The sequence below is a fragment of the Ammospiza nelsoni genome, chromosome 5 (genome assembly GCF_027579445.1).
Source record: "Ammospiza nelsoni isolate bAmmNel1 chromosome 5, bAmmNel1.pri, whole genome shotgun sequence".
Classification (NCBI taxonomy): domain Eukaryota; kingdom Metazoa; phylum Chordata; class Aves; order Passeriformes; family Passerellidae; genus Ammospiza; species Ammospiza nelsoni.
In genome coordinates, this window is record NC_080637.1 from 44,272,321 (window position 1) to 44,395,949 (window position 123,629).

General features: G+C 40.9%; 2 protein-coding genes across 2 annotated transcripts; one reads left to right on the top strand and one right to left on the bottom strand.

Annotated features, from left to right (window-relative positions):
* Positions 1–20,263: 20,263 nt before the first annotated feature.
* On the top strand, positions 20,264–89,587 carry PLXNC1 (plexin C1). The gene is made up of 31 exons (XM_059473128.1): positions 20,264–21,211; positions 31,257–31,379; positions 33,296–33,430; positions 35,483–35,583; positions 40,756–40,870; positions 41,844–41,988; positions 45,344–45,413; positions 46,771–46,846; positions 46,966–47,019; positions 51,432–51,571; positions 52,606–52,785; positions 54,050–54,137; positions 55,054–55,260; positions 55,374–55,565; positions 58,955–59,054; positions 60,079–60,180; positions 60,529–60,632; positions 64,415–64,456; positions 64,946–65,070; positions 65,616–65,814; positions 67,209–67,355; positions 74,913–75,090; positions 76,296–76,399; positions 80,629–80,683; positions 81,701–81,732; positions 81,821–81,928; positions 83,845–84,008; positions 84,449–84,596; positions 86,416–86,556; positions 86,653–86,727; positions 88,385–89,587. The coding sequence occupies exons 1-31, from the start codon at positions 20,264–20,266 to the stop codon at positions 88,487–88,489; spliced, it is 4,503 nt and encodes a 1,500-aa protein (XP_059329111.1). The 3' UTR covers positions 88,490–89,587.
* A 4,728-nt stretch (positions 89,588–94,315) lies between these two features.
* Positions 94,316–113,201, bottom strand: CEP83 (centrosomal protein 83). The gene is made up of 15 exons (XM_059472252.1): positions 112,955–113,201; positions 112,441–112,591; positions 111,132–111,224; positions 110,726–110,857; positions 108,069–108,320; positions 106,677–106,808; positions 104,900–105,014; positions 103,313–103,457; positions 103,032–103,181; positions 102,306–102,381; positions 101,033–101,190; positions 98,101–98,230; positions 97,093–97,196; positions 96,257–96,437; positions 94,316–95,578 (listed from the first exon to the last, which is right to left on the bottom strand). The coding sequence occupies exons 1-15, from the start codon at positions 113,101–113,103 to the stop codon at positions 95,396–95,398; spliced, it is 2,151 nt and encodes a 716-aa protein (XP_059328235.1). The 5' UTR covers positions 113,104–113,201; the 3' UTR covers positions 94,316–95,395.
* Between the last annotated feature and the right edge of the window lie 10,428 nt (positions 113,202–123,629).

The following is a 123,629-nucleotide window of genomic DNA, read 5'->3' on the forward strand; positions in this document are numbered from 1 at the left end:
GATTGAATGAAAGTGGCTTCATAATTGTAATGATATTGCAAAATAAATGCAGGCTAAGTTGAACCAGTCAAATGTGATACTCTGAGTTAACTGTGGAGTTATACTTACAGACTACATTTAATGAATATGGAAATTGGTTGATATGAGATAAAAAGGTGTTAAAAGAAGATACCTTGGAGCTCCTTCTCAGGTTTGTGATTTTACACCTCTACTTTGTCACCTTGTTCCTGCCATGTCAGGTTTCTCCAAATGTGGAGATTGTTTGAATTCTGAGTTTTCTTAGAACTGATTTTAATTTTATTAATAGAGTACATTTGGATTTTTTCTGGATTCTGCTCTGCTAAAACACAGCTCCAGGAAACCACCAGTTTTCTAGTGGAAGAACCTAACAAAAACTATCAACATTTACAACACTTACAACACTTAGCATTTACAACAAACAGAGCAGGAATGTCAGTAAACATTTAGGATCCTGCTCTTTATTATCTTGGCAATGAGTCTTCTGAGTTAAAGCAGGCCAAGCGCAAACCCCAAAGTAGTTTATGGAAGGTGTCTATAAACTGTAGACTTTAAATAACAATTAAAAATCTATTTGTAATCTAAGGTCCCTCAGAGTTTTCTCCTTGTTTTGTCCAATTTTTGAGTTCAGTTTCTTAACGTGTAAAATTAAACCTTCTTGAAGAAATAGAAAGCAGAGGGAGGAATTGCTCCATCCGTACCCTGACATCTCACTGGAGTTTACTGGGTGCAGTGACTGGTTTTGATGAATTAGGAGGAGGCTTCTACAAAGACTGCCATTCCCCACCTCTGCTTTCTGCAGGGTGGCTCCACCAGCCCTGGAGCCATCAACATCTGTGCCAGCTCACGCCTTGCCCAAAGAAGTTGTTGACAACCTTTACTCTTATGATTAATCCACAGACAGAGCTTGCAGGGGATGCACTGTGAGTGCCACTCCCTTTTCACTGGTTTGACCCTGGGGAACAGGCAGAGATCACCTGCAGGAGGAGAGGGAGTGCCCTCGCTGTGTGACAGAGACCACATTGCAAACTGCCCACTGGACACAGCACAGAGAGCTGGTAGCTGCCAAACTACCTGCCCTTAGCTGTCCTGAGAGGCTTCTAATGAAATGGTTACTTGTGGAAAATAACCTTTTTGTTGGAGTGCATTCAAGCCAGGAGGGTTGAGGTGAGAATGCACATCCCATTCAGTGAGAATGCTGTTTCACAGGGTCAGTCAGACAGTGCCCTGGAACAGACAGGTTGCCTGCAGCCCCATGTCCCCCTGTGCACTTGGCCTTCCTAGTGGGAGAGGAGCCCTCACCTTCCAAGCCTTGATGCAGCAGAAAGGCACATTTGATGTGTTTATTTGGGGTACAAAAGATTCCTTATACCTTGACAGCAAGGCTGCCTTCAAAACCCTCATTCAAACAGAGCTGTGTTTATTGAATTCCTCTGCACTGAGTATATACATGCCTGAGATTTTAATTCTTTCATAACTGAGAAACACTTAGTCATATTTCTATCTAAGGTATCAGGATGAGAATTATTATATATTTCTGTGAATTTTGGTCTGTTTAGATCAAGACGGGGCAAGAATCAAGTATGTGGGACTTCAGAGGTTCCCCAGCAGAGAGATGGGTGGAGGGAATTCTCTTCTCCCCAGTGGCCTGTTTTGTGACAAAGTATGTCATAAAATCTCAGACATGGAATAAAAAAGCCCACATATTGCTTTTGATAACTACTTACCCTCAGGCTTTCCGAACAGATGGGAGCACTAAACACCAAAATTCTTCAGCTTACAAACTGGCAAAAGGCCCAGCAGCGCTGCTAACAGAAGGAGTTGTACGAGCTCTTCATTATTTACAAATTTAAATTCTTCTGGAAAGAATTACTGTAATATGTAGGACATGATCCCAGGGTTTTGGCAAAATGTATTAGTAACATGAGCTCTTGATCCTAGGAATTAAATTAGATCTTGGAAGGTTAAAGTGTGATGTTGTCTAATGTACCAGGAACTTTACATCTAATGGAAAGTTGTTTACACCTGTTGCGAGTGCTTTAGTTAATACATGAAAGTTGGTCTTTCCACAAGGGAATTGACTGGCTGTTGCTCTCAAATGGTGCCTTTAGAAATCAGGTGAACACTTCTGGGCTGATAGCATGATTATAATACCAGTGCCTCATGACCAAAATGCTACCTATCATTTAGCTCCTATTTTTTTTGTCAAATGCAAATTTTGGTCCCAAGTAACTCATTGTAGAAACTTCCTGCAAATAATTCAAAATTTAGACACTTGTTTTTTGTAAACAGAATATTTTAAAAGGTGGTGGTTTTTGCTTTTAGGTATTATCATAATAATTTACTTTTAAGGATTCAGCTATATCATATCAAAGTAAACCTCCATATGTACTACTGCCTTTGTAGCAGGTAATCAAAGAGGGCCTGGAAGCACTTGAAATAAAATGGTGGGAATGGAGGGCTCAGCTATACAGAGCTGTTTCTGTAATTTCAGGAAGCTAAGGAGGTTTGGGTTCTGATGCCAGCGGGAGCTGGGAGCTGCCGATTGAGGCAGCATTGAGGCAGTGAGATCTGCTAGGAAGGGAGTGGGAAGCATCGTGCAGGCATTTCCTGCTTCCCAAGGAGTCTCTGCCAACACACTTCATCTTCTAATTTGGTAAGGAACAATCCATCTGGCATATCAGCTTTGAAGAAAGTATGCCCGCATTTTATATTGCAGGCAGCAGCTCCTGAGGGTCAGGACCGTGAGAGACACCCAGGCAGAGATTCAATGGGTGGTAGTTTCCTGCTTGCCATAAAACATCCCTCCCCAGAGGGTACCTGCCCATCAATGGTGTGTGGATGTACCTCTCTCCAAAATACCTTCCTCACTAAACTTTCACTGGCATTTCTATTGCTTCCTTTAAATGTTTTGGTGTTGACATGTTGTTTTGTTGGAAAATTCCTGTCTGTCTCTGCTCAGTATCTCCTCCTTCAGTAAGCTGTCAGCGCTTTTTGATTTGCCAGGCTTACGGCAGTTGCATAACAAGGAAACTTGCAATATGAATCAGTGATACATAAGTGTCTCCCAGAGGATGAAAGTGATGGAAATCACAGTTATTGGTTATTATTGGACCAGTGGGAGCTTAGGTCTGGAAAAGAGATCATCTTACCAGTTTCACTGTAGTAAAAAGAGCCCCTTCTTTGTTCCCTTGAAGCCACTAATTGCAATGGCAGTTACTTTCAGGCCCCAGTTGTGGGACCATCCACATGGAGTAAGTGAGACTGTTTGAAGCATAGGGATTATCCTGAAACTCAGTTCTTGTTGGTTTTGAGTCGGACCATATCTCCAGAAGCAGTCAGACTATGATTACTGCAATGCATTTCAGGAATATCCAAACCAGTTTTAGCCAAGATGCAACAGCACTGATTTTTTGCAAGAGTTGAAGAGAGCTGAAGGCTGCTCTTGTTGTGCCGTGTTCAGCATAGTGGGAAGGAGGCTCAGAACCTGTATCCTTGGATCACAGCGAAGGCAAACTATTTATTCAGCTGTGTGTGTGAAGGTGGGCAGGCTCTTCCCCTGCTGAGAGGTTTAGTAGATCTCTCACTGTTTTATTCTTCAGCCTTCTCTACAGAAGACCATGCAGCTTTTTTTTTTTCCCCAGGAAATCTTACATTTCAGTTCGTGCCAATTTGCCTGCATGGGGCATCAATAAAAAGCAACTGACTGAGTCAGGCCTCCTTCCATGTATTTGCACTTTTGCTCCTGTCAGATCTTCTAAAAAATACACAGTTGTGTTTGACCAGTGCTCTAACCAGAAAAACTCTGAAGGACAACAGTTGTTTTTGTTTAGCACAAGGATCTATGGTTTATCTACAGCTATGTGCTGGCACGTCCTGTGGCAGTTGGGCTGTGGAACTGCCTTGTCCCCCATCCTTCTGTCCCCTACATTTTCTTCATTAGCTTAACTCTTTAAATGAATATCATTCTTCCCCACCATTGTGGATGCAATTGTCAATCTGCCAAGTGCCTTGGCAACTAGAGCCCACATGCTATGACCTGCAAAAGCTAAAGGTGCCAATCCAGCCTGCTTTTACACCAGCTGCAAGCAGGCAGGTGAGAAATGACACAAGCAAAGAGATTTTTATTTAAAAAATGGGACATGGTTATTGTTCTGGGAAATCACAACACCCATTACACTTAAAAATGGAACTGAGTACCATTCTTCTTTTCCAGTAATGGCTAGTACTCTCCCAGTGCCTATCTAGATGCCAATGAAACCAGTCCCCTGCACCAAGGTCCTCACAAGGGAGAAGCAAGAGGATGCAGAGGCCTGGAGCAGCCACAACAGCTGCAAAAGCTGCTGCTTGCCCCAACATATGGGGTCTGGAGGGGCTCTCTGTTCCCTGGAACACAAGGTCAGGGACAGCAATAATGACATCACATGCTGTTGGTTAACCTGTGAGTAAATAGCTCATGCAAATAAAACCTCATTGTAGCACTTCTCTGGGGGGAAAAAATGAATTAAGATGGTGATTGGACTTGCCAAAGTAACATGAATGTGTTAAGAAGGAAATGTTAGTGTTTTGGAGGATGTTTTCCTCCTGTTGGGGAGCAGATATCAAAGTGCTTTTTGTCCTTTGAAAGGAGGTAACTACCATGGACTGCTCTGGTCCAAAACCAAAGGCAATCCAGCAGCTGAGCTGCCATGGAGTAGGGCAGGAGAAGGATTGTGCCTACCTGCATGTGCTTATTCACACTCCCATTAGGCAGGAGACTGCTAGAGCTTTCTCTGAACGATTTCAGCAGTGTTTTGACTTCTACAGTCTGACACATTCCAGCCATTTAATGAGAATCTGGGGATTTTTATTGAGCTCACATTTAGGGAATTGAGCAGACCATTTTCCTGTGGGAACATCAGATCTGTACCTTGCACAGAAATGACATTAAGTCACCATTAATTCTTTCCTTTAGTTTCTTAAATCCAGGATGTGGGAGAATATAAGGGGAGTGAAACAAGGTGATATAAAACTAACAAAAAAAATATTAAATTCTTCTCAAAGTCTTGACATTGAAATGCATGCCTAAAACTCATTCTTGCATAAGCTAATATCAGGCAAGTGAAAGCAACTGGCTATGAATAGAGGTAAATTTCTTTTTAAAGGATGAAATTCCCTCCACAATCAAGAACAGCTCTCTGAGGTTATTTGTCAGGCCCTCACCATGCTGCACTATAACGAATTGATTTCAGGCAGAGAATCAGTGAAATTATATCTGACTTGGCCAGCTGCCAGCAACATAAAAGAGATTATGATTTCCAAGAAAAAATTTATGATTTCCAGGATGAGGAAATGGTCTCTATCACCTGCAGAACCATGAATTGTAAGTTAGTGGTTCCCAATGTTTTGTAGGAAAGGCTCACTGCAGAGAATTGGTAGTATTATAAGCCTTTCCTTGGCCCCCAAAACCCTGCTGCTGTGACAAAATCCTCCTGTCCCTTGTCCTTTGGGCTGCTGCTGTCCCCACTCCCCTCTTCTCTGGCCATCCAACACAGGACTCCTGCCATGTCCCCCCTTCCTTTTGTCATTGCCTCTCAGAGGAGAGCTCAGAGGTGAGTGCTTTGTCAGTGGTTTTAGCTGGCACCTGCCCAGGTGTTGCAGGAGAGATGACTCGACAGCATCATGTTTTCTTCTTTTATCTGAAAATACAATGAATATGGGGTTTTTAGTAAGTAGTTGCATCTGTTGAGATATGTGCTTTTCATGCGCATTGTCATAACCACTGAGGACTGCAAACAAATATTCTCAGATCTAAATATACCATTAGACTACTGTGACAGTATTGCATTTGTATTCATGAATTCCAAACTGAACAATGACCATTTAAAATAGTGAGGATAATGTGAAGAATCAGTTTGAAAAAATCTGCAGTTGATTAAAAGCATACCTGAAACAACACTTTTCTAATGATGGTGGAGGACATGGCAGCAATTTGGAATAGGATTAACTGATCATCTTGTTTCACTAATACTTTTTATGAGTTTATGTAACAGCAGAGATCCATGGTTTATTTTCAGCAAATTCCTCTCATATCATAAGAATCAAGTCTTTTAGCCCTCTATAAATATTTGATGTGTATGAAATACTTCTTAACATTTTCTTTTAGATCTTCTTGTTGATAATCCTGCTCACCTGTCACTTGTGCACTTTAATAAAAAGCTGTTCCATTACTCTTTTGTGAGGAAATATCTTGCCTGCAGCTGACTGAAGCCCACTGGCAGCTCTGAGAGAACAGTTATTGTATGAACCTTTGGATAACAGCAGCCCCACAAAACCTAGTGTCTCGGGCTAAGGTAAATCCAGGCGTGCTATAAAAATTGCAGTCTTGTATTTGGAGAAACTGGTTTTGACAAGTGATTTGGTAGCGGCACCCAGTGGCTGAAATACACACTGCAAAGTTTACTAGCCCCAAAATTTCCCAACTCCGTTGTGTTCCTGTGCCTCCGGGAAAAAGCTTCCAGCTAAGTTCAGGGAGCTGCAAGCCAGGGGAAGCTGTTTCCAGCCTCTTTTGCGAGTATTAAAAGTGTTAGATGTTAAGGTATACCCTTGGAATATGCTGTTTTGCACTGAAACAGCTAAATATACATAATATGTTCCTAACGTTTCCTTGCACAAATGCTGCAGTTGCCATGGGAGGATTATATAACTATTTGCGGGAAGGGATGTGATCCTCATAGGAAGCGAAATATCTTCAGTGATTTCCTATATATAGTCTGTGCTACAGCACACTATAACATTCTCTGCTTGACACTTCATTTATTTCTGTTTACACTTGTATGTGCACCTTGCATATAATTCTATTTTTATATATGTTACACATAGTGATGTGTGTTTGCACACATATTTTGCAGGAAAACAAATAGGCAGACCAAGAATGTCAATACAAAGGGTCCACTATCTGCTGGTCCATGGTTTACAATTTAAAGGTTGCCATAAGGTTGTACAGTATCAACACCTCACAAATCAGACAGGTATCTTAATGTTTGTGGGGGATGCACTGGGGCTGTAGTATTGGCCCTCTGAAAGCTTCCATCCACATGGCATACAGGCAGCTGATGCTCCTCTCCACTGCAGGTTTCATGGCCCAGGTCTGGGTAACAGAAGCAGCAGAGCTGCAGGGACACTGGCCGTGACCTAGGTTAACTGGAGAGGTGCTGCTATCCCTAAGTGTGTGTAGGAAAGCTCCTGCTGCCATATCATCTCTGCTGTCAGCAAAAGTCTCAGGGACTTCCCCACAACATGGGCTTTTACAGCATGGCCTTGAGCCAGGGGACTGAGACCCTTTCAGCCCCAAGACCCTTTCAGGAACCCTCAGGGCTGAACCTTGGGATGTTTGTCCATAGAGGGACAACTACTCTGACAGTAGCAGCTGGAAAATTCTTGCTATAATAATTAATATATTTGTATATTCTCACTTGAAGCTCTTAGTGCACCACATAAAAGTAAAATAACATTTTCAAGGCAGTGTAAGGTCAGTACAAATATGAAAAGTGCCAACACACCCTTCACAGGAGATAATAAACACAGGTGTTGTAAGGTGCAGGTGGTTACCAATCTGTGGCCAGCTGTGGCAATTCAAAGCAATAACTTTGTGTGCAGAAAGCTGGGAAGCAGCAGCAGAAAGCACCATGCAATGTTCAAAAACTGTAAAAGCTGGCTGATGTGAGAGGAAGTGAGAGTGAGCACTATCTGAGGCTTAGCACCTCACCTGCTGGCTTGTGGTTGTAAGGACAGATGACAGATTGCTGCTGCCTTCTCAGACTCATTTGCGAAGCTCAAGGGAAAGCTGCCAAGCACTCTCACCATAAAGTGCCTAAAAAATGTTCACCATGTGCAAGTGCCATGTTGGTCTGGTCCTTGTGCACCAAGAAAAATGCCTGGCAGGACAGTTTCCAAAGTGGTTTCTCTTCCAGTTGTTCCTCTTAGTTGTCACTTCCTACCACACCAGATTTTAGCATCAGAGGGAAACACACCTACCACTCAAAATAGTTACAGATGCAATTCTCACTTTGGTGAGCTGTTCCTCCTCTGGAAACCACTGGCTGAGAGAACATCCTTCTGTCCAAACATTCACTTCTCAAGTGGAAGCTGTTGGAGTTAGGAAGAAGCAAACATCTCCAACTCCCACCTCTTTTCCAGGGTTTCCTCTTCACACAGCAGAACCAAATTCTTATCAGTCACCCATCTTCGTGGATACTTTCACAGGCTGGATCATGAGCTGGATTCTCCATTTTTAATCTCTTGCTGCTGGGCAGACCCTTAAAGAGCAGGATGAACAGGAAACTTACAGGGAGTGTTTCCTAGAGAGCCAGAGAAGACAGGTTCAGCTCATGCATTCAGGCTCTGCCTGTATGATTAATGTAGCACAGAAGCATTTTGGGAGGCAGGACATTCTTCACCACTGATGATGCTACAAACAGGAGAGATAAAAATCTCTTGAGAATTATTTACTTGTAGCTCTTCCTCCATTATGAGAAAGAGGACGGACTAGAAGATCTCTCAAGGTACTCTGCAGCCCTGTTTTCTATGATTTCTAGTTGTGACTGAAATTTTCAGTCTCTAAAGTTCTCTGACTGACTTGAAGGGACTCTCTACACTGATTACAATCCCAACCAAAAAAAGAAAAATAAAGAAAAAGAACAAAAAACCCCTCCAGTACCCCAAGAACTGTGCTATTGCTTACTAGCAAATGGCAGGTTTTATTCTAAGTCCATTAAATGCAGAAAAATATTTGCTGATTAGTTAAAGTCAGTTCAAAAAGTACTGATTAACATATGAAGTTTGTGTTGCTTTTACAATTGTACTTTAATGATGATTCACATCTGTTTTTCATGTTTCAGTATTTGCTGTCTTTCATATTTGAGATAATTCTTCTGCCTTTAACCAACATGTATTAGTGAAATATTTTCTCCTCAGTTTTGCAAGGCAATAGTTTGCAAATGTTCTACCTCCAAAACCTTGACCTTCTTTTGCCTTGCTCAAGCTCAGTGGTGTCTGCAGCTGTCGCAGCATGAGGGAACCTTCCCTTTTCTCACAGTGGTTACAGAGGCCAACATCCCCAGGTGGACCTCTTAAGAACCTCTTCTTAATCCCTGTAAGATGCAGGAAGTCCCAACAGGATGAGAGAGTGAGAATCTCTTTTCTCACTTCCTCACCCTGCAAAAAAGTCAAAACAACAGTTTGAATGGGGAGGAATGATTAACACAGGAGACTAACAGAGAATGAGACAAAAGAAAATGCATCCCATCATCATTCAGAACGCTTCTGGCTGGAGTTTGTGATAAAGATATGAAACAGGAACATATCTTGCCCAATAAATGCTGTCATCCCTCTTCCTCTTACACACTATTTGTGCCTGTCTCAGGCCAAATTATTTTCAGCTACTTTGAGTCAGAACACCAATTGCAAATTTGGTGGGACACTGTGGGACCACCCAGGCAAGACAAAATCTGCCTGCCATTCCTGACCAAGGTTTACATTCTTAAATACTGCCCAGTGACTGATCCTTTGAGACTTCACTTTCCTGACATTTCCCAATGTCAAAGCTGAACCTTACTCACTGTAGTTTTCCTGTCATGCCGTCAACCGCAGACAAGGGGAACAAACAGTTTCCTTTTCTGTTGCACAGTTGAAGATAATTGCAACCCTCCTTGGTTTATCCTTTTCTCTTTCTGGAGAAAAACAAATTCAAGCCAATTCTAATGAATCCAGTGTTGTCTTCAAAGAACTATTTGATTTTTGGCTGGTTCTTCTCCTCCTTCAAAGAGGAGAAGCTCAAAAATTGAGACAACACGTCAGCTATAGCCTTGCCACTGTTGAGTGCTCCTGTAGGCAATACTTCTTACACTGAATTTTTATCTCTAAGTGTGATGCTGTTGACTCTTATTGCAGCTTGTGGAGCATGCTCTATGGAGCATTTGATGTAAAACTGTGGGTTACCATGTTTCTCCCAAGCTTTTGCCTGCAACACTCATTGTTTCAGTGACATGTGGAATCCTCTGCTTTCAGGGAACATTGCTATAGCCATGGATTTTACGGCCAAAGAAATTATGTGGGTTTTTATTTTCCTGTATAAAATTTTGTTCTTTTTCCAAGCCACCTCTCCAATTTTAAAAGAAAATTTTTAATTATAATTCCACCCTTGAAAATTGCAAACAATGACCCCAGGAGTCTTTTGTACACAGCTGTTAAAAGCTGACTTTTTGCTTTCACCCATGAGTCAGTTTTAAAAAGTGCTTCCCTTAACCTGGATTGAGAGACTCTTAGTACCTTGACTAGAGAGAGACTTCATTACTTCATTACTGCTACTCTTCTAAAGGAAGTGACATATGGGCTGTCAAGCAATGTTCATAAAGAGCAGTCCTGCAAAGATTGTGAATTTTGCAGCTCTTCCTGTTGTACAAAGTAAGCTTATTATTTTGCTTTTTGAGCCACTGTTTGACTTCCACGTTCTTCTGTAACAGATCTATTTTTTGCACTGTCTTTTTGAATCCTGTCCTAACTACATGTTCTCTATTCATTTTTTTAAGACAGCGATTCAAGGGATTTTTGTGCACATTGACTAGTCACAGAAATACTTAACAGAAATTCTTATGCAGAAAACTGGTTCTCACTAGTATACATTTTGGATCAGGATGAGTTCTTAGATTCTGGGTCATTATCACATAATTTATACTTTCACAGAGTGGCACTTAATAAAATGTATATATTTGTTTTAGTGTTATGTTATCTGGAGGATTGGATGGGAACTCTTGCAATGGATTATTTGGTAAATTAAAGAATATAGAGATTATGAGATAAAATTTAAAGTTTATAGAAATTATGGAGATAATGAGGTATAGAGCACCTTTCAGGCTTGATTTTGCAGATAAACAAATTTTGACCTTTTTTTTCCCATCAATTCAGGCTAAATATTCTTGTTTGTTTCAGATCCTCCTTTGGGATAAACTGCTATTGCTTCATTGACCACAGCAGACTTGTGACATTTTATACCAGCTAAGGACTTGCCTCTGGTGTATTTCAGCTAGAATATTAAAAGCAATACACTTTGGACAAAAAAACAAACAAACAAAAACCCAAAAAAGGAACAACATCTGGTGTCCTTTCCATGTAGATTAAGTAATGAAAGGTTTTAAAGCATGGGGTGCTTCAATTTAAGCTCTATTTCAGTTTCAGACTGTACAGTAAACATTTCATTTCATATAAGTGGTGTTATTATAATACCTAGAGGGCTATTTGGATAGGAGATTTTCTGGCAGATTATTTACTGAATTACTGAAGTTAGAGGATATGGAGAACATAAGGGATCCGGGATGCATTTGTTGGTTATGAAAAAAGCCACAGTTACTTGTAACAAGAGAGAAGGGATGTGAGACCTTTTTGCAGATAATAAATAAGCTCACTGACATTTGGAGTTGGGAAACTGACTGATCTCACATACATGGAGGTTTCTTGCTTCCACTGATCTTCATTCAGGTATCAAATCCACTGTCCCTGTTTTCCTCTGGCAATCCAGAATCCTCTGGCTTCACATTCACAATGTGGACTTCATTTGAAAAAGAAGGCAAGTAGGGCATGCAGCACAGGTTTGTTTTTCCAGACCTGGCACTGAACAATGTGCTAGACTGAAAGGAGAGGAATGGGGGAATCTGTGGGAACTTGGTCATAAAATGGTCTGTAAACATCTCCCAGGAGAGAGGGGATTTGCAGGGAGCATGGAGCATTTTTATAAACTTGAAGATAAAGATGCCTGAAATACGGGATGGTTAAAAAGGGGGGAAATAATAGAAGAAATGGAAATAGAGCAAGAAGAAGAGAAAGGGAAAAAAAAAAGAAAAAAGTAAAAAGAGAAAAGAAAAAGTAAAAAAGGGGGAAAAAAAAGAAAAAAGAAAAAGAGAGAAAGAAAGAAAGAAAGAAAGAGAGAGAGAGAAAGCGAGAAAGCAAGAAAGCAAGAAAGTGGCAGAGCAACCTCCTGTCTGTTGGACTTTTTGTCACAAGAGTGGCAACAATGGAAAGACTGAAGACAGGCTTTCCAAATGGTATTCCAGATTGATGTACAACAAAGGCTGAGCATACAATAATGTACAATGATGGTTGGGGTACAACCATCCACTAATAGGCTCTTCTGAGCAAATTTGTTGGCAAATCATCAGAGACAATGACAATTCAATTAAATCCTTCTCAGAGCGAACACAGTGAAGGGAAATGTTAGGGAAAAAAAAGAAACAACATCAAGCAATTCATGTCATATTCAGTGGTTTGTCCCTTTTTCTCTCAGAGACACCATTATTCAACAGCATTCAAAGGAAGGAAGCTCTTGCATTATAGAACATGTTACTAATTAAGAAAAATTCTAGTTGTAATTAAAATAATTAATTCCACTGCTCCTTGGTGGCAAAGGTAGTTTACATTTTGGGTCTTTCTATTAACTCAGAGTAGGAACACTAAGAAGATTATTTGACAAAAAATGTCTTTGTAGCCTCTGGACACAAAACTGAAAGTTCTCTTGGTTAATTTCATTAGCTTAATTAATTTGGCCAACTTAATTAATTAGATTTTCATTAAAACCAACTAAAAAGAAACTAAGTACTGCTCATGTGTTGATAATGCTTTTTTTTTAAGGGCTCATTAAAAGATTGTCCCTACCCAGAGCACTTTGAAAAATGTTCTCTATAGAAACTGAGGTGTTTAATGTACCAAGCTTGACTTTCATTCTGTTCCTTTCTGATTCTTCTTAGATGACTTTAGAAGAAAAACCTTATCAGCTGGCAGACCACAGCCTGCAGGCACTAAATATCCTGCAGCTTGGGCTAATTTCTCTGCCTCTAACATCCTGTTTCCATGTCTCTTCAGGACAAACAAAAAGGGGGAAGTGAGACAAAGATACACAAAAATCAACTGCCAGAATAACAAATAAGGAGTTTAACTTGGGTCAGCTTTTACTTTTCCTTGAAGACTTGCTCGTGGTAAGCAGCCATGGTGTCAAGGGAGGGAAGGTCAAGCATCAGCAGTGAGAGATCAAAACTGGTCTGAGCACCAGAATAGATTTCAGGTTACCCCCTGAGTGGAACCAACCTCTTTAATTGCCTTCCTAAACACAGCTAGATGCAAAGTTATTTTTCTCTGATAAACCATCCATTTCACAGCATACTTGCATAATCTTTAACTTTAGGAAACAATACAGTTATTTTTCTTTCTCTCACCAACAGGATTTCAAAATATAGTAGTCAGTAGGCAAGCAGAAGTAGATACATATGTAAATAGATGCTTAGTTACACAGTTCCTTAAATGAATATGCATTTGGAAAAACATTTTGTTTCATGTTTCAAAATCAATTTTAATTTCATTAATCTCTCTGTGTTAACCTATGTAGTACCATGCTTTTGTTTGCATCTTTGCTTACAAAAGAAAAATCCAAGATGCTTTTCTGCAGACATGTTTCACCTTTGTTTAATATAGGCAAGTGATTTAATTTGTTAATATGGATATGTGGAGGCATGTATGCTTGGTAACAACTGAATGTCATGGTCTGTGTTTCAGATGGGACCTCTCCCACACTTAGCTTCTGGGCTCTGAGGGAAAAGATACATGAAGGGAACTCTAATTTCTGGCATACAAGAGTCTGTGGAAGATCCTTCTCACAAACTGCCCTGGCAAAGCAGTTTTGGTAAGCTGTCATCTTATAGTCAACCTAGTAGAAAGCAAAAGATGTGACATCAGTGTTACACTGTTGAAGGGTAGACTTAGAATACTCACTGAATTTAGATCCAGCTGGTGCTACTGGGCCTAATGGCAAGCAAAATAAAACTTCATATTATAAGTGACTGTCAGGATTAGTGGAAGGGTATTTTAATACTTTGTAACATATATATAATTATGGCTTGTTCCTTTGTTCTTAATATCCTTTAGTACTCTTCTTTTAAAGTTAACAAACTCCCCTATCCATCTGCTGCAGTGCCATTTATTTGTAGTCTGATTCAATTCCCAAGTAATAATTTTGCTTCAAGTTATGGAACTCTGGCTGAGACCAGACTGAGGACTACAGCCAAAAGGCAGGGTTATAAATAAAAGTGTGTTTACTCACATCTGCAGCGGGCTTACACTAAATTGGTATCATTTGGGGAAATTAGAGAAAAGGATGGTGGAAATAAATAGTAATTGATCCACTCAGAACCTATTCTAGTCCTGGAGCATATCAGTATGTGATAATGCTACAGTGGATGGCTCTTGCAACCAGTTCTGTAATTAAAGTTAAGATGATTATTCTTTAACACAGTCGTTTGTTTATCCTTGAGGAAGATTACAGCAACTTATTCCCCAACTTTGAGCGTTTGGTTTTTTTTCAATTTTGAGTGAGTATTCCAAGTTTAATTTGAAATAAATTTCATTAATATATTTTAGCATGCATTTTAACTTTACTGTGACCTGAAGATTCTCAGTGGAGTGACACAGACTTTTCAAATTCTACAAGTGAAAGCTTATTGAATTCACATGCAAAATTTTTTAAAAGTTCTCACTAGACTTCTGCATTAAAAATTCTTGATTTAGTCATTAAATGTTGTGTTTGTTAGAAACTATTGTTGTTTGGGAATGGTACTCCCCAGTTCAGTGCCCCCACTGAGGTTCTCCAAACCACATGCTGTTTTCTTGCTGTCCTGCTTTGCCCCTCCTTCTCCCCCTGCAGTGGGTTGGAGGAGAGAACTGGAAGCACAAAAGGCAAAGATCATGGGTAGAGATAAGAACAAGTTACTGGAAACAGCAATGAGATAAGAAAAGGAACAGTAACTGCAACAATACTAATGACAGAGGGTGCAAACAGAGAAAGGATTCACATGGAAAACCTTCCCCACGTTTACTCAACCAGAAAGAATCCCTTCTCCCTGGAACAGACTCTCTTCCCCATTCCCAGAAACTATGTGAGGTAGTAGTCCCCTCCTGACTACTGCAAAAAATTAACGCTATCCTGTTGAAAACCAAAACACAAATTAATAGGATGAGGACAAGCCTGAATAAGAGAAAGTTGTCAGAGACAGGAAAACATCAAGGATTTAGGCAGATGGTGACTGCGAATGGCTGAGCTGATGCAAAGCACTGCTATGGAGTTTTTGTGCAATAACAGATAATGTGTTTTTAATAAAAAGGTAACTAAGAAACACTCAAAGAATCTGTGAAAAGGATGTATGCATTTCATAGCCTCAATTCATATCACTATCACCTTAACAGAGATATACCCAGACTCCTTGGTGGTTCGTCCACCATTTCCTTTGCCACTTCTTGGCAGCTTAACACCACAACCCTCTGCTCAATTTAGCTTCCCTTCAGATCTGCCAGCAGGAAAACCTACACAAGCTCTCCTACAGCTGACTCATTCATATTGGATGGGCTGGTTTAGACACCTTAAATAGAAAACATATTGACCAACTAGTGGTTTAGTAAGCCTTCAGATGAGTATCTCCTCTGCAAGTGTAAATGTGCAAAGGGGAAAAACAAAGAGGAGTTTAGAACAGATTTTTGATAATTTTCCTTATCTACTGGCACAGATAGATGCTGCAGATTAAATATCTCTTTGACAAATGGTGCGTTTCCCTAAGGCTGAGGAACTGACTTGATGCAGAAGTTTCTGGTTTGTATTTTGGCTCATACAGGAAGGGCCACACCAATGTTTCTTGCTTCATACCTTGCTCTAGGTCTTAGGCTCCTCCACTGCTTGATTATTATCTCTGACTGAACACACAGCCAGGTCAAGAGCTTAAGTTATTTTTAAAAGTAACCAGAGAGCTCCTCCAAGGCTACAGCTGAATCTCTGCATCCTGTGAGCCTCCATGGGCAGCAGGGGCACAGCTCCTTCACCATGGCGTGCATCAGGAGCTGCAGGAGAACCTCGGCTCTGCTGCCTGGAGCACCTCCTGCCCTCCTCCTGCGCTGATCTTGGTGTCTGCAGAGTTGTTCCTCTCACGTATTCTCACTCTGCTCTGCTCTGAGCACAATTGCATCTGTGCAAAAAGGGGTTTTTTTCCTCCTTCTTAAATATGCTGTCACAGAGGTGTTAGTATCATTCCCGATGGGCGCAGCCTCGGCCAGTGGCAGATCCATTGTGGAGCCAGCTGGCATTGGCTCTGCTGGACAGGGTGGAAGCTGCTGGCAGTTTCTCACAGAAGCCATCCCTGTAGCCCCTCCCCACTACCAAATCCCAGCCACCCAAGCCCAATATACAGTTATAACACACTGGCCCCATGAAGGGAAGCATTAACCAGCAGCCAGAGAATTTTGCTGTGTCAGAGATGTCCAGGAGTTGTGTGTAGCTCCAGCATTTCATCACAAAGGAGCATCTCCCTGGGCAAGTGATCAGATGCATTAGTGGGAGTCCAGCAAAGCAACATTTTCCCTGGAGCCCATGGACATATCACTGCTGGCTGCTGCTGATAGCATCCCATACAGATCCCCAAAGAGTTATAACAGCATAGCTCTGTTCCTGAATCTGCCATCTCCTCATTTTGAAGACCCGAAAAAATGCAAAATGGTCAGTAACTTTCAGACTAAACAAAAATCTAAAGCAAAAAAAATCTAAACAGAAAGAAACAAGACTGAAAAGCAGAACTAAAATCCAAATCTGCAACCCCAGTTTCAGTATTCAAATGCCTCTCTCAGAAATGGAATCCTTCTCAGAAAAGCTTTTTAAAAACTGCCCAGCATTTCCTTTCTATTTTGTCAACATGCAATTACAGTAGGAAATTTTCTTAATTATATAATGAGAAAAACAGTTATTTTATGTATTACACCAAAGATAAAAAGCCTGTTAACATTAATGCTACCTATTACTACTTTGTAAACAAAAGGTTATTTACTCTTTGCAAAAAGCATTTCAGAACTAAGCTAAGGTAACCACATGGATTTAATAAACAGAACAAATAAAACCTTAAGTGGTCTTGAAACTTCAAAACAGGAGAAATATCAAAGTGAAGCTACATAAATTAAGCATAAAAAATAAATCTCATTTACTAGTAATATTTTGTAAGGTTGCCTGTGGATTCATAAATTCAGAGAAATTTAGCATGCAGACGAAAAATAAGGAGGAGGGAATCATGAACTGTAGTGGAAAAGCAATTTTAATTTAATTTAGGATGTGTTCTGCCTAACACTGTTGAAGATCAAAATGAGAGCTCTTTAAATTGTAGATGTAAAAACAAGTCCTGGTGTGATTCACATTCTAACTTCAGATGTAACATGACATGCTGAAATACATAAATGTTGCTTAGGATAGCAAAGGAAGCTCAGTTTGCTTCTCTTGTTTTTTTATAAATTTTGATTGGGGTGCCAGAGTTAGACAGCAATGCTTTGTAAAGTCTAACATTAACAGGCAGACTACCTTGTTTGCCCTCCCTTCAGTGCCTGAAAAATAAAACACAGCACAACAACAGGATAAAAATACCAATTATGGAACTGACAGCCAAGGGAATACAGTGAAATGATTTGCCATTGTCTGCTTAAATTTTATAGAAGTATCATTGAAATAGTTTGGGTTGGAAGGTGTCTTGGAAGATCATCTAGTTCCAACATGAGCATCAGTTCGGTCATGAACTGTTTATGCTCTTTTCTGGTCTTCTGTGTTAATAACAAATGTTACACTCTGAAGCAGTACAAAATAAACCTGTAGCCTCTCTATTTCCATAACACCAGCAGAAGCTCAACTTTTCCAGTAGCCAAATAGGTGCCTCTGGAAGAATGTGTTGAAGATAGAAACTCCTATTTACTTCAGGGGCTTTGAAAGGAATTGGGACTACTTTGCCACTTCAAGAATTGGGTCACTCCTGAGCAAAACTCCATGCACTAGCTCTCAGAGCAAAGCTGGCTCTCAGAAGCGTATGCAGAATTAAACGCTGCAAGATGAGGCTCTGGTCCAAGCTACTCCTTGCTGGAAAGAGAGAGGAAAAATCAGAAATAGAAAAGTGACAGGCAGGGAACAGTCTGCAGAACTGTGCCCTGATGGCTGTCCCTGGGACAGGAGGAATATGACATCCCATCCCATCCCATCCTGGTAGCCCACACAGCTAGGCTGTTTTCACATGACAGCCACCGTATGCGGTTCAGTCCTCCCAGGACAAAAATTGAAGCAGAACACTGCTTTTTGGCAGTTTTAGCAACCAGAGAAGTCTGCAGTTCTAGGAGTGTTTGCTGTTCTCTAAGACTAGAAGAAGCCTGGCCTCACTCATTTAAACAAGCCAGTCATTCATTGAAGTAGATGAGGCTTATTCTAAACATAAAGCCTGACAAAGAGGTGTCTGCAGTCCATGCAAAAAGAGGGATGTTTGCAGAAGAGGACCTGTTGCTGGACACATTCTGTGGCCAGAATAAGAGATGTCTTGCAGTTAGGATGCTGATATGCTTTGCTGTTTAGCCTCATCAGTTTAGAGCAGGAGGAAGATCACTGACAGTTTCATATTTGAACTGAAATTAAACTAGAAGGCAAGGTAGTGTGTAATGCACCCCAGCATGACATGTTCAGCCTCCTTTGCAAAGACGTATGAATGACATTTCTGTACACAGCCTATATTGGTGATATGAGCGTGAGGATTCACTTTGCCTTCATGCTGCCTAGAAGTTCAGTCCTCCACGGGTAGCTGCAGGCAGTGTGAGCACACAGAGCATCTCTTTGCATCTGGCAAGAGGAAAATTTGTGCAATGACTCTCTTCCACATCCTCTGCTACATTTTGCAGATTTTGGATGCGTTTTGGAGTCACTGTACAAGAGATAGGCAGATAGGCTGTGGAGTGCTCTGGATTTCCAGGGAATATTTGCCCTAGACACTTTTTACTGGAAAATTATGGAATATTTTTGCTGACCAGAGCAACATCAATTCTTGCACAATAATTGCTGCTGGGCGCTGTTGTGGAGAGAGAAACAAAATTTGTTAACATTGTTGCAATTCCTACTTGAAAATGTTGCGCTTGACTGATTCATACAGAGGTTACTTTTGTTCTAATTTTTACAGTCCCACTTTTTCCTGCTATCAAGCTATTTCCAGACAAAAGCAGTAAACTGGAGTAAATGGAGGGTCAGATGACATCTCAATTTTGACCATTACATCCTCTTCTCAGTAAGGCAATGGGCCCTACACCCATCATCACCCAGAGATTCCAAAAAGAGAACACTGAAATGCATCTTTGCTGCTTTAAATTTTTTATTTAAAATTCAGCAAAACGGTAATTTACCATAAACTCAGCATGTGACCTATACTTCACATTGTGTTGAACCTCAGCCAGCAGTGACAGAATGGGAGATCAAGTAAATTTGTTGCTCCATTCAACGTGGCCCATCCTGTGCCCCGTGCGCGTTGGATGGGCATCCATCTCTCAGCAGCACAGCTGGGAAGGGACAGGTTTTTTGTGTGCCTCGCAGGACCCGAGAGAATGCCTTTGTTCTACCTCAGGCAAGACCAAGATCTAAGCAGGGATCTCCGATCCCTCAGCCTTCCCGCTCAAGGTGCCATCGGCAGACCGGTGGACGGGGGTGCTGTTTAGCGGGGCGGTTCTGCGGCACATTTGGACGGGGACACGACGGCTTTCCAGGCTCGCAGCGGGCGCTGCCGGAGCCCAGCACGGTCTGACCCACGCCCACACCCGGCATCAGCCGGCGGACCGCGCCAGCGGCTGCCCCCGCTGAGCACCTTCAGCGCCGCCCGCGGGGGGCTTCAGCCGGGCCGGGAGCGAGGCCAAGGGAGCGCACGGGGGCCGCCCTGCCCCGGAGGGGTTCCCCTGCTCCGGTGTCCCGGAGGGTCCCCGCGCGGGTCCGGGTGCCGAGCGCCGCCGGGCGAGGCGGGTCTCGCTCCCCTCCGCGTCCCGCCACGCCGCAGCGAGCGGCCGCCCCCGGCAGCCCGGCGGCCGAGGTGGGCTCCCGCGGCGCCGCCGCCGCCCACCGTCCGCGGCGAGGCGGGCCGGCGGGGCCGGGAGGCGGAGGGGGAGCGGCGGCGCACGGCGGCTCGGTGGCTCGGCAGCCCTCCCGGAGGAGCCCGGCCCACCTCTCCCGTGCAGGCACCCCCTCCTCCCCGCCCCGCCAGAGGAACTCCCCGCCCGCGCAGCCCGCCGCGGCGCAGGCAGAAGCGGCGGCAGCGGCGGCGGCAGCGCCCGGCCCCTCGCGCACCATGGCGCAGCAGCGCCCGCCGCCCGCCGCCGCCTGAGGCGCCCCGCGGCGCGAGCCGAGCCCGCGCCCATGGCGGCGCCGCCGCCCGCCCTCAGCTGGGCGCTGCCCCTGCTGGCGGCGCTGGCGGGCGCCGCCGGACCCCAGAGCTTCGAGCTGCCGGGGGCCCCCATCGACAACATCGAGGTGAGCGGCGGCGCCGTGCTGGTGGCGGGCGGCAGCTGCCTCTACGAGCTGCGGCCCGAGCTGCGGCCCCGGCGCCGCGTGGTGCCGGCGGCGGGGCAGGGCTGCGGGGAGCCCCCCGGCATGCGCAGCAACCTGCTGCTGCACTACGAGGAGGCCGGCGGGGTGGGCGTCCTGCTGACCGGCTGGACCCAGGATGGCGGCGCCTGCCAGGTGTGGGAGCAGCCCTCGTACCGTCAGCGCTTGAACCAAAGCGAGGTGGTCAGCTGCCTGCCCGACGGCTCCACCGCCGGCGTCGTCTTCCAGCAGGCTGGCGCCTGGTACCTGGCCGTGGCGGCCACCTACTCAACCAGCGCGGACACGAACCACCTGCACTGCGAGCCCTCGAAGTCCGACAAGGAGACCGTCATCACGGTGCGCAGCATGGTCAACCTCAAGTCCACGGAGGAGCTGGGCATCATCAAGCGCAGGGAGGAACCTTTGCACTTTGTTGACGCGCTCCAGTGGGGGGATCACCTTTTCTTTCCCTACTACACGTTGAAGGCCAGGTTGGCCAATAACACGGAGCCACCCAGCATGGCTGTCCTGCGCCAGCTGGGCCCTTCAGATGCTGGCCTTACTTTGCAAGGGCACGTCTATTTGGACTGCGGGTGCAGGAGCCTCATTATTTCCTCCAGCCTTGTCCGCCAGGGTGAGCGGGGCTGGTGGGTGGGTGTGTTCCGCCACAGCCACAACGCCAAGGCGTGGAACAGCACTGCCGTCTGCATCTTTGGGATGGAGGAGATGAAGGAGCGAGCCTGTGCATCCCCACACTTCAATATGAACGGGAAAAGCTGTGTAAGTCTGGGCATCGTTTGCTAAGCTTTCACCCTGCGCGCCCTTGTTGACACTGTTATTGTTGTGGCTGGTGTCTCTGCATGACTCACGGGGGGTCCCCGACCTGGAGGCACATGAAGTTTGCAAGAAACTTCAGAGCCACACCAGGCTTTTGCACATCAGCCCTAGCTCTGTCAGCTCTAGTGATTCCTCCAGCTTGTTCTGTTTCTAAAATGCTGATCCTTTCCCAGACTTTGGTATACTTCCCATCTACCTGTTGGGAAAGACACATCTGATGGAGTACCTGAGGGCATCCTGGATCAGACCTGAGTCTGAGGCTTCTCCTTCAATGTGTCCTTTTCAGCCTAGGATTAGTCATATTTCATTTTATTTTCCATACAGCCTAGATAAAGCATCTCCTCTCTTATTCTGTGCATTCACATCTCATGTCATTGCAGCTACATCAGAAATAAAAAAAAAAGCCCATCAAATTGGGTCTGTGCACTGGGCTGTGTGCACTGTTATCCCTATCATTCCCTAGTTATCTGTGGCCGCTTGTTCAGTGGTAGGTATTTCCCAAGCCTCTCACGACTGGCCTTGCTTGGGAGGGCTCTCACAGCCACCTCCCCAAATCCTTGTGTGAAGCAGACAATAGGTGAAATCTCTTTGTTGTTGCAGTGGTTACATTTTCACAGACAGTGGTATCCCATGGAGTTCCCCACGTCACCTACTTCAGTAACACTCTCTTCAGCTCCTCCCTCTTTTTCGGGGAGAGCTGGGTGCATGGAGGGTGGGATAGGCAAGGCTACTGGTTTTGCTATGGCCTCAGGAGTAAAGAAATTACCTCAAAATTATATTATATTTGAAGGTAAAAATGTCATTCAGATGAAGGAGGTGCTTTTAAAAGGCCTGTCCATGCTTTTAAGTTAAGCTAGACTCAGAAGACTTTACAGAGCTGTGGCAAAGGATCACTGAAAAGTATCAAGGAGAACCATAGGGGTTCAAGCAAGGTATCATAAAGCAATCCCTAAGTCCTGTGCAGTTCCCACAGCTGCTAAGACCATCCGGGGTCTTAGCAGCTAAACTTCTGAATCCTTGATGTGTTATAATAAGAGTTTCTTCAAAATTCCTTGAAAGAAGTACAGTAGATTTACTGGCACTCCTTGGCTTTCCAAATCTAACTCATAGCAGAGTGCAGTGTTGAGATTTTTTCCAAACAGACTACCAGAGGGCATGTGTGATTCAGTCTGCTCATCTCCCTACCGAGCTGTGAGACTATTGCCAGTGTTAGAGGACGTGGTTGTGAATGAGAGCCCCGTATGTGGGTGAGACAACTGTGCTGAAGTAAATAGTGAAACTCACTACGGAGCCAGAGCCAATCCTTTGATTTCCAAGCTAGCTTACTGCTTACTGTGTGATTTCTGTGCTCCCACAAGGCAAACTTCCGCAATGAATTTGAAGTCTCATTCTGATCCCAGAATACCTATTTGCTTGTTGGAATTTTATTTTGCATTGTTGTTCCTAATTACTCGTGAAGTTTTTTTAGCAAAGTGCTTTCTGAGCCTGCTAAACAAAACAGAAAAGGAAAGCTCCCTGGGTAGTAGATCCTTTCTAAACATTTTAAAAACCTCATGCAAGAGATTTCAGAAGAGCCTCATGGATCTCGTAGAGTAACATAATGCAGGTAGGGTGAGACACGTATTTCTGTGGACAGGGCAATTCCCTGTCCCCATTGCTTCTCAGGGCCTGAATATGAAAAATCAGTGATCCACTTGTTTCAGTATTGGTCTGATTCAGACTCCTGTGACTCCAGAGTTACTTTCATGTCCCAAAAGTCTCATCCCTCCTGGAAACTGAGATTATATTTGGATACAATGTTGAAGAATCTCAACTGGAACAATCTTTAAAAGGGTTGCTTACTTAACCTTATGTCCCTACCTATTGATTGTAATATTTTGGCACAAGAAATGCAGTTTGCCACTGAGAGAAAAGTGGTATTTTAATATTTTGTGAGATAGCAGTGGGTTCTGTGAAATAATATGACCTATAACATTATATGGCTAATTAGCTATCTTTTTAAAAGCTAATTGCATGTGCTTATGGTGTATAAACATAGAAATAAATGCATGTAGTTCAGCTTTAATATTTTTTTATACTACAGAAGGTTAGGCTAGGCTACTGCAGAATAAGTTTGGAGATGACAGGCCCATATGCTGCTGCTTCTGGGTTGTTTTAGACCAGATCCTTCAGCTGTCTCTCACCAAAGTATGGGAGTCCCTGCAATCATGGAATATGATGTTCTTGTGATGCCTCGAGTTTTAGCTATTACATTTTTCAGATTCTGCTTTAGTGTGTACTTCTGAGCTTCATATTAGGGCACAGTAAGCTCTCTTCACAGAGTAGGTAGACAAAACAATTCTTTCTCTAGCTGAGGACCAAGGACAAATGATCCAAATTTCAGGCTGGAGTGAAGAGAGAAAACAAGAAGGATGGGAATTCATAAGCTAAAGCTATAATGGGACAATTAACTCCAATATGCTAATAGACCAGAACTTACAAAAGTGTGAGACTCCATGATAAGTCATCCATTTTTGTGATGACTTTGGGTTCATCTTGGGTGTAGCACTGGCTGGGCTCTTGTGCTGCCTAAGGTGTATCCATTGGGGCCTTCTAATGAATACCTACTTTATTCTTTAGCTCCATCTAGTCTCTGTTCTAGGTCAGCCTTCACAAGGCATCACTTGGACTTGGAGGCACGTGGGCTTCAGAGCTGACAGGAAGATGAGTGTAGGATGTCCATCCGTGTGCAGCTTGCAGCAGTGGCTCCGGCCAGAAGGGAGTGCCTCACAGTACAGGGCTGTCAGGAGTGCTGCAATGTGTGGGAATGGCAGCAAACAACAGTGCTTAACACTGCTTAAAAGTCCAGTCTTTTAAAGACAGTGTTGGTCTTGAGCAAAGGAATGTGTAGCAGCATTATGAGCACTGTAAGTGCAAGACCTCTCTGGTGCTTGTGGTGGGTGGACCCTGCTGAATGTCAGTCTGGCTTTTGCTTTGCAGTTACCATGTGTTGTAGGGTGCTGGGTCATCTCTGCTGGGTACACTTGAATGCAGGAGCTCAGGTGTGATGTGATGAGGTATGTGGATCCCAGACATGGACTGTCAGTTTATGTAGGAATTGAAAATACAGGGATTTTTTCACTGCAGGAATACAATTTATAGTAAGCATGTACATTAAGGAGTAGTGGCAGCAGTGTGTTTTCCTTCTGATCTTATAATCCTTCAGATTTCTGTTATTATTCTGATTACCTTTAGGCAAGACATCCTTTTGCCCCTCTCCACTCACATTGCATTTCTCAATAGGACACTGCAAGAGAGGTTTAGCCCAGGGTATTGAATTCCCTGTTATGCCATTGCTGCATGGTGTACTCTGAACTCATTCCTGTAAGGTGCTGAGCTTTCTGGGCCTAACCCACTAAAGCACTTAATGACATATTTAACATTAGGCATATATAAGTATTTCCATCATCTTCATGCCCATGCATTTAAAGTAGAGCATGTACTTGAGTACTTCACTGGATTGGAACCAAATTGCTCTGCATCCTCTTGGAACTCACTGTAGGTGTGTAATCTCTTTAGCTTCGCTTTGCCTCTTAGGCCAAAGTCCTCATTTGCATTAAGTTTTAATGCTGGATTAGTCTCTCATTGAAAACTAGTAATTTATAAGATCCTTGCTTAGCAACTTTATCAAAAAGTATGTGGCTGCTACAAATTCGGTGCAATTTCTCCATATGAGATGTAGGCAAGTCCGTTTTTGTTTTGTGCAGTAGTGTGCACAAAGTTTGTCCTACTTGGATGTGTGTATTCAGGACATTGGCACTACTTGATTCCCAGAGACAGGATTTCTATCTAGCAAAAGGCAAGTGGTGTTTTAGTTGAAACTACTCTGAAAACATTTTGCAGTTTTATATTCAGCTCTTTTTTCTTTGATCCACATGTCTCTTAGTTTTGAATATATCTACTTACATGTATTATCAGGGTGTATGTGTTACTGGACTCTTACCATATCCTACACATACATAAGTTCATCTTCTTCACAATTTCCTTAGTTAATAAATGTGAATTTGCCATATCTCATTCTCAATTTCTTTTCAGAAACCTGACTGAGTACTTACAAACACAGGAGGAATGATGGAATTTGTCACAAACTTGCTGTGGGAGTTAGTGAACTTTAAGAAAGGCTTTTCTTCTGTTGTTCTGTGACAGAACAGGACCTACAAGGATCTCAGGTCTCTCACAGACAAGCCAGCATGTTGTGAGTCACAGCCTAATAGATGAGTAGGAAAAGTGTTCCAATTGGAGAACATCAGCAGGAGAGAGATGTAGAGTGTTACCTAACCATGATAATGACAAATGCAGAAATTGGTTTTGCCATTAAAAACGTTGCCTGAGAAGGAAAGGACTCAGGAAGATTCAAGGATTCACAATTTTTCAGGTAGAAAATGCAAAAAAAAATAAATTGTTGGGCGTCTATCTGTGAGAAAGAGAATTGCTGTAGTTTATATTAAGGTGTTTATTATGTGAAAAAGCTAAGTAGTTGTGATAGTTACTAAAAATAAGCTATCTTGGTTGGATTTTCATCTATCATTTAATGCAAGTAAAGAGTTGTAGCAGTCTGTTCTTGGCCCTTTTTCATTTTTCAGTGGTTGATACATGAGGGTTGATACAATCCTAGCTTGTGTGAGCTCTACCAAAATGAGATTTTGAAGTCAACAGAGTCACATCAGTTTAATTACTGCTTTTAATTTGCAGGAACAACATTTGAATTTGTGTGGTAACTCATTCCAGAGCGATCCATGATCTTTTATTCAAGGAAAGAATTACAGACTTCTAAATATAATTTTGTAACAAAATTGATCTTGTAATTAATTTTGTAGTAGCGAAGTCAATCTCCTGAGTATTACAGACTGCTAGTGTTACATCTGATGTTTGATGGGTTTCCAGAGTTAGCCTTTCTGAAGTGAATGTTTCTGTCTCATTACAATGAGTTTTCAGTTCATCCCTGTTTAGTGTGGGAAGTAAAGCCACCGAAGACTTGTCAACTCTCACGCTCCAGGGATGGGGACTGCACAACCTCTCTGGACAACATGTTCTGCTTGACTGCCCTCATAGTGGTGCTTTGTCATCTCCTGCTCGCTAGAAACCTGCAGTGTTTCAGTTTGTGTCACTATCTCTTGTTACCTTACATGCACTTTGTTTAAGAGCCTGGCTTTGTTTCTTTGGTCCCTCTGAAATTGTCTCTTCTGTAAGCTGAACCTGCCCAGCTTTGAAAAAGGCCTGTAAGATCATCCACGACAAAAGCATGTCCCTGAGCACCACATCTACAAGTCTTATAAATACTTCAGATTTGTCAGGCATGATTTATTCTTGGTAAATTTATGCTGCCTTTTCTCAGTCTTTGTTCGTTTCTTGTGTCCGGAAATGGTTTCAAAGAGGATTTTCTTTGTAATTCTCCCAGGAAAAAAGTGAAACCTACTAATGTGTAGTTCCCTGAAAAAAATCTTGGGTTTTTTGAATATTGGTGCAGTATTTCTTTTTATTCAGTTGGAGACTTTACCTGATCTCCACACCTTTTGAAATAGGAGAAAATAACCTTTCAGCTTCATCAGACAGTCTCTCAGCATCTTCCTACAGATCCCATCTGTCTTCCCTAGAACTTGTAAAATCTGAGGTTTCTTAAGAGATCTCTGGCTTAATCCTCACAGTACTTGTAGTTTCTCTCCTCCTTGAATTCTGTATGTACAAAGGACCACAAGATGTTGCTGGTGAAGTCCAGAGCCATGGCTGCATCCACTGTCAGTAAATCTCCTGAGCTACTCAGCATCTGGTGTGCATTTTCATTGTTCTTTCTTTTATTGCTCATGGAAGAGCAGAAAAAGAAGAGGGGAAGCTCTTCTTGTTGTCCATACCATATCTTGCCAGTTCCAAAACCAGGTGAGCTGGGCTTTTCCTAATACCATTCCTGCATGTCCAGAGACTTCCTCCTTAGTCCTGCTTCCTCCTCCTTTACGCTGTTGTTCTGCAGTGTAGCTCAGTCACGACTTCCCTGTTTAGCTAGAGGCCATCTCGTGGTATGTCTGCTTGTTCTCCTGAGTTTTGTGCTTGACAGAGATTGTCCTGAAAGACCTGCTAGCTTACTTGAGCTCTATTTCCCTTCAAAGCTGACTCTCAGGGGATCCCACTGACCATTTCCCTGAACACACTGAAGCCTCTACTCAGATTATCACATCTTCATTCAGTTCTTCCTTGTTTTTGAGTAGCAGATCCAGAAGAGCATCTCTTTTGACTGACCCCACAGGTTAACATGGCCTGGAGTCCCATCTTACTCACTTTGCCCCCAGAGCTTTGCAGTCCTGATCTGCACTAGGCCATGACTTTGGTGTCCATGTGGATGTGCAACAATGGGTAGTGGTCCAAGGAATGGAAAATTACCATAGTCTTTCTGCAATGAGTAGGGTCCCCTAAAAAAAGCCCCAATGAATCCCCTAAAAAAAGCCCCAACCTCTTGTAACAGCATGACTATTTAGCAAGTGTGTGCCTTCATCCCTCACAGTCACCCACCACTTCCTTTTGCTCTCTGCTAACACACTGTTCAAGCTCAGTTGGTTTCAAAGCCTTCCTTAATGGAGCTTGTTCTCTCTCGCTGGTTAATAGGACACTTTACCACTTCTATGAACTTAGATCTGAGGGCAGAGAAGGACTGTTTTTGCTGATGCAAGAAGTCACTAGTTTCTAGCTTCCCCATCTCAGGAGTCTCCATCAGCATCTCACTCAACCATAGCCTCTGACTGTTCTTCCTGCCTTGCATCACGAGCCTCAGGATTTGCCTCGGCAAGGTCTCACTGAAGACTCTGATTTTCTGGTCATCCTTGATATTTGCAGGCTGCTCACCTGGACAGGCTTGTCCACTGAACACTGCTGGGCAATGCACAAATCAAAAAACTTCCTGGGAATAAAATTTTGGAACAGTTCATGTTCTCGTTCCTTAGCTCTAATAAAGCCTCGCTGCATGCCCCAGTATTTGTTACCCTCTGATATAGTAAAAATTGATGGAGGTGGTTAAAGGATGGTGAAGTTAAGAAAGAAAATAAAGTTCAAAAAGTTCTTTTTCCCCCTAGGAAAAACATCTATTGTTTCAGTGTTGACTATTGATATACACTACTTAAAAATCTTGTGTCCTTTTGTATGGCTGCATCTGTTCTTTCACTGGGATGCTCAAACCCTTTATTTTTACTTTTTGGACAGCTGCATATGATGAATGCTGTGTGAGCTAAAAATGCTGCCCTTTCCTCTGAGGCATGCAATGTAAAATAATCAGGAGGAAATCAAGACAGAAAGTAGAAGTGTGAATATGGTTGCTGCAGCTGGAGTCATATGGAGATACATCTGAAAATGAAGTGCCAAACAGAAAATTAGTATAAATACCTTCCATGCCAAAACCCAAACAACTATAGACTTAAAGGGACTACAGAATGGAGCAGAGGATGAAACTGAAGAATTTAAAAAAGGGAGTTCTTACACAGTGGTATTATTTTTTCTTTTCCTTTTCTTGTTTTTGTATGTGCCTGAAAATGTTTTAGGATAGACAAACAGATGACCATGGACATGAACGACTCTTCATGTCGTTTATGGAAAGTTTAGACTGTAAATGCATTTTTAAGAATGGATTTAGCTGTGAAAGAAGCAGCTTGGGAAGGCCCTACAGTGCTGTAACCCCATTAGTCACAGTGGAAGAGGTAAAAGGGCTTGTTAAAACAATAAATGGATGTGGAAAAGTGGTGACAGAAGGGTGAAAGCAGCTGCACCCTGGAGGAAATGGGCAAACTGAGGAATAGGTTTCAAAGGAGAGAAGGCAATTTTTATTGTGGCTGTCCCCCCGTTCTTGTCCGTATTAGTTCAATGTCGCCTTGACCCTCCCTCCAGCAAGCAGAGGGAGGGGAGGAGACTTCCACACTTGTCAGTATTGGTTCTTCAGTCAGATCAGGAGGATGCACTGATATGACACTGGTTATTTTGTTAGTATGTGGGTCAAAATAAAATCTGGCAGCAAAGCTTTTCAGAAACTGGGTGAGTACTCCACTTTTCTGTGATCTTGTACAGAGTCTGCCGGGAACCTAGGGTAGTTTATCTCTCTTACACTATTACATGGTGCACTGTAGAAAAGCTATTGCTAATTTTGGTGGAAATGAAAGTGTGGAAGCTCCATTTCCTCACTCCCTAACCTGAGTGAAGACTCATTGAGTGCACTAATCCTGGAGTTTTGTTATATTCTGATCTATTATAAAGTGAGTTAACTTCTTCTACCTTAAAATGCTTGCAATCACACCCTGCCCCACTTCCCTGTCTAGCACAGACGTCCAGGGTACTGGATTCTCATGGCCAAGTGAGTTTTACCAGAGTTCTGTGCCAGTGCATGACACTTCCCTGTGTCTTCTTCCTGCTGCATGAAAAAAGAAATAGTGACTTTAAATATGAAAGTTAATCAAGCCTTCTTTTATTCCGAGTGGCTCTTCTTTCAAGCTAATTAAAATAATTCAGATGAGTGAAGAACATTTTAATTGACTTAGGATTGCAGTTCAGAAAAATTAAAATATTTCTAGTGGAAATACTTTTGGGGATTAAGCCAGCATCATAGCATGCAGGAGAGTTGAATTCAGCTGTTACCATGCTACGGATTTGCTTCATAACTTTGAGAAATGCTTTCACCTTACTTCTAAATGCTAGTTTTGATGGTCCATTCCACACTTTGTTTTGTGCATTTAAGTGAAATGGGTTCTTGCACTCAGAGGTTTCCTGTAGGTTTAGGAAACTGTCCTGGAGGCCAAAATTCTGGATTTGTTCAGCTAGCCTACAGGGCTTGTTCCCAAGGAGCTGGTCTTACCTGAGCTCTTATCTTCTACCTCTCCATGCCTGCCACTCCTTTGTGCCAGCTCTGGTGTTTGTGCAGCCACATGTCCATGTGATGAGGAGCATGACTCAAATGAAGATGTAGGTAGGTAGATTTACAGAGCATTTCCTAGGCACATCATTGCCTTAACTAAGCTCACTGAAAAACATTATACAGGCAAAGTGAAGTAAAGCTTGGCTGGGGTTGGACCCACTTGGAGAGCAGGTGGGATCGCGCCTTTGGCAATGTCTGCCGCAGAGATTGACTTGGAGGACTTCAAAACCGAGTTAGCGCTTGCTAAGGGGACACAGGGGGAGTTCTAGGGACTCCCCCTATTCTCACACATGTAGATTTCCTTTCAACAGTTGATCATCTGCAATCAAAGTTTTTTGGTTTGGTTTTTCATTCCACAAGATACAGGGATTTCCTGCATTGTGTTTTTTTCATGAGCTGCTTGCATGCATTTGCCACTTAATTTCCTCCAGGTGGGATGGAGAATTGAGGGTAACGTTGATTTTAATGCTCATACAGCTACATTTATGTTCTCCATGACACAAACTTTATATTGCTTTATCTCATTTTCATGTTTATGTAATACACAAGTCTCTACTTCCTCTAGTGTCATGGAAGATGAAGGTTTGCATTTTTATACACACAGACACTGTTTGTTTGAAGTGTCTCCTTTCTCCAGAATATTTGCATGCCTTTGAAAGTGGTTGCTGAGTGTATCTAGCCTTCAGGTGATGGCAAAGCATGGCTTTATTGAGAAGAACTGGAAATTCAGAATAAACCCAGAACTTAATGTCCCAAAAAGGAGAAATCCTATTGCAAAGTAACTTACTGCTGCTACGCTGAGTCTGTATCCCACTGAAGTCAGTGGTTTAGCAGCAGCAGATATAATATTTGTTACAGATATGACCAGTCGTCACATATGAAAAACTAGTTTCATGTGTAATTTCCAATAGTGTGTTGCTCTGAAACTGTATCAGAATTGGAATGTTACTCAAAGTGATGTCTAAAGTTGGTTCTTTGAGAATCTTTCCAAGGATTCTTCTTTTCCTCAAAGTTTTGGAGTATAGGTGAAAGATTTTTTAATATGTTTTTCTTCTATCTGATTCTCAGGAGGCACAATCAATCAAGAAATTACCTACCTTGATTCACTCTGGACTGGTAGCTGTTTATGGCACAGTTGTTTTGAATCATATAGTTCTCTTTTTGGGAACAGATGATGGACAGTTACTGAAGGTAAGCTGGGTGTGGCAGTTCTTCCCTTCTCCACCAGCTGCTGTTGTGTTCAAGTGGGTAAATATTTCCTCATTAATTTAGTATATTATAAACAAATATGATCCCCTGAATCTCTGGTTTTGTTTGTGAAATTACTGCTGTATGGTCATTTGGAGAGCAAGATAACTTTCAAACGCAATTAGGTAGTGTTGCTGTGTAATAGCCTGTATCAGTATCCTGGTTCTTTCCCCAGGTGCCAATACCCTCTCCCTTCCCCTCCCTTGCCCCCTGCTTAGTGCTGTCTGTCTGTCTTGGCATTCCAGCAAGGCCGTCGTATGATTGGCAGAGTTCAGAAGATGCCTCTCAGCCCTGGGGACATTGGGCCATCCAGGTGCCATTTGTCTCCTCTCCCCCCTTACCTGGTCGGTGGGGTCCCTGCCCCTTCCCTCCCCTCTCCCCGGGGTTAAAGGACACGGCAACCACGCGGTTTGTGGTTCTGTGGGAGCTGTTTCTGCATTCAGAGGCCTGTGGGCCAGGAATAAAGCTCTGGATCGAAACCCTCCAGCAGAACCCGACTCCTTTCCTTCACCTCACCTTAAAGCTCCTCTGCCAGAGGTAAACCTGAGCTCCTGCATGCCTGGACTTGTCCCAAGTGCCAGCTGCAACATCCAGCCAGCCAAAGGTGTCTCTGAGGTGGAACCACCACAGCTGCTGCCTCTGGTCAAGCAGCAAGGCCAGACGAGCCCAGGCACGTTCCATCCGGCTGTATTGATATTTAATTCCAATAAGGTAGCCCACTAAAATTCAAGTAAACATTTCATTAAAACTCTGGTGCCCACAGTATTAATTTACAGACTGTGGAGTTCTCAGTTATTCTGCCTTGTTTTGATTTTTTTTAATCCTTGCTTTGACATTTCCAGTAGAAATATTGTTAGATTTTGGAAGGGTGTTTGTTTGTTTGTTTGCCTGTGTGATGTGAAAAGCTGTCCATTAGAGAGAAGAGTCAAGATTCATTTTGCCTTAGCTTCTGCATAGTTGACCAACACAAACTTAAATCCATTGCTTGAAAGTGGAAGTCGTCTTACCTCATTATCAAACATTTCAACCATCCAGTCAAATGTCTTTTGTGCTTTATTTTTTTCTGAGTTTTGTGAAAATGTGCATTTCCTGCCTACACTGCGAAGGATGACTCTCATTCTTTGCCTTTATTAAGCAGACATTTGGGGAGGAATATAGTAGAGATATTGAAAAGCTTTGTCCATTTGATTTCATTTTGCTTTTGATAATGAAAGATGAAATTGAAGTCTTCCACGTCTCCTTAACACAGTGGAGACAGTGAACACATTTCCCTTTTTTAGTCATGGAAAACCAAAGTTGGTGTGCTTATTGACTTACAAAATAAAGTTTCTGGAGTCTCTGGTTCCCTTGAATTCTGTGCAAAGGGTGGTAGAAAATAGTAAAGTTGGGGAAGGTAAGATAAAGAAATATCATCACAGGTGTATACTTAGAGAAGCCACACAGAAATTTGTGTAAATTCCTTTGTACTTTATGGGTGTCTGAATGTTAGTTTGTTTTCTGAACGCTAATACTTTCTTCTCCATTGATAGGAGTAAAGGGTTGTTATTTTGGGATGTAGGCATTTCTTCCACATTCAGTTTCCAAATCAGTCAGTAACAGGTTTGGTGGAAGGCATGTTTCATATGCTAAATCAGTGCCAAATTCAGTGCTAAATGTGTCTGGCATGGATTTTGTTGAAATTCTGTTCTTGTGGTCTTTTCCTTCATCCTTCTCCAGTGTGAGAACCAGTGCAGTAAGTGAATTGAATCATGACAATAATTCATCTCAGAAGCTTTGATGTAACTGAAATTAGGCTTTTGTTTAAGATATTGACTGATCAATAAAAGAACATGGGAATAATTCAATTACACATGTTTTAGGCTATTCTTAATGAGGAGATGAAATCTAATTGCCCAGAGGTTTTATATGAAATTGAGGAAGAAACTTCCATTTTCCCCAAACTACGACTTGATCCAGTGAATAATAACTACATCTATCTGTCCTCTGCCAATAAGGTAAGTACAGCATTTAATAAAATAATAAATGCATATAATCTACTGCTTTAAGGATTTCTACCGCTTTAGAAGTGAAACATCAGTTTGTGTCAGAGTTAGACTTTTCATATGCAAACTGCAGTTACCAACTTTCCATCTAATATCTGCTTATGTTGCCTATGTTTGGACTGCACTCCTGCAGAGCTTGGAAGAGCTTCTGCTGTCATGGTGCTGCCCAGTGTTGCTATGATGCAGCAATACCCTTAATTCCATGGTTATTTTATGCCATTCTGCCAAGAGAGTGTTTGTTTCTGTTTTTCCTGGAGGCAGGAAAATGCAGATCATGCAGAGCCAAGCTTAGAGATAGCAAAAAACTTGTACACTCTTTGGAGACAAAACAATCCCTATGTTGGTAGGTCAGGGTTTGCCAGTCAATTAAGGATTTTCTAAAGTGAAGAAATCTCTTCATTTGAGAGATGGCTTTGAAGCCTTAGTTCTGATGAAATCAGTGATAATGCTGTAATCAGTGATAAAATTCCCATTGTCTTCAGTTAGGCATAGACTTCAGAAGAAGAAAACAAAAGGGCAAAGAGAAGTGAGCAATGTGTGCATAGTGAGGCCAGGGAGCTCAGCAGAGGCTGAGAGCTGCTGCACGTGAGCAAACGTGGTGCAGCTGCACGTGGAGCAGTGAGCATCTCCCAGGAGCCAGTACAGTTGTTGCAGCACATCTTGCAGCAGGGCTACTAGTAGAGCAGCAATCAGAAAATCCCTTTGTCTGGCCAGCAGTGGGAAAGATGGCATTGGAAGCTTAAGGGCTCGCTGTCCATCTTAGCTGAACAGGATTTCACCCAGCACTTAATTACCATCACTTGAAATAAGATCACTTTTCTGGCAGTGAGCATAGTGTTTAGCCTGCTGTTATAGAGCAGGGGTAAGGAGAACCCCTGACTGATATAAAACATCTATCACAAATATAGAAAGAATCAAAGTCTCAGTCAAAAGGATACATAGATATTCAAAGTAAGACTTGAATTTTCCTTAGCTTTGATAGAAGACCAAGTTGTTATAGAGAAACAACAGCTTTTAGGAATAAAAACGTCTCTGATTTTTTTTCTCTGATTATTTTCTCTTGGAGTGAAGTAAGGCTTCTACATTGCCTTCTTTAACTTGGTAGTAATCTAAGATTATGACTGGATTCTGAATTGATTGTCTCACACACTTTTCAAGATAAATTGAATTTTATAATATGTGGATGGAAAAAACAGTAAATATAATTTTGCAGGAAACAGTGTATCCTTGTTTCTGTTGACAAAATACAGGAATTTCTCATTCTTGCAAATTTGTAAAATATTGTTTGAATTAGTTTTTCTTACTAAGATCATTAATTCACATTGTTATTAATCACTTTATTTGTATCTGTATTCAGTATTTGTAATCAGCTTTCTCTTTTTCTTTTTCCTTTCCTTTTCTGAAAATGGCTGGCTAGGATATTGAAGCTGAATGTACAAGTATAGATACATACAATATAGCCACAATTATCTACATTTACTTACTGAAATGGCATTTTCATGCATGCTAAGCAGTTGCATGCGTTTGTTCTAGTGTGCACATGCAGTAACCTGACATGGTGATGCAAACACAGATGCATTTTGTTATGCGCATGCATTTTTGGATGCACCGTCATCAATCATTTAAATATCTCCATTCGGAGGAGAGGAGAATGGTGTTCTGCTAAGCAGAGCATTATTTGTAAAATATACCTCCTTTCTCTTATGATCTATACTTCACTATGCTGATCAGTCTTTCTTGCATTAATCTGCCCATGCTGGCCTTTGAGTAGTAGAACCAAATTGTTATTGTCAGAGGTGTTTCATTATCTGATGGCAAAATACAGTGTGTGCAAAATAGGCTGCATATTTCTATCCAAAGGTCTTCTGGCAGAGGGGAATCCATAAGGAGACTTCCCCAGAGGGATTGTGCTTGGTTGCTGTCAGATTTTTAATGGTAACCTTCAAGCTTCCTGTTTATGGAGGCTGTATTAATTCAATGTGTTATTGCATTCTTTGGTTTCAGGTGAGAAGAATACCAGTTGCAAATTGCGGTAGATTTGCTTCTGAGCAAGAATGCTTATCTGCAAAGGACCCCTACTGTGGGTGGTGTTCTTTCAATCAAAGGTATCTTTTAGTATTTTAGACTGTCATATAAAAGCAGAGCATTACTAGTCAGTGTACATTTTGACTGACTCGGGGCTATTCAACATCAAAATTGTATCTACTGATTTTTTGTGGAATCAGTCATAGCCATAAATGTGAGACACTTTCTTGTCATGTGAAAGGGAACTTGTGAAAGGCTGTGTAACGCTCAGATTTTTGAGATCTATCCATAAAATATATGTTGGGCTAAGAATAATAATAGGAGATATTTTGATATATTTGTAATAATAAGAAGATATATGTCTGCTTTTAGAAGAGATATTTTTGTTTTTCAGATTGAGAGAGAAAATTGTATACTTGTGCTTGAAACGTCTTAATAGTTGGGAGCATTTTGTATGTGAGAAAAAGAAGAGTGCTTAGTTGTCTTCCATATTAGTAGTTCATTTTTTTGGAACCATTGATTTTGGTTTAGGCCAAAGGAGAATTTCTTTCTAAGTACTTTGTTCCCACATTTGAATCATTAATTTTGACACTAACTTTGAAGCAAATTTGAAATCTATTTTACATCTGGGGCCTGGACTGGAGAAATTCCTGGGTTGTCAGGCCTAGTCTTAGCAATTGCAAGCAACTACATCATGTAAAACTAAAAACTTGCAAAGGACCATCCTAAATTTAAATTGGCTTTTTGTCCTTCCTGCCCTGGTTGTGCAGCTTCCTGGCAGTCTCATTTTTTGCTGACAAAAATATGTCTGCTCATTTTCGTCATGTGTATGTTTATGGACAGGTTATAGTTATTTGTTCTGGTGTTCACATCACCTTTGCCTAAATAAGTTCCTCCCCCACTCCCTCACACTCACCTCTTCAATGTTTTTGTGCAAGCAGTCTCTCTCTGCCTCTCTCTTTTCATTTTGATGTGCTGAAGCATTGAACTTCATTAAGCTCCTCTCACTTGAGACACTCCTTTCTTACCTCCACTCCAGTAATCCTTCCAAGAAATTCATGCATCCTTTTAAGATAAGGATGGCCAGGACTCTCAAAGTGTTCCAGAAGAGATTTCAGCTGTGCCTTGCTTAATGTTGTTTAATCAGTTGTCCAGGATGCACCTTAGTGTGTTCTGGGATCACAAACGTCTTTTTCATGACAGCATCACATTGATGGGCCACAATCATCCATGATCAAATAATGCCCCCAGGTCCTTCTCTTTCCTTGTTGTCTTTCCAACTGATGAGTTTCCAGTCTATAACACATATGGGTTGTGAGATTTTTATTGCTGTAGGTACATGTTCTTGTACTTTATGCTTTGAAATGTCATTCCATTTCAAGGTTATCCAAGTTTTCCTGTGTGATATTCTTACCTTCCTTTGCATGTTAATGTTCCCAACTCTGTATCATCAGCAGATGTCAACAGTGTAAACCTTCTTCTATGCCAATTTGCCAGTGATTAAAATCTTAAATTAAAGTGCCTATAAAGATGAATTTTTGAGAATTCCACTAGTAGCCTCTTCTAGAAGGTTAATACTGCTCATTTTGGTTTGTTACACAATTGGTGTTAGCATGATTTTGCTGAAGATCTGCTACTTTGTGTTTGCAAAGGTAGTTATTGGAAGAGAGTAGGTATTTGTTCTGTAATGCGTTTTCTTCAAACTCTCTTTTGCTCCCTTGATAGAGGCTGTGTATGTTACAGTGCTAAGCTTTTCACGCTTTTAATTGCCTTATAAAGAGGTTGTGAATAACTCTTATTACTCAGTAAATCCCCTGCTTATGTGGGGAATCACGAAAAGTTTCCGTTTGATTGAAACAGAAATAATTTACTCTTTTGGAGAAAAAATTAATTACTATCATACGAGTCTTGTTCAACACCCACATAATTTTTTACTGTTAAGTACTTAATGTCATTAAATATTTGGCTTTGTGAAGAGACACCTCTGGGTGAAATTTTAGGTAAAGAGGAAGAAATTTTTAGCCAATATTTTAGTCCAGATCCATATGTGTCCACTAAAGCAATGTAGTCCTTAATAATTTTGAGGTCAATGATGTTTTCTACTTTTACAGGGAAATAAGTTTTCTGTAAAATAAAATACACACTCCAATTTTATGTAAAATTTACTAGCAATGCTCTTTTTTCATTTTAAGGACAGTGTGAATTAAAATCCAGTCCTTTAGTGAAAAAATGTGTGCATCTCATTGCAGGTGAAAACAAAATGAAACAAAATGTTTCCACTGTTCCTATTTTTACTCTTTCTTCCATAGGGACATATATGAATTCTCCTTTTCACTTGCAATCACTCAAACCAGTTAGTCACAGTATTGTGTGATTTCTCCTAATGTCTCTAGAGTTTTTGTAGATTAATCAGATGGGCCTGAATTATGCTGAAATACAATTCAAATACAAGATATTGATGTTTTACATGCATTTTCCACATGGAAACAACACAATGTATTATCTACCATGACCAGAGTTACTTTTGCATGTAGTCAATGTGTGGGACATCAGTAGACTTCATTCAGGGTTTGGTACATTCAAGAAAGAAGGAAGCCTCAACTTTCTCTGAAAGAATGTTGTCATTCCATGAGGAAGTCAGTATGCTTTGGCAGGACAGAGAAGGCATGTTAGGATCTGTAGTTAACAAAGATTAGTGAAGCAGAGACTTAAGTAAGTACAAATTAACCAGTATGCATACATATTGTGTTATCACAGTGGAATAAGAGGAACTCAGTTCCAATTGTGTAGAGAAATCTTTAGTATTATAAAGGACTAGTTTGCTGTGGAATATTAAAAAAAAAAATTGACTCTGCTTTTCTCTGTACACATATCTAGGCACGTCTGAAATCTGATCCAAAGGTTTCATACCTTATACCTTCATACTTGTATAAGGTGCAGTTCACCTTTCCAAGAAAGCCAGACTTAGTTGCCTGAGTCTGTATGTTAATTATCAGACTCCTGTGGTTCACAACTAATATTTATCTGCTATATTCATTCACTTGCAAGTAATATAATTTTTTTAAAAATAGGGGTACTACAGAATAATTTCATCTTTAGGTGAGTGTAATTATTTTGCTCTTAGCCTTTGCAGGGCAATTTTGAGAATTTATGCTGAGGGGCATCAGATGTGACTGATTCCTATGAAAATTACTGTTCTGCACAGCACACTGTTAGAGTGTTAAAGGTCAGCTCTTAAAGCAACAAAAGACAAGCATGACCCTGGGTCCTGGGAGGCATTACTGGTTTTGCTATTAAACTCTCAGATTCTTCATTGCCAGTGAGGGAAACAGCTTCACTGCTTGTGTTCCTCAGGCAGTCTTAAGAAAGCAAGTAGCTTCTTCCTGGGACAGTTGCAAATATTCAGTTTGATAAACAGTTTTTAAATATTTCAATATTAGCATCACTGAAATGCATACACTTATTTAGCGCCAAATACTAGGAGTGTGTTGCCTTGAATCTTTACCATTATAATCCTCACCCTGTCAGAAACTGTAGAATATCTTTCTTTTGTCTTTCCTTGTTGCCAGTGTGAATTACCTGCCTGTATGTTTCTGAGAATGTGGTTTATGCACATCTGTTGATGACAGATTCTGTCTTCTGTGGCTCTAAAACTGTAGTGCTAATGAGCCTTTGTGATCTCAGTAGGGTGAAGAGAGATATAAATGAGACTGAAATTCACCCTAGCTCAGACAGTTTGAAATACGTCAGGCATATATAGTCCCAATTTATTACAATATCATTATGATCTGAATGTATTTAGATGCAAAACCTCACCAGGTTCTTGTCCAGCAGGAACTCAGTTTCCTGAGTTAGACCACAAAGGAAGTGACCTTGTGCTTTACTGCATTCCAATTGCCAACATCTTGATCTGCAGAGAAGATGACTTTATGGTTCCTAAGATTTGTGAGGCTATTTTGGTCATTTCGGAATGTGGTGGATATTTTTGTTGAATATGTTGTTCATTTTGAAGGGAAAACACATTGTTTGTGAAATATGTTTTTACAGTGAGCTCCTAATGAAAAAGGCCCATACTTTGCAAGTCTGAACTCATTTCCAGTTTGTAGCCAAGGAATGTTTCATGCCAGGCAGATATCACTGTTCATAGGATTGAAGCTATATATATATGCTTCTACATTTGGTAGAGAAATAGAACTAAAACTATTAAATGTTACATTTATTTATAAATATTCAATCTTAGTATTAAAATCTTAAGATATATTCAGTTAGCACTTACTTGTCTTTAATTGCTAACTGTATGAAATTACTTGGAGTTAATCTATGAATTGTTCATTAGCTGTTGACAGTAGACAGCATTTTAAGGATTCACCTTTCAAACTTGATTGTCCATCTAATTTGTATGCCTATGTTGTCTTTTTCTTATAACATGTTTTTAATATATGTAGTCTTTGCAGTACTTATGTATCCCAGTGTTTCCTCATTCTTTCTTCATTTTTTGTTGCACAGCGTATTTTCTATGATTTGGCATCTCTAACAATTGTATTTACTTTGGGCTATCCTAATTCTGAAATGTATTTTGTACTTGAAGACAGAGAAATCTATTTTGAACCTTTTCAAATCTGGTGTTTTTATCCCAGTGCACTGACAAAAAAGGGAAGGATTACCATTCAAATCAGTGGGTGACAAAGGAGATTAGGGAAGAGGATGCATCTCATCAACTATGCATGTCATAGTCGAGCTTTACATTTGAGCTTCGCTCCCATTCCTTCTTATACCCTCTGGAGACAGCAAGCAGCTTCTATAGTGTGGTTCATTTCATTTTGGTATGAATGTCTAGCAGGGTATGTGAATTGTACCCTAAAGAACGTATTTCTCCCCACAGAGTGTGGAGGGGGCTGGGGGGCAGCGAGGGGAGCAGATCTAGAGCTGTACAATGGAACAGTCAAGTTGGCAACAATGAATTCCATCCCGGGCTACCAGTTCCACTGTTACTGGCCAAGCATCTCATGTTTGCTTGAGTCCCATTGACTTAATGAAAACCTTCGAGCATATATCAATGCAGCGTAATTAACTTTGATAAGCAGAAGATTTTACTGATTGTTTTCCTGAAGCTTTTTGCAGTTATAGCCATATTTCTGTAAAAAATCAATAGTGTTCCTGTAAAAAATCAATAACTTTAAATAAGTTGAAGTACAGTGTCTGAAGTCAAAGGCACAATAAGGAGGCTAGTATAATTTTATGTATACTTTTAGGTGCACATTAAAAGAAAATTGTACACATTCAAACAGCATAAATGGTTGGTATAACATTTCACATGCACCTGATAAAGATCTGAAAATCCTGCTAAGTTTCCCTGCCAAATATCAGGTATGTACACCCAGTTTTATGTGTGTTTGTTTATTGTGACTTAAAATATATGATTTTGTTGCTTATTGCAGCTTGTCTTCTTTTGTCACCATGTTCCATACATTAGTTCCTCTTACCCCAACAATTGGCAAATATCTTGGAAATCTCAGTAAGCTCAATGGTTCTCCTCCTCTCCTATGAAACATATCTTTAAGCTACACTTCATGATGCTGAGTCAAAATTTCAAATATTTACTATGCTAACATTGTTGGAAATGTTTCCAATTGTATCACTGTATCAACTATTTTAATATTTCCAGTAACTGTATATCAAGTGCAGTATGGAAGTTCTGAGCTTTGTAACAAGTTAGAAAACATTCACTGGGACACATATGCTAACAGAAATTCTTAAGTGCTCAATATTAGTCTTTACTCTGTATCTGTTCTCAGCACATGCAGCCTTGAATATTTGATTATCAACTATTGTGACTGGCCACCTAATCTGCACGCTATTGTTTCTGATTTCCTGATTGAATACACTAATGTAATCATATTTGTAAAGCACTCGCAGCCAGAAACAAAGGATAACTCATTACAATATAAGTTCTGTTTCATAATTAAGTGCTCTTTGGTTATGGATACAAACGATCTCTCTCTGTGAAGATTCTTAAATATTTTTTAAAGGAATATAACAGCATATAACACAGCAATATTCTAGTTTTAAACTCCAAAATTATTTAAAATTGCTTGCTAACATACCATACAGATCCATTTTATTTCTGAAAGTAAGCAGTGCTGTTACTTTCAGAACTCTTTCTGTATTGCTTCTTCAGTTGGAAGAGTCACTCTCCTTTGAGACCTTACCTAGTGAATTGTTTGCTTTCACCACAAAAATTTTCGTTTTGTGCATTTCATAGTTCATCTTTCTCTGTAGAGACAAGGTGATGACTTAGCAAATATAACAAAAAGCCCATTGTGTTTTTATTGTTTTATAGGTTGTTGTGACTGCAAATGTAAGCAAAATCCTTACTTTCTGTATGATAAAAATTGTAACAAGCGTTGAAATATTTTATGAAAACGTAGTGCTGAAAAATTCATCCTGTTTCTGCAATCTAACCACTCCAATGATAACTGACAACGGTATGTTTTACTATTAAATGTATTTAATGCTTATTCACTGTCCTTTAATACTGGGGACTACTGTATAAATACAGGCCTAATGAGTGTGAAAGTATGTAATGCTTTTTATTAAATGTCACTGAAGCAAAATAATTCATATTTTGTTGAGTGATGTGAGTATAATCACAGTGTTCTTGGTGATTAAAGTTTTGTTAATATAGAGTCCTCTGTGGAAGTAATAGCAGACATTGCCCTGTGTCTGGAAGCAGCTTCTTCAGTTGACCCTGCGGCAGTGCAGTGCCTTAGCATTAGAATATTTATTTACATGGTGCCATTAATAACTGTCTAAGGAAACTTAAGATAACTGCAATGACAGTCAAGCTGGCTGGAGCAATGGAAGCAGTGTTGGTCTAGTGCTTTGCCTTGACAAATTAACCCATCTTAACTCTTCTCTAATCTGCAAACTGAATTTGTTTTTGCAAGAAACTGTACTGGCATAAATAAGAGGAGAATCTAATTATGAATATCTGTACAATAAATAATCTTAACACTTAATTAACTGTTTCAACCTACCTTAGACACTGTGAGAAAGTGATTGTGCAATGTGGAAGATTAGCAGAAAAATAGATGGTTCAGGGGCAATTTGGTGGGTACATCCTTTTGACTTGATTTCGTTCATTCTTCTGAATTATTGGCTGAATCACATTGCAGTAATTCTGACACTGCTTTGTTCACCAGTGGTTCTCAGAGTTAGATACCTGAGCAATTTGTATTGGATGTGTGATGCTTGTGATCTGGTTTGTGTATCTAATGGGCAGCTACAAGTTTTAGAATGAGGTGGTGAATTACCGAATGTCTAGACCTTTGAGCTGTTCTTTAGGCTTTGATCTCAAGGATCAGATAAAAATCCTTCACAGTGGAGTCTTATTTGACTAATGGTAGGGCAACATCCTCCTTGCATTTCTTCAAGAGTCTGTATAGAAGCACAAAGCTTTTTTAACAGAGATTGGCCTTATAACTTCTTAAAGCTGCTTATGTTAGAATGCAAGAGTTTTAATATAAACTAAGGAACACATAGCAAACACAAGGATTCCCACATGTTTTTAAGTGACTTGAAGAAGAAACAGAAAAGAGACACATTCCTTGCCTTTATCTCTCCCTCAATAATATAGCCCAAAGGACATGGAATACTGTGCATGAATCTGATTCTCTTATAAAAACCTTGGTGCAGGAAGAGGAATGAAATTTACCAGATACTTTCAAGGACCTGTTGTTTTGAAGAGCTCAGTGCTACAAAGAGCTCTCTCTCTCAGGGACCCTTGCCCCTGAAGAAGGTTCTTTGGAATATCTGGATCCGAGTAGGCTGCATGGGAAAAACTCCTCCAGCGTCACAGAAGTGTTGTGTTAAGTTCCTGTCCAGCGTTGGGAATTGAGAAGAAAAGACTGTCACTAGAAAGTGCCAGCTGGAGTGATATCCATGAGTATTTTAATCCATTAAGCCTTCTTTAGTAAATACTATTAGTGGATTTTTAAGAGGGAAATGTCCTTTATTAGCCCAGTCCCAAAAGCCATGTTATCTTGTAATTTTGGAGTATATAGCTTCACAGACTAAAGCTTTCTCTTAATTCCATTAGCAGGTTTTCAGAGAACAGTTGTTATGGAAGCCAGCTCACCTTGCCTGTGCTTTGTGCCAAAAATGAGCCCTTTGGCAGTGTTAACCAGAAGGCTGTGAGGTTAGCTTGTGCCTGCCAGTATTTACTGCTACTCACGTGCTCCTGTGAGCTGAGATCTCTTAGTGGATAATTCAAGTGTGAAGTAACATTGTTTATTTGTGGTATCTCCTGTAAAATGACCTCAGTTTCACAAGAGGATGCACTTGCAAAACACCTTTAGGTATCATTTCCTGGAAAAAACATTTTGAAAATGCCTGCTACTCAGTGCAGTCTGATGTATTTTATAAGGTCAGTGCAGACCATACAGAAAATAATAGGTTCCATTAATTTCAACACAGACAGAATCAGAAAGCATATTTGACAGTGTTGTTTTTAAAGTATTTATACAAGTTTAAAAGTAAAAAGCTCTGCCAGTAGGAGATAAATTCCTTACTTTTACTTACTACTTCTAGTGAAATACTAGGAGTATTTTACTCTTTCTGTAGCTCATGGCCTGAGACCTTTCTCATATATTGATTTAGGCAAGTGATTTAGGCAATTGTGTATCAGCACGTCAGATTTTTGCTGATAACTAGATTTCTGGAGATGCAAACAGGTGCTTGATGAAGGATTTCAAAATGTCTGTCTGTACTCATCCACATCTTTAAGCATAAAAATGCTGTTAAAGTCAGAGTCTGCTATCCATTTAGGAAGGAGTTTGAACATATGAGTGGTCCCAAGGGCTGTTTCTAACAAGCAGTTCAGATGAGTTTGCAGTGAGCACCCAAGTGCCATGCTGCCATGTGGAGGGAGGAGACACCTACATGAGCAACACAGATGTAGCCAAAGCTGGCTTTCATCTGAACAAGACAGCCTGTCATAAAGGTTAGGTTTTCTCTGTCTTTGCAGGATAGATATACTTAAAATCTGTGTAACTTTTCTGGATTAAAAAGCTAGCTACTTTCTAGCATAGAGAAGTCAGAAAAGTCTGCAAACATGGGTTTCATTTGATCCCAGGCAGCCATTCATTTCACAGACTACACATCTGCAGGCACACAGATGAAAGAGACCATGGCTTAAGTGGTATATATCCAGTTCTACTGTTGGATGTGGTATTCTGCTCATAAGGGAAGATACTCTTTCATACCACAGCTGCCAGTGAATTGTTGGTATAGTAATTGCTAGCTGAAATAATGGCAAATTGACTCATGCAATCATAAAAGATTTAAATAGGATGAAAATTGCTACTGCATAGATTACAAAAGGAGACTCTGAAACCAAGTCTGTGAGACAGAAAGAGAGAGAAGTATGGTATGGTGGGGTCTCTTGCATTAGAACAGTCTGCTGTGTTAGAAGACAAATTCAGGGTCTGGTGATACCACAGTATATATCACTCTGTGCTTTTTGAGAGATGATTTTATATCCCTGTTTCACAGTAGCATTTCCTTATCTATATCCTGACAATAACATTACTTTTATTTGTCATGCAATGGTGGTATCAATCTTAATTAATACATGTGTATAAAGCATTGGCATAACTCAGCTGAAGAGTTCTGTGGAAGGACAACATCTGGTTATTTTTATCAGTCAGAAGCGTGAGTGAATGTATGAGAGAAGGTGCATACCAAGTATATAACAGCTACTTTGAGTTTTCAACTCAAATTATTTTTGAACTGTTATTTCTTCTAATATCCATCATATACCTAACATGTGCATTTTTCCAGATTGTCTAGTTCTTGAAGCATCACTGTCCTCAAGCTCTTGGAATATCACACAAACATTTCAGTTGAAAAAGTAAGAGCCTGATTCTTGTTAAAGTTCATTGTGGGGTTGTTGTGTGTGGGGGGGGGGGGGGGAAGTGACTAAAGTCATTCATCATTATTTTTTCTTTTTTTTTTTTTTTATGTATTTATCAAGGAGTTACATGGCACTAAAGATAGTCAGATCTGTTTTCTTGGCCCACTTCCTCCTCCTTCTCTTTTTTTTTCCCCTTAAAAAGCTGCTTCTTCTGATGACTCCCTTATTTAATGGGACCTAACTGTAGGAGAGTCATTACAATGACTGGATTTATGACAAGTGCCTGAAGAGATAATAAAGGATGTCACAATAAGATTAAAATTCTTTTTGTCCTTGCATGAAAGGTGGGCCCCTGGTACTCAGTGTAAGGCCTAGATTAGAGAAGTCAAGAGATTCTTTAAAATCACTTTGTGAAGCTGTTTTAAATTAGACCCAGATGCAATTTAAATATGCTCTATAGGTAACATGAATATAATTAAACTAGAAAGTAACATGTAATCTGCTAATAGGAATAATGAATACCTATTCTTCTATACACATTATTTTTCAGACTCACTGTTGAGAGCTGGCAGAGGAAGCATTCATGCCCAGTACGTGGCCTAACACTTTATGATAGGTGGTTGTTAATATTTAGAAAGATCTGGCTAACATATGCTGTAGGCAACTACAGTGTTCCCATTCAGAATGCTCCTCCCCTATGCAAAAAGGCTCATTCATAGGATGAGATAAAACTCTTGCTTTTTGGGAAGTGGCACATCACTTCCCTGTCCCTGGAGGAACATGGGGAAGGAGCTGTCTTTCTCTAAATCAGAGCATTTCTCAGCATGTTTGGAGAGGGACTGTGCTGCTCTTGGCTCTCTTCCATATTGATAGAAGCATTGCAAAGCAAAATAGAGACTAACTAGTCTCAGAGCAGGAATATTTTTTGGTAGATGAAAGCTATAACAAACATTCTAGCACTACACATGGAACAGAGGTTCAGACAAGCTGAAAAAAAATCAGTGATGGTTTTCTGCCCTTTTATGGTTAAAAAATACTACCTGGCCACTCAATGTACTGGAGTAAATCACAGTAAAATGTAACCCAAAGTGTTTCCTCTGCTTCCTGCCTTTTTTGAAATTAATGACTCTCAGCATCTCAATACAGATTGTATTTCATACTAAATTTCTTCTCAGAATAAGTACAGCAGAACAATGGGCTTGGAGGGTAAACGGACTTTTATTCATCTCATTACATGTTTGTTTGGTTGTTCCCTTGGGTTTATGCTCTTTTCTGTCACTTTAAATTTGACATTCATGACTGAATCTAGATTGAGTTCCTGTATCTTACAAAAACTCTGTTTCTGTGTTACCAGCTGCTCACGGTGTATACACAAGGGTGAGTGTGCCAGCTGTGAATGGATACGTGTCTCTCCTGTCACCACCTGCCAGGTGAAGTTTGTTGGGGAAAACTGGAATCCCCTGTGATGCCTTTTCCTTGTATTTTTTTATCTGAGCAGCAATCTGTCTCTTTTCTATCCTGACATGGTGAAATGCTTATTTTTTTCCAGGATGATTGCAGTGCAGCTGTTTCCAAGGGGATCACTGCTGTGCAGAAAACAGAGGTCAGTTAGCATTTTAAGATCAACATTATTAAGGCTCTCTGGATTGGGGGAGAAATTTATTTAAAATCAGAGGACTTTGCAGAAAAAATAGAGAAATGGATGAGGAGGAAGTCATTTGCAAAGGAGGGTAATGCAGAATTTGGATTGATGCTATTTCTTCTTAGTGCTCTATTGGTGTTAAAAGGTACCAGCAAAAATTTGTGTTTCAGATGCAAACATTGAGACAGTGAACACTGCAATTGTCATGTGCCTACCTCTAGATGCAGTGTTTACAGCATTGCTTTAAATGCCAAAGTCCCTGTATGCTGTATTTAGTCACTCCACAGGAGCCAGCACGCTGAGGGCTGGAACATGTGAGCTGACCAACAACAACAACAACAACAACAACAAAAAAAAGCAGAACATTTCAGGCTTAATATCTTACCTAGACTTAAAAGCATGTTTGAGTTGTGCTGTCACAGCCAACTCTGGGAAACTAGGCTTCAGAGTCTCAAACCTCTTCCTCATTTTATGCAGCCAGATCACAGCTTCCCCTGAAACATAGCTGCCAGGGGAGCAGAAGGAAGGGGAGGATGTGCCACCCAGTTTCTGCATAACAGAGAAGTGGCTAGAGGATGAGTCCAGGAACTGAAATCCATGGGTGTTAGTAAATCTCTAGTTCACACTTTGAGAAAAATTTTCCTTGTTTCCAGGCTGTAGACAAAACTGGAGATGGATCCACACAAGCTGGATCACTGGGAAGGAGGAAGTGTCACTAGTGCTGCCAAAGTACCTGCTGAATCTGGTTACTAAATTCTCTACAGAATTCATATAGATTGTATGTGTGCATACAGTCTAAATGATTTGTCTCATAGGCCAGCCCTTTAACCTTCTGATCATATGTCAGCCCTTTAACCACAAGGTTATCCCTTCATTCTTTATGGAACCAAAATCTTTTTATTTTCTCTCCAAACTGAGTGATCTTTTTATCAGTGGTTGCTTATGACAGGTGTTAAAAAAGAAATGAGTAGTGGAGAGAAAGCTGACTGATGAGTAAGTACGTAGAGATTTGCTGCCTACACTTTTTGATTTCTGCTTTTCTGTGAGTGATGCACAGTTGTTATAAATAGTGACTTAGCTCTAAGTGTTTCATTAGAACTACCCAGACTTTTACCTCTAAGACAGGGATTACCTCTTAAATTCAGCTGCTCAGCTGATGTTTCTTAAACAAAATCACAAAATACATCTTGTTTTTCACAGAGACACGTGGGATTGTAATACTTGTGCTTCTAAGCATTAATATTCTGGATTTGATCTGCATTTAAAGCATTATGGCTGGTGAAACAGAGGAAATTCTTCTTTGCTCTGCTTCCAAGTGCATTAATTTGACATTGGTAAATAGTTGGAATTGCCTAGGAGATGGCTTTCTTCCACATGCCTTATCTTGGAAAGACAGTGATGGACAAGGCAGTGAAAGCACCAGAGGCAGTGCAAAGGCAGATGTTTATTTAGAAGTGATTGATCCATTCAGAGAGCTTGAAATTGCATTTGAAATCCTGTTCTCCTTTGACTGCTTGTGCTTTAAGGAGAACATACTGGAGAGTGGAGAAAGAGGATTTGTGTTTTCCCACAGCCCCAGCTGAGCATTTAGATTAATATACTTTTTTTCAGTGCCAGCCCCAGCCCTCCTCCTGACTCCAGCTGCTGGTTTCTATGCATGCACCTTCCCCCTCCCCTGCCAGAGCAGCAGCTGGAGTGGTTGGATTGAGTACCCTTGGCTAGGGAGCTGCTTTGGCTGGAAATAAGTGTTATCTTTCAGCAGGTTGTTGTTTGTCTGGACCAGTTCCCCCATCCAGCTCTTTGGGGCTGCGTGTCAGCCATGCAGGAGGGGCTGTGCCAGGGAGGGGCTCCCCGGGGTGGCAGACCCTGCCCAACCTGGGCTGCTGCCAGGTACTCTGTGACACCTGCAGCCATGCTTAGCTCACCTCTGAGGACATGGCTGCCACAGTTCACACAGCCCCGGGGAAGTGTTGGGCTGTCCAGGCAAGGGGGGAGGAGGCTGCAGCTCAGAAATGGAACTCTATTGAAGCTGACAGGGCTGTGCTGATTTACATTACCTGAGGACCTGGTGCATGCTGTCTGCATGTCTCTTTGCATGTTTACACTTTAATCACATGCCTCACAACTAGTGATTTTTATAAATATCCTTCTGCCTCTCTGCTGTGGCCCCTCTTGCCCCTGGGCATTGCTCCCCCTGCCATGTGGCAGCTGGAAGGTCAGGGGCTGTCTGGCGCTGGGGAAATGAGCACTGCAGAGCCCAGGGAGGGCCCTGGGTCCTTCCTGTTTTCAGTGAGGAAATCATTGGGTTCCTTTGCTGCTGAGGCAAGTGTTGCAGATTATGGCAGTCAGGTTGGGTGGGAGGTGGAGTGTTGAGTAGCTGAGGTCACCTTGCCTCGGTGCTGTGGCTGCACTGACTCCAGGAGACCAAGGCAGGGTGCTGTGAGGGGCTCTGTGTGCGCAGCCTCAGGGAAGGGGTGATTGCACAGGGGACCGAAACTTTCCGCGAACAATACTTCCCGTGATTTCTTTGTGTGTAAGAAAAGAAGCAAGGCGGGTCATCTGAAGCACTCTGTGGTGTGTGGTGCCTGGCAAAGAGAGCAGTGGGAGCCCTGAGGCACCACAGTGAAACGCTGCACCCCTGAGCAATGGGAGGCTGGCATTTCCCTCACCAGGTTCACAGCCCTGATGCAGTCTGGGGATCTCCATGTGTTTGTGTGATGCTGTGGTATTCTGGTGCTTCAGGGATCCCTGATGGTTACCAGTGAGAACCCAAAACAGTGTTTTCCTCCTTTCTGTGCTATTTGGCTTCTGAATTTGTGTGAGGATATTGACTGTCCTTGGTGCACTGGAGGTTGGACACAAGCAGAAAGATGCAGGTAAAGAAACAGTGGTTTGTTGGCTTTAATATCTTAGATTTCTGCTTCACTTGTCCTGTCCCAAGGATTAAACTGATTTCCAGGTCATCATGGGAGTGAATTTTCCCCCTCAGGCTGTTTGTGAGGGATTTCCTTTGCCTTCCTCTATTATCCACACAAGAGGTCATCTTGGAGGCCCTTTTACAGGACCTCTGGCCCCAGCCTTTGCACTCTCTGGCCTTTTCCTAAGGCACAAGCTGCAGCTTTCAGTCAGTGCTGACAGATGCCTCATTTGCTCTGGGGTGCTCTGGCATTCAGTGAACCGTGGCAGCGTGTGGGGACAATGTGCAGGGACCTTTTTGAAATGGTCAAAGTGTTGTGACCCCAATGGTCCCTCAGGCTACCAGCCCAAAGTCTTAGTGCTGCTTTGGGTACATGAAATTATTAATGGTGAGAAAAACCTGTAGGATGGACTTTCCTAGAGGCTGTGCACCAGCACCCTTAACAGGATCAGGAAGACTGAACTTCCCAGTGAATGTGTCCAGGGGTGCACAGCAAAAATCAGGATAATCACAATGCTCTAAAAACTCAAATTAAACTAGTAGTACAGGCAGTCTAAAGTTAAGCTAAAAATGGTTTGCCAGAGCAGGTCCCAAACAGTTTGTGGTTTCACATGCATATTTTCCTGTTTTTTTGAATGTTTCAGTTTGTTGACTGAAAGATAGACAGAGAGGAAGCTGTCTGTGTGATTGTAAAACTGGGGAAGCAGCAAAACTGATTAAACATGAGATGCTGTCAAAAGTATCAAGAGAATACAGTAGGGAAAAAATATCTCTTCTTGCTCAGTAGTGTTAGTAAGTTAGAATAAGTAAACATAGACAAAGAAGAGCACAGTTTCTGCAAGACTGTGACAACGTCACAGCAAACTAGAGTTGTTTCTAAATGCTGGAGGACTTCTTAGCCTAAAAATAAGGTACCAAAAGACTCCCCTGCAGTTGTTTTCTACCTTTAATTCTGTGTATGACTTTGAAAAGACTTTCTACTAAAGCTAATTCTGGGGTGCTTTCTTAAATTTTCATTCGAGGATTTCACCCTGCTTCCCCTTTTCAGGTCATAAAAGATGCCTTCATTTGTTCATCTGATCTCTCATAGTGACAGCACCATGGGTTTTGTCTTGCCTTTTTTTTTTAGTTCTTCAGGGGTCACATGAAATATATCATTTCAAGCTGGGTTTTTATGCTACCTACCTTCCAGCATGTCAGACAGTGATTTCTTTAGGCAACTTTCTTATGAGATAAATTGAAATATAAAATATGTTGGTGAAAATAGTTGCTTTGTAATGAAGTTGTGATTGACAGTACTTCCCAGGATTAAGTTAAACAGGATTTAAAATTATTAATACAAATGTATCCCAGCGCCATGAAATCTGTGTTCCTGAGTGCTGGTTGTTTATACAGCTGTTGCTTATGTGCCCAGCCTTTTCATAACCAGATCTTGTTTTGCTTTCTTTCCTAATAGCATATCAGCATTCAATCCATTGAACCTTTGTGGATTTCTACATTAGGCAAAAGTGAAATAACAGTCAAAGGAGAAAACTTTACACGTGCATCAGGCATAAAACTGATACTGACTGGAATCACTGGCTGTAAACCAGACGTGTGAGTTAAACTGAAAAATAACACTATTTACTTTGCATGGTGAAAATTGGATCCATTTTGCTCTAGCAATATGGTTGTGTGAACAGTTGTCATATAACTCTCCTCAGCAGAGCAGAGGATGCTCTGCACTCCTTTAGTCAAACTTTCACTTTAAATTACCAAGGGCTGAAAATGAATTTGGTGTTTGAGTACAACACAAAGGATGGGCGGGTTGTCAGTTCTCTCAGTGGCAGTGGGACAGTTTCGTATCTGTGGCTCTCTATGCCTTCTAGCAAGCAGCAAGAAGCCAGGTCACAGGAAAGCTTCAGTTTTTGTTTGAATCTCCTCTGCTTCAAAATATTCCTCATATATTCTAGGATTCTGCTTGTAAAGCACAGACACCATGCCAGGGAATGAAATCTCTTGTACAACAGCTCCTATTTTTCTCTGTTGATGATCACACTGTGTAAGCCCCTAGATAATTAGGCAGTCTTATTCTGAATCAGTTATTTTCAGGTGCAGCTGCAATGGTTGCCTGTGATTAGGAAGCCCATTTTACATAGCTAGCACTTGAAAAGGTAGTGTTCAATTTTTGCTTCAACCATGAATTTTCAGGGAACCACTGAGAAAAAAGGAGAGAAAGAGGGTAAGACAGGAAGTAGAGAGAAAGAGGAAGGAGTGAAAAAATGGGAGAAAAGAGAAAAAAAGAAGAAAGAAAAGGAAAATGAAGATTGTCATTCTTGACTAGCTCGTGGAGCATGCTGTTAGCACAGAGAAGTACACAGTAAACAGCAAAATCACACATTACGTAGCCTTATCCCAGGGTTGATTATCTATACTGTTTTGTGTGATTATTGTCACATAGCAACTTCATTCAAAAGATGCCCTACTTTGTCTCTTCAACTCCCTGCTCTCTCTTTCCACTTCCATCTGGCAGCTCAGACAGAGATTCAGTTCTCTTTTCTCCTTGTCTCCTGCTGTAGGCTATAGGCTTCATCTAGTAACACCAATAAGTGGCATCTTGTGTTTCAGTGTTTGTTTTCTTTCTTCTTCAGCATTAAAGTCAGAAATGTGCTAAATGATACACAAATGACATTTGCTCTCCCACCAACACGTAAAGAGGCCAAAAGTATATGTATCCAAGCTAATGGGAAAAAATGTTCACCACCAATGACCCTGCATTATGTTTCTCTGCCGTCATGTTCTAGAATTACACCAAATACCTCCTGGATCAGGTAAGTTTGTCTTCCTGTACTTTTTATGTATTTATTCAAATGTAATTGCACTGAGCCAATATGAGCCTTCTTCCTTGGCCAGACTGCAGCTGAAGCAAGCTTGGAAGACTGCTGTAAGCTTTGTGTTGGATAAATTTATGCCTGTGAAGTGATTTAAGAGATAGGGTCATAGTAGCTGCAAGATGGATTCTGTAGACTTCTGCCTACCTCAGGTCTCCTTTACAGAAGTCAAAAGTAATCTATTCCTACTAAACCTAAACCCAAAACATGGATAGCAGAAATTTTAACTCCAATTAATTTGATTTCTTGATGCTAATATAGCCTTCATCTGTGAAACAGTATAAAGTATCAGTGGATTGGAAGTGAAGTGAAAATAATCATCATTGCACTGATGTACACAGACTTGCTTTACAATATGATTCCCTAAAGCCAAGAGAGCCCTTTTCAAGCCTTTGCTGTGTTCTGCAGAAAACTCACAGACCTGGTGAAAGACTTACAGTGGTTTTAAAGATATTCTCTGGCACAGCTTTCACCTGTCCCTCTGCTTTCACAGTTTTTACCTGTTCTCATGTTCTGAATCTGATATCTTGTCAAGTGAGGATTTGAGGGAATGGATTGGGCTGGCAGCTGCAGCAAAGCAGCCAGGATGCATGCCCTCATCTCCAGGTGAGAGGCAGCTCAGGCAGCTGGATATTAATAATACCTTAAGCCACTCCAACTCTGTAGAGCAGAGACTGCGAGCCACAGCCCTCAGACACAAGCAGCATTGTGTGCTGAGACAGATGGTCTGAACACCACCGAGAATGTTTCCTGTGAGGAGCCTGGCACAGTGAGTTTGTCCTGAAGAAGCAAGAATTGAGCACAGGCAGGGCTGTGCTGGGGCAGTGAAACACCACAACGCTCTTTCTTCGAAACAGAATATTAAATCATGGTTGGGTTCCTTGGCTGCATCAATAGAAAAAAAAGGTGAAGAGTCCCTGAAAAGGAGTATGCATGTGTGTGCAATCAAGTCCTGTGGTTTTGGGGTAGCAAAAGTATTTACCATGATATTATGAGGAAGGAGTGGAAGTACACTGTATAGCTCAAATTATCTTGTTTTGTAGTTTGACTTTATTATATTGTCTGCTACCAAAGCAAAATGCACTTGAGTAGTTTAGTCACAGCTGAAACCTTAATGCAGGATGTGTCTGTGGGAAGAGAGATAATATTAACCTCCCTTTCTCACCACGTTTGTTTGTGTTTTGTTTTGCTTTGGTTTTTGCAGTGGTGGTCGCAAAATTACCACAACTGGTAGAAATTTTAATGTGGTGGACAGTGTGATTATTTCAGATGACCAGAGATCAAACCTCACAGTAAGTCTGAACCTCCTTTATAATACCAGATAGAGGTCTCTTGATGCATTAGGTTGTTTTCCTAAGGTTTGAGGAGAAGAGATCTCAATAATTTCCAACCTTTTGCACGGACATGTCAGTCACCCTGCTGAAATAAATATGACCACTTACAGGATTACAGTTATACATATTCTTAGTACAGACTCACAAATACACATAAGCTGCTCTCCTGCATAATTCCCTGAGCTTTTTTTATGGTCTAGGGACAAATCTGTCCTTTTTGAGTCTCCCCAGTCTCCACATTTGGGTGTGTTGGAGGAGGGGTTGCTATGCTTCCCTCTGGCTCTGTGCTGAAAGCCCACAGGGTACCACTGCCTCAGTGAGGGGCAGCAGGCTGGATCTGAGGTTAGGATGAAACCTCACAACCTTTCTCCAAGGTTGTGAGGAGGTAAGCACTTCGTTGACCCTTGCAGCACAGAAACCAGAACACAGCACAATCACCATGGGGTAAACAATGACCCAATGCTACAATGAGTGTAGCAACCCCTTCTCTCAGGAGTTAAGTTAGAAAGAGCAAATTCCTAGGAGTGCTGGAGAGCTTGTCTTACCCTTCTCTTGTCACCTGCATTGAGGGGAAAGAAGGAAAATTCATTGTCACAATTCCTGTCTCATTGCAGGAAATAGTTACCCTAGCAGTGAGCAATCAGCCTTAAAGCAGTGTGCAGAGTGTGTGACAAATGCAGTTAAAGGTAGACATGAGCTCAACACAGAAATTTTTCCAGGTGCTCTGCATGCAGCCCTGATCTCAGAGAAGAGGTTTAGCAGGTAGCTGTGTGAAGCCAGGAAGATATTAAAATAAATTTGAGTGCCTCTGTTTGTGATTGTACCCACTATTGAGTATTTAATGACTGTGAGAGCTTTGCTATTGCATTTCTAGGTCTCTAGGTGTCCTGGAAATGCATCTGAATATCATTATTTAACACCAAGCCTGAGCCATGCAACAGAGGGTAAAGTTGTTGATATGATGTTAAAAGTGGATACTACCTTCATACCTTGTGTCAAATTACACTATCACCCAGACCCAGTGTTCATTAACTACCAGCTGCACACTGAACTGGATCCTGATCTGGAATTAAAAATATATGTAAGTTTTGAAATAGTAAACTACAGTACCTAATTTAAAATAGTGCTTGGAAATAATTTTTTTTTCTTACTGTATTTAGTGACTGATCATTGCCTTCAATTTTTTCCCTCTAGAAAGAAAATGATAACTTGAATATTTCTAAAACGGAGGTAGAGGTTTATCTATTATATATGACTGGTGCACAGACCAAAAAGATATGGTTCAGTGTCCAAAATATTACCAAAAAGCCAGACCGCAGCACCATACTGTGCAAATTCAAAAGGGAAGGAACCGACAAGATTGACTTTTCCACTGTGAAAGTTTTTGTAAGTAGAAATCCCTTTTGTTGCAATTCAGCAGCGTTTGAATGTTTATACAAGAGAAGTGAAATGTATCATTAGTGCTGTCGTGGTACTTGGTAGCACAGTTTTCTTCCTCATGCCTAAGCATGCCTGCCTAGCTTAGGTGCGCTGACAGACCTGAGTTCATTGTCTGTGGGGTGGTGTCAGAGGTGAGCTTTGCAGGCAGAGCTGAACTCACTGCTGCTGAGCTCCAGGAGAGCAGTAGCAGTCACACCTCTAATCTGCAGAGGAGACATCATTGGAACAGCATCACTGTCTCCAGGAGAGCCCCTCGTCTTAGATCTGTAAGCAATCTAATTCTCCATTGGCCATGAGGAAAAGGATTGTGTTCTCCCAGTCACTTTGTTCTGCTCAAGTAGGTAAGGATGTGTCTCAGGGATCACCAGTGAGACAGAAGGCATTTCTGGATGAAAAATGGGGTGGAATTCAATGTGCACTGGGAAAGCTAAAATGCTTTGAGCATGTGGCACAAAGCCAGGCCCAAATATAAGGACATTAGCATGGATGTCAAAGCTGAATTGCAGCTTAAGATATTTGCTCCATGAATAAGATGAAGATACAAATTTTTAAATGCTATGATTACCATTTATGAAGGAGAAAAATTATGCCAGACTCTTATTGCAGTGTATGGTGGTATAAAACTGAAATAACTCTATTGACTTCAAGGCATATGGCTCATAGTAAAGATTAACCAAGCTATTCTTGATTTTTTATCACTTTTAACTGATCCCCCATCTGTGGATCCTGCCATCTGAGCCAGTTATGGCATGGAAAAGCCTTTCTGAGTTTGGTGTTGCATTTAAAAATCAGTGTTGCCCTGCTCTATCACATGCTCATCCTGCAGACTTCATAGAAGTGACTGTCATAGAAAGGCCAGCACTTTACTGAAGCAAATCAAATGCAATAGTTACCATATAACATAGCACTTCTAGTACCTTTAAATTTTTTCCAACATAAGAAAAATATAGAAGTAGCAAATCCTCACATTTTTTAAAACCTTATGAATAGATCATCATAGAAGAAGTAGGGCCACTGAAAAAAGGATAAGATGGGTATAAAATATAAGTTTGACTCAAGAATAAATGTATTTCTGGCCTTAGTTTTCCAGAAGAAATAACATATTGAGTGTGGGTTCAAAGACAGAATGATCAGTCTGCATGAAGGTGTCAGAGAAGAAAATGCCATTCTTGTGGCAGAAGGAAGATTCAGATAGATCAAAGGGCTCAAGACAGCAGGAGCAGGATCATTCCCATCACAGCACCGAGGGAAAACTGACACATGACAATGTAGGCTTAGTAGGAAAGATTTTAAATAAAACAGAGGTCAGGAGACGTGTGACTGGAGAGCAGCAAATAAAACTCAGTATTTTAAATTGGAAAAACCTCCAAACCCTAGGCACATGGAGGCTTGCTGATTTAATCCTAGCTCTATGTAACACTTGAGAATGTATTCTGAATTACTCATGAAAGACCTGGAGGTAAGTGAAAAATGGGATAATTGTCAAAATCCTTTTAATTAAAGCAGATCATGCTAGATATCTTCATTTTCTAAGATGAGTGTTTTCCTCAACAACAAAAAACTATAAATCACATGTACCTGGAAGTCATTCAGTAAACTATTTAACATGGTGATTATGAGGCTGCCAGGGGTTAGAAAAATCACACGCTGTGTGTGGGGAGCTGGCTCTGGGCAATGCTGATATTCATACAGATATTCTTTAATATCACTACTGACTTGAACACAAAAATCAGGCATGCACTGCTAACATAAAGCTCAGAGGCATTACCAGGCCAGAGAATGTTTTATAATGTCATGCAGAAAAATGGAATTAATTTAGGAATAGGAACTGGATTAATTCAGGTGTACCTTACATAGCCTGTGATTCATAAGCAAGAAAAAAGATAAGGAAAGAAATGAGACCACTAGATAGGAAGCTTATGGTGAAGAATAAAGATAATTGAAATATAAGCAGATAATTAAGTGAATGCTTTGTCTCACTTTTCAATAAACAAGGATAAGTAAAAGAAATTTCTGCTTTAGGAAATCTTCATTTGGACATGAGAAGTCTAGAAAAGTAGATGTATTAGTCACAAGATGGGTAATGAATTTAGCCACTAATGCATTTGAGCCTTGGAAAAGGCTAATGGGATCCTAGGAAGGCACAGACCAGAAGGGCTTTGCATAGGAACTGTGAAAACATAGAAACATCAGAGGAAAAAGTAACATTTGATGAAGGAAATAGATCTGCGTTGTCTTCTGTTCCTTGTAGCCCCAGAAATATAAAGGCTGTGTCCTTCCAGCCCTGTGGGGTTTTTGCTTGCTTGTGTCTGTGTAGCTGTGATGTGAGTCTCCATTTGGCAGTCTGCAGCTGCCCTGGCTGCTCACCTCCTGTGACAAGCCACTGATTGCAATCACCAGATCTCTGCCTTCCCTGCTGTAACCCAAAATAATTTCAACTCAACCCTCCTTTTCAATTATCTCAAGATCATTTCTGTCCCTGGCACTTGGTGGCATTCTTTTTATGTGCCAAAACATATTTTTGTGTCTAGCCTGTTTATAGCTTTAGCTACCCTTTATTTATGTGCTTTTGCAGTCCTCTTTCAGATCCTCCTTTGTGAATTTTCTCCTGCCATAATTATCAGTGGTAAATGCCTCAGTTTGGCATTTGGCAGACTTCAGCACTTTCCTGTATCCCTAAGAATTAATGCCTGTCCTGCCTTTGCCAAGCCCATGGCTGGGGGATGTTGTACATGTATTGTAACATGTTCATGTACATGTTGTACCTGTACTGTATGTTGCATTTTTTTTTAATGACCCTCAGGAACAATGTCCTACATAAAGGGGTTGAAACTTCCTCAGAGAAATAGGGAAGAGGGCTGTAGGCCAGGTGTGTCTGAAAAAATTCTACTTCCCTCATTCTTATTATGAGTCTTATCTTACTTTTCTGCTCAGTAGAGTAGCACTGTGAGTGCAAACACATGACTTCCTTGTTTCAAAATGCCAAAATGTTTAGCTGCAGCTCTGAGTGCATCAGCCATTTTGCCCAGCTGGAGGCCAGATCTTGCCTTTCATTTGAGGCTCTTCTTTGCAGCAAGAGCATGGCAAAATTTGGTGGTACACGAGGACTTCTCAATTTTTTCATCATTGCTCTGTTACCCTGCTTAAATATCAAATACAGTAAAATTTAAGTTAATGTTGGTTCATGTGCATTTTGATGAACCTCTACTGTTATTCCCAATAATCTACCATTGTCCTTATGTGCCTTAAATACTTTTTTTAAAATACATTAGATGTCATTTTAAGCACTGATATAATGCCTGTCCTCTATTAACACAGCCATTGCTTTTCTTCAGGTCAAACTAGGAAATTTTGAGCATGAAGTCAAACCAACATCATCACACATATATTTATATGTTCTTATTTTGCTACCTATTGTGGTGGGTGTCATTATAGGTAAGTACAATAATGTATTATCAGCTTTAGATTTGCTGGAGGGTGTGATCAGGACATAGACACTGCACATACTCATGTCTGGAACTGTCACAAACAGACTGATGTTTTGCCCTGTTCCCAATAAGAGTGGACAAAGTTAACTCTGTTCTGGTGGTGAAATCTGAGTTGTCAGACTGCAGCACATCACGAGCGTGTTACAAGACAGTAATATTTCTGTCTGTTCTGCTGGGATTACTCACTTTCACTTCATGAAGCAAGCCACAGAACTGACATCCTTGAGTCACAACTTGGTCCCTTCCAGCTGTCAGAGCTCAGCTACCCTCCTGTCCCTGGGGCAGATGTACCCTAACAAACTGCTTATCCTCAGTCAGTGTTTGTGGTGTTTCTGCCCAGTCTCATTTGGATGATTCATGAATTTGTGGGTCATTACTAAACTGAGGGAGGTAAATAGTTATCCCCTTCTCTTCCTGGTGCTCCATTTTTTTTAATGTGTCTTTTTACCTGGTTATATATTTGATAAACTTCTATTTATTTTAATAAGTATAGGGATTTGTTCATTTGGTTGATTGCTTTTTTTGAAGTTCATTTTAAAAAGGAGCCATATGTCTCGCCTTTATTCTCTCTAAATAAGCTTTAGAAAAGTTAACAATTTGTAAGTGGATTTTCTGTTCAACTGATTTTTTTGTTTAATCAGTGCTACCTTAAGTACGTTGCTATTAGTAGAAGTGGTTGTTAGAGTCTGTGTCTCACTGTGCAGGCTGTATATAACAGGATATGCTGCACTTTCAAATAAAGTTGGGTTGACAATTCAAGACCTTGTTAAAAGGAATGATTTTTCTAAAGATTGGGGTATGTATAGATCCAGATAACTAGGGCTCATGGGTACTAGTACAGGGACAACAATAAAACACTAATTGTGCAAATGTACATTAATCTTTGTGTTTCTTGATAATAAATTATATCTTGTATAGGAGTTTTCTGTTCTGTGATTTCTGTACTCAGAGTCTTTTTCTCTTCGTTTTAGCGGCATTCATAGTTACCAGATACAAATCCAAAGAGTTAACTCGTAAACAGAGTCAGCAACTTGAGCTGCTGGAGTATGAGATTCGTAAGGAAATACGTGAGGGTAGGTCTGCAGCATATTTTCTGAACTGAAACTGTCAAGAAGCTCACATGATATAAACATTTTCCTTTTGTAACTGTTAGAATATTTCTGTGTTGTATCAGAGTTGCTGTTTAATATTGTAAGCTCTGCAGTAGCAGATAGCACTGAGCTAATAGGATTGCATGTAGTATTTCCTTCAACAAAAAAGTAGATTGCTACTTTCCAGCTCCTAGGAGCTTCAGCTGTAAAAACAGCCCCTTTTCCCTGAAAACTGTTTTTGAAGGAATATCTACTGGGGCCAAGTTATAATTGTGTTTTTGTGTCAACTAAACTAACTCTCTGGGTGGGGATGGGGGGGTGCTTTTTCAGGATTTGCTGAACTGCAGATGGATGAATTAGATGTGGTGGACAGTTTTGGAACGGTTCCCTTCCTTGACTACAAACACTTTGCTCTTAGAACTTTCTTTCCAGAGGTAAATATTTACAAGTCTTTCAGTTGTCAGCCCTGACTAATAGTAAAAAATTGAGGAAGGTCAGGATCAAATAACTAAAGGAAATACTACACAGTAATTGCACTTTGTTCTCACAAGAAACTTTTCTTAAATTAAGAATTACCATACAACACTTAAATATATCTCTATATTTAGCCAAGCCTTTGTGCTGTAGATAAAGCAATATTCTTGAATTTTCAACGGTTGTGTGTGTCCATTTATTTTTGTTCAGCCTCACTGAGCTGCTTGCCTTTCAGGCCATCTTAACTAAGCTATAATTTATCCATTGCTCTTTTTTGTTCCCATGCTTTCACTTCCAATGCTATAGCTAATTAAAGTAACAGTCAGGCCAGCTAACATGCTAGCTAACATCATGACACTTCCTAATTAGATTTGTGGGATGAGGAAATGGCTCTAAGATGGTGCTGACTTTCTACACCAAGGTGGTGACAGAAATGGTAAGATGCTGATTCAAAGGGGTGCAGCTCAAATGCTTAGAAATGACATGAGTAGTTACGTGCTTTCCAGTTTAGAGGCAGATATTTTCAGTGTTTGTTGAAGCAGTTTGGCCACTGCATCAGATGTTCTCTTGAATGTTTTACTTCTCTTACTAATTTTTTTTTTTTGCCTGTATGGCATTATCAGCCTCATAATGCCATTATCAGCCTCATAATAGTGGCATTATGAGGCTGATAAGTGCCTTTGCCACAGCTTTCAATATTAATACTGTGAAGGTAACCAGTACTTACGAGCATTTATCCAATTGGCAGAAGCTGTGATCCCAACTGGTGATATTTTCCTGTATGACTGGCACCAGTAAGTAGCAGCTTGGTTAGTTTAGGGCATAACTGGTATGGATGTGAATTATCTACCAGGCTTCATGTATTACTCATCACTGCTGCAGCCAGGTCTTGCGCTCTTGTCTGCGCACTGCTTCACTTCATTGCTGTTTGTGATCCTAGCAAAGGCTCATTGTGATCAAGTTAAATACATGTGCTACTGCAGAATCAGGGCTTTGGTATTTGCTTAAAACCAAATACCAGACACCAAAGCAGAATAATATTTAGCAATTACATATGCAAAATCTCTGTATCGTTTGAGTCCAGTTCTCACACCAAAGGGAATATCTCTGCTGGTACTACTGTTACGCCCCCAGCCTAATTTTTAGAAGGTCACCAGGTGGTTTGAAGAAAGTGGAAAAGAAACTTTACTTCCTGTATCTCTTTCCTTTCTGTTTGTTTTGTTGCCAGGCGTATTAGCATTAAAATAGCATTTTATTCTTAAGAATGTACCTTTTCCTATACTTTCCCGTGTCAAAACAGTAATAGTCTGTGGAAGCTGACTCAGTGGAAATGCTGTGCTCTATGCAAATAAAAAGTTAAGAAAAAAGGTATAAAATTTGCCACTATGCTGCAGTCTGTAAAGTAAAAATGGGAAGGGCTCCTGTTCTGCCTCAGTGAGTCTCATGCCACTGCACATCCTGGAAATTATTTCAGTTGGATTTAGTCTCAGTTTGAAACACTTATCCCACAAAGGTACACTTGCTACTGTTAGCTCTCTGCAAACATACAGTGTCAGGCAACTTACTTAAACTGTTGTATACCAATTTCTTCTGCCAAGTACTTACTGTTTACATTGCAGTAGTGTCCAAACATGCCTTGTGCTGTAAGAATGTGGCAGAAAAGCAGTGCTCCACTGAACAAATATTATAGAAGATCAGAAAAGCCAGTGGGGTATATATTGCAGCTGAGTGTCAGAAGGGTTGACAGGAGGGTCAAAGACAAACCACCACTTCCTTCACTAACCACATGTGTTTGAATGGTGTCCATATTGCACTCTTTGTGCTCTCCAGTGTGATTGATGGGCTTTGTCTCAGCTGTTTTACCATGGAAATTGAAGCTGTTGACTGAGCATCTTCTGTAGTCAGTGCAGAGATGGGCAGCTCAGGAAAGCAATTCATCCCATTTGTCTGAGGCATCTCCCTTAGGATGGGACAAGCTGCTTAAAGAGGGACTCCCATACCTAAAATGAAGAGTGATCCACCCCACCTTTGTTCTGAGAGTCTTGCTTCCCACTGCTTCAGTTTTCTATATTTGATCTGGCTTAATAGCTTTTAGTGCTTCTGGTCTTAAATGGATATTATATCTACTCTTAAAATGTTCTTGATGCTTGCTAAGCCTGATTTTTGCTTTGCTTGTTAAATTTGTCTTTTTATTTCTGTTTTCCCTCAGTTTCACACATTGTTTGGTTTAATGCTCCAATCCTTGTTCCCTGTTCTCAGGCATTTTTAACCTTTAACACAGTTCTGGTTCTTTCACTCTACATGTGTGTGTGTCTTTTATTGGTAGTTGATGTTGGGCTTGCTAAAGAAGGTCTGGAGAAATGGGAATATCCAATGGAGGAAGAGGGAGAACAGTTTGGTAGGGTAGAATAGAGCAGGATGAATGAGGAAAAGGAGGGATGAACAATCAGATATGTAAATGAAAGATTAGATGTGAGATGCCAGTGTGTGCTCACAGCCCAAAGTCCGTCATAGCCAGGGCTACATCAAAAAGAAGCATGGCCAGCAGGCTGAGGGAGGTGATTCTCCCTCTGTGCCCTGTGAGACCCCACCTGGAGCACTGCATCCAGCTCTGAGGCTCCCCAGCACAAGAAGGACACGGGCTTGTTAGAGCAGGTCCAGAGGAGGGGGATGAAAATGCTCAGAAGGTTGGGACACCTTTTCTGTGAAGAATGTCTGAGCCAGATGTGCTTGTTCAGCCTTCAGAAAGAAAGGCAGCCTTTCAGTTAAAATGGGGCTTGTAAGAAAGATGGAGACAGACTTTTTACCAGGCTCTGTAGCAGTAGGACAAGGGCTCATGGTTTTAAACTGAAAGATAATAAACTTAAATTGAACATAAGGAAGAAATTTCTTATGATGATGGTGATGAGGCCCTGAAACAAATTGTTCAGAGCAGTTGTAGGTGCCCCATCCCTGGAAATGTTCAATGCTAGATTGGATTTATGTAGCCTGGTCCAGTAGAAGATATCCCTACCCAGGGCAGTGGGGTTGGAACTAGATAATCATGAAGGTCCCTTATGACCCAAACCATTCTGTGGTTCTGTAAGGAAACCAGGGGCTGCCAGCATGACAGATAAAGCAGATGACAGTAAATGCTGTAGATCTGTTGCTCAAGAGGCATTGACAAGGTGTTTGAGAACTGGGAGCTTTCTTTTGTGTGAGAGCTTTTGCTAGGACTGGATGTGTGGTGGCACCTGTGCCTCAGTGGAGACTGCCAGCATGGACGTCCTGGCGAGTTCATTAGTGACTATTCATGGGGTGCCTGGCAATGAATGGAGGCAGATGAGCTCAAGTGTCACTTGGTTAACAGCAGCCCTGTTACCCAAGGCTATCAGTGCCAGCCGGGAAGGATGCAGCCTGCAGCACCCCTTGCACACCAGCACATTTGCAGATGACAGTGACACACAGCTCTTCCTGGGGAGCCTTGGCTGAGTGCTGTGCTAGTGCAGCTCAGCAGCATGAGTAACACACACAGCACATTGAAGATGATACCAGGTCATTTTTGAGAGTTCACTTTCCAGTGAACTTCGGTAGCACCTGTACAGAAGTCACTGTGTAGAGTTTTTATATTGTATCTGCTAGAAGTCGACATTTCCATTGTTTTGTTTTGAGTAGTATCAGGAACATGCTTGGTGTGTTAAACATACATGTGTTAGAAACTTCTGGTGTACTTGTGAATGATAAATATCCCCTTATATTTTAGTCAGGAGGCTTTGCATCCATCTTCAGTGAAGAAATGCCCCAGGTAAGCCGATGTAGTGTGATATGCCTTATTTAATTTTTTTTTTCAAGAGTGATTGTATCCCTTCTCTCAGTGTTGTCCTAGAACACATCAGCTTGCATTTTCAGCATGTTCCCTTTCCTCCATGAGGGGGGTTACATGGGTTTTTATGTAAAAGGAGTTTGAAGTGTAAGGTGCTCTTATCCAATGTGTATTTGACTTACTTAGATAAAACAGAATCTCATCATGGGAAATGATGGGCAAACTTAACTATTGGCATTGCTTTGTGTATAGGGCAGAAAATGTATGCTCTGCATGTGTATATTCTGTGTTGTACACAAACATAAATGCATTTTTGGTAAAATCCTGAGACACCTTAAATAAATGCAAAATTCCCACTGATTTGAATGAGGCCAGGATCTTATCCCATATGTTTCTTTCAATTTTTTTATGAGCATTAAGAATCCATCATAGCCAAACTACAGTTTGCTTATTTTTGTTTAACTATTCCAGAGCAGAGACCAAACGAGCAAGGATGAAAGCTTCAACATGTTGCATGCTTTAATTTGTAACAAGAACTTTCTTGTTACTCTCATTCACACCCTTGAAAAGCAGAAAAATTTCTCTGTGAAAGACAGGTATAGTATGATTATGCTTATCATCTTCAAGAAAAAGAATTAGCAGGAAGAAACAACATGGGTTGTGGCACACAAATGTATTTGGTAGTTTTTGCAAAACAAATTTGCAGTACTCTGGAGCATTTTTCCTTCTCCATCTGTACTCACTGAGGAAGAAAAAACATTGCCATTAAAACAAGCAATTAAAGAGAAATTGGAATGTTTGTACATGTAAACAAAGAGGCAAAGGAGCAGGGAACCTCAGTTCAAAACTGTAAACACTTCCTGCAGTTAGATCAACAGTTCTACAGTTTAGAAATGTTCTGTCACTGGAGCAGGTGTTGTTCTGCAAAATTAAATTTAGAGACACACATTCTGTGTTTAAAAAATAATCACAAGAGCAGATGGACTTGAATTTTTTATATCTTTGTAGAGAACAGTGGACAATTTATGTGCCTAAGGAGGAAGAATTTAGGATATGAGCTAAACTAAAGTGTGTTTCATTTATTAAAGATGACTGGGAAGAGAAATTCCAGAATTAGAGCATTCTTTTTTTGCCCCCACAGGTGCTTGTTTGCATCCTTCTTGACTATTGCACTGCAAACGAAGCTAGTTTATCTGACCCATATTTTGGAAGTATTGACAAGGGACTTGATGGAGCAATCGAGCAATGTGCAGCCTAAGCTCCTGCTCAGACGAACTGAATCTGTGGTGGAAAAATTGCTGACAAACTGGATGTCTGTCTGCCTTTCTGGGTTTCTGCGGGTATGTGTACACCTTTTCACTACATGAGATATGCAGAGAATTTCTTGAATTGATTTTTTCCGTAGGAACTGTCAGAGGGATCAGTTTAAAGCATTCAGTCTAGCATTTAACATTATGAGTGAGCACTCTTCTAGTTTAGGTGGCTTAGCTGGCTGTCATCAGTGGAATGCAGGAAAGGAGCACATCTCCAAGCAATGATCATGTCGTGTATTTGGGCAAGATTTGGGTAATTTTGTAATTTCAGCGTATCCTTTGCTCATACCAGACATTTCAGCCCAGTGAGATCTGTTTGCAATCATATTAAAAGACTGATACACTTGACAGAATGCAGTGGTACCCATCTATGCAAGGGGTTGCAAAGCTACCAAGAAATGGAGATTTAAGGAATACCATCCTTTGGAAAACTAAACTTCTTTCCAAACTTTTCAACCTTCAAGCAGTATTGCAGATTTCAAGATCTAAATTACTTCAAATGAAAACAAAATAAGCATTTAGTTTCATTTTAATATTTGCTTCTTTTAGTAACTTGATAGTACTTTGTTGTTGGTTTCAGTGCTTGGTTACTCTTCCTGTCTCTCTTATCAACGTGATGCTATCACACTGTTGGTATCACTCTCATCAGTGCTTACATTAATACAGCAGCAGAATTGTTTGAGGCTCAGCAGTTCACAGTGGTTTCCTGGAACTGAGGAGAGTGCCGAGGAGCTCTCAGAGATATGTTCTCCATACACCAGACATTTTACAGAGCTGTGCTGGTGAGATGCCTTAGCCGGGCTGCAGGAATGGTGTCACGTGGAAATAGAGGCACATCCTTCCTTTCTCAGGTGCTTTCCTGAGCCCTGGGGTAAGGCAGGAGAGGAAATCCCCAGTTTCATTTCCTCTTTTGCTGATACACCAGGGTAAGTCCCACCAGCTTGTTCCCAAGACATTTTTCAGAGACAAAAAGGGGAGACACCAATTCAAAAGGAAACTAGTTGTTAGCTTGTTTTCTCAAAAGACTGGAAATGGAAGAAGTAGCTGAAGTATGCATGTGAACATGTGCATGTCTCACCCCCCACCCACTCTTTGGTGGAACTAGGAAGTGTCTGCCAGGTGGAGTAGGAGCAGCTTGTCTGTAGTGTGCTTGTGCACAGCAAGGGGCTGTGAGCTATCTTGCCACTCACTCCAGATGTCCCTTGCTATTTGCATGAGACTTTCACACTGAAAAGCAAAAGATGAAGGTTAAACAATAACTAGATAAATCTGCTTGGAGGGATTTTCTTTTCTAATTGCGAGTTAATGAGTTACTTAAAAGGAAATAACACCATTTGTTACACTTCATTTTTTTTCCAGTTATTCATGCGCATTTAATGATTGCAAAAATACATGTTTCTTGTATTTTTTGCCTGACCTAGGAGACAATTGGTGAACCTTTCTATTTGCTGGTGACAACCCTCAATCAGAGGATAAACAAAGGACCTGTTGACGCAATAACTTGCAAAGCCCTGTACACTCTCAACGAAGACTGGCTGCTGTGGCAAGTGTCTGAATTCAAAACAGTGGTATGTTTGCCAGCTTGTGTTTCCTCCAGGCATGGACAGCTGTAATGTTTTCTCTGTTTCTAAGAAGCTAAAATAAGGCTCTTGAGACACTAAGGTAGTGGTTAAGTGCCCAGATAGTAAATTGTTATTGCTGACAAAGTTTCTAAACATGGTAAGAGTTTAACTGTTTGTCTGATATACATTTCACAAATAGCACACACTCCTCACTTCACAGCATGCATTAATCACCAAAGAGCAGGTTTAATGAAGTCTCAGGATATTAAAAAATCATTCTTATTTCAAAGTATACTACAAAAATATAAACATGCTTAGAATTTAAACTAAACTACACTTTATGAATGAATGAAAGAATGGAATGCAGAGCAGGTTTTTTTTCTATTGTGTTTACTTGTGACTAATCTTCAGGCAATGATTTGTTGTGTGTTTCCATATTATTAGCACCAAATAATCTTCAAATTAGCATGGTTACAGCATTGTGGATTTTAATTAGATGCTTGGTTAAAAACAAGATATCTGGGAAGTCTAGCTAAGCTTCTGAACTTTACCATAGTTTTTTTTGCCTTTCTCAAAGCACCTAAGAAGTACTTCCTGTTTTCCAGTTGCACCCAAACGTCTTTAAAAGCTGGAGTTCCCTTACTGATTGTCATTGTGACACTGAGATGAGAAAGGGATAGCAGGATTATTGCACTTTGGATCATGTAAAAATTGTGGCTTTTGGAGGAGGAGGTCTGAAAAGGGTTTTCAGAATAACCAGAGCACTCTTCTGCTCCAGAGTTTCCAAGTGATTTTAGGTCTGAGAACTTAAAAATGTGTATTTCCAGTTATTTTTGTAGCTTCCTTGCTTCTTTACTCCCGACTTCCAGTCAGAGTTATGCGACATAATGAGGAGTATGAGAAGTGTTGCTGAGCAGTGGGCTTCACACCTTGGGAGCAGAAATTGGCAGGCAGCAATGGCCACAGCAAGGACAGTTCAAGTGCTTTCAGTCCTTTTCTGAGCCCATGGGCTAAGCCTCTGGTAGGGCTGAAGTTTCCAGGTCTGCCTGGGAGCAAGAACTTGGGGGTGCTAAGGTATAATACTGGAGCAGACTACATGACCCTGGAAAATGTGGCCGGTCAGCAGTCCATTGGACTTCTCTCACTGGGCCACATAGGAAACTCACTGCAATGGCAACATTTCTGTGGGTCATTTCTGACCTGTCATTCTCTAATGAAAGCTTCAAACTGATAAAGCAGTAGTCAGATCTTCTTCTTACAAAGCTGTTGTTAGAGGCTGCATTTGAAGGTACTTCAGGCTAAGTTACCAAGTGTGCATTTGGAAAGGAAGTTTGTGACTAAAAATCGAATACATAATCCAAGGTCTTTGGTTTCCTTGTTTGTGTGCTGCCTGCTGGCATGTATTTGAGATCCAGAGTAAATTTAAATATATTGCTGTCTGTATCCATAGGATGCAAAATGCAGTGGTGATGCAGAGTAACCATTTTCAAGCAAGCTCCATATGCCTGTTACTAGTAGACTGCACAGAAATATTTTCTTATTTATAGCACACATTCAAATTGAGAGCCCCTTGGGGGGGATAGCTGACTCTGCAACTGCTGAAGAGCCTTAAATACTTTTTCTAGAGCTACTTCTATGCATGTAGCCACTGATAGGATCTTGTGCTCAGACTGCAGTGAAGAGGAGAAAAGGTAAGTGGTCTGAAGGACTTGCTATCACTGGGGAACACTCTGCAGATGGATGAGGAATTGAGAGCCTACAGCCCTTCTTGAACGTTGTTTCCTGCCTTTGTACTTTGTATTCCTGCTTTTGAATAGGAGATAATGATGCAGCTATAGGGTTAATATAGATCAGTTTTCCCGTTTAGGTGCAGCATTCCTCGGGCTTAGCTGAGAAGTGCTGAATGTTCCCTTTAAAGCCATCACAAAAGGAGAGAGGACTCCTGCAATAAAATTGCAGAGATGAGCGTCAAGGACTGTAGCTCTGGCTGGACTGGGAAATGGTTTTGTTAGGTGGTTTATCTGAGATTTATGCTGGAAGCTGAAACTGTGCTGTGAAGAGACTTAGGTGGAGTGCTGAGGCTTTCTGGGCTGGGGAAGCAAGCAGCTGTGCACATTTTCCCTTCAAAAAATGGCATTTGACAGGAGGCTTAAGAGAAAGTAGGCATTTTTCTTCCCTCACTAACACCACTTCAGATGCACTACATTGATGTGCAGGACCTGTAAGCTTACAGACTGGGAACCAAGTGTTTTCTCCTTACTGTGGAAGAACATTTCTGCCTAAAGGAATGCAGGTTTTGTTTGCTAAATGGAATAAATTCTGATCTCAGTTTTCAAGTGCACTTGTACAGTTGCTCATTGCATTTACATTCTGAGTCTTGCAGTATTTTGTTGGTATTTTGATTTTCCTCTTTGCCCAGCCCTACAATAGCAGTACATTTAAATCTACCTCTCCAGAGCAAAGCATAAAAAAATACAGCCAAAAAGAGGGTTATATAGAGATGGTGAAGCAAATCTGTGGCCATTTGGTGTCCAGATTTTTTTAAGCTGTGTAGGCACTTGAAGATACAGGGATATATCTGGTAGGGAGTTCAATTCTCAAATCAGTAACAGGGTACAAACAAGGGTGTAGATGCTCTGCATGAGAATCTCTCCTTTCAGGACTTGGAGTTCAGTTCCAAACCAGTAAAAGCAGGATACAGACAGGCTCCTAAAAATCAGGGTGAGCTCCACAGATCAGGAGAGGTTTTTAACATTCAGGCCATTTGTAACCAGAAAAAAAAGAGAACCTGGAAACATGTAGTGGTTGAATTGCATTAGAGCTGTTCCCTGGCAGGGCCCCATGCCTTTTTTAAAAAGGCCACAGACCTTGGATCACCTGACACCCTTCTGTTAACCCTCTCTGCTAGAAAGGGTGAGGCCCTGAACAGAGATAGGCTGCTGAAGAACATACTCAAGTGGAGGAATTGAAGGAAAGATGCTTCTAAAAGCACTGGTCAAGTATGGGCTGAGAAGCTGTGCTCTTTCTTGCTGTGCTTATATTTGAGTACTGAGAAATAAAGCTGCCTTGAAAGAGACTTGGATGTGTCATGGATCCTTTTCTCAGGCTGAGGAAGCAGGGCTGCTCTCTCACAAGCAGACGAGCAGCTGCACCTCTCTGCAGATAATTTGTTCAATGACTGATGAAGGAATGTGCTCCTCAGCTGAGTGCTAGCCTTTCACTGAGGAGATTCATTTTGAATAGAAAGTGCCAGCCTGGAATGGGAGATGTTCTCAGTGGTGGATCTCCCCAAGCCCCAGGCAGCTGCTTGTTCACTCCCCCTCCAGTGGGACTGAGGAGAGAATCAGAAGGGCAAAAGCTAGAAAAGTCACAGGTTGAGATAAGCACAGGTCAATAGGGAAAGCAGAAGTTGCACACAGGCAAAGCAAAACAAGAATTCATTCACTGCTTCCCATGGGCAGGCAGGTGTTCAGCCATCTCCAGGAGAGCAGGGCTCCATCATGCATATTGGTGAATTGGGAAGATAAATATCACCAGTCCAGGGGAGACTTCTTACACTGGACTAGGTGCTTCAGCATTCTTTTGAGTAGTCATTGCTTATTTTTAAAAAGGCATTTGGGCTGTTGAATGCTTTGCTGAAATCTGTTTGCATTTTTAGATGGGAAGAAATTATCTAATTCACGTGTTCAGACAACTGCCTTTCATCAAAAGTGAAGCAAAGCCATGTAGTGGAAGGTTGTTTAAAGTGTTTAACTGCTTTATGAGTTAGAAGAGGGGTGTTAAAAAAAGGTGGGTGGGCTGTAAAGGAGTAAAGCAGAGACAAGGAAACCAATTTCCTAATAAGACATCATGGTTGTGGTATTATTAGTCACACTTGTGAGAGATAAGGAAGCTATTAAAAGTATGTGATATAAAGGGATTTTTGTCAGCAGAAAAGAACACAGCAGCCCTCACTACAAAGTGAGCAGTGCAGATGTTGGCTACAGGAGAGTCCTCTGGATTAGAGACAGATGGAGTGTCAGATACAGCAGCATCAACAGCACAACCTTTCCATTGTGCAGTGCCCATCGAGCCTAAATTTAACTCCTGCAGCATTTTCTGTGCCAATTGGCTAACTCTCCTACAGCTGTTCTATAACCTCTTCACAGGTGACTGTTCTGGCTGCTGCAGAAGGATCATGCAATAAATCTGATTTTTCCTGTGGATTGTATTTCATAGCCTGGGAAATGGGAGTAGTTTTAAGGCAGTTTTGTTATGTGGTACATCCTGGTACTGGCTCTTAACATAAATTGCCTAACTTTCACCAATCAAAGAGGATTTTTTGGGGTTTTTTTACATCTATCTGATAAATGGAAATATTATTTCTTCAGATGCATAGCTGATGCATAGGGTAATGAATAAGAGTCTTTGAATAGCCCAGATTATTGTTCTTTGTTTCTAAGAAAATATGATACTATCACATTGCTTTATTAAACCACATCTCATTTATTATCTGCTATGGTTATTAATAGCTCTGCTAAATAATTCATTGTGTGAAATTAATTTTCAAGGAAACTACAAATCTGAAAAGCCATCTGCAAACACTGTCATCAAATGTCATTATTTCTGTGACTGCATGGGTGAAAATACATTTTTTTTTAGGTTTGTTCCTGTCTTGTAGCTGGGTTCCAAGCTAGTTCTATACAAGTAGTTGCAGGTGCCACCTTCTCCTTAAGTAGTCTTTAACAATTCTTGCAACCCATATTAAAGCTTTTCTGAAGAATACTGTGACTTTGTCTTACTGTCATGATTTCTAGTGTGTGAAGTCTCATCTCTAGATATTATTAGCCTGAAACAGTTTCTAAAATTTTCTCCTGAACCTTTTGCTAAGTTAATAGTACTTTTGTTTCCTCCGCAAAGTGAGAGAGCTTAGAAAAAGGCTTGATGATATTTTTTTGACTTTCACATGTCCTCCTCTGATTTCTCATATATTTTCTGACCTCCAGAGCTGATCATAAAAGCCCCTTCATAATTTTACAATAACTTATTTTTCTAGTTCTACACTATGTGTCTAAGTATAGTGATTGTGACTGTCAGCTTCTGATTAATGGTTTCTAAAGCCAGGGACTATGCTGTCAGACAGGTGGAATCTGATTTATGAAAACTCCAGCTGCAGAGGGACAGCTTAATAATAATTGGCTTTCCTAGCTCCCCATCAATTGCTTTATCACTTAAGATTAACTTCTGCAGGAAATCGTATCAGCAAAACCATCTGGCTCTCATGGCTTAGAGACTTTTACATGTTTAAATATTCTTTCCCATCTGACCACTTCTTTGAGTTCTAAAGCATTCCTATTATCCTCACACTGTAGATACTTTCACTTAAGCACTCCATACATGACTTGTATCACACCTACATGAAGGATGACTTCTCTCTTTTCACAGTCCTGTCATCCTCCAGCGAGTGGAGCAGGAATGGGAGGGCTCTCATGTGCTAATGACTGAAGAGGCTGCACATTCCTGTGCAGCCTGTGTGAGAGTGTATGCTGAAAAGGAAAGGAGGAAGAGACATAGACAGTTCCTCTTGATGGTCTGAAAGGAGTGGAAAATGAAGCAGGAGCATGAATATGAATATTGCAGTGTAGGAATATTGTTAGAAGGAAAGGATCATCTGAAGGAAGGAATGCTTCCAAGAGCCAAATAGAGCCAAATCAACACCAGTTAAAGTGCAAGGAGCTGCTTCAGAAATATCAGTTTTAAGACTAGAAGGGGCAAAGACTGATTAAAATAAGTTTTCCAAGGACAAAATACAGTTAGTCCCTGTCCACATTTTAATCCTACAAGACCATGACTTCAGGGCAGTCAGAGTCAAGGACAAAACTGCTGTCTGTACAGTTGGTCTGTGGGCCTAAACAAGCATGACTCCCTCATTGCTGTGCCAATATATTTTTTATTAATTTTCTGCATGAAATCCCAACCTGAGGCATGGTGTCCAGTCTGCTTCTCCTTCTGCAATTCCCACATATCCTTGTCTCTTGTTCCATCTGTCCTTTCCATGGACTCATTTTCCTCACAATTAAACATCTCAGTGTCCTGATTAAGTTGTTCCCTCTTACTTCAGTTACATCCTAGTCTTTCTTAAATCATAATCTTAATAGTTTTGCAACCCTGTTTTTAATAGTCCCTTTGCTTCTGTAGAGACAGTAAAGTTAATTTTTGTTGCATTGGATTACTTTTTTTCACTAGTAGCATGTTGTAATTTCCACTCTTGCTGGGTAATAAGCAGAAAATTCTATTCTACAACTAATAATAACTACCTACTTTTCTGAGAAGATAGAAAAGTTGTCCCTGCAACAACCTGGACAGAAATTCTTGCCTTCACGTGACAGCAGAGACAAAAAATTGTTTACTTGCTTCCTGTTTTAATGCTCAGTCCTTCAGAGTCACATGGAGTCCTCTCATTTCAGTCAGAAGATAGATGTTATACCACAACTGTCCAGCAGCCAGAATGGTTTGAGTACATTTATTTTCCTATGCCACTTGCAATCAAGTGCTGGCACCTAAAACACTTGTTTTAATCCTGTCCCAAGACATCTCCAGCAGAACATCTGTGTCCATGTAGCTGGACAGCGATTTCACTGCACAGAGCAGGCTGTGGCACTGGAAATTTTTGGTGTTATTTCTTGGCAATTACAATTACAACTTAGCAATTCTGTGCTCATCCCTTATTTCCTGCCTTCTAGCAGTTGATCTGCCTGACCTGATCAGAAATATGACCTGACAAAAAAACCATTCCCTGGGGATAGTCACTCAGTGTCACTGACAGCTCCCTCCAGCCCCTACTCAGCTCGTGTGCAGGAGTTGTGTCCCAGCCAGGAGTAGCAGTGACTAAAGGGCAGGGGTGCTGTAACCAGACATGGGTGTTTGAGCTGAAATAACAACTAATGGGACACAATGCACTTTTCTGTGCAGATCTGTACCACTTTGGATTCTATCTATTTTCACTGCTTCTGTGGCAGCCCTGTCAGTGCTGCCTGCAGAGACGGGGCTGTGCACAGACAGACACCGACAGCTGCAGGGGGGCTGTACCTTCTGTGGGATATAAGGCACTCAGCATAATCTGCTGGTGTAAATATGCATTTTAACACTGCTTTCTTACCATTCAGAATCAATCATGCTTACCATGACTGCTTACTCAGCAACCTTATCAGATCTCTTGTCACTTACAGTTTTGCTGTTAAGGCATTCATTTTACATAAAAGATCTGCTTTTTTTAGAGCATGCATTGTAATTCTTCCTCGTCTCTTGTTTTTTTGGTAATTCACTGAAATACATTTGCACAAAAGCAGAAGACAAAATACACTCTTGGAAATACATAGCTATATATATCTATTTTTCATTTTATTAACAGAAAGAATTCTGAATGCTTCTTTGTGTAATTCCTTCAAATAATCTTTATTTGAAACAACTTTAATAATATATATGCTGAAAATCTCTCAGGTGCTGAAAATCTGTCTGGAGTTTGTAGGTTTCCTATACCAGGTGTTCCCTATAAGTCAGAATAACATGTGTTTCCTTCCCCAGACGCTGAACATTATCTTTGAAAAAATCCCCGAAAACGAGAGTGGAGATGCCTCTCAAACTATTCAAGTTAATGTTCTGGACTGTGACACCATAGGCCAAGCCAAGGAGAAGAGCCTCCAGGCTTTCTTCAATAAGAATGGCTTTCTCTATGGTCTTCAGCTGGATGAAATTGGTCTTGGTAAGAGAATGTCACTATGCTGTATTTACTGGCCTGTTATAGAGTTTTCTTATTAGGAACACCTACCTTTGGCTTTGATTCTTTTCAGAGTTCATACAGAACTTAGCTTTTGTGAGGAATTCTGAGGCAAGCACTAGATTTATTTATGTTGCCAGTTAGAACACTGGAGCTACATCTGCTTCACTTCTGCAAGGATGTCAGCATTGCAATTAACAGTGATGTTATTTATTATGTGTATAGAATTTCTCTATTCCTTTCTGGGGTAAGTAAGGTGGCAGGCCCTCCACCTAAGTGCAGCTGGTTGGTTGTTACATGTTACATTTTGTCAGGGGATAAGATGACATATCATGATAATCAAGTATTTTAGTCCCTATCTACTATTCCTCCTACCTCCCTTCCTTCCTTCCTACAGGCCTACATTGCCCTTGATCAGAAGAGCCTTCAAATAAATCTTATTTATAGTCAGACTTGGTTTATATAATAACTTGCCCGTGACTCACAAAGTCACCTACAATATCTGCAGATGTAAATAAGGCTGTTCCAGCAGATGAGTCAAACCACCTTTCCTTGGTGGGTTTTCAAGAGCCCAAGGTCTGTAGCTATCACCACCATACCACTTCCCACCTACCCTAGTAGGAAACCTAACTCACTCTATATTGTTGGCATTTGTCACCTCCTGGACTGGTGGCGTTTGTCACACTCCCTAAGATGTTGATACTTCCTCACCATCTCAGACTCTGTGTTGGCAAGTGCTCGTAATTTACTTTCATATCTGATGTCTTGATGCCTATATCCTGTACCAGTGCCTGGCCACCCTTCACAGGTGCAGTGTCAGTCTTGTACAGCTCATTTTGTGATCTCTTAGAAATGGCTTGTGGAACCTTTCTTCTAGTCCCAGTGTAACCTTTACAGCAGGACACATTTGTGATTAGGTGAAAGCACCTCCAAAAACTCTGCCTTGACCTACACAGAGTGAAGCACCAAAACCTGCTGAAAGGGAAGCCACCCAGGTTGTCACCCCAGAAAAGGAATCAGAAGTATGGGAGTGCAAAACCACTTTCATGTGACCTAGCACAAGGATAGAGAGAGGCAGCTCAGAGGAGTCACTGGTCCAAAAATAGTTGGGTGTTGTTTTTCTTTACAAATGTCAGTACAGTGAGAATGCCATTGGGATGTAATTGTTTTCTGTTGCTGTCATACTGCAGAACTTGTGTCTGAGGAGCAGCAAAGAGAACTGTTAGATATTGATGGCTCCTCAGAGGTGATGGATGATGGGATAAGGAAGCTCAATACCATCGGCCATTACGAGGTAAGCACGGAAGCCAGACCAGCAAGTTGAGATGTTTCTCCATTGCTCTCAAATGTGATCTGCACAGCTTGAAGTCATAGCTGAGCATCATCAACAGAAGGAAAGAATTGTGTGGCACACAACATTCTTGCCAATGAGTCATGTTTTCTGTTACTTTTCAGAGGTTTCCTTGTTGCAGGGTTGCTTGGTTCAAACATACCAGGTAAACTGTTAATTCTGTCAAGCATTTCATTTAAAACAAAATCTGATTTCCAGCTACGAACATTGCCTTGGGTCTTTTTGAGTCTCTGCTGTTGAGTTTTTGTTGCATCATGAGCAACTGTTTACCTCATCCTGCCTCATATTTTGATTATCTGAACAGGCAGTATTGATACTTTTGAAATCTCACTGCGAGTCAGAATAAAAAGGATTGAAAGCTTTTCTCTCTCTTTTCCTGATACCTCCTATGTCAGTCTCCTTGCCTTTTTCTCTCTCTGTTTCTGCTTCCATCTGCTGTTGGCACTTGTACTGTGTCTTCCCCTCTGCTTCCAGTTGCCCCTGTAAAGCAGTTGTTTGCCATGCTGCAATAATCTGTCCATCATTGCAACAACACACAGAACTGCAACTGGTGGCAGAGCCCTCCTGGGTGTAGCACACTGTGAAAGCACAGCAAGCAGCATTTCCTCTCTGAGGAGTTTTCAGTGACACCAGTCAAAACAGAGAGTGAGATGTTGGAGGAAAATGTGCAGCAGGTGATTGGCCTCAGGTGATATGGAAGTTCACATGTGATGCTTACAGATAGATTTTGGAAATGGAGGTTATCATGCTGAGTGCTTTTACAGGTCTTTCCTCATGCCTCATTGAATTTGAAAGTCTGGCTCTTAACAAGTTCATAAATTTTTATTGATTTAGAAGTTTTGCTGCCATAGGTCTGTGCTATGCAGTGCAGTATGGTGCTGAAGAACCTGAGCCAACACGGAACATGTTCTGTCTGCATGAGCAAATACTGTGCTATCTATAGAGAAGCAAGGATTTTTAGCAGAAATTTGTATCCTGGGCAGAAAACAAGGCTGCTTAGATCTGAAGCAAGCTCATTTGGAGTCACTTTACAGATTTCTGTAGGCATTTGATGCTCTCCTCACCTCACAGGGGTTCAGCAGTGAACCCAGATGTCCTGAGTCACCATCCAGTGGCTTTTCTGTGCCTGTCTTGAATCTTGTCTACAGGTGAATGTGTGACCTCCTCCACTCCACTTGTAGAGATTTTCTACAAATTAGGGCATTGTAGTGTTGCAGTTTGAGCCTGTACAGCACAGGTCAGTGTAGATTTGAATTAGATTAGGTGTTGGAACTTCTGTCCAATGCGGCAGTGCCTGCCCTCTTTACCACAGGCAGCTATTGCAGGTGCTCCCTGCTTTCCCCAGCAGCCTGGAGCTGTTGAATGCCTGGAGCTCATGGCAAGCTGTGGCTCATGGGTGTCAGACCTCATAGCAGGTAAGTCTGCCCCACTGGTCTCTGTCATACCTGGGTATCTTTGTCCCAGCCCTTGTTTTGTCTGAGGTTTCTGCAGGCAAGGGTTTCTTGCAGATGCAAGTTAGAGAGGAGGCGCAGTTGTTTTTGCAAAGCTGTAACTACACTAATTATAGCTCAGCAGCTGCCTTATGGAAATTGTACTGCATGTCTCTACCATAGTTTAGTTCACATTTTCTGACACTGACAAAATAATGTATGTTTTAGGCAAAAGCTCAGTGGTATTTTAGGCAGTGGCTTAGTGGCAAGTATTAGACATTAGCACATCTACTTTATTTTCTTGTATGTATATTGGTGCAAAAAGGAATGTAAAAGTGTCTAGATAGCAAGAAAAAGGAACATTGCATACACTCTGTGAGGGCAGTAAGATTGCCTGAGAAATTCCAGCTTACATTTCAACAATGCCTTGAGTTTCGTGGCAAGCCTGAATTTTTCTTTTTGTTTACCAGCCTTAAATGCTAGAAAGTAACCAGATGTTTGAAATTGGGAAGTACCATCAAACTTTTTTAAGACACTGGAGCATGAGGGTTGTGTTGTGAGGGTCCCAGATCACCAATCAATCTTGAAAAAGTAGACATAGTTTCTACACTGATTTTTAAAATATGCAAGAATGGTGCATTTGCATTCTTGTGTAGTGTTTGTGAAGAGAAAAAAATCCACTGTTCTGTTAGACTCTCTTATGCCTCTGGCCTGTGTGCTACTTTTGCTCTATTTTTTGGCTCCTAGGAGGTTTATCAATATGTTAATTTATGAGGTCTGTATTATCACTTCCATGAGAATAACCACAAGCCATGATAAGAAAGTTGCTTATTATCTTGACATCTCATTCCCCACACAAGAACAGAGCTGGACAGTCACTTTCAGACCTGCTGTGCAGTCACAGATCTCCAGTTTCTCAGCTTTCAAGAGTACCACACGTTCCAGGAGCAGGCAGAGACACATCAAGCAAAACTGAATGTAATCCTGGGAACTCACTGGCAAGGACTGGATTACAGTGAGGATAGGAGGCCTGGGGAGCAAGAGGCATAGAGCCACACTACCGTGTCTTCTGTTTTGCAAAGTAGCTCTATTCCACGTTGTCTAGATTGGAAGAGATCTCTCTTTTCCCTGTTTGTGCCCCTCAATAATGCAACTGGCAAAGCAAACACTTTTTCAGGTGCCCATGGGAGCAGTCCATCACAAAAAAGTGATTTAGACAGCAAGATGCAAAAAGAAGGAGTTTTTTTAAATGCTTTTTTTTAAAAATCAGATCACACTGTAAGAAACAGCAAGTATGGCTGCTGCAGTAATGATAAAAGGAAAGCATAGTCTACTCACTGCTAAAAGCATAATTTGTCCCAAAAATAAAACCTAGAGTGTGGGCTTTGGTCATGGCTGCTCTGCTGCAATGCCTCAGATTCCTGGAGGGCAGCACAGTTCTCCCTGTGAGCTCTGCCATCTCCCTGAGGACAGAAGTCAATACATTTCAGCACTGAGCTGCCCTGCTACCTCTTGGGGAAGGAATGGAGGCAGCATGTTGCCCACACTGCTCTGGGACGGGGTGAGCTGCTGGGTAGCACTGTTCCTGTTTATCTGTCTCCAGGGACAAGTAGGAGGAATGTCTGGGTGTTGGTATCCCCTCACAAGCTAGCCTTACAGCATATTCCTATTTGTAGTGTGGTTTTCAAGTGTTCTGTGCTATCTAAAATAGTTCTGAAAGTCTGTATGATAGATGGAATCTCTGCAAAAAAAAAAAAAAATCATAAAATAGATTGCATTTACTTTCCAGGAGCAAATGTGAGTGCAGATTTTTTTTGGCACAAGACACAGCTTTTGATAGAGTATCTTAATGTTTAAACTGGTTTCTCACACCAGGCTGGCTGCCAAGGTTTAAAAAACACTTAAATTATTTTGGCAGAGATCCCTTCCTAGAACTGGCCGGTTGTTTTTGTAATTATAGAGGCAAGTACACTAGCACTTGGCAAGACTCAACATTTGATAGCAGAGCAGTGGTGTAGTTCTCAGTGGGAGCCATTTTTTAGTTACTCTTTGACAATAAAAGCATGGCTTGCCAGTTTGTTTTAAAGATAATGAGTAACATCCTGGCAACACTATAAATTCAGGGAAGGAGGAGGTTGATTTTTCCTAGAAATCCCAAGATGGTAAGATATGGATCTTGATCTTATGGTGTATAAATATTTTGCTCAGTTTGAAAATAGTTCTTGGGAGCACCAGGCTAAACCCTCAGAATGGCCCCTCCACAGGACATGGGGAGAACAGACTGAGCTGAAAGAAAGGGGAGCAGAAGAGAATTCTCCTTTGTGTGCACCTCTCTGCCTCACCTTCCCATAAGATTCTGTTGCACTGGGCACAGAGAATTTAACCTGAGCAATCTATGGAAAAATGGATGCAAGAAACAGCACAGAGCAATACATGAACATGAAAATGTCCACATATGGGCTGAACCAGAAAAATTAAAGGAAGGGAAAGGTCTTCAAGGCTGGTGCACTGGAAGAGGTGCCTTCCCACGTGGCTGGGTAGTGCTGACAAGGTGCAGCCACTGCCTGTGCCTGAAAGCCCAGCCCTGGCTGCCTGCTGAAGGCTGTGCACACTGTGGTGAGAACAAAGCAGGCTGGGCTGTCCTGCACTGCCACTGGCTGAGGGACAGAGGAAATGAAACTGAGGCTTTTGTGAATTGTAAGCACTTCTGTTTCAGCATGATATGTTTGTTTTTTCTTTCAGATTTCAAATGGAGCAACCATAAAAGTCTTCAAAAAGAAGGCAAACACCCGATCAGGTAACACACTCACTGTGACCCCTTTAAACTTTTGTGCAGAATGGTTGGGAATGCAGAGAACTGAGCTCTGATTGTATCTTGGGCAACAGGAGGTTGGAGAAATTGGTACTTTGAAATAGTTGAGCCAAATGAAGAGCCCCAGCTCTGGTCCTCTGGCAGGCACAGTGGGCCTAGAAGCAAGAAAGAAGGCGAAGAAAAGAAGGACAGAAGGGCTCACAGTCCTCAGCAAATAATTGCCTAGAGATACAGGCTCATAGGCAGGAAAGCAGGACAGGGAAGTCCAGCTGACACAAAGAGAGGGAACAACTCTCTCTGCCTGGTGCCCTGAGCTGTGAATCACAGCCATAGTGCTGCACTGTGCAGAAACACAAATGATAAAACCCCCACTGTTTGGGAATTGTCCTTATTCTCTTGAGTGTGTTTCTGAGAGCTTTGACTTCACTGTCTGAGCAGCATGTCAGCAGAGAAAGGGTGCTTACAGGGGGCCAGTTCATCTCACCTAGCCCTGTGATGCAGGTTGCTCTGACCCAGCTGCTGGATGAGGGTAGAACTTTCTGTAGCCTCTGTGCAGAAGCACACTCCTAAGATGTGTTTCCTTATCATCAAAGTTAGGAGAGACATGCATCTCCCCCTCAGCAAAGCTGAGGTCGTTTGCTCCCAGCCGTTGTGTTCAAGCCTGACCTCAGCCCACCTGCACTCAGCACTCCTAGAGGCTTAAACCCCTGCAATCATCTCATCTTGTCCTCCTTTCAGAGGAGCTGGGGTTGCTGCCAGCTTACCCCAGCAGCAGATAGGATGCTGTATCACAGTGGTCCAAGCTACACGTTGGCACTAGGGAGGTGCACAGGGTCCATGCATTTCTCAGAGATTTCCCCCACAGTGCAGGCAGGAAAGGATGACACTGACTCTGCTTGTTTGGCATCTTGGATGCACCCTGCTGCACGGCCCAGAGCCCAGCAGAACTCACAAGCTTGTGGCTGTGTGTTTCATTAATGGCTCTCTGCTTTTGTTGTTTAGATGTGGACTACTCAGATGAACATTGTCATTTGGTGAGTTGAATCATTCCACTGCTGAGTGGTAGATTTAATACTGAGCTGTATTTGGATCTGTGTAATCTCTCTAATCTCTTTGTAACAGATTTTACCAGACTCTGAAGCAAACAAAGATGTGAAGGGAGCAGGTCACAAAGGAAAACAAAAATTCAAAGTGAAAGAAATGTATCTCACAAAACTTCTGTCAACCAAGGTAAACTGTAAAGGCTTTATTTTGGGGGAGGGCTGGTGTTGGCTTGGATAGTTTGGCATAACAGAAACAAACAAAACCAGAAGTAGTGCAGACTTCCTGAGTGTGAATCAAATGTTAAATGAAAATCCAAAAATCACCGCACTAACTATGGGGCATGACCTTTTGCAAAGACAGACACATTTCAAGTTTTCTAATACTAGAGTTCTAAAATTGTCTGATTACACATAGTATCTCCTTAGTAAGCACAACCTTCTTCTCAGGTTAAAGAAAAAAGTTGTTATTTAGCCCATGGAAAGTGAGTTTTACCACAGAGTTCCATAGGGTGAGAATGAGCCACTCTGGAATGACAGCTTTCAGTCAACAATCTCCTCATTCTGCTCTAGCATTTGCCCAGCTTAGAGACAACTTCTGAAGCCTGAGTTTCACAAGATACTGCCCACAAAATGAAATAATCTGTTATGGTTTCAGATTAGGCATTCAAAATAACTAGATTAACTTTAAAAGCAAGGTCCTTTGGATTTATAATACAAGTACCTAATTTATACAATGTGCATTGCTTAGGAATAAGTCCTGCTCACTCCCTCTGGTAACGCCATCTTGTTTCTGACTTAACTCCAAATGGTTAGAAAGCTCTTTGCAACCAGCATATTGCATAAAATATTCATGGGTGCACAACACTGAGCTGTGCAAGAGGCCTGAAGGGATGATGATTATAGCCTTCTTGCATTTAAAAGTCTATCAATCATTATTTAATTAGGCTGTTGATAGCATCTGAAGTAATTTGGGACAGTCCCCAAAGTGAGAGTGAAGACTGGTCATTTCTCATTACCTGTGAAAACTAACATGAGCCCTCAGGAAATGCTGGAGTAAACCAGTAATGTCTTATGGTGGAAGACTGAGGTACAGAAGAAAAGATCAGGCTTTTTAGAAATAGGCCTTTTAAAAGGCTTTAAATTAATCATCTTCTCCAAAGTAGGACACTGCCCTGAACAACAGAGCTGTGATATTCTTTGCTGTGAAATTCCTCTCATGATAGGCTGTGCACTAAATGAAATTGCATCTCACCATCTCTCTCTCTCTCTGCTCCCCTGTCTCCCATACATGCACACAGACACAATCTCAGAGTTTACCCCATGAAATGAACTGGCCAGAATTCATCAGGGCCCTGGGATATGATTAAATCCTTCTTGTCAAGAGAAGATTGGGCTGAACTGAGCTTCAGAACAGATGTGAAGAAATGAAGCACAAAACAGTGTTTTCCTTTGTTTGCCTCTACTTATAAATACTCGGTGATTATGTCAGTGAGTCCAGCAGCAACCAAACCCTACCTTTAATGAGCCAAATATCTACACTTATGTATCAGAAATATCCAGTTTTCAGTTCTTCTCTCTAATATTAGTGTCTTATAGCACCCAAAGGTGTTATTCTAGAATTAGATCAAGTGCCAGAGCCACTTGGCTGTGAAGTGTTGATGAGCACGTGTTGAGCTTGTGTCACAGATGGCACCTGGAAGACCAGTGCCCTAGGAAAGTGGCTAAACTGCTTTTTTCTCACCTCCCTCTTAATTCCACTCACAAATTTCAAATGCTTTTAGCAACAGTGGCAGCAGTATCCCAAGAGTGGATGTTATCTTTATTAGCCCAAGTGGTTCTTCCCACCTGTGATTTATCACAGAATTCACCATGATTCTCCTGTAACAGAGTTACAGGACATGTGACATATGGAAGGAGCTCATTGTGATGTATTGTAGTGTCATTTTTGTTACTGTCCTGTTTGCCAATGGCCTTGATGTTTGCCACAAGCATATGGTAATTTTCTATGTGTGGTTGTCTAGGGGCGCACACAGCTCTCTGAGGTAAAACATCCTATTCTTTGCTTGTGTAATAGTAACAAAATATTAACTTTGTTACTTTTAGGTGGCAATTCATGCAGTTGTTGAAAAGCTCTTCAGGAGCATTTGGAGTTTACCCAACAATAAAGCACCTGTTGCCATCAAATACTTTTTTGACTTTTTGGATGCCCAGGCTGAGAGCAAAAAAATTACTGATCCTGATGTGGTTCACATATGGAAAACCAACAGGTACGCCCATGGGATATCCACAGGGGTGTGTGTGCTCTCTGAACACATAGTTGCAAAAATGAAATGCGTCAGGTGTGAGCAGAAGAATAAGATTTTGGCATGTCTGGGAATAAGATGTGGTTTGGCTTTGTGGATAACAGGAACTTTAGTGTATTGATTTAATACAACACAAACCATCAGAGCTTTCAGGTCTGTGTAGCCTGCACACCGACTTCTCACTCTGAAAGAAGTAGCTGCAGATTGGGAGCATTATTTGAAGCTGGGTGCCTGACAGATGTGTTTGCTCTGTAGCCTTTGTTCCTTGACCCCTTTTTTAGCGTGAAGAAGCAGCCAGGAATGTGCTTTGTTCCATGAGTGCAGTTGCAATTAAGGACCATTTAAAAGCAGTTGTGCTACTAGAGTGGTTGATTTTAAAGATATTTGTTCTTTCTCCTGTCTAGTCTTCCTCTTCGCTTCTGGGTGAACATACTGAAGAATCCCCAGTTTGTCTTTGACATTAAGAAGACTTCACACATAGATGGCTGTCTGTCTGTAATCGCACAGGCCTTCATGGATGCCTTTTCTCTCGCAGAACAGACACTGGGGAAGGTAATGCTGCCCCTCCAGTCTTCTCCTACTTTCTCAACAAACGTCTTTTTCAAATGTACAATGATTAGGATGATGAAATTCTGGATCTGCTGATATTGGGGGCAGAATTGTCAAGGGCCTAATTAAGCTGGGTTTCCATTCCTCATTTCTCTGTCTCCTGAGACTGAAGAATTCACCGGTAGACAGATACAGCTATGAGAATGCCTTATTTATAGTTAATTGCTGCTTGTTTTCTCTGCAGTTCAGTTCTGCACAGCGTGTTTACACAATAGGTGGCAAGAAGATGGAAATTGTAAAGTTCTAATGAAGTTTTAAACAAAGGTCTTAAAAGTATTAACATTATTTGATAAGTAGTCCAAATTTTGTCTGCCACACACCAGTGTGCAGAAAACACTCACAATAAGCTAGTGGAAGCTGTAACAATACTGAAAGGCCTCTGAAGACTGAAACAGTTCCTTTCACATATATTAGCTGCTCCCTTTTTATATGCAAAATTATTTGCTGGAGCAACAAGTTCAGGAATCTTACATTCAAAAACTCTTTAGTATAGTGTCCAGAACTCTGGGGTTCAGAAATACTTCTTTTTTCCCTAGGGTATTTTCCTTTTCTTTGGACCAAAGCAGGAAGCTTTTGTTCAGGCTCATACTACCGAGAAAAACAGGCTAGAAACTTTTTAGCCTGAAAAAATTTATATATTAAAATGGACTAATTTCCTATGTGATCCAATCCAACTGCTTATCTGTTAAAGGTAAATAGCAATTAATGTGCTTGTTTCTCTTGCTTTAGGAGTGAAGTATCATAAATTAAAGCTAATCACATCACTTCCTTGATGGAAAAACTGCAAATGAGCATGGTTGTTAGGTTTCTGTGTTTAACATCCACTATGCAGAATTGTTGAAAAAACAGCTCCTGTTAGATATTTGAAAAGGGGTGCTGAAACCTGATAAAGATTTGCAATGCAACAAACATCTTGTGACCTTTTAGTACTAGAATGTATTTACCTTCATGATTTTTAGGCTTTTTTCTTGAGACATCTTTTAGCCATTTAGAAAACAAACATTTAAATTACTTCATCACACATTGGAAGCAGTGGTGACAACATAACACGAGATTATGTCACTTATTGCTCAGAGCTTACCAGCCCCCACTTTTACATTCTGAAAATCAGTTTTCCAGGTGGGGCTTTGGCTCCTATCACAAGCATCAGCACTTATTTCTTCAAATGACCCTAAAGCTCCTGGATAGGTTAATGCTGACCTGGGTTGTTGAAGTCCTGGGGTGAAGAAAAATCCCTTTGGCTTTGTGTGTCTGGCAGTCAGCTCTCCATGCTCTCAAACCCCTGAGGGAAAGGAGTAGTAGGGACCAAAGAGATTTAGGGGAACCTCTGCCAGGACAGCACCTAACAAGACTCTCTGGTGTGTCACTGCCAGGGATCTTTCCTTTCAGCAGTACTGCTGTATCTTGTACGTAAATTGGGTTTTGCCCTCAGACTCTTTGGTTCAGCTTTCATAATCTTTCAGGTCTAGGGATCTGTAAGGAGAAAGTGAGAAAGAAAAATATGTCTGAGGGACAAAAAGTCATCAATCCTGATGTCAATAGAAATAATTACATGGCAATTGTCATGAAACACAATACACTATTAGTGAAATCCTGCCTCTGGTTTGCATCTTTGTTTTATAATCTTGGTTCCTTGCATATAAGCACAGCAAAGAAAAATGAGTCACACAGACACAATTAGATGTAATTAACTGTGTGGAGGTGGAACCTCAGGAAATCTGTGCTGTGAAAAGTTACAAGGCTTCAATTTTTTTCTTTTAAGGAAGCACCAACAAATAAACTTCTCTATGCTAAGGACATTCCTCTCTACAAGAAGGAGGTGAAAGCATACTACAAAGCCATCAGGGATCTGCCTCCATTGACCACTGCAGAGGTTGAAGAATTTCTAGCTCAGGAATCTAAGGTATGGTTGAGAAGCAGCAACTTCATTTGCTTTCATGTTAAGTTGTTGTTTTTTTTTAAAGGAGAAGTATCTGACCAGAACTGTTGTCTGTTTTAGAAACACGAAAATGAATTTAATGAGAAAGTGGCCTTGTTTGAAATCTACAAATACATAGTGAAATACTATGACGAGGTAAGCACCTCTGCAATTTCAGCTGAATCCTTAATGTGGGGTAACACAGTAACCAAGGGCTGGGCTGCTGTGGGACCTGCTGGGTGCCACTCCCAAGGCAGCCCCTCCTTAATGCAGCCGTGGCTGCTGCGGAGTTTGGAGGGGCTGGAGCAGCGCAGCCCCCAGGGCGCTGCAGCCCCCACCCCTCTGAGGGGGCACAGGCCAAGGGTTTGTCAGTGCCCTTTACTGTCACTGCTGCATTGCACAGAGACAGTAGCAATAACATTTTCGCTGCAGTTTTGAGGAAGAGCCTATATAGCCAAGGCTTCTTGTTTTACTGTGTTTGCAGAGTCTCTGCAAATGCCCGTCACAACTCCTGTGCACGTGCTCCATTTCCCTGGAGGCTCAGAATCAGATTAGACTGTAGCACCAGGGTTCTTGATTTCACAGTCAGTGCAAACACCTCAGTGGAGCACACAGCCTTAAAGCAAGAGTTGTCTGCTCCTTTCCCATCATAGCTGTCTTAATGCTCTCCTCTAATAGTCTTTCTCTTAAAAAGAAACAGCTATAGTTTCCAGTCCCTACTATTACTAACAAAAGAAATCTTTTCTCAGCTGAAAGTACTTAGTCACAGGCCACCTCTAAGCTGCTTTCTAAGAAAATCCCTGTCCTCCACTTTGCATGATAGGATTCTCCACTCCATTTTGTTCAGCAACCTTAACAGAGGCTGCGTGTGCCTGTGCAGGGACTCAGATAAGAGCCAGCTGGGGTGTGTTGCCTGAAGGCCTCCTTATGCTTCCAGCAGGTTGTCTGGGTTTCCCAGCAACCAGGCCTTTCTCTCTTTCATCCTCAGCAGCAAGCACCAGCACTTGCTGTAGTCATCCAGCTCTCAGTCACCTGTTAGCTGGCTTACCACTTCTGATCTCTGACATCCCAAATTACCTGGATTCAGCATCAAATCTTTGCCTCCTGAAACAAGCTTGGGATGATACTCAAAATGGCATCATCCTTTATTAAGCTCATTAAAATGATTGATACAGGAGAATTCAGTGTACTTTCTAGTCTTAGTGCCCATTTTTGCTTTTTTGAAGCTAGTACAGGCTAATCATAGCCCATTCTTAGAAGGAAATCTTCCCTCTGCTCTTCCCCCTCTGGCTTTTGACTGGGGGCAGCCAAATCTTTTTCATTGTTTACTGAGACCTGTCCCTGTGTAGCATTCCCAGCTGAGATTTCAGGCAGCAGTAGTGCTCCATTCTATCACCTGGGCCAGAGCCAAGTGGGTGAGTTAGAGGAAAAGAGGCAGTTTATTGCCCTTGGCTTATAGGGCAGAGGAAGAGAAATAAAATATCACTTGCAAATCTTCTGTAGGGTAAAAGCTGGAGCACTGACCTTGCCTCACACTCTGAGAGATGAGCATGTGTTGGGTTTGTTTTGGATTTTTTTGCTTGGCTCAGTCATTCTTTTGTGGAAGTGTTGCAAATCCTGTGATCAGAATGACTTGAAGGGAAAACTACCAAAATAAAGTGTTAAAGTCTGAAAAGAATGTTTACAGATAAGCAGGCACTCAATGCATTTTTCTGTCAGTAGCTATTAGAGTACAGAAAAACAGGCTTTATAAAATAGCAAGTAAAATAAGCATTAAAAAAATGATTCTCTCTCTTCTGCTAATTGTTAACAGATTATCAGCAAACTCGAGCGAGAACGGGGGTTTGAAGAAGTCCAGAAACAGCTCCAGCAAGTAAAAGCCTTATTTGATGAAAAGAAAAAATGCAAATGGCATTGAGCAGAGCACTGACTCACAGCACCACTGTGGGGGATTTTCTATTAGTGCTACTGCTCCCAAAACTGTTTTGACTGACTTTATGTACAGGGTTTGAAACGTTTGGACACTCTTCTCCACTCTGACCATTCCACGTAATCGACGATTGGGAGTGAAATATGGGCATGGTTACATATTCACACAGGGGCATGTGAAAGTGAACCTAATGTTGGCAGGGTCAGCATTTTTAGGTACTTGAGCACACATAACCCTTTGGTTGAAAAGTACCATCTAGTAAGCTTTTTGCTTACTTTAAAATAAGGTCATAGGAGATGTGCAAAATACAATGTAAGTTCAGAGTTGCCCACATGAACTTGCAAGTCGCTTACCTCTTTTTTTTAAGAGAAAAAGCTGATGTTTCACCACATCCTTTCAGCAGCTTGGCAAACTGTGAGGGTGAGAATACGGGTCAGCTGCAGTTTCCTTCCTTCCAGTCAAATGTTCGCTAGATCCTGTTCAGAAAAAATAAACCACCAAAAAAACAACAACAAAAAAAAGAAAACTACCAAAACAAAAGAAAAACACAAAAAAAAATCAACCTCAAACACATCAAAAAAAACCCAACAACAACCTGGCACCAAAGTGACACTTAGGATGTGTGTTTACTAGACACAGTGGGTCTGAGGTTGGAAGGCCAAATGCCACATGGCAGACTTACCTTTGTTAGGTTAGAAATTCTGTGTCCAAAGTGAAGCGAACCACTGAGGGGAAGAGGTGAGGGGAGGCTTTTGGAGAAGGGCATTCAGCCACCATCAGTCTGTGTTTACATTTTTGACCTTTCCATCCTTAAGCTGTGAAACACTTGTGAGCAGCTTCACAGCTGAAACTGCACTGCATCAGGACACTTGTGATTTGATGAAGCAGCTGCCCATGGCTGCACTTTGGTGCACAAAGCTGTACTCAGGTGCACGATCAGCCCATGCATCAGTGCCCATGGTCCTGGCCAGCCTTGCCATCTGTGTACAAGGGCCTCACAAACCTAAAGCCAGCATGTGGGGGATCAGCTCAAAGGTTGGTTTAATAATATTTAAGAACAGCAAGACTGGGGTTTGAGACAATGATACAAACTTGCTGGGGTTGGGGTGGGGAGGGATAACTGTCTTAGTCCAGCTGGGGGTTTTTGAGGCTTGGCCATTTTGGAAGGAAGGTGTCCATTACACTTGTATGGAAAGCAGGGGCATGGCTGTGCTGCTGGGATGGGGCTGGGGCAGTGGCTTCTGAGCAAAGCCACAGAGGAGCAGCCGTGGCTCTGGCTCTGCTACAGCACCAGCACAACCCTATCCTCTCCTACAGAGCTGAAAGGGTTTGTCAGCCTGGACTCTGCTTCAGCCACAGGAGGCACGTTCTGAGGCTGTCATGTGCCCTTAGATTTGAGGTAAGGCATTCATGACAAGGAGATACATTTCCATACATTTCTGGAGGGACCCACCACTGCAGGTGAGTGATGTAGCACAGTGGCCCACAGGAGAGGGCAGAGCTGTCACCTGCCTTGGCAGTGGGAAAGGTGCCATGGGCTGTGAATGGCACAGGTGGACCAGGTTTGGTACAGAAAGCCAGTGCCGGGGCTGTGAGCAGCCAGAGCTGGCTGCACAGAGGTCCCAGGCAGCAGAGGAGCCCCAGAGCTCAGGCATCGGTGCTAATGCCGCCTGCTCTGGTCACAAAGGCAGCTGGCCCCAGGCACAATCCCAGTGGCAGAAGCAAGGCAAGCTGTTAATGTGGAGAAAAGCAAACACAAAACAGGGTCCTGTTGGTCTGCCCCCTCCCTACCACGTGATTGCACAAGTTGTTCCTCTTGCATACCAGAGAGGGCAGCCGCCAACCAACCCATACTGTGATGGCTTTGTTGGTTTTTTTTTAATTCAAGTCTTATACTTGCTATTAAGTTTACACTTTATACTTGATGGAATGTATGGCTTTGTTCAGGACACTGCACTACAATGTTGCAGTACTTTCAGCAGTTCTCTGCCTGGCACAATGTATTTTGATAAGTTCAATTTTAATTGGAAAAAACCCCATACACCTCTAACCTATCTTGCCCTCTGTCCTAAAAGAGTGGACCATGGCTTGACTAGCGCTTAAGCTTGGAATACCTGCACGTAAGGGCTTGATTTTTATTGTTCTTAATCTAACCTTTTAAAGCAGCATCAAATAAATAGAAAAAGCACAGTAGTTGATACTGAAGGAGAGGCAGGAGTGGATTACACTTTCCAGTTAGTTCTCTTCTGCTTCAGGTGTTTGCTGGCAGTGCATTCAAATGAACTGTGAAAGTTTTGTTCAACAGTAACCTTCTGTACAGGCAGAAAAGACAAGTCCAACATTTCTGCTTGAAAAGCTGTAAAATATAATCTGTTTGCGTGGGTCTGATCCTGTGAACTTCACTATATGTGTTTATATTGATGAGGAAATGAAAATCAGTCCTATTCTGTATTTGTACTACTGCTTGTTTGCTACAATAGCTTTAATGATTTCTAGAGATTAAGTATGTGTTGAAGCAGGCCCTGTAGCTTTACCTACAGCCTGGAATAGGATTATTGCCTTTTATTCAAGCCTCCTAAACAGTGTCACTCTGTTAGTAAACCATTTTTAAGTCATACTGGGACTTTGTAACCCATCAAGTGGATCTCACTAAGTGATGTGAAGTATAATTAAGTGGTTGTGGCTCTTTTGGTAGGTTTGGGTCAGCACACAAAACATTGGTACACCTTCTGTATCTGCAATTTGCCATTACTGTCACACAGAGAAAAAGAACCACCTCTGACTATTATGGCAACACAACAGTTCTAATCACATCCTCAGAAATGAAAAGCAAACTTCTCCTCAACTTACTTTCCATGTTTACAGGCAAACTGCTATGGCAAACAGCGTGTTTCCAACACTAGCTTACAGAGCATTATTTTGCAGTCATCTAGTTTGAAGTCAAATCTTACTAATGTGTAAAGTAATTCCTGTTGTACAGAAGTTAATCTGTTGTTTAAAATGAATGGTTTAAAAAAGTGCAAAGACAAATACATGTTGGTGTTTGTATGGGTTTATCTAGAATAAAAGCATTTGGAGGTTAGTTTGATTGTGTATGTTAAAATGGTTACAAGAAAGCAAACACAGCTGGTAACAAGGCAAGGTCATGCAGGGAATGGAGTGTAAGACAGAGAGTGGCATCAGAGGAGAAGCAGTGCTGCAGCTCCAGCCCTGCAGGTCAGCACAGCACACTTCCATCAGCCTGAAATTGGGAAGAGGAACAGGAAGGTAGAATATAACTTCTGATGATGCTGGGGAGGGTAGGCACTGGCCTAAACTCCAGCAGCTGCAGAGTCTGAATGGAGGGAGATTCCCTGGGCCAGAGGATTCCCAGCTGCCTTCCCACCTGTGGGAAGCTGGAAATGGCCAGGGACAGGCTGACTGTGCAGTGCCTGCCACACCTCCACACAGCCTTCAGGATTTTCACTTCAACTGCACCACTCAACAGCTCTGAGGGTGATGATTCTTTTAAAAAACTAAACACATTAAAAAAGATGATAACCCAATAATCCTTCTTTCAGGAGAAGGTGCTTAAGGGACAGGAAATAAGCTTTCACACAAAAGGCCTGGGACCAACTGGGAAAGGTAGCTCACAAACCAAGTGCTGACCATCATTCCTCCTCCTGCCATTACCCTTTTTCTGCCCTCCAAGTCTTACCTGGTTTGTACAAACCTCCCCTGTCCCCTGACAGCAGAGAGCATCTTGCTGACACAGCCACGGCTGGGGACAGAAACACAAAGCTGATGACAGCGGTTCCGTGCTGGTAGATCCTGGTGACCATCCCGTTTGGCAAAGCTGGCTCTGGCACAGAGAGTTACTGTGTACAGGTTCATATGCAGGAGCAGCACAAATAGCTCCTGTTACTTCCAATAGCTACACTGTTTTCCTCAGAGAAGTTTAACAAATTCCCCAAGAATGCATAAACTCTGGTGTAGGAATGGTATTCCCTAATTTAGTTCTCCCACTGACACACTGGAAAGCACGCTCTGCTCTCCCACTGCCTCCCCTCCCCTCCCCTCCCCTGAGGCAGGATGGAGAGTAGAACTGGATGCAGAAAAAGTAAAGATCATGAGATAAGAAGAACTTACTGGAAATAGCAATGAGATAAGAAAATGATCAGTAACAGGAACAATACTAATGGCAGAGGGTAGAAGGGAGGCAGATTTACACGTGGTTGCTCACTACATGGAGCCTGGCATGCTACATGAACCAAAAGGATCCCCTGACCCTGGTAAAAGAGGTCGTGTAGAATAACCCCAGCTCCCAGGCACAGCCCCCCTGGTACTGCAGAAGTTAACCCTGTCCTGGCTGGAACCAAGACAAATCCTTATACTTACACACTGTGGAAAGTGAAAAATGCAGCCTCTGGAGAGAAGAGTTGAGTCAATGCCGGTGTCATTCCTTTGCTATTCCTACAGTCTAACAGCAATACTCAATAACCTATTACAAGAGATTGCACAGTGTATTCTCACTGTGCAGTACTTTGAAAGCAACAACAACGACCACAAACCAAATACAAACAAACAAAACCTAGATAACAAAAATTCCTCCAGTTCCAGGAGAGTAATCATTATTGGATTATCAGGTAAAAAAAAATTAGATAAATAATTGATCCTTCACAAATTTCTGGACTGATAATGAACTGAAAAAAATATATTCAACCTAGAATCAATATTTTTGTTGTGGTTAACAAATTAGAGTAGGAATAAATACAGACTTACATTTACTTAATGCAAAGGCAATTTATTATACTAATCTCTGCTATATTATATTAAAAAATCCAATTATTGCCCATTCCCATTATAGAAATACAAGAGGCACATTGTCAAGGGTAACAAATAGAAGTTTTCAGAACTTTTAAAATTTCATTTTATCCTTTTTATCTGCATCAAAATATTTGTTAGTGATCAAAACTACAACCCAGAGTAGCATACATTAACTTTCACATTGAAAGAGTAAGAGGATATTATCAAGTGTTAAAGGCATTATAAAAAATTGTTTTAAATTTTTATATTAAATGTCAGTTTTATTTTAAACAATCCAAACCTTGTAAAACAATTTTCAAAGTTTCTTGTGCTAAGGTTATTTAATGTTTTGACTTTATGGAAAAAAACAGAAAAACAAACCTTATTGAGAAGGGATCTTGGCAATAGTTCACAGAATCACAGAATGGTTTGTGTTGGAAGGGACCAAAGATCATCTGGTCCCAATCCCTCTGCCACGGGCAGGCACACCTTCCACTATTACAGGTTGCTCAAAACCCCATCCAACCTGGCCTTGAACACTTCCAGTGATGGGACATCCACAGCTTCTCTGGACAACCTGTTCCAGTTCCTCACCACCTCCACAGTAAAGGATTTCTTCCTAATATTGAAACCTGCCCTTTTTCAGTTTAAAACTGTTGTCCTTTGTCCTCTGACACTCTCTGGACATAGAAAAATGTCCCCCTCAGTTTTATAGCCCCCTTTAGATACTGGAAGGATAATGTCTCCCCGAAGCCTCCCTTTCCCTGCTGGCCATGCTGCTTTTGCTGCAGCCCAGGATGTGGTTGGGCTTCTGGGTTGTGAATGCACACTGCTGGCTCATGACCAGCCTTTCATCCATGAGAACTCCACTGTCCTTCTCTGCAGGGCTGGTCTCAGTGACTTCTTTTCCCAGACTATAGTCACATTTGGGATTTTCCCTACCCGGATGCAGCACCTTGCACTTGGACTTGCTGAACTACATAATGTCCCCATGGGCCCACGTCTGGATGACATCCCTTCCTTCTGTTGTGTCAGCAACCCTGCTGAGGCTGCACTTGACCTCACTGCCAGACATCAGTGAAGGTACTGAAGAGCATCAGTCCCAAGAGTGAGCTCTGAGAGACTTCACTCAGCACCATCCTCTACCTGGACATGGAGCCATGGACTACAACTCTGCCTGTGTCCATCAGCCAATTCCTTATCCACTGAATGACAATTCACCCATCAAATCCATGTCCTTTCTGTCTGGAGATCAGCCATGTCATGTGGGACTGTACCAAAGGCTTCACAGAAGTCTAAATGATGACATTTGTTGGTGTTTCCCTGTCAACCATTGCTGTCACTCCATCATACAGGGCCATATTGCTCAGGCACAATTTGCCCATAGAAAAGGCATGATGGCTACCTTGGCTGCCCTCCTTGTCTTTCACTTGCCTCAGCACATCTAGAAGGATCTGCTCCATGATCATCACAGACACTGAGGTGAGGCACACCAGTCTGTAGTTTCATGGTTCATCCTTTCTTCCCTTTTTAAAAATGGGAGCATAGTTTCCCTTTTTCCAGTCACTGAGGGCATCACGTGATTGCCATGATGTCCAAACAAGCAACAACATCAGCCAGTTCCCTCGGGGCCCTGAGATGCACATCAGGTCCAACAGACTTGTGGCTATTCAGCTTCATCAAATCATCCCAAACCTGCTCTTAGCTTATAGTGGAAGGCACTTCACTTCCCCTACACATGCCCAGAGAAGCAGCACTTCAGAGAACTGGGAAGTCAAGTGGACCAGAAAAAGTCTGCAATTGAATCTCATTATTGAGCCTGTAACTGCTGCTATGCAAAATATCATTGCACTGGTAACACAAATTCAGGGTGTAGCCTCCTCATGAATGGCAACCCTGCATATTCTTTGTATGATTCCCAGTGAGAAAAGTCCTTAGACCTGCTGGTCCTTCAATACAGCAGTAAAACAAGTTGAGCCACAAACGGGTAACTATGCAGAATATATTTTATGCTATTCAGGCACACACAACCATGTTTTTGGCAAAATATGAAAAGCATGTACAAAGGATAAGTTATTGAAAGCTAACAGTACAAAAAGTATGCAGATTTTATTTGGAGTCCTCACTTTGTGCTTCATTTTCCCCAGTGATCTTATTTCTTGCCAAGTCCCCACATCCCACCATTACCCGCTCTCTAGACGGTCCAAGATCTTCCAGCTGTTTTCTTTGTCTGGTTTCTAATTCTTCCAATCGCTTGCCAAGCAGGGCAAGCTCTCTTTGATGCTGCTCCTCCTTGAAATTTAAAGGAAAAAGAATGTGGCTCTCTTACATTTTACACACAAGGGACCAAAATGAGCAATACATTCATTTTCTTTAAGAAAAATAAAAACTGTAAAGTCCAGAACATCCATATTTGTTAAATTTTACTCATCAATGTTTCACAGGTATTATTCTGATATTCTTGATGAACAGCATCAGGAAGAAATACATTTGCAGATGTTCCTCCTCTCAGATGAAGGAGCACATAAACCTGAGGTCTCAGTAACCATGAATCTGTAAAGTCAACCTGCTCAACCTCAGCCAGAGAGATTTTCACCCTCAGCTGCTCAACCTAAGACTTTTAACCACACAAGAAATCAAAAGCAGCAATACTGCTTTGCAATAATGAAACCATGGTGTGAGAGCAACAGTAGCATTCCTTGCTCAGAAGGAGCCATTTGAAGCCTCTGAGGGGAAGGACAAAGTATGGAGAATTGGCTTAAAACTTGTTACATTCCATAACGTTTTCCTTTGTCTTTCAAGTACTCCTTCCTATTGCGATGAAGGGAAGGAACATCTCCAGACAACTCAAAATTTCTTACTTCTGTTCAAAGATGAAATACGCCTTCCTTAAGACTAAGGTCAGTAAAAAAGAACTATTTCAGTAGCCTCTTTTGCTGTATTATTTTCACAGCTTGTGCTATATCCCACCTGAAGAAAGGAGAAGGACGCTGCAGGCCCAGGAGGCCCGGCAGACGATGGGGTTACACCGACTGGGTTGAGTGCCGGTATGTCAGGACTCAGAATTATACTCCGGAATTCATTGTGCCGACGCTGCAAGTCCTTCAGCCTCTTCTGGAGGCGAGCATATTCTTCAGAGGAAACATTCTGTCTAGGAAATAACAGATGGTTTATTGCTCAAGATCTTTGTTATCCCAACACAGCAGCACAGCTCTCCACGAGTGCTCTGCTGTTTAACACCTCCAGTTTCCACCTATCCTTACTCAGAAGAACTGGAAGGTAGATCTGTGTATGTTCTTTTGCCTACACATCTGTCTAAATGCCCCTCTACATATTTAGCTATCTGCTCTATTATAGATTAGAGTTTACATAAAATAAATTAAGCTTTTATTACCATTCACAGTAGTGAGTCAGTGAAGCTACATTAGTTATTAAAATCAAGCCCTCCATAGGGGCTCAATGAAGAGGGAAAAACCAGGACTTCACCTTTCAAAGAGGATGCCATGTCTGTTTCTCTTGCAATTCTGATGTCTTGTTCACTTCCTTCTTTTAAAGGGATTCCTGCAACTGCGCCTATCAGGTATTTTTTTCTCTTTTTCTTCTTGAAGAGACAGCCCTGCAACTGTCTCATAAGATCTCAGCTGCCCATCCTAAACAGAATCTATTCAAAGAATGCTGTAAAGGCCATTAGACTGGACTCTGGTTACTAACATAGGTACCATGTATCTTCAAAAATACTCCATATTTGTAAGTCATACCTTGAGCATATGTAATTATTCAAGCTAAGAAAAAGCAAAGTTAATTACCTATTTAACACTTGATTTTCCTTTTCTAGTTCTTCCATTTTGGCTTCCAAAAGTTCTATTTTCTCATGCATCCTCCTTTGTTTATTGTCATTGAGAGTTTTTCTCTGTAAAACAGATATTTCAAACAGCTAAGTAATACCTTAATAGATTAGATCCTGTAAAAATTAAATCTAAACTGTATGTGGTTTCAAGCTGTGACACTTTATAGGAGTTTCCTTCCTTAAGAAGAGATGCTGTATTGTTTGAAGGTGCTTAGATTGCCATGTTGGGAAGCAGAAGAGATGGAAAATGATCCATAGCTGGGAATGAAAGAGGCACAACTGCCAGTCAGTTGTTGGTCAGTGACCAGCTGTGCTAACAAACATTAGCAGTATCTGAGAATCACAATGGTCATCCTTTAAACGGACACATAGAAACAAGCATAAGTATAACCAAAAAAGTATGCTTCCTGTTTTTGTTTTTTGTTTTGGTTTTTGTTGGGTTTTTTGTTGTTTGGTTTTTATGGCTTTTTTTCTCATATTGATCTTAACTTTCCATAACCTTAAAAGACACTGGTAGGTTTCATAACCTACGTTGAATGTATAACACTGCTAATTAATCTTGAGGTTCTACCTGCTTTTCCTTTCAAATTATTTCTTAAAAAGTAAGCTTAGGAGAAGAAATAAAATTTTAATATTCCATCAAGGAAAAGTAGAACATCATTTGTCTAGTATCTAGTATCATCATCCTCTCTCATCAAGGGGTTCACCTCTTAACAATCAATGCACATGTATGTGCAAAGAAAGGCTCACAAAATCTTTGATGGCATTATAACAAAGTTGTTGGCTGTAATATTATTTTTCAGGTCATTCAACCTATTTCTATGCTAATCTTGAAGAACCCAATATATTTAGTTATTATATACATCAGATTGCAAATAAACTCTTAACATTGAAACCATTCTAGTTGGCCAACATAAAGCTGAACTTTACACAGGGTGGATCATTCAAAACGGAAGAGACAACGTGCCTTCTTCTGAGCAACAGCAGCTCGACATAGCTTGTTCTTCATTTGCTTGTATTTCTCTTCATACTCTGTGACACGCTGTGTAAGCACATGCTTCTCCTGCAGCCATTCCATACGCTGGTATTCTGAAGTTCTTTGGAAAAATCAGGGCAAAAAAATCAAGAGGCCATACAAAGCAGCACATTCAGTTAATACCTTAAGGCTCTTAAAACAGATGCATCTTTTCACAACTCCTACTTTTATATACTTAAAGGATCTGATGTAAATTTTGTTATGTTAACAATCTAATTGTGACTACGACATTTGAACCTGTGCATTATCCTAGGATTTCTTTAACTATCAAAATTTGAAAACTGATTCCGAGAAGCTGATTGTTGGTGTCTTGTTGGATCAGCATGCTGCCAAACCCCCCAGAGAAAATTCCTCAATTCAGGTCAAACCATCATAGTAGAACACAAGAGCAGATGCCTATTCCAAACATCAGTTGTCAGAACTGTTGACAACTACCTTCTCTGTTTAGGAGAGCAGGGTGCTGCCCTATGGGGTCTACTAAATCTTCATAACAGACTTGCTTAGGACGTGTTCCCAACCAGAACAAACACCAGCTCAACAAGAAGCTCCCACTAATATGGTTTACTAGACAACATTCCAGCTGAACACACACCACCAAAGGCATATGTTATCTGTTTAGACTTTTGCATGGTTACAACACATAAAAATTAGGCTGTGTTCTCCAGCAGTATACAGGAAAGGAGCCATTTCTCTGTGCTGCCTTGTTTGTTTGGGCTGCCTGCATTGCGAGTCAAAGCAGGCAAGAATTAATGGAATATTTAATTACATTACTGCTAAAAATTAAAATCAAATGGTGAGATTCTATCTAGCAGATTTTAAGAAGACCAAGGCCTGGTATTAGTGCTTCCACTACTACTCCAGTCCCAGGCAGATGCATTTTCCCTGCAGGGACTCTGAATGCATCTCCATAAATTTCTCACCAAACCACCTCTCCCTTCTCCACAGTAGAAATATTGGGCATCATCCACTCTCACTTGGGAAACAGAGTCCTGGCCCCTGTGTCACCTGTCATGGCTCTTCTAGTTGATGCAGCATGGCTTGTACCTCACTCTGGACTGCATATAACTACTAGCACCCAGGAACCAAAGCATTCTGGATGAGCACTGCTTAGCAGTAAAAGGATTTCAGCTGAAGCAATGGTTTAAAATGCTTGAGTTAGGTGTGAGGGTTTCTAGAGGTGTTTTGTGTTTTCGTTTTTGTTGTTGTTTGGTTTAAATGCCACTAATATTGTTCCATTAGCACTAAAATGCTAAACAAGTCCCTGTTTGAGCTCATCTCTGATCTGTATCAGGCTCATAGTTTGCCTTCAGCTGTTTTTCTCCTTTCACATTTTCATTTCCAAGCTTAAGATTGACACAGCCAGATATGCAGCAGCTTTGCCTACTTATGCTCAATGCTCAACTGGCACTATTTATCTGGAACTTTTTATCTTGTTGTCTCATCTTTTGGTCCCTATTTCACTTCCTCTTGCTTTGGTGCAATTAACTCTTTGGTGTTCAAGCTCATAAGAATTTACTGAACTGAGGAAGGAGGTTCTATCACTCACAGATTCACAAAAACAATGGGAACATGACCCAAGGCTTCCACGGTAGCAGTGGCACAGGCCTGCAGGAATTACATGCAGACTACAAAGCTGCTTCATTTCTGCAGTACCAACCTTAGTGCATCTCTCAGTACCTACATACTTGTACACAATGATCTCTGAGGACTGAAGTGCATCTCTCAGTACCTACATACTTGTATACAATGATCTCTGAGACTGACAAGTTCCTTCCACTGCCTTCCCAGGAAAAACTAATCCTGACTGTTTTGTGATCCATAAATATGTAAATGACAATGACAGCCTCATTCAAGTAACAGCAATGATCTCACTCAACATGTGAGTACACCTCCCTAAAGCAAACATCCAAATATTTAATGTGCTTTTGACATACTCTGCCATCCAAATGCAATAATATCTTCAAATGTTGAATTGAAAAGCACTACTTAAACTAATGACAACATAGCAATTGCAGTATCAATTAATAGGAAAAGAGATGTTAAAACAAAAGTTACATAATATCCTTTGGAAATGTTGCATTTAATCTGGGACACCGACTTTCTGAAGCACCCACCACACAATAATCCAGTACTAGTTTGACAAATACTGGGTTACTAAACTAGTAAATTCTGAAAAACCATTTCAGACTGACAAACTGATCTTTAAATTCCAGGAAGGTGTTCATTTCTGTATGGAATCTGAATAAAATTTGGCTTCCTTCATCATTTATTGTCATACTTTGTTGACATGTGGTCAAGCTTGTGCAAAAAAAGGAAAGTGATTATTTTTAATTTTGATGAGAGGAACTAGAAGATATTTTATAAGCTTTTACTTACTTCATATCAGCTAAAAGTAGCTAGTGGGAAAGGGAAAGAAGTATTCACACATATACTGACTGGGACTGTGTAACCTTATCATGCATAATACAATGCTTGAATGCTCTTTTCACACATACAGCTTAAACACTCTTAAAAGAACTCTCTGAAACTCTAGATCCATTTATACCTATAGAAGTTTGACGCCCTCTTCAGTCAAGTAGAATTTCAATTTATGCAAGAAGTGTATCTCAATAATCAATAATTAATTTTAACAGATACAAATGGAAACCAATGGAAACAAACTCCTCTGTTTTTAAAGCTGACATGAGGAAAGCTTTTATACATGCTATGCCCACAGAATGTACAGCCATTTTTTACAACTGTTCAATATTTCCTGATCATTTTAACCTTCTGACTTTATTCAGAATCTACAATCCACAGTTAAGTAATCCATATGAGAAGAACACAAGCAGCATGAAAAATAAAGCCAAAAGAAAAAAATTACTTCTCTGTTTCCAGTTGAGCTTTCTCTGCCTGAGCCCTTGCATGTTGACATTCTTGTTTCAATCTCTCTATTATTTCCTTCAACTTTTGATTAGATTCCAGCAAATCTTTTTCTGATTGAGAAAGTGAGGCAAGCTGGAGTCGGATATCATTTATTTGCTGCCAAAACAAAAAAGAATTTTTCTATTTCAGAAGATATGCAAATAACCAGCAACTGATTTTGAGATACTGAGACAATGCAAAATGGAGACACCAACTAGCTTTAGCTTTTCATTAGCCTTTTTTACTCGTTTCTTTTCTCTTTACTCAACACTTTCTCCAGAAGCTTTACAGTAAATCACTACAAGATAAAGGGTTTCTGTTGTAGTTAAAATGAGAAAGATAGGCAGGATGCTTCTGCCACTGAAGTGTCCCCCAGAACTTCAGAAATCCAACACTTCAGCCCCAGGCCTGAACAGAACTCGAGGACCACGAAATATTTAGCAGCAGAGCTGTGGAGCTTTCCAGGCTCTTCTGTTCCATAACATACTGAGTGTTACAGCCAACAGGAGTGTACCAATCAGTTCACAAAACAAGGAAGCACTGAAAAGTCCAACCTCTGCAGCCAGCATACACAAATGATCATTTCCCTTTCCTTTTCCTCCCCTCACATGGACACTTAGATCCCCCAATTTCTGATTTCTGGAGGAAAAAATAAGTGTCTCAAACTTCTAGTGCACACAGCTTGCAGAGTACTTTGATGCACAGCTATTGTTATTACCTACTAAATAACATCACAGGCAAGCAGGAGTTAAAAAAAATAGGTTTGGTTTTCAACACTGCCATCAATTGACTATGCAATAGAAATATACATCTTTACACTAGTTGTTCATTTATGAAACATCTGTTAAACACTTGAAGAACCTTAGATGAGAGACGCAGTGTAAATGCAAAGCATTACCTAGAAACAATTTATAAGTCTCCATGGCAACTGAATCTCCAGTTAAATAGTGCATAACCATATTCAATATACCAGTCTATAAACATTCAGCTTTGAAATCCCTGTTACCCACAAAACACATGAAGCAAAAAACTGTAATCCATTTATAGAGGTCCAGGAAAGCACAACTGATTTCTGAACACTTCTCCTTTAAATATCTGAAGTACACATTTCATCCCTCTAGGGGAAAAAAAAAAAGCCTTAAAAATTCAATCTAATCTTCAAACGCAGGACATGGTAACTACAGGAAAGAATGTATTTCTTTATACAACATTAAAATGCAATAAAACCTTACCTGTTTCAGATCAGCATTTTCACATTTCTTTTCTTCCAGCTCTTTTGTCTGCATAGCTTGCTGTTGAATTTTTAATCTAAAATTGTGTAAGACATCCTTATTTTTATCTAATCAAAATTCCAATGCTATAAATTAGGACAAATCAGCCTGACAAATAAATAGCATTATTTGAAAGGCTAATAAATATTTAACTAAAAAAGCACTGAAAATATATTTCTATTCATTCTTGGAATTCACATAGGAATAAGACTTTTGGAGTATGATTAATTTTATCATGCTAACCTTCAATTTTAGTAAGCTAAGTAAACTCCCAACCATAATAACCAACTCTGAGATATCATATTCGGTCTCAGATTGCCAATTTCTGCTATGGTGCCATTGTGGAATGAGAAATTATTTACTCTAACACTGGGGCTATGTCAGCAGCCAGCACTAAACTAGTTTTAACAAAGTTGTATTGCCAAATTATTACTTCAAAAGGGTCATTGAAAATAACACTTAAAGGTTTGGACGAAAAGGGTCACCATCTCAAACAGTTAATTTTTAATTCTGCACTCTTTTTTACGTAGTGCAAAAGATAATCCTGTTTAATCTACACCAGTGAACACTTCATTATGAAGACTTCTGTCTCTATGAATAGTAAGCTTTCATACTGTCTACTGTAAAGACATTAAGGAGGGAAAATGAGAAATCTGTGCTAAGATTAGATTAGAAAAGTCACACTACCGCAAACGCTGAAGTTCCTTTTTGCTAGATTCTTCTGCCATCTGCACAGCACGTAGTTTCTCTTCATACTGATCCTTTTCAGACTGCCTCCAAGAATCTTGTTCCAGTTTCATCTTTTCTAGATCAGCTAGTCTGTTTTCGAGTTCTAACCTAAAACATTATTCAACATACACACAAGAATCACTAGAAAATGTCAGAAGTGTTTAGTTCAGAGTGATATTTTTAAAAGAATCACAAAACCATCCTCTTTTAGAAACTGAGGAGGCAATCAGTAGACATACTTTTCATTCTGTAAGGCTGCAATATTGTCAAAAACTTCCTCTTTGGCAGCTTGCACTTTACGAATTAGCTCCCGATCCTTTTCCACTAAGAGCACTTTATGTCGCTCAACAGCTGCAGTAAGAATTTCCTTGTCAGACAGCAACCCTGCATTATACATTAAAAAAGTTAAACATGTCATTATTGGTAAGAACCTCCTAGGAACCTATATTCAAATGACTTTATAAATTCACAAAAGGGAACTAAAAATCTCAATTCAAATGACAGAATTAATGGGGGAAGGAGAAAAAAACAAAACACAAGAAAACAAGAAGAGACCTTTCTAAGTATAACAGTTATATTTCCAAAACTTTTGAAAAGTAACCATTACACTGGAATAACTGTCTATGAGAGTTTCTTACTTTAATAAATGATAGTAATTAAACAGTTAATATTATTACAGATTTAAACTCCACAGCAATTTATACAAAGCATTTGTGTCTGTTCCATAACAGCTATGCAAAGGTCAAGCAAGAAAATTTTCATTTTCGGAAAAAGCTTACAGTAAACAGAAACTGGTTGTCATTGAAACCAGTAACTGGGCAACAACAAATCTCAATTTTAATCCACCTATATTACCAAATGAGACATTTCTAGAACCATGACTTCATAGGCAGGGAAAAATTATACAAACTAAAATCTTGTAACTGACACCTGTATTCACTGACAAATAACCCAACATGCTCTAACAGTGACTCCTGGTTATTCAGCTAATTCAGCAATGCAAATGGAATTCCACAGTTGGTTCAGGTTAACTTAAATCTTGTCTGTATTCAGTTTCATATTTCACAGAGCCAACATTTCTAGTTTGCAATACACTGTAAGCATATTGTCAATACAGAAAACACCACTTTTTCATTGCTCTTAGCGAACTTACTATTAAAGCAAGTGAACAGAAACAACTATTTCAGGAAGACAAATGTACTGTTTTGGGGCTATGGCCAATCAATGAGGACAGTTCTCTTTAAAACGGTGTAATTGTGTAGTTGTGTGATTTAAACACAACTAGTACTAGAAAGCTTTGGCCTTTTCACTCTAGAAAGCTATTTCAAGTTGCCTAGATACTCAGCTGCATCAGGTAGCTTACAGCAATGCCTGTTCCCTTCAAAGAATGAGCTAGGTGTTGTATTTTGTTTCATGTGGCAGCCTTACGGAATTGGTATCAATTCCACAGACACAGAATCAAAAAACCCAACCACTGAAGCTCTGTGGCACGATACGGTTTCAAGCAGAGTATGAAAGACTCGAGAATTTACCAATAATAGAAAAAAATAACCATATGAAGTACATAATTTGAAACAGATTATGCTCAAATTGTGTCACAAATGCACTAATTTACATAAATGAAAAACTGCTCTCAATTGTTCTTTGCCTGGCAGAGCAAGTGAAATAACACAATTATTTCAAATACCAAATGAATTGTTAGATCTATCACCTAGACCAGAAGTAGAAGCTGAAGACTGCTGGGGAGCATTCAGACAAAAAAACAGTTGTATTATTCTAATTGAAGTAAATAGATGAAATAATTACAAAATAATTTCATACTTTACCATCCATTTCACTTTGAATCTTGTTTCTCTCTCTTTCTACTTCACTCTTTGTTCTTGCTGCCTCCAGTTTGACATTTGTTACCTCCAACTTATGTGAATGTTTAAGTTCTTTTACCTATGAGTTAGTAAAAACCAATGTCAAATTAACTATAATAAATTTATGTATATTTACTTTACTTCTGACTAAAGATACCTCAGAATCAAGCTAAAATAAAATTAAATTGAATCTCCACAAGTAAATCAAAACAGTGATATCCAAAGCCAGAATATCAACTACTTCCCCAAGTAATTTCAATTTGGTAACTACTTATAGTCTCCCTGGCCTCCTGGAGTGCTACTCAATTTCTCAAAATCCAGGTCTGCATAGTCTTGAAGTGCATTTTAAATCAAATACTGCTCTACAGACATATCAAATGGCCTCATAAAAGTAGGAGCCTTAAGAACATCAAATCAATGAAAATTACTGCTTGCATGGAAACTTTCTATAGTTTAGGCATTTGAACGCAGTAATTACACGGTCAATGCGAATTAAATATCTGGAGAAAAGCACTTATAATGAAAAATCCATTCACAATGACAAATGTAATTACAACCTGCTTGCATATACAAGTGGCAAAAGGTTAAGAATGACACAGTAGCTTATTAAGTAACTACATGGAAGATTTAGTTGCTTATATATCAAGTTGATAACATTCAGGGCAACTTGAAAAGATTTAAGGTGGCTTTTTTAAGGCAGAAGATCCAGAGGACAAACATGCACCTGTGCTCAGGAATAGGTTTGAGTGGGAGCAGAAGCAGGTGGAGGTTACTATAATAAAGCTTTTATTTTCCTCCCTTTGAGAAACATGACTGTAATATTTTATTTTCTCCTGCTTCTGGAGGGGAGCAGAGAAGACCAGTTGATACAAAAATAAAGACTGTAACAATATTCTATATATTCTGGGAAATGACTGAAAAATCTTTACCAGAAGTTTTCCCTTCCTATTGAGCATTCATGGGGGCCAAGTAGGGTATATTACATAAAGAGGCTTTAAATAGCAGTATAGCTACACCTTATTCCTGTGGTAAATTAAAACTTATTTTAATGAATCACCAAAATTAAATACTTAGCACTCAAATATGCACTGTAAAAAGATCTCAAAGAAAAAAAAGGAAAAGCATACAATCATAAAACGAAACCTCTAAGACCTGGTGCCAACACAACAAAGTCACTCAAGTATGTTTTAAGACAATGGTCAACTTAAAATGCTGTGATGTAATTCTGTACTGAAATGTTTCTGTACAAGCTATGCTGGCATTAACCAAAGAAAAAAGCTATGCTAACGTGATTACTCTGCTTCTAATCTAACCTAAATCTCCACAAGTAATTCCAATGCAGCTTGCTTCCTGTAGCTAACACAGCCCATTCAGAGGATAGTTTTTAAGACCTCCAGAAAAAGAAAAAAAAAAGATAGAAAGATCAGTTTTAGGCTGACTGCTTTCATGAACATTGAAAACATGAATATAAAGATACCACTTCACAAGTCTTGTTCTGTTCAGGAAAAAGATCTAGAAGAAGGAATAGTAACAACATAACCTCAATCTTTAGAGAGACTTCCAGGTATGACATATCTCCTGTAAAGTCATATATTCTTTGTCTTTCAACTGGAATTGAGGGAAAAATTCCATATCTATTTTAAGTCACAGCAGATGACATTGTAACTTTTAGTCTAAAATATAAGCAGAAAAACATAAAAGAATGTGAAAAATATATTTTAGACACCATAAAAGTACTTACTTGAGCAGCTAAGGAATTGACTTCTCGTTCAGCTTTGTGGAGTTTGCTAGTTAAGAGAATGTTTTGCTCATGACTCATCTGCAGCTCTTTCTCAATGCGATCAACCTGCAGTTCAGCAGACTTCTTTTCTGCCTTGAATGAAGGAAGTATTTTTAGGATTTTTGGAGCTGGGTTGCTTCTTGTTACTCATTTGAAACCTTTAGCTGATCTGGGCTTTCAGATATTACTGTCTCATTATAATATATAGTATTACATATAAATATTCAACTTTGTTCTATCATATATTCCAATACAACAAGGGTCTTGAATTTTACTGGAAAGGCACAACTATTTTTACTAACACCTCCAACACAGAATCACTGCCATCTTCAATCCTCCTTGATAAGGAGTGATGTAATCTGACTTACTTAGGAGGCAGCAGGTGTGCTCACCACTAAATTACTGGGCTATAAACAGTGTAACTACAATTAGTGTTCACAAAGTGTAATATGCTGGCCTATGCAGTTATACTGATGGAAAAATTAACATCCTGGAGAGGAAATAAAATGCAATTTCTGCATTATAGACTCTGATCTTTACAAGACAAGACCCTGATCTTTAGTGAACATCAAAAAGATAATCTAATACATGATTTCACCTTGCTTTTTCTAAACACTTCTGTTTTCAGCAGGGCTCTCTTTAAAGCTGTCTAAGAAGATTACAGCACTTTTTAAGTTGAGATCAGAGCATTTTATAACTGAAGTATACAGCACTGATAATAGTAACAAAAAAAAAAAAAAAAAAAAAAAGAACCATCTATCTGCATGCTGCAACTGTGCAAAAAATCTAGATGAAGAGGCTCACTGCCTAGAGCGGTAGCAAGGACTGACAGAAGATGTGGAGGAATACAGTAGAATCTTGGGAAAAGTGCAACAGTCCAGAAATACTAAGGAGAGCAACAGCTGAGTACTAAACAACTGCAGTAATGTGGTGGAGCAAGAAGAGGCATAGGACAATGACAGATGATGAAGGGGCTAAAGAGGGGTGCATCATGTGACATTCTTGAAAAGAATAAAGAATTTTCTGCAGCAGATTATTAACATATTGGTTTCTAAGTCCAGCAAGTGGCAAGGGTTGACATGACCCTCTTACTGACTACAAATATGGATATGACTCGCTTGTTTTGAAAGGATAATCATTCAGCATAGTCTCTCAGTTGAGAGACTTTCCAAAGTTGAACTGGCAGTGCATGACTCCCAGTCAACTACAATTTGACTTTAAATCTGAAATGTAGAAATTCAAATTGTGGAGTCAATGGCAAAATTATCAGTGATTTCTGTGACAGTTCTGTCAGGCCAAGTGCTATTCTTACTGCACTCTACAGGGAGGCAAAATAAGAACAGAAAATCTTACCTCTAGAGATCGAATCACAGTCTGCATGTCAGCTAACTGTCGTGCTTGTACTCTTTGAACATTTTCTGCTTGCACAACACTGTTGTGTCTTTCTGCTCTTAGTTCTTCGACTTCTGCTTCTAAGGCTTTTAATTTCTGGCACAGTTGTGCCTTTTCTCTGGAAAGTGCCTCCACACGTTTACTGTCCCTTGTGGGATCAATGCTAAGTAGCTGATTATGGAGTTCTTCCTTATCTTTATCCAGTCTTGCAATCTGACAGTTGTTAATCAGAAAAATAAAAGTTCTTACATTGGTTAGGTGTCAGGCAGCAATATTTACAGTAGTTAACAATTCAGAAAAGAGTAGCAGTGGACATTAAACATTCATTTGCTTAGAGTAGGAAATTCAAAGCAAGACCACCTGAATGCCTGTTATTAGCGTGGTCTTTTTGTGAACACTACAGAGTGCAACACTGGTTGATGTCCTCATTAGCAAGCTGGATGATGGCATGGAATCACTTTCAGCAAGCTTGAGTTTGACACCAAACTGGGTGTCAAAACTGGGGGGAAATGGTCAATCTGTTGGAAGGCAAAACTGCTATCCAGAAGAATCTGGACAAGCTGAAGGAATGGACAGAACTGGATCCTCTTCAATAAGAGGAGCAAGACACACATCTGAGATGGAGTAATCCAGTGCAACAGTACAGGCCCATAGCAAGGGGAGGCAGCATCTCCATGGAAAAGGATCCGGGGGTCCTAGTGGACAACAAGCTAAAGGTCAGTCAGCAGAGCACCCAATCCAATCCTGGCAGATTGGCAGAGGGATAACTAGCAGATCCAGGGAAGCGATCCTTTGTCCCCTTTCCAGGACTGGTAAAGCTATACTTGGAGCTTGTGTCAAGTCCAGATGGCCACTAAGGTGTTCAGAGGGTTGGGGAATATGACATATAAGGACAAGCTGAGGGAACTAAGCCACAGCTCAGAGAAGATGCACAGTGATGGGAGGAGAGGCAACAGGCACAATTCGGAACAAGTGAAGTTCCAACTACGTATTGTGAAAAAAGTTTACCATGAAGATGGTTAAATACTGAAAGAGTCTGCCCAGAAAAATAATGGAATCCCCATCCTTGCAGATGTTCAAGACTTGGCTGGACATGGACCTGAGCAATCTGATCTCATTATACTTCAATATTTTAAACAAGATTTTGGAGTATAAAGAGTCTCTTCCAACTTCTTATGATTCCTCTATTTTATAATTACAACAGAACTCAAATCTGCTAATAACTCCAGACAGCCAACATGACTGGGCCCTGACAGACTAGAAACCAAAAAACAAACAAACAAACAAAAAACCCAAACCAAAACCCAATAACAACAACAACAAAAACCCCAACTTTCTCTCACAAAGTACTACAAAAGGTACAAGCCAATCTGGAGACTGTAATTAACAAACATAAATTCATAGATTGTTACACTTCAAAATAAGTTACATGGACTGAATATAATAGCAACACCAGAAGAGTAAGAAAGAAAGGTATGTAAGAATTCTCTCCATATTTGGAGATTAGTCCAAACTCTGATCTGCAGCAGTCCTTTTAAAAGTTTCACCAGTGTTCTCTATGAACAAACCTGATTTCTGCAGCAAAAGCCCTCCAAATGCCTTTTATGAGGAGATTCAATTGCATTATATGCCCAAGCCATCATTTAAGAATCAGGATGTTTTTATAGCCTCCTTGTGCAAAATGACATGGAATGTTAAAAAATCTTTGAGAGAAACCAGATCACACTGTGCCCTGGGCTCAAGGTAGTTGCATTCTGTGTAAGTGTGCTAATTAGCTGCAGGACTAGCAAAAACTCAACAAGCCCATGAGAGAGGCAGGCTGTAAAGCAGCATGTGGGTTTAGCTCCAGGAAGGACAACTGTTCTGTTTTTAATGCACTACATTTGCAAACTTGGATTGATTTTGCAAGTGATGATTGCTTTGATTTTTGTCTGATGTTTGGAGTAATACATTCAAACCTGGCATCCTAGAATATATGCTTGCAGACAAATACTTAAATGGATATGCAAATGACATCTGCAACTCATTTACAATGATGTATCTATTTAAAACATAAATAAGCTGACAATTTATTTAGCTACATACACTTTTGAAAGTCCAAAGAAATAAAAAAATGGTTTCTTCAGGAGCTAATACAAATGAAATAAAGTTATCAAAGTTTTCAGTATCCTTTTGATTATCACTATCTTGATCCAAACTAACATCATGGTAAGTACATTGCAAAACATACCCTTATCTGCTATTAACAATATATCTTCCTTGATAAGTTGCCACATGAGTAATTTAAAGCCTAAACTTCCATTGGTCAGTCAGATAATTAATTTCAAATTAGCATCATGTCACAAATCACAAATGTGATTAAAAACAGCTTTAAGCAAACGTCATTTACCAGAAAGCAAGTTATTCTTACTTTTAATAGCACAAATATTGCAACCCATCACTGAACAAATCTATAGAGGCAGCCTTAGGCTAAGTCACAGAAGTGCTTTGAGAATGAAGAGAATAGAAACAAACATGAAATGCAGTCAAACTGACAACCCTTCAAGCACCAATAGTTCCACGATGTTCAAGCAGCTTTGTCAGAGATACTTTCTATGCTACTAAAATATTCTACATACCTCAGTCTCATATTTTATTTTCTTCTCTTCTAAAATATGTGCATGTTCTTCCTTTTGATGCTCAAATTCTGATTTCAGAAAGGTATGGTCGTAACGAAGTTTGTTATATAGTGTTCTGTATTTTTCTACTTCCTAAATTAGAAAAAAAAAATTAAAGTTTTCAAATTTATTTCCTTTAAATGTCCATGCAATGTTTCTATTGCTTCACAAGTTGTCTTTGATTAACTGAATGCTGCCTCCTCCCTCTTCCATTATTTCAACCTTCCCTGCCTGGGACAGCAGTACCAGAGAAATGATGCCATACTTTGCTCCCCCTTTCAGTTTTAATTTCCTAAGGTTTTAGGAACAACTATAAAGCAGCAATCACTACTCTAAATGAAATAAAATTTCAATACTTATGACTTACATTTTCTAGCTTCTGATAACGCTCTCTCATAGGAGACTCCAATTCCTCATACATTTTTGCTTTTAACCGTTCTAATTTTTGAGGAGTTAGCACCTTAAAACAGAAAAGTATCACAAATAATTAGTCATATTCATTCATATTATTTACACTGTGATTGGTCACATGGCCAGGAATAAGGTATTTCAAATATGTTTTTAGGAATTTTACTTAATTTTCTAGGCTTTTCTAAAGAAATTTTAATAGTAGTTACAAAAGCAAAAAAGTATTAGTGAACTAAAAATATTCTGGGAAGATAACAAGCATTTGGAATGTCAGCATTTATCAATAGAAGCAACACAAATTTCAGGCTGAATTGCCAAGAGATTTATCTCCTTTGTGGGGGATGAGGGAAGGAAAAGCAGTCTCACATGAAAGATAAAGAATTAATATCTAACTGAAACAGTAAGTGAACCAACCCAAAAAGATCAAAACAAGCAACACCAAACAATTATTTGCAAAACACATTAGATGTGTGTTCTCCAACAGGTACATGGATACTGGTTTAAATGGAAAAAACCATCAGGAAAGACTCCTGGCCTTAAGCTCGATTCTGTAAGGTATTTTGTTAAAATTTCTTGACAGGGTTCACACAACAAACTATCTACCAAGAAATAGTTTAAAACAAAAAGTTTCATCCACAACTGTGACATAGTCTTATTTATTCTAATTTTCTTTCACTTATCTGTACCCTGGAGTCCCTGGAAACTAGTCCTAGATATGGTACTGAGGCACATCTCTTCCATTCAGAGTCTGGGATCCTTTGGTTAGATATTATATTTTTTTCCTAAGAATATGTCCTGCATTACTTTAAGGAAACAAGCAGTTGCATAGAGTGTCACCCAAGTTATCTTCAATGTTGAGGAGTTTTTTTGCTTGATTTTGGTTTGGGACTTTTTTAAGAAAAGAAAGAAGAAAGCTGTCATCACAAAGAAAAATATCTATCTTTCTAGTCACTTGTCCTAACAGATTTAGGCACCTAAGTTACCCCCCAAGACAGATGATTCTACCCTTAACAGCAGAGCAAGCATGGATAGAGACTGAGAGCCTTACACAGCACCTAACAACAGGATTTGGATGATTCAGTTAAACAAGGAAACACTATTTTCAACCCATAGTCACTCCAGAGAAGAGCCATTACTTGGACTGGGAGAATTTCAAGTCATCTGAAATATATCCAAGCTGGGTATGCATGCTGCATGAACAGAAAAATATGCATGGTCCTACTACATGATAAAAATACATCCCAAGTCCTTCCAGTAAATTATCTCACCTGCTGCTTCACTTGTTCCAGCTCCTGTGTTTTAGCCAGCAACTGCTCTTGAAAGTCAGCAAGAAGCTGCTGAAATTTGTCATGTACAGTCTCTTTTTCAACTAGCAACCTTTTCAGTTCATCTTGTGATTTGGTATAATCCTCTTGCAATCTGAAAGATAAAATTTACTTTATATTCACCTTTTAAAATTAGACCTTAAAGCTCAAAAGACTCACACACAGGAGCAAACATACGGACACCAAATAAGAACTAAGCTATTAATATCATCTTTCTGTAATATATTGAAAAGTTATCCCACAGTTATAAGCATAAAAAGTGCTGCAGAAACATCACCTGCAACGTCTTAAGGTACTTTGAATTGCTTATTTTCCTATATGAACAAAAATCTCTTAAAATCTCTCCTTACACACAGGAATAGCTAACACACATCTCACACATACAAATAAATCCCTTCCAACATTTAGCTTCCCCTTTTAACAACTCAAATAGAGAAACTTGCTTAAATTGATGTACCTTAGATGTTCTGCCCTTAGAGTTTGGTAATTTGCTTTGTGGTGCTCACTTCGCATTTTTTCATCCATCAAAAGTTTTAGTATTTCCTGTGAATTAGCTGCTTCACCACTTTCACCCACAAGGGGAAGGAGGTTGCCCAAAGCATCCATCTTATGAGGACTGCTCACGATGAGTATGGAGGAGACAATTAATGTATAACTGATCTACAAGACCATCCACTGGTTACACTGGCATCTCAGAAGATCAAGACACCTGAACAAATACAAGGACATGTGATTAGCATTCAAGTACATTCACAGTTCAAAGGTTTCACACACTGCTTTTGCTTTAAGTACAGAAGAATCCTGGTTCTGCTTTAACACAGATTAGAAACCTTTACTGGAAGTGCAACTCTTCTCAGGGCAGGTTGCATGGGCAGAGAAGTAATAGTGCTTCCAGTGGCACAGAATACACTTAAACATGAAGGTCATTGGAGTCAATACAAAATAGGAACAAGCACTACTATCTGAAACATTACAAGACATGTTATTTTTACTTATGCTATACATTGAGACTCCAACCATGATGCCCTATTTATGCCTTTTTAATCAGAGTTCAAGCAGAGGTCACAGATAGCAGACACACAGCTTTTCTTACTACTTATTAAAAAGTCTGTCACACTGTCCTAACATGCTGTATTAATCAACACACCAATACTTCAGCTGGAAGAAAAGCAGATAATTCTCTACTGAATTCCTACCAAGCCCTCTCTGGCGAAGAACTATGGTATCAGGGACAGCCTGGAAGACACCTGCCCACAGTTCAGTTCTGAAATATGTCACTTCCTTATTTTCAAAGCTTATTTTGTGGTTGCTAGTGACCTTTCCAGAAAGACTTTTGCAAAATGGGAAAATATCAGAATGGTGTGAAGAAAGCTGCAAATCAAGAGTTCCTGAGAAATAAGGAAGTATTCTAATATGCCTCATTAGTGCTTTTTGATATTTGAAGAAATAGGTATAAATCTGATCATTACTGACACTTCCACAGGATCTGGGGGAGGGAGGACTGTAGCTGAATTTTAGGGAAGTTACAAAGACTTGAAAACAACTACTCTGCCATTTTAGCTTTTTGCATAGCTGGACTGATGCCTAAGAAGTCCATGTCTGCAGTGTGCAAAGTGTACGTTTGTATAAAGTAAAACTCAAACAGAAACAATGATAAATCCCTACCATCACTACAAATACCTTGCCTTCTTTACATACACAGTTGCATGTATATTTTCTACCACAGCATTCTTTCATGAATGTATCTTAAACACTTCAATTTGATTTTATAAACCCCTGAACTATAAGTGAGATGAAAATCTGTCTTCAATACAGGACAAAACCCCATTCCACTAAGACATGACAATGTCAAGAAAGTGTAAATGTAAGACATTTTTCCTTCCTCCATTGCTAAAATGAGAAAAGGTCAGAGAAAAATCCACCACTTATAAAATCAGTCTAGGTAAAGCAACAACAGAAAGTTTGTATTCCGCTTTACCCAAATTTGCTGAGAGAACGAAGAGGAAGAAATCAGAGTAAGGAACATTCTCCTCTGTGGCTGTCCTAAATGCACAACCAATTTCAAACATCAATGACACAGGTTTTGAAGACCCTCCTAATCAATATAATCTCTTTTTCATCCCTGAATTTTGTTGGCTGTTGAGAAAAGGACAACAGCAATTTTCAAACTCAATATAAAGACATTTTCAATTGTTAAACCAACAGCTGGACGAGGAGAACAGGTCAGTAATGCTAAAGACAATAAATCACGTGAGAGGAGAGAAAGCTCTGGCACACAGAAAATTCAATGTCCCCAAGAATTTCTAAGCATATCAACAGGGTTAACATGATCACTATTAAAAGCAAGCAAAAACCCCACACAAACAATAAGAACAAACCAAAACGACAAAAAAACCCCAACAATCAGGCAACAGCACTTTGCTTTCATGTGTTGTAGATACTAAATGTAACTATCAAACTGTAAGCCAAAGCTCAGAATTAGGAACACAGCATTTAAAGTCAGATCTGAATCCTGCTGCTTACTCAAGTAAGAAGTATTTTTGAAGTGGCATAATGGAGATAAAGTCAAAGACACCAAGGAAACGCTACGTTTTCTCAGACAATGTCAGCCAAAAGCTAAACTGGAAGACAGCCTTTCCTTCTCTATTCCAAGCTGCTGCAGGTGAGAAGTATATTCTCTCCTCACAGCTTTCGTTACTATCAAAAAGTGCACAAATTACAACGCAAGACACACACCTGGCCATGTATTCATATGCATGAAGATTTCATTAAAAAGATAAAAGGAGAAAAGAGAGGGAGATAATTGCAGCTGACAAAACAATGCTCCAGACTGCGAAAACCTGTTGTATTTAAGGAAACAAAACTCTTTTGGCTTGCAGGGACATCTAGCGGCAAATGTCGTGATTTGCATTCCTGGTGACAACGGTGAAACAGAGATTTGATTACTTCATGAGCTCTTTCCTCGAAAACACAAAGAGCAATTAGTAATATTTAACCTATTCACATGTAGAAAAGTTTTCTCTTGTTTTGGGGTTCTTTTCCCCGCATCACAAAATAATTTCTGGCAGTAAAGTGCTAATAGTCAACAACATTTAGGGATACCAATACTTTAAGTATATTACCAACCAGAATCTCTGTGCTAATGGTGGACAATACTTGCTCACAGTCAGTGAACAGGCCTTAAATAATCTTCAAAATTACACAAACACTACAGTCATAGTTTCTGAGAAATACTTTAAAAGAACACTAGGTTCTTCCTCTCTTGGAGATGTGTTCAAGAAGTGGAGAAGCATAAAACATACTTTAAAGAAACTACACCCACCATCATATTTAAACTTAATTCTACACCTTCTTATTTAGCAAGCTACCAAACTGCAAATTGTATCAGTCATCCCAAATTCCTACTATGAAGCCTTAACATAACTTTCCATAGGTATAAATACTAAGGCATTGGTGCAGAGTCCTGAAACCTAGGAAATGCACACTCTATAGCTAAAATGGTAGTACTGTAGAATACCTAAGTGAAGTAAATAAATTACATTCCCAAGAATCACCTTTGTTTTGCCTTTCTTCTCAAATTATTTCTCTTCCTAAAGAGGGAAACACTGCTGAATTACCTACCATACATCTCTCCTCTTTATAGCTGCACATCACGAAAGGGCTTTTCTTTTGCAAGATTTTTCAGCGATATTATTTTAACTTTTTCTGTGCTGCAAGCTCTTTAAAAGTGAGAATACTTGCATTTAGAGAAAAATATTATATATCAATATGATTTTTTACTTTATATGAATTTTTATGGCATTTTGTTTACAACACCAAGGCTTCCTTCTTGTTCACCTGGCATAACCAAATGACATGACTGCACCATGTACTGGTAATTCCCAAGTGCCATACATAACTCACTCATGGCTCTCTTTTCCATGCCACGCTTAAAACACTTAAATTTATTGTCTCTGAACACAGTTTGAAACAGATAGATGATACAATGAATATAATTTTGCAACTAACAAAAAACCTGACAGTATTTAGCCTTGTGCCGGGTTTTGCTCAAGCAGTAAAATTCTCATTAAAATACGTGAAAGTCAAAGAGCTTCTTCGCACAATTCATGGTCTAATTCCTCTGCCTGCTTCTCTCGCATCTCCAGACCTCTTTATTTGCTCTTTCTTTTTTTTTTCTAATCCAATTAGCCAAGATCTTCTGAAACAATGAACTATTTGCCTGAAAGAGTGAAAAACTCAAGGAAAGCACAGCCTCTTGAAAAAGCAGCTCTTCAAACACCACCCCTTCCCATCCCTGCTCAAGAGTCTACAGTAAGACCAGACAATGGTCTAACGCAAAAGTGTAATCCAACACAAGAGCTCGCTGTCACCAGGAACGGGAGGGCTCCACTCCTCCTTTCTTTGTCCCCATTGCTGTGTTTGTCATTCATCAGACCCCTTCATGAACAGTTTTAACTCAAGAAGCCAACACACTCAAACAAGCAGAAGACACTCAATAGTTTTTCTGTGAGGTCAGTGAGTCACACGAGCTCATGGAAAAATCCAGCAAGCGACATCATCAGTGAAAGTGGGCAGCTGGTACGGACGAGGGGAAAGGAACAAAGAGCCAAGTAAACAGACAGGAGGAGGAGCAAGCCTTTCTCCTTTCAGGAGCACAGAGCTGGCACAGCACAGAGCTCAGATGTTCACAAAATCACAGCCTTGGACTAGATGCCCAGATTTTACACGGTCACAATTCAGTGAAACAAACCCTATCTTAAACAACTATGCAACACACTCATAAGAGATCAGACTTCCCATGAACACAAAGTGTGCAACCAAAAACACCCCAACCCCCTTCTATATCTTTCGAGAAATGTGGCAGCACACCACATTGTACTTTAACAGTCCATATTCTACTGATCTGTCATCAGCAACCTGCAACAGTCAACACAATCACCTTAAAAAAATCTAGGGAGGCAAAACCAAAGAGAAACAGGAAATCCTTTGTTATAGAGAGTTCCATAACCCAGACACTGTTCAGATGTTGCTGCAGAGAATCCACTGAAAATCAATGCTTAACACTTTTGTGCACCAATACTGGAGAATATCTGTATGACAGCTGCATTTCAGAAGACACCAAGCTCATGCAAGCTACTCTCACTCCCTCCACAGCAGCGTTCAAGGTACAAGTTTCAACAACCATTAACCATATTATTATGGCAGTATCCATCCCTACACACTGCACATGGTACCACCCTCTCAGTTTCTGTCTTACACTTCAGATCTGGTTACTTATTAGGTGAAAAACAACAAACAAGGTTCTCTCTTAACTCAGGGTTAAAATTTGTGCTTTACCCACACACACTACCAAGCAAAACTGACAGTAGTTACTGATCAATTTGAATTCTGAATGGGAACTACACCTCTAAATTGAGCTGTAGCCAAGAGCAGCCAGTCTCCAAACACCATGTATGTTTTCCTATGATTTTTCATGGAAGAAGCCTTCAAACACACATAAACCTTCACTCACTAAAATTTCATTCAAAGTTCTACCCAGGATTTTCGCACATAAGCTATATTCCGCAAACAAAACTCTTCTGAAAAATCACTTCCCTTTCATGCTGACTCAAAAACCGAGATGTTCAGGGAGGGCATAGGTTTCACATTGTCATACATATCCCACACCTCCTGTAGGCAGAAACATATACTCGACAGTACGTGGACGAAGATCGAGTGAGAGGCCAAGCGAGCTGCATAAGTCACTGTGATCTTTTAGCTATTTTGTTTTTCTTTTGTTTTACTTTTAGACGTAGGAGCTCGGTCAGAGGAATACCACTAACACGGCTGACACATATCCAGAAGCACAGAAAAATAGCAATTTTCCTCCGAGCGAACGTGACTGAGGATGAGGATGGCTGGTGGAAAGCAAAGCAGACAAGCGGAAACACTCGAGAGCCAGCAGCGAGCGGGCTCCGCCTGCCCCTGAAGGCGATGGCGAGCGCGGCAGGCCGCAGAGGCCGCGGCAGCCGCTCCCGGGGCTGGAGCAGCGGGCACAGAGCGGCGCTGGGCCCGCCCGTCCCTGCTGCGCGGTCACCAACGGCGCGGGCCGGGGGAACGCGCGGCGCCGGGCACGGGCCAAGGGACCTCCCCGCCCGGCCGCCAAGAGCTGCGGCCCCACGCACGCAGAAGGGCCGCGGTCAGCCCAGCCCCCATCGGAGCCCGGCTCCCCCCTTACAGCCCGGTGCCCCGCACGCCCCGGATGCCCCTGGCACAGCGGAACCCCCGCCACAGCCCAGCCAGGCGCGGCTGCCGCCGGCCCGAGCGATTTAAAAATGGCGCCTCTCACCTCCCGCCGGCCGCGCCGCCGCCGGGCCCGCGCCGCGCGGGGCACGCTGGGAGCGTTGCCGGGGAGACGGGCGGGCTCCGCAATGGCGGGGCCGCCGTCAGGGCGCCCTCCGCGCTCCGGGGCCGCTGCTTCGCACAAAGATCGGCTGAAATACTGTAAGCACCGACTTCTCGTAAAGATCCTCATTGTCCCTCTAAAATCACTTTGAATGAAGCAAGAGATTGAATCGGTATTGGCATTCCTCTAATAAAGCTAACAGCGCTTTCATAAGGATTAATATTGTTTTCAATTAGTATATTAGAAGGTGGGTATTGGTGATGACACACACACATAGCCAAAGAAAAGGTGACAATGACAAAAAACCCCCGAGGGCAATGTGACATTGCCAGCACGGGAGATGACAGCTGCGGTCGCTCCCCAGAGGTGGCTGCCGGCTAACGAAGGGTTTGGATCCGTGATGGGCTCAGCTGCAATGGCGGGAGCTCAGCGCTCCTGCCCGCCCGACTCTGGAAACCGCTGCGCAGGTTTTCGTGTATGCTGCACTTGTTGCAGTGCTACAAGTGAAATATCAACAGTACTCCATCCATACCAATGTACACCTATAGGGAAATAAATGACTCCACATGACTGCAATGAATTAAAAAGTAATCTTTATTCAAAACTAATTTTGATGAAAAATATGGTCATTAAAACCCATCAATCCAGTTTTACACTGCAAAGTAATCTTTCTAGAAGGTGTCATGAAGTTAAACTCTCCTTTTCTGTATCCAACTTGCTTCTTTTTTTTTTTAATTTTTTTATTTTTTCACTATCAGCTCTACAAATATTAACTAAGACCAAACACAAGCCTTTCACCCTTTTACATCTGTATTAACAGGAATGGTAGAATGGCACAGATTCTTTCTCTTTATTAGTGTCTGTTTTATTAGTGTCTGTTCATAGCAGGATTACATAGCTATAATCTATTGGAAAACAATTCATTCACGTGAGAAACAAGACATGACACCAAGAATCCAGATCACTCAGTGTGAGCCCTGTGGGGGACACAGCAAAAAAGCTACAAAATCTAAAATCATTTAGGTAACTAAAATCAACAGACAGGGTTGGGTGTCTCTTGCCAGCTAATTCAAGGAATAATTCTTGTGTAAGTATTTCCAATGCATAATCTTTTTCTAAGAGGATAACTCAAGATGGTGGAAATTGTGTTACTTTATTTTTGCCTCCACGTTTTTCACATTAATCAGAGAAGTGTTCTTGTTTCCTTCTGAGATTGGCTGAGTCAGATAATTCCAGTTACTCACTGATGGCCAGTGGTTCTCAAGTGTGGGTGGTAATGGGGCTCTTCTTCCTCGCAGCGACCATCCTGCCCCTGCTGGCTTTCAAAGGAGAGCTGCTCTAGTGACTCAGATGGGAATCTTGCAGAATACCCAGAAAGAGAGAAAAGGCAAGAATCAAGGTGGACTTCAAGGGCACAAGGAGGAAATGGCTGAAGGAAGGAGGAATAGAAAGCAGAGCTTATAGGAGTAGGAGTGGGGCTAATGCACACAGCAAAAAGAGAAGAGATGGTCAATCAAGAGAGGGATCTGGACAGCAAGACGCAGAAACAGCTAGAAAATTAAGACTTTAAATATTACTAGACAAATACAGGGGGAAAATAAGTGAGAAGTAAATATGAAGTGATTCTGTTGGGGAGAGAGGGGAACCACATACTGAAGTTGGTTTGTTTGATTTCTCTTCTAAGTCAGTACATAAAGGAAACATGTATAACACTCTTACACAAAAAAAAAGATTATTCCAAACTTCTCTTTTTGAAACATCTCCCACAACACAGGCAAGTATTTTATTTTTATAAAAACAGAAATTTATGCAGCTACAGGTGTCACTAGTTTATTTTTAAAGAAAATCTCTTTAAAGAGCACTTGAAGTTCACTGTGGCTCAAGTAAAAGTAAAGAGATTTCATTTAGAGAGCTTACAGATTTTGATCAACATTATTAGAGATTGTTTGTGACTCTTTGTCATATTATATTAGTTCTGGGTAGATCAACATTTCACAGAACAGCAAGGTTCATCCTCACACCCAGAAAGCAATAAAGTATAAAGAGCTGTAAAATTTGTAGAGAAGCCCAGGAAAATATTTCAATCCATTTTGCAGATACAGTCTTTGGAGGAGTATACTGACTAGTATGGTCAGAAGAAGTTTTGAGTTTGAAAGCTCATTTAGACTTCTTTGCTGCCTTAGTTGAGCAAGCTGAAAATAGTTGTTAGATTAGACAAATCCTCAAGCTCCTGTAGCCCTGTGGCATATCTGGAGAGAAGGTTTTGTTGCTATGTACACACGCTGCTGGTTGTACCTGTAGTTTAATCCATGCTTAGTCTATGTCACCTTGACCTGAATCCAGCCTGGCAGGATATGTGGGGAATTAGTGTTGGAGTACAAGCTCTGTTCAGCATCTGAGTCAGCAGATCCTGAAAGCATCCAGATTGTTTCACCATCCCATACAATTGTGGCAGAGATGTCTGTGACTAAGTAGTGTGCTATTTGTGGAAGAGACTTAAAACCATACACTGTGGTGGGTAGATTGCCTGAGAAAATGAATATTTTCGGCATTACAAAGTCAAAAGACAGAATTGCTTTTAAGTCCCTTAGTGCTATGATAAGTCTTGCCCAATTAAACTTAGAGGGTTTTTTACCATTAAGCTCAGTAGGACCAGAGTACAATTTTTAGCCTAGAGCACATGAGTGGGTACAAAGCCCAAAGCAGTTTATCAAGCTATTACTCAGATGAGTTGTATGGGACTGCTGACCACACAAGCACTGTGTTCTCTCCTTTTCTGTTCAGCCTGGATGTACAGTATCTCATGCTCATCTTCTGTCTTTATCAGCAAGTGCCTATAACAGAGGAAAAGGATGTTCTCCTCACCAGTACCAACTCATTAAAATGGTATTCAACAGAAAAAAAAAATAAAAGGAATTTTTTAGGCTGCAAGGGTTTCTTCCCATGTATATTGTTTTCATATATTACCAGCTTCAGTCCTGACTGTGCTTTCATTTCCATTAGATTGATTCCATTCTAGGCACAATAACTAAAGAGTTTTTCCAAATTTACACACACAGGTGGGTAGAACCACACACTCAGCAGCTGAAGGGATCATGACTACATCAAATACAAGCTCAATTCCTAAAGTTTCTGTCACAAGCATGTCTGTGTTTCTTTCAGAAGTTTTGCACTGGCCAGTTTCAAGCTTGTCCTGAGGTGTAAGTTATCACAGAATCATAGAATATGCTGACTTGGAAGACTCTCATCAGGTCATTGAGTCCTACTCCTGGCCCTGCACAGGATGCCTTAAGAGTTGCACCATGTATCTGAGGGGCTTGTTCCAAACGTTTTGTGAGCTCTGACAGACTTGGTGCTGTGACCACTTCCCTGAAGAACCCCTTCCAGTCTCAACCACGCTCTGAATAAAAAAATGTTTTCCTGATATCCAACTTAAACCTACACTGACTCAGTTTCATGCCATTTCCTCAAGTCTCGTTGCTGGTCATGAGTGAAAACTCTTCTCCAGGCTGAACAGACCAAGTGAACTCAGCCAATCCTCAAAGGCTGCCCTTCCAGCCCCTTCACCATCCTAGTGACCCTTCTTTGGATGCTTTCTAACAGTTTACTGTCTGTTTTATACTGTGGCACCCAAAACAGCCCCCAGCACTCGAGTGAGGCCACCCCAGTGCAGAGCAGAGGGGACAATGCCCTCCCTTGCCTGGCTGGTGATGCTGTGCCTGATTCCCCCAGGACACCCCAGGCTGTCTGGTGCCTCCTGGCTGCCAGGGCACTGCTGGCTCATGTACAGCTTGCCATCCACCAGGAGCCCAGGTCCCTTTCTGCAGTGCTGCCAGTCGTTCCCCATTCTATACACACAGCCAGGACTGCCCTGTCCCAGGGGCACAGTCTGGCACTTTCCCTTGTTAAGCTTCATTTGGTTGGTGATCGCCCATCTCTAATTTGTGGTGATGGGCTTCTCTTCTCTGCCCTCAAAGGAGTCGACAGCTCCTCCCAATTTAGTGTCATTGGCCAACTTATTTAGTATTCCTTTGAATCCTGCATCCAAGATGTTAATTAGGTTGAAGAGAACTGGGCAGGGGGTGGGGTCCTGCAGAACCCCACAAATGTCTAGCACCAGCCTGTCCAGTAGTTCAGCCTCTCCACTTTACTTCTGTCTGAATCTGGTCAGCTACACATAAAAGGTGACATAGCATCGATCCACTAGGCAACTTCACAAAACTAATGATTTGTCACCTAAGTCACAGTCCACACAGGAACTGAAGAGGATACAGTGTGGAAACTTCTCCTTTCAATTACTTCAGTGCGGTGCCAGTTGCCGGGGGAGGCAGGACCTGCTGTTTCACTGCTGCACCTTCTGCAGCAGCACAAGCAGAGAAATAAGCACACACTTTCAGGAAGAATTTATCACTAAGTTTATAATCTGCTCTGCTAGCACTGCCTCAGCCAGCTAGTTCAGAGCAATTCTGGTTGTTGCAAAATGACTTGCAGCATAACAGCAGATGAAGTCTTGGGTGCCTTCAGCTGATTCTGGCACAGTCACACAATTTTGGTTCTTGCAGTTATTTGGGGCACCAACACAAAATATTTTCAGAGTACACTGCTGGTAAGGGTTATTTGTTTCATCCAGTGATCACTAACAATACAGTGGCTGCCTCTTGGTGACAAGTGACACTTCTCTTTCTGTGCTGTTAAACAGAACTGTTGTATTTTACTCTCTGCCTTTCTAATTTTAGGTGTTAAAGCA

Bases quoted from the DNA above. Each gene is read 5' to 3' on its own strand.
- PLXNC1 (XM_059473128.1), top strand. From the start codon at position 20,264: ATGGCGGCGCCGCCGCCCGCCCTCAGCTGGGCGCTGCCCCTGCTGGCG. The intron at 51,572-52,605 runs GTGAGTTAAACT...TTTCTTCTTCAG, and splicing joins ACTGGCTGTAAACCAGACGT to CATTAAAGTCAGAAATGTGC. The intron at 52,786-54,049 runs GTAAGTTTGTCT...TGGTTTTTGCAG, and splicing joins CCAAATACCTCCTGGATCAG to TGGTGGTCGCAAAATTACCA.
- CEP83 (XM_059472252.1), bottom strand. From the start codon at position 113,103: ATGGATGCTTTGGGCAACCTCCTTCCCCTTGTGGGTGAAAGTGGTGAA. The intron at 110,858-111,131 runs GTAAGTCATAAG...TTTCTAATTTAG, and splicing joins GTTATCAGAAGCTAGAAAAT to GAAGTAGAAAAATACAGAAC. The intron at 97,197-98,100 runs GCACGTTGTCTC...TCTGTTTTACAG, and splicing joins CTGCTGTTGCTCAGAAGAAG to AGAAAAACTCTCAATGACAA.